Below are 144,179 nucleotides of genomic sequence, written 5' to 3'. Positions count from 1 at the left end.
GTTTGAGGACGGAATTGGCTGAAATTTTCAGGAAAATGGAACATTTTGTTTCTGAGCAGCCCCTGAAAATTTGGGGGTGTTTTGTCAAGGGGGGCCGAGAAAAAAGGGGGGTCCCAAAACGCGTTTTTCCCATGCAGTTTTCCATAGGGCGGTTGGACTCACTTTTAGCTCGAACGGCTGAATGGATTTACACGAAACTTGGCAAAATTGTAGATATTGTTTGGCCGATGTGCCTTTGCTAGGTCTCAATATATGTGCTCCAGTGGATTTTGATAAATTAACGTTCCAAAAAATATATATATCTGTAACAGCGCTCCGGTTAGCGCCCCGGTTCGCGTACCTGACGCGTAACGGAACTTCGCGAAGCAAAGCTGATTGGCTCTCCGGTGTCTGTCAACATTCTAAACAGTCCGGAGCGGCCCCCATCTTGTCTCTTGGTAGGATCGAGAGACAAGAGGTGAAGAAAAACGAAGGGGGAAATTAATGAAATGGGGCAAGGTAGACCACTCCTGACCCCCTAAGATTGATGAGGGGGCAATAAAAGTTCCCGCGGGACAAAAAAAAAAAAATCCGTTTTTTCGCGGTACAGGCGCGCCCCGGTTCGCGGACCGGGAAGCTAACCGATAGCGTAACGGGAGTCCGCCATCTTGTGTTTCGGATGAATTTAGACACAAAATGGAGGATAAAGAATGTTGGGAAAGGGTATAAGGGGGCACAGGAGACGTATCCTGACCCCCTAGGTTTTCTAAGGGTGGCTGAGGAGACTCATATATGTCGAACCGGGTAGCGCACCGGGAAGCGAACAAAAGTGAAAATTAGTGAAAAAAGGTACATTTGACATTTTTAAAGAGTAATCATAGTTAAGGTAGCTCCGAAAAGAGCTTTTGGGTTCTGTGTAAGTTCTAGGTACTTATAAGTAGGTACCAATACATAGTCTTAAATTCAGGATGAAAATTCTGTTCCCCTCATCTGAGAAGTGAACTCCATCTGCTCTGTAGATATCTTGCATGTAGTAACGCAAGTTATTGTTGTAGATGGAGCCCATTCCATGGTCTCTCATGTAAGCTGAAACAGACTTATTTACATGCTTCCTCGATTTCTCAATTTGTGGACAAAATTGGTTGGACCACCTCCATTTCTGTCTTTGGCATATATTTGAATATACCAAGGCAGTTTGAGGAAAAAGTGCCATCAATTGCTCAAAGGTGTCCTTTAAAAGCATTTCCAGACCTACCCCAGTCAAAGTGCCCAAGTCATTTCCTCCACAGTGCACAATTAACAGGTCAGGTTTTGGCAAATGCAAAAAGGTTTTCACCAATGGTATCAATTGGTGACATCTTAATCCTCTGTGGCCAATCCAGTTGATTTCCACATTTTGTAAATTGAGGTTGTGTAAATTTCTGTTATCAGCATACCTTTGAGCCCAGTGGATGTAACTATGTCCAACAATCCAGACAGAAAACATGGTGAGAGGAGGTTATGCTGCAGTCAGATGAAGTGTGGGTATGAAATGGCAGTTGAAACAGTAGGAGTTTATAATCAAAAAAACTGTGGAGTTTCTGTGCTAATGATTCAGTAGCAGTGATTGGTGGATTTTGATTGCTGAAAACAGAAAGTTAGGGTGCATGGATGAGTTCTTTGAATGATGTAATTTGAATTGTCAAGAAAAAATAATTTTATGAAAGATTGCACTGGATATGCAGGTGTACTGAGAGTTCAGAGTTCAATTGAAACATTGGTGTGTGAACTTGTAAACATGAGAGGTCTTTCAGGAGGTGGTTGCTATGGAAAAAAGGCAGAAAGGGCAGAGGGGGGAAGGGTGTTGATTTGAAAAAAGTGAGGGAATAGTTTTGATTGGGTGACATGAGAGATATGTGTGATGAATTACAGCATTTCTGTGCCATTGTTGGTTGCAGCCTCTGGAGTGCATACCCTTTGCTATGCTAAAGAAAAATTGGTGTGTGTCTGAGACTGTTTTGAAACTCAAAAAGTATTTGCTAAGGTGAGAAAAGATTCATTTAATTTAGATAGAGAATAGTATGCTTTAGGGAGAAAATTATGAAGAAAGTTGTGTATTTAAAATGTTGCTTTGTGTCAAGTGTTTTACAAATAGATTTTGTTTCTTTGAGTTACATAGCCATGTTAAAAGTGACGCAAAAATGGTGCAAGGGCCTTAAAAATACGCTTTCATGTGTGTTAGGGCATTTTAAGTCACTTCCCCATGAATGTGGGTGAATAATTGGTTTACTTGATGTGTTTAAAAACGTTTCTTGAAGTAAATTAGGTTTCTTGATATGTACTGCTAGAGTTTCATAGGCTGCTTGGGGCATATTTACAAGGCCTTTGAGTCACTTTGACGTTATTTTCCCCATTTTAATTTAAGTCATTTCCCCGTGGTGCAAGGTCCTTGTAAATACGCCCCCATTTGTGCTTGGCAAATTTAGATTTTGTTTCTTTTAGTTACATAGCCATGTTAAAAGTGATGCAAAAATGGTGCAAGGGCCTTAAAAATACGCTTTCATGTGTGTTAGGGCATTTTAAGTCACTTCCCCATGAATGTGGGTGAATAATTGGTTTACTTGATGTGTTTAAAAACGTTTCTTGAAGTCAATTAGGTTTCTTGATATGTACTGCTAGAGTTTCATAGGCTGCTTGGGGCATATTTACAAGGCCTTTGAGTCACTTTGACGTTATTTTCCCCATTTTAATTTAAGTCATTTCCCCATGGTGCAAGGTCCTTGTAAATACGCCCCCATGTGTGCTTGGCAAATTTAGATTTTGTTTCTTTGAGTTACATAGCCATGTTAAAAGTGACGCAAAAATGGTGCAAGGCCCTTAAAAATACGCTTTCATGTGTGTTAGGGCATTTTAAGTCACTTCCCCATCAATGTGGGTGAATAATTGGTTTACTTGATGTGTTTAAAAACGTTTCTTGAAGTAAATTAGGTTTCTTGATATGTATTGCTAGAGTTTCATAGGCTGCTTGAGGCATATTTACAAGGCCTTTGAGTAACTTTGACGTTATTTTCCCCATTTTAATTTAAGTCATTTCCCCGTGGTGCAAGGTCCTTGTAAATACGCCCCCATGTGTGCTTGGCAAATTTAGATTTTGTTTCTTTGAGTTACATAGCCATGTTAAAAGTGACGCAAAAATGGTGCAAGGGCCTTAAAAATACGCTTTCATGTGTGTTAGGGCATTTTAAGTCACTTCCCCATGAATGTGGGTGAATAATTGGTTTACTTGATGTGTTTAAAAACGTTTCTTGAAGTAAATTAGGTTTCTTGATATGTACTGCTAGAGTTTCATAGGCTGCTTGGGGCATATTTACAAGGCCTTTGAGTCACTTTGACGTTATTTTCCCCATTTTAATTTAAGTCATTTCCCCGTGGTGCAAGGTCCTTATAAATACGCACCCATGTGTGCTTGGCAAATTAAGATTTTGTTTCTTTGAGTTACATGGCCATGTTAAAAGTGACGCAAAAATGGTGCAAGGCCCTTAAAAATACGCTTTCATGTGTGTTAGGGCATTTTAAGTCACTTCCCCATGAATGTGGGTGAATAATTGGTTTACTTGATGTGTTTAAAAACGTTTCTTGAAGTAAATTAGGTTTCTTGATATGTACTGCTAGAGTTTCATAGGCTGCTTGGGGCATATTTACAAGGCCTTTGAGTCACTTTGACGTTATTTTCCCCATTTTAATTTAAGTCATTTCCCCGTGGTGCAAGGTCCTTGTAAATACGCCCCCATTTGTGCTTGGCAAATTTAGATTTTGTTTCTTTTAGTTACATAGCCATGTTAAAAGTGATGCAAAAATGGTGCAAGGGCCTTAAAAATACGCTTTCATGTGTGTTAGGGCATTTTAAGTCACTTCCCCATGAATGTGGGTGAATAATTGGTTTACTTGATGTGTTTAAAAACGTTTCTTGAAGTCAATTAGGTTTCTTGATATGTACTGCTAGAGTTTCATAGGCTGCTTGGGGCATATTTACAAGGCCTTTGAGTCACTTTGACGTTATTTTCCCCATTTTAATTTAAGTCATTTCCCCATGGTGCAAGGTCCTTGTAAATACGCCCCCATGTGTGCTTGGCAAATTTAGATTTTGTTTCTTTGAGTTACATAGCCATGTTAAAAGTGACGCAAAAATGGTGCAAGGCCCTTAAAAATACGCTTTCATGTGTGTTAGGGCATTTTAAGTCACTTCCCCATGAATGTGGGTGAATAATTGGTTTACTTGATGTGTTTAAAAACGTTTCTTGAAGTAAATTAGGTTTCTTGATATGTATTGCTAGAGTTTCATAGGCTGCTTGAGGCATATTTACAAGGCCTTTGAGTAACTTTGACGTTATTTTCCCCATTTTAATTTAAGTCATTTCCCCGTGGTGCAAGGTCCTTGTAAATACGCCCCCATGTGTGCTTGGCAAATTTAGATTTTGTTTCTTTGAGTTACATAGCCATGTTAAAAGTGACGCAAAAATGGTGCAAGGGCCTTAAAAATACGCTTTCATGTGTGTTAGGGCATTTTAAGTCACTTCCCCATGAATGTGGGTGAATAATTGGTTTACTTGATGTGTTTAAAAACGTTTCTTGAAGTCAATTAGGTTTCTTGATATGTACTGCTAGAGTTTCATAGACTGCTTGGGGCATATTTACAAGGCCTTTGAGTCACTTTGATGTTATTTTCCCCATTTTAATTTAAGTCATTTCCCCGTGGTGCAAGGTCCTTGTAAATACGCACCCATGTGTGCTTGGCAAATTAAGATTTTGTTTCTTTGAGTTACATGGCCATGTTAAAAGTGACGCAAAAATGGTGCAAGGCCCTTAAAAATACGCTTTCATGTGTGTTAGGGCATTTTAAGTCACTTCCCCATGAATGTGGGTGAATAATTGGTTTACTTGATGTGTTTAAAAACGTTTCTTGAAGTAAATTAGGTTTCTTGATATGTACTGCTAGAGTTTCATAGGCTGCTTGGGGCATATTTACAAGGCCTTTGAGTCACTTTGACGTTATTTTCCCCATTTTAATTTAAGTCATTTCCCCGTGGTGCAAGGTCCTTGTAAATACGCCCCCATTTGTGCTTGGCAAATTTAGATTTTGTTTCTTTTAGTTACATAGCCATGTTAAAAGTGATGCAAAAATGGTGCAAGGGCCTTAAAAATACGCTTTCATGTGTGTTAGGGCATTTTAAGTCACTTCCCCATGAATGTGGGTGAATAATTGGTTTACTTGATGTGTTTAAAAACGTTTCTTGAAGTCAATTAGGTTTCTTGATATGTACTGCTAGAGTTTCATAGGCTGCTTGGGGCATATTTACAAGGCCTTTGAGTCGCTTTGACGTTATTTTCCCCATTTTAATTTAAGTCATTTCCCCATGGTGCAAGGTCCTTGTAAATACGCCCCCATGTGTGCTTGGCAAATTTAGATTTTGTTTCTTTGAGTTACATAGCCATGTTAAAAGTGACGCAAAAATGGTGCAAGGCCCTTAAAAATACGCTTTCATGTGTGTTAGGGCATTTTAAGTCACTTCCCCATGAATGTGGGTGAATAATTGGTTTACTTGATGTGTTTAAAAACGTTTCTTGAAGTCAATTAGGTTTCTTGATATGTATTGCTAGAGTTTCATAGGCTGCTTGAGGCATATTTACAAGGCCTTTGAGTAACTTTGACGTTATTTTCCCCATTTTAATTTAAGTCATTTCCCCGTGGTGCAAGGTCCTTGTAAATACGCCCCCATGTGTGCTTGGCAAATTTAGATTTTGTTTCTTTGAGTTACATAGCCATGTTAAAAGTGACGCAAAAATGGTGCAAGGGCCTTAAAAATACGCTTTCATGTGTGTTAGGGCATTTTAAGTCACTTCCCCATGAATGTGGGTGAATAATTGGTTTACTTGATGTGTTTAAAAACGTTTCTTGAAGTAAATTAGGTTTCTTGATATGTACTGCTAGAGTTTCATAGGCTGCTTGGGGCATATTTACAAGGCCTTTGAGTCACTTTGACGTTATTTTCCCCATTTTAATTTAAGTCATTTCCCCGTGGTGCAAGGTCCTTATAAATACGCACCCATGTGTGCTTGGCAAATTAAGATTTTGTTTCTTTGAGTTACATGGCCATGTTAAAAGTGACGCAAAAATGGTGCAAGGCCCTTAAAAATACGCTTTCATGTGTGTTAGGGCATTTTAAGTCACTTCCCCATGAATGTGGGTGAATAATTGGTTTACTTGATGTGTTTAAAAACGTTTCTTGAAGTAAATTAGGTTTCTTGATATGTACTGCTAGAGTTTCATAGGCTGCTTGGGGCATATTTACAAGGCCTTTGAGTCACTTTGACGTTATTTTCCCCATTTTAATTTAAGTCATTTCCCCGTGGTGCAAGGTCCTTGTAAATACGCCCCCATTTGTGCTTGGCAAATTTAGATTTTGTTTCTTTTAGTTACATAGCCATGTTAAAAGTGATGCAAAAATGGTGCAAGGGCCTTAAAAATACGCTTTCATGTGTGTTAGGGCATTTTAAGTCACTTCCCCATGAATGTGGGTGAATAATTGGTTTACTTGATGTGTTTAAAAACGTTTCTTGAAGTCAATTAGGTTTCTTGATATGTACTGCTAGAGTTTCATAGGCTGCTTGGGGCATATTTACAAGGCCTTTGAGTCACTTTGACGTTATTTTCCCCATTTTAATTTAAGTCATTTCCCCGTGGTGCAAGGTCCTTGTAAATACGCCCCCATGTGTGCTTGGCAAATTTAGATTTTGTTTCTTTGTGTTACATAGCCATGTTAAAAGTGACGCAAAAATGGTGCAAGGCACTTAAAAATACGCTTTCATGTGTGTTAGGGCATTTTAAGTCACTTCCCCATGAATGTGGGTGAATAATTGGTTTACTTGATGTGTTTAAAAACGTTTCTTGAAGTAAATTAGGTTTCTTGATATGTATTGCTAGAGTTTCATAGGCTGCTTGAGGCATATTTACAAGGCCTTTGAGTAACTTTGACGTTATTTTCCCCATTTTAATTTAAGTCATTTCCCCGTGGTGCAAGGTCCTTGTAAATACGCCCCCATGTGTGCTTGGCAAATTTAGATTTTGTTTCTTTGAGTTACATAGCCATGTTAAAAGTGACGCAAAAATGGTGCAAGGGCCTTAAAAATACGCTTTCATGTGTGTTAGGGCATTTTAAGTCACTTCCCCATGAATGTGGGTGAATAATTGGTTTACTTGATGTGTTTAAAAACGTTTCTTGAAGTCAATTAGGTTTCTTGATATGTACTGCTAGAGTTTCATAGACTGCTTGGGGCATATTTACAAGGCCTTTGAGTCACTTTGATGTTATTTTCCCCATTTTAATTTAAGTCATTTCCCCGTGGTGCAAGGTCCTTGTAAATACGCACCCATGTGTGCTTGGCAAATTAAGATTTTGTTTCTTTGAGTTACATGGCCATGTTAAAAGTGACGCAAAAATGGTGCAAGGCCCTTAAAAATACGCTTTCATGTGTGTTAGGGCATTTTAAGTCACTTCCCCATGAATGTGGGTGAATAATTGGTTTACTTGATGTGTTTAAAAACGTTTCTTGAAGTAAATTAGGTTTCTTGATATGTACTGCTAGAGTTTCATAGGCTGCTTGGGGCATATTTACAAGGCCTTTGAGTCACTTTGACGTTATTTTCCCCATTTTAATTTAAGTCATTTCCCCGTGGTGCAAGGTCCTTGTAAATACGCCCCCATTTGTGCTTGGCAAATTTAGATTTTGTTTCTTTTAGTTACATAGCCATGTTAAAAGTGATGCAAAAATGGTGCAAGGGCCTTAAAAATACGCTTTCATGTGTGTTAGGGCATTTTAAGTCACTTCCCCATGAATGTGGGTGAATAATTGGTTTACTTGATGTGTTTAAAAACGTTTCTTGAAGTCAATTAGGTTTCTTGATATGTACTGCTAGAGTTTCATAGGCTGCTTGGGGCATATTTACAAGGCCTTTGAGTCACTTTGACGTTATTTTCCCCATTTTAATTTAAGTCATTTCCCCATGGTGCAAGGTCCTTGTAAATACGCCCCCATGTGTGCTTGGCAAATTTAGATTTTGTTTCTTTGAGTTACATAGCCATGTTAAAAGTGACGCAAAAATGGTGCAAGGCCCTTAAAAATACGCTTTCATGTGTGTTAGGGCATTTTAAGTCACTTCCCCATGAATGTGGGTGAATAATTGGTTTACTTGATGTGTTTAAAAACGTTTCTTGAAGTCAATTAGGTTTCTTGATATGTATTGCTAGAGTTTCATAGGCTGCTTGAGGCATATTTACAAGGCCTTTGAGTAACTTTGACGTTATTTTCCCCATTTTAATTTAAGTCATTTCCCCGTGGTGCAAGGTCCTTGTAAATACGCCCCCATGTGTGCTTGGCAAATTTAGATTTTGTTTCTTTGAGTTACATAGCCATGTTAAAAGTGACGCAAAAATGGTGCAAGGGCCTTAAAAATACGCTTTCATGTGTGTTAGGGCATTTTAAGTCACTTCCCCATGAATGTGGGTGAATAATTGGTTTACTTGATGTGTTTAAAAACGTTTCTTGAAGTAAATTAGGTTTCTTGATATGTACTGCTAGAGTTTCATAGGCTGCTTGGGGCATATTTACAAGGCCTTTGAGTCACTTTGACGTTATTTTCCCCATTTTAATTTAAGTCATTTCCCCGTGGTGCAAGGTCCTTATAAATACGCACCCATGTGTGCTTGGCAAATTAAGATTTTGTTTCTTTGAGTTACATGGCCATGTTAAAAGTGACGCAAAAATGGTGCAAGGCCCTTAAAAATACGCTTTCATGTGTGTTAGGGCATTTTAAGTCACTTCCCCATGAATGTGGGTGAATAATTGGTTTACTTGATGTGTTTAAAAACGTTTCTTGAAGTAAATTAGGTTTCTTGATATGTACTGCTAGAGTTTCATAGGCTGCTTGGGGCATATTTACAAGGCCTTTGAGTCACTTTGACGTTATTTTCCCCATTTTAATTTAAGTCATTTCCCCGTGGTGCAAGGTCCTTGTAAATACGCCCCCATTTGTGCTTGGCAAATTTAGATTTTGTTTCTTTTAGTTACATAGCCATGTTAAAAGTGATGCAAAAATGGTGCAAGGGCCTTAAAAATACGCTTTCATGTGTGTTAGGGCATTTTAAGTCACTTCCCCATGAATGTGGGTGAATAATTGGTTTACTTGATGTGTTTAAAAACGTTTCTTGAAGTCAATTAGGTTTCTTGATATGTACTGCTAGAGTTTCATAGGCTGCTTGGGGCATATTTACAAGGCCTTTGAGTCACTTTGACATTATTTTCCCCATTTTAATTTAAGTCATTTCCCCATGGTGCAAGGTCCTTGTAAATACGCCCCCATGTGTGCTTGGCAAATTTAGATTTTGTTTCTTTGAGTTACATAGCCATGTTAAAAGTGACGCAAAAATGGTGCAAGGCCCTTAAAAATACGCTTTCATGTGTGTTAGGGCATTTTAAGTCACTTCCCCATGAATGTGGGTGAATAATTGGTTTACTTGATGTGTTTAAAAACGTTTCTTGAAGTAAATTAGGTTTCTTGATATGTATTGCTAGAGTTTCATAGGCTGCTTGAGGCATATTTACAAGGCCTTTGAGTAACTTTGACGTTATTTTCCCCATTTTAATTTAAGTCATTTCCCCGTGGTGCAAGGTCCTTGTAAATACGCCCCCATGTGTGCTTGGCAAATTTAGATTTTGTTTCTTTGAGTTACATAGCCATGTTAAAAGTGACGCAAAAATGGTGCAAGGGCCTTAAAAATACGCTTTCATGTGTGTTAGGGCATTTTAAGTCACTTCCCCATGAATGTGGGTGAATAATTGGTTTACTTGATGTGTTTAAAAACGTTTCTTGAAGTCAATTAGGTTTCTTGATATGTACTGCTAGAGTTTCATAGACTGCTTGGGGCATATTTACAAGGCCTTTGAGTCACTTTGATGTTATTTTCCCCATTTTAATTTAAGTCATTTCCCCGTGGTGCAAGGTCCTTGTAAATACGCACCCATGTGTGCTTGGCAAATTAAGATTTTGTTTCTTTGAGTTACATGGCCATGTTAAAAGTGACGCAAAAATGGTGCAAGGCCCTTAAAAATACGCTTTCATGTGTGTTAGGGCATTTTAAGTCACTTCCCCATGAATGTGGGTGAATAATTGGTTTACTTGATGTGTTTAAAAACGTTTCTTGAAGTAAATTAGGTTTCTTGATATGTACTGCTAGAGTTTCATAGGCTGCTTGGGGCATATTTACAAGGCCTTTGAGTCACTTTGACGTTATTTTCCCCATTTTAATTTAAGTCATTTCCCCGTGGTGCAAGGTCCTTGTGAATACGCCCCCATTTGTGCTTGGCAAATTTAGATTTTGTTTCTTTTAGTTACATAGCCATGTTAAAAGTGATGCAAAAATGGTGCAAGGGCCTTAAAAATACGCTTTCATGTGTGTTAGGGCATTTTAAGTCACTTCCCCATGAATGTGGGTGAATAATTGGTTTACTTGATGTGTTTAAAAACGTTTCTTGAAGTCAATTAGGTTTCTTGATATGTACTGCTAGAGTTTCATAGGCTGCTTGGGGCATATTTACAAGGCCTTTGAGTCACTTTGACGTTATTTTCCCCATTTTAATTTAAGTCATTTCCCCATGGTGCAAGGTCCTTGTAAATACGCCCCCATGTGTGCTTGGCAAATTTAGATTTTGTTTCTTTGAGTTACATAGCCATGTTAAAAGTGACGCAAAAATGGTGCAAGGCCCTTAAAAATACGCTTTCATGTGTGTTAGGGCATTTTAAGTCACTTCCCCATGAATGTGGGTGAATAATTGGTTTACTTGATGTGTTTAAAAACGTTTCTTGAAGTAAATTAGGTTTCTTGATATGTATTGCTAGAGTTTCATAGGCTGCTTGAGGCATATTTACAAGGCCTTTGAGTAACTTTGACGTTATTTTCCCCATTTTAATTTAAGTCATTTCCCCGTGGTGCAAGGTCCTTGTAAATACGCCCCCATGTGTGCTTGGCAAATTTAGATTTTGTTTCTTTGAGTTACATAGCCATGTTAAAAGTGACGCAAAAATGGTGCAAGGGCCTTAAAAATACGCTTTCATGTGTGTTAGGGCATTTTAAGTCACTTCCCCATGAATGTGGGTGAATAATTGGTTTACTTGATGTGTTTAAAAACGTTTCTTGAAGTCAATTAGGTTTCTTGATATGTACTGCTAGAGTTTCATAGACTGCTTGGGGCATATTTACAAGGCCTTTGAGTCACTTTGATGTTATTTTCCCCATTTTAATATAAGTCATTTCCCCGTGGTGCAAGGTCCTTGTAAATACGCACCCATGTGTGCTTGGCAAATTTAAGTACTGACAGGGTGTGCTTCTACATAGGAGCTGTGTTGTGTTTTCAAATTATGACCAGAAAATAGTTTTTTTTTTTAAAGAAATGCTTTTCACATTTATGGGAAGGTCATAATGGTGTCTGCTTCTTTAAATAAATATTTTACTTTCCACCATGAATATGTGAGAATATTTTTCCTTGTTTGCCGGTTTAAAAACACGTTTCTTGAAGTCATTAAGGTTTCACAATATGTTCTGCAAGAGTTTCATAGTCACTATGATGATAATGATATACATTTAGAACTGTGTAGGAGGCATGGAGAAACTGAGGCTTCTGTAAGTGTCAAGGGAGGTGAGTAATGTACATTGCTCTGTTGCATACAGTCCTCATCTTCTGCGTACTCTTGGATATGCTAGACTACATCTGCACAATGAGATACCTAAGCTGAGGAAACACAGGTGATGTGATTGTGAATTGAGCATAAATATTTGCACGTTTTTCAATTACATCACCTGTGTTTTCTAACATTACGAATCACATTGTGCAGATGAGGTTTACGCCTGTCCAGGGAGACAGAGGAGGTCTGGCCTTTGTTCAAGAGTGCAGTGGACATGACTCACTTCATTGGTAGACCTGCACATGTATTATCTCCTCTGTACTCTTCAACAAGCCTAAATTTCATCTGCAACCCTGAGTAGGCCTCACCTCAAACAAACCTCTGGATAGGCCACACCTTATCGTCATCCGGAATCAATCATTTAAATTGTTAGGGGCAAATTTATGATGGCCGTGTGCCTCTTTTGCGCCGCTGTTGCGTCACTTTTGTGACGCAGCAGTGGTGCAAAAGATGCACCATGTTGCAAGATAGGCCTCACTTCATCTGCAACAAGATACCGTCAGTTTAAACTGTATACATTTAGGACTGTGTATGGGGCATGGAGAAGCTGAATCTTCTGTAAGTGTCAAAATTGTTGCATACAGTGCTCACCTTCTGCGTATTCTTTGATATGCTAGACTACATCTGCACAATGAGATACCTAAGCTGAGGAAACACAGGTGATGTGATTGTGAATTGAGCATAAATATTTGCACGTTTTTCAATTACATCACCTGTGTTTTCTAACATTACGAATCACATTGTGCAGATGAGGTTTACGCCTGTCCAGGGAGACAGAGGACGTCTGGCCTTTGTTAAAGAGTGCAGTGGACATGACTCACTTCATTGGTAGGCGTGCACATATATTATCTCCTCTGTACTCTTCAACAAGCCTAAATTTCATCTGTAACCCTGAGTAGGCCTCACCTCAAACAAACCCCTGGATAGGCCACACCTTATCGGCATCCTGAACCAATCATTTAAAATGTTAGGGGCAGATTTATGATGGCCGTGTGCCTCTTTTGCGCCGCTGTGCGTCACTTTTGTGACGCAGCGGCGGCGCAAAAGATGCGCTATGTTGCGACATATTTACAACTTGATGCATCTAGGCAGATGTGTCACGGTGTAAAGTCCTGTGCCACATGAAACCTGCGTCAGGTTTCATGTGGGCGTTTTGTTGCAGGGTGGGCATTCATTTGCATGAAATCCCTGTAAAACCAACACAGTGAAATTTAGAAGATTTCACTGAGTCAGCTTTATGGCATTGCTGAATCAAATCCTTACGCCTGTTTGAAACAGGCATAAGGAGTGATGCACCATGCAATGTGTGGCTTGCCCCTGTGCATTGTAGTAGACATGTCGCGCTTACGACGTGATTCCTGCAATGCGCCGCTTTTGCGGCACAGATGCGTGACGCATCTGTGCTGTTTTTGCTCAATGGTGCTCCACATTGTAAATGCGGCACATCATGGGTGGCAGAGCAGCGGCGCACGTTAACTGGTGCATCCCTGGGGATGCGCCAGTTAACATAAATCTGCCCCTTTACATTTAAGTTAGCATGAGCGCAAAATCCGCTCCGCTCGCGGATTTTGCGGATTTTCGGTAAATTCGCGATCCGCGAACTCTCGCGAATTTACCGAAAATCCGCAATCCGCGAGCGGCGGATTCCTCGGTCAAAAGTTCAAGCCTAATTTACGATGGCGCCGGCAAGCTGCCAGCGCCATCCTCAAATAGTTACTTAATTAGCTTCAACAGGAAGCTCTAATAGATAAGATAAAGCAGGGGCTCGAGCGCCTGCTTTATTTTACCAATTGGAGCTTCCTGTTGAAGCTAATTAAGTAACTTTTTTACGATGGCGCTGGCAGCTTGCCGGCGCCATCGTAAATTATTTACAGCAGGGGCACAAAACGGTGGTGTCTTCTTGAATAAATATGAAGGGCAGGGTTCATTCTGGCACGACGGTCCTGGCACAAAAATTAAACCTCAACAGCAACCTGTGAATGCGTTATGCCACAAAAAACAGTCTACAAAACAATGATTAGTAATGAGGACCTGGGCAAGAGGCGATGGAACTTTAAGACGAGAATGGCGCACTTCTATTAGTTTTGACTAACAGGTTATATGTTGATGCTTTCATTTAATGGGGGAGTTGGCCAGCAAACTAAATAGACAGTGTTGCGAGTCCCTAAGCACAGCAACTTTAATAATTCACTTCAAAATCAGCAAAGCAGAGAATCCTGCCTGTAGCTCTTTGTATTTCACATGACCACACAGAAGAATGCAATTCGGATGAGAACTTCCTTATAGAATTCCAAAAAAGACCAATGGTTGCTGTGCTGTCAAAGGTTTTTTTTTCTTTAAGGGATTTTACACATCTTTCTAGGTTTTGCTATTTGTGTAGTGCACCAAACACTGTTGCCTGGTGAAGAAGCTCGCTCGTAAATAACAAAAAGGTTTTAATCCCCAGGAATTCCTCTCATCACAAATGGGATTATGGAATGATAAAACCATTCATCGCTGAGTATTTACCGCGTGCACTTATGGTCTAGGAGGCTGTGCTCTTACTTCTTAAAGGCGCAGCACCGTAAATCTTTCTCCCATGTGGCACAGGTCAGATGCTCTATGCCTAGGGCACAGAAGAGGATGTGATAGGGTTGTAAGCACGGATTGCAAGTGACATCATAAACAACATTTTTTCTATAAGCTTCACATTTCAAAGTAGGAGCACGCAATGTTTTATTAGTGCAACTGAAAAGATTGGCAAACAATTGAAAATGAATTTGTATAAAAAATGAAGATATGTTCACTGCTGCTCTGATCGGTCTCTGACCTTTTATACACACAAGAGGCATGTGCACTCGCATGGAAGCCCGTCCGTTTGGCCCCGCCCACACACTCGACGAAGCCCCGCCCCAAATCCGCCGATCCGCAAAATCCGCGGATTTTGCGTATCCACGATCCGTGAATTCGCAAATTCGTGAATCGTGGATCCGCAAAATCCGCCCATGCTTACATTTAAGTATGAGCAGGGGACACAGAGTTGGTGAGGCTTATCCAAGGTTAAGAAGAGATGAGTCCTGTTCACTGAAAACTTGGACATAGGCCTCACCTCCTCAGCATCGCTGGACATGGTTAAATAATATCTGCAAAATGTTACTCTTGTTAAACAATTTTACTATTATAGTCTCTGAGATTTGTCTCTTACTCTGCAACATCTCATTGTTGTTCTCTTTCTTTAAAGATAACGACAACATCAAGCATGAGTGATAATGAGCAATCTGTTGATCTCGATCTTATCATTGAACTTGTCATTGAAACATCAGTGGAAGTAGATCCCTTGGATGATTTAAATCCTGTGGATGATGAAGAATGTGATGAGGATGCCGATTTGTCAGAATTGTATGACATAGGGTGGGAAGCTGACCTGCTCGAGCCTATGGAACTATAAAGACTTAGTTTTAAAAGTTACTGGAAATGAAAAGTAACCATGTTAACCGTTTCATTTAAAATTAAATACAACTTCAAAAACAGCTTGTGTGAAGTGTCTTTAATAAAATAGTGAAATATGCTAATAAAATTAGTTCAGATTCACATATAAAAGAGCAAAGGTCAAATGTAGAAGCATTCCATTTCTTTGCTACTATTTGTGAGTTTTAAATTTGCCAATGCACTAAAAATTATTGTATGTAGAATTGACAAGTAGTGTGTTAATTTTTTTTACTGTTTGGTAATAGTGGTTAATAACATTTTTTATTATATTTTACCACAGATTCAACTGCAGATCATTTCAAAATTACACAATGCCTTCGAAGCAAAGATGGAGAAAGGCTACAAAATGTCAAACACAGCAGCTTACTACATGCTTGCAGCAGTCCTCTACAATAAAAACTTGTCAAGTCACCAAAAAAGGTCCGGGTAAGAGAACGAAATCTTTCCTAAGAAACATTTCCAGAAAAAAAAGTATCACTACAGAACATGTTTTAGTCCAGAAAAAGAGAGCCAATTTAAACGGAAAGGAAAGGCCACTCAAAAATGTTACTGCTAGAGCAGGAGATAACTCTGTGCATGGTAGTAGAAGGAAAAATCAGTTTAGGGACATTCGTAGACGAATGTTCCGCAACAGGATAATTGGCAATTTGTTAAAAAATATTAAGAAACGTCAACAGAAAGTGGCTTTTTATAAGAGAAAGAGAAACATTGAGAAAATTATTGATCAGGCATTCGAAATTAAGCGAGTTATTTATTTTGATAATCAATAGAATTAGGAAACTAAACAAGGTAATTTATAATTTCAAAACAAATAGTAGATGGAAGAGAACAGTTAATCGTAGTATTTTTGTGAAGTTTTTTCAGGAGAATGGATGCATAGTTCAAGTTGTGAGGCATTTTTTAATGAGGAGAGTTATTTCCAGGATAATTATTTGGTGCATGCAGTTGACACCAGTGGTCGAGCATATGAGGTGAAAGATGGTTGTCCGGTTGAAAAAGAAAAACTTGTGTCAACAGAGGCAGAAGAGGTGTTAGGTAATGAGGTTTTAGGAAGACGTCCTAAGGGATCAGTGTACACCTGGAAGTGTAGTAGTATTTGCAGTGTGCGACAGGATTCCATCAATTTGCTTTGTGATTTTGTACGGACATTTAATAAGAAAACTTTAAAACAGAAAATGAAGTTGTTGCAAGAATTAGATCCTTGCAGAGTGAGAGAAGTGACAGGTTTGCATGGTCATTCACTGGCTTGTCTTTCCAGGAGAGTATGCCAGAGTGTTTTTCATCATTTCAGGATGCTAGCAGTGCATCATAATAAAGTGAGGAAATTAGTTAGAATGTTGTATTATGCTAAGAGTCCAGCAATTATGCTTAAACAATTATGCACTGCTCTTTTGCATGGTTCTGAAGTAGATGTGAAGAATATTTGTGAAGAAATTGAGTTTTGTTACTTTGCAAGTAAAGAGAAGAATGTTGAAATTGACCCAGAAGAAGAAGGTAATGTGGAAGAGAGTGTCCAAGTTTCCAGTACAGATAATTTTCAGAAGGAAATTGCCACGTTTCAGGTGAAATCAAGTGAGAGGCCTAATTTCACTTGTGTGTGTTGTCGACGCATTTATTATAAGAATCAGACTAAGTTAGTGGATTTATATGCAAAAAGAGAAAGGGAAAATAATAGTGAATGGAAGGATTTCGCAACATACTTGATGGTAGAAAATTGTTTTGATTTGGGATCGGATCAACGTGTGTGTTGTAACAAATTAAATCAAAACCAGATGCCTGCTAGAGCGGTTCATAATATTCTGGAATTAGTTGACATTCCTTCCGAATTGAAGGATTTAAATACTTATGAATCTATTTTGATTCAAAGTGTCCATCACTTTCAGGCTATTGTACGAATGGAGCCAAAGACAGGGAAATTGCCTCCATCAGATTTACAGAGAGGATTAAAGGGAAGAGTTGTTTATTTGCCTCTAGATTTGAAGAAAAACATTAATACAATTGGAGTAGAGAAAGTGGAAGAGGAACCTCTGGTTATCTTAGTTAATGGGGTTCCAACAAAGAGTAAGAAAATCTGGCAAGATTTAGTGGATGTTAGGAAAGTCAAAAAGGCAACATTGTATTTGATGAAAAACAATAAGTACTACAAGAATGTATATGTTGCAGAAGAGGAAGTAAGTGAATAAGAGGACAGCGATTTGTGTGCTGGACAAATTGAGAAAGTAGAAGCCTCTAAAAATGAAGAAATATATGAACATTATAGTGTTCATCCTTTGCATTCCAAGGAAGTCATGGGGAATGCTATTGAGTTGTTTCAAATGAAACAAGCCAAAGGGAGTCCTATTAGTGTTTGGGAGGAAAGTTTGGAAGCTCAGTGTTTTCCACAACTATTTCCAACAGGTCAAGGAGGAAGATATGATGAGCGACCTGATCAAATTCCTGCTTCTGAATACCGGACTTTACGATTGTATGCAGAAGATCCTAGGTTTCGTCAATGCATTCCCTATTTGTTTCATCTACTGTTTGAAAGCGATCTGTCTGGACTGTCATATGCAGTGAACCACATCTTGAAAAGTGGTATACAGATGCAAAATATCTCGGCAAGGGACTTTATGGATAAAGTCAATGTGCAAGACAGTATTTTGGATTCTCACCTGATTAATCTCATGGCATGTCAGCGTGGTACTAATGAGTACTGGTACCGTCGACATGGAGATTTAAAATGTATGCTGAGGAACTTAGGAACTCCCACATGGTTCCTCACTCTCAGCTGTGCCGAGTATGGCTGGGAAGACTTACTTGAATTTCTACGAGAGGCAAATGGAAACATTGAAAATATCGAATTCAAGACACCCGGAGAACTGTGCTCGATATTGATAAAGGAGTGTATGCTGTAATTGGAACTGAGGGAGGTTTGGTCAAGCAAAGAAAATGCCAATTGGTAAATCATCGAAAATTGAGTGGCGAATCTCCTGAAAGAAAAGAGTTTTTCTATTTAGCTCTTTTGCAACTTTTCAAGCCTTGGCGTGCAGAAGAGGAACTGCTTGGAGATTTCCTCTGTTACGAAGACTCTTTCAATGCAGCCAAGGACACCATAGAATGTCCTGTTTTTCCAAAATATCTAGAAATGTTGAATGCGGAAATCAAGCAGGAAGCAACAATTGCAGCCGAGATTGCTAGAGACAGTTCTCATGACAGTCAGAGTTCTGTTTCATTGAGTCAGGATCCACTAGGAGGACCAGTTATCGAAAATGAAGCTGCCACTGCCATGATTGAAGTGGAAAGAGACATGGCACATGCTCAGGAGGATGCGGTTAACTTAGAAGATTTGGAAAGACAACTCAACGTTGAGCAGAGGAAAATATATGACGAAGTTACCAACCAAATTGATCATGGATTGAGTCATGAGAAGAAAGAATGCTCATGTATGTCGTTGAAGCCTGTCCGACTGTACGTGAGTGGAGAAGCAGGAACAGGAAAAAGTTTCCTCATTATAGCAATTTCATGTTATTTTCAGAAAAGAACTGAGTCATCGCTGTCTTGTGTTGTCACCGCTCCAACTGGACTGGCAGCACATAACATTAAAGGTATTACTTTGCATCGTCTACTGATGCTGCCAGTGGAGCATGATAACAAATTACAATACCACAAGTTATCTGGAGATGCTTGTTGTGAAGTTTCAAGAGTCTTGAGGAAAATGAAACTTCTTATCATTGACGAAGTAAGCATGGTTTCCAATGTCATGCTTGCCTTTGTGCATTTGAGAATGCAAGAAGTTCTTAAAACAGAGTATGATGTGTTATTTGGTGGCAAACACATCATTGTTTTCGGTGATCTTCTGCAGCTGACACCAGTGAAAGGACAAACAGTGTTTAAACTACTTACACATGAAGATACCAGGAAGTGCCTAGGGAGCATTGGCAACGTTAATATATGGTTAAACTTCAATTATGCTGAACTGTGTGAAAATATGCGTCAAGCGAAAGATGAAGATTATAAGAATATTCTACAAGATGTTAGAATCGGAAAAGTGACCGAGCATGGGAAAGAAGCTTTACATGCACGATTACTGTCAAATTTGTATCCAGAAGAAGACGTTGTGCCAGAGAATATTTTTCGGAAAATTACTGAGAAGAAATCTGGAATATGTTTGATGCCAACTCTTGCAGAATGTGCCATCTTCAACAACAAAATGTTGAATTTAGAAAACCAAGAGATTGTGAAACTGGAAGCTATTGACAGAATAGAGCATATGGGAGCAACAATTATTTTGTCTGAGAATTTGAAGTCAAAATTGGATTCATTAGAGAAGACTATATCTAAAACTGCTGGTTTTGAAAAGACTCTGAATGTGTGCTTAAATTGCCGTATCATTTTGAGAAGGAATTTACATGTTGAAAGAGGTCTGGTAAATGGATCAATGGGTAATGCTGTTGATTTTGAGAAATACAGAAATAGAGATGGAATTGAATTTTAAAAAATTAAATGTGATGGCATTGAGGAAGTACAGTTAATTGGTCGTTGCTCTGCTAGATTTTTGCTTGTAAAAGACTTAAATGTTCGCCGTAAGCAGTTTCCTGTTTGCTTGGCATATGCGGTGACAATCCATAAATCGCAAGGTTTAAGTGTAGACAGTGCATTGGTGAATATTGGCAGTTCTGTGTTCAAGGAGGGAATGGCATATGTGGCATTGTCACGAGTCAGAACTTTATCGGGATTATACTTGATTGAGTGTGATGTCACAAACATTTGTGCGGATCTAGATTGTGTTAAGGAATACAATAGGTTAAGAAGAGAGTATGCACCACATTTGCCTCAATATCCTTTGTTTGAGAAACGTGTGGTAGGCCGGAAACGAAGAAATGTGACCAATAGTAGGGAGATTGTAGCAAAAAGACGAAAAGTCGATGAACCCGAAATTATAAGCAGAAAGAAAATGGATTCTGTTGAAGATGTTGTTGGTTTTCAATTTCAAAATAGTTCTGGAGTCAACTGCTATGCTAATGTAGTGGTTAATGTTGTATTTTCTCTAGAAACTTTAAAAGAACAGATTGTGATCAATTCGGATCAAAGTTTTTGCTGTTTACTGAACTCTGTGTTAGAGAAATGTAGCACTGATAGAACAAAAATAGAAAGTGTGTCTGAAATTCGAAATCTGTTAGACAAATGTTCAGGTCAAACGCAATTCTCTCAAAATATTCAGCAAGATTGTCAGGAGTTTTTAATGTATATTCTTGATGTATTGCAAGATTAAGGTGTAGATGTAGATCATCTGTTTGGCCTTTCTTATCAATGGCAGCATGACTGTGAGAACTGTAGGGTTTCAAGTACTACTAGTGTAGACTCAGAAAGATTTATATATTTAACTTTGCCAGACAGTAAATCAGTGTCCTTTAATAAGCTACTAAAAGCAGCCGATCACAACATGGAGTGTAGCCAATGTAAGTCTGCAATGCTGTTCACATTATTTATACGAACATATGGCCAGTATGTCATTTTAATGTTCCAACGATGTAGGCCTGATGGAACAAAATTGACAACTTTAATTAAAAATGTTGTGGCTTCGCAGTTGTCAATATCAGGAAGGACTTTTGTAACTACAGCAATTATATATCATGACGGTCCTTCAACAACATCAGGACATTACACAGCTTATTTGAAGTCTTGAAACGGCTGGTCATTCTGCAATGATTCTGTTTTAACTTAAAAAAAAAAATTGCCTTATGACCTTAAAAATTCTTACCTGGTGTTTTTACAACCAAAATTTAGGGAAAGAATCTCGGGATTTGCTCTGAGGAATTTCAAGAGGTTCTAATGGCTCCTACACTATTTGGCCTTGAGGATAAGTGTAGTACAGAGTAATAAGTTATTTTTGAGTTTTAAGTAGTTCCTGAAAAAAAAGAAGGTTTTCTTACAGAAAGTGGTGGGCACGGATTAGTTAAAGGACAACAGAGTATTTCCCAAAGCAAACGGTGTTCTTACCATAACACTTGACGTCATGGAAAAATAACTGCACTTTGAATGAGTTCAGAAAAACTGTTTCTTTTAATAAGCTAATTCAAGCAGCCAATCAAAACATGGAGTAGAGGTAATGTAAGTCTGCAATGCTGTACACATTATTTGTACAAACTTTTGGTTATAATGTCATTTTAAAATTCCAACTATATAAACCTGATGAAAGTAAGTTTTCAACTTTAATTACAAATGTTGTGGCTACACAGTCGTTGATTTTAGGAAGAACATTTGTAACTGCAGCTATTATATGACATAATGGTCCTTTGACAACATCCGCTTATTACACAGCTTATTTAAAATGTAAAAAAAGCTGATGTTTCGGAAATGATTCACATTTGACTATGAAACAATGTTGCCTTTTGACTTAAAAATATTCTTACTTTCTGTTTTCAGAAGAGAGAATTTTAGGTAGGTAACTGGCCTATAATGATTCTAGGAGTTGATATAATTTTATGTACTGTTTTAAATTGCTTTGTGATTAAAAGTGATGTAGAGAATTAAATAATTGTAGTAGTCATAGAGGTAGTGTAAGTGTGCCTCATAGTAAGCAGTATCAGTGTCATAGGAAATGTGGAACATGAGTGAGCAAGAAGGGTGAGATATTACTAGTACAGGATTGTGAAAGTGATCTTGAACGTTTTCTTTCTGAAAGTTGCAGAAAATGACGGGATTTGCTTAGAAGAATTCCAAGAGTTATAAATGGCTCTTACACGATTTGGCCTTGAGGAGAAGTGCGGTAGAGAGCGAGAAGTCATTTATTGTATGTAACATATTTGTCAAAACGATGGAGCTTTTCTTTCAGAAAGTGGCGGGCTGAAAATAATAACAGCACAACAGAGTATAAGCTGTTCATAGGACATCCTTCGACGTCATGGAAAGTAAGTTACTTTTAAGGAGTTCTGATTTCTGATTGGTTATGTTATATGTTTTTTTTAAAAACAATCATTTTGATTGTGGTTTTTTTTCCCCGCTGTTATATGATGAATACCTTCAACTCACTGTTTTTAGTGAAATTTGATATATTCTGAGAACAGCAAAAATAAACCATTTAACATGTATAATTAATTCTGTACTTTGTATAGTGAATTTCAATTTGTACTCGTCTTATCTCATGCTCACTCATCTTTTACTACCTTCTATCAATCCTCCTTACATACTCACATTGCCTTTTGTTTTATTCTCTTTCACCCTTGCTATCTAACTCCACTTATCTTTCAACCTTTGTTTCCCTAATCCAACTCTGCTTTTTTCTTTTCTCCCTTGCACCATTTTTCAGCTTTTAGACCTTCTGCTTCGCTTGTCTTTTCCATCTTTCCTCCCTTTGTTTTCTAAATTAAATATTTTTGGGTTCTCCTTTTTTGGTGCAATCAGTTACTATAACTCACCCTCACTCATTTATCTTTCTTTGTTGCCTCACTCAGTCTGTATCTGACACTCTTTCCTTCACTTCCTCTGTCTCCTCTCTCACTCACTCTCTTTTCCTTATTCACCCTTTCCTTATATAGTTTACATTACTCACTTTCTTTTAGTAGCTTACACAACTTCAATTTAGTTTTCTCTTTTATCCTTCTTTTCTGTCACTGAAAGTATCTTCCTTTTTTTTCTCTTACTAATTTACTCTATTACAATTTCTTTTTGTCTCTGACTGTCTATCACCGTTTCTTTCTCTTTTTTTCTGCATGTTTATCTCTAACTTTATTTCTTTGTAAAATTGGATGATTTTCAATCTTTTCCCTTGTCTTTTCTAATTTTTAAATACATGTTTTAATATTTTTCAAATTTTTGTTCTTTCTTTCACAGATTGAAAGTATAAAAATAACAAGTGACTAAGTTAACGACAATTATAAGGTAAGTGTTTTGTACTCTTTTCGTTACATTTCTATCACATTTAACTTCTATTAGTTCCACTGCTTCATTTCTTTAACCCTCAGTTTCCTGCCTTTGCTACTTCCCTCATTCCTTTCTCTATTACTTACTTACTCTACTCCTTCCACTCCTTTTCTCAGTCCCTCTGTTCTCATAGTTCCTCACTCCTGTTCACTCACTCCGTCTCTAATACTCTTACTGTCTCTGACTGATCACTCTTTCACTAGTTCATTATGCTTTCTCCCTGTAGTTCAAGCACACTATGTTATTTACATTTCTTTGCTGTTTCAATTATTCCTTTTCTCTCACTTCTTCTTTTCTGCTTTCTGTTTTTTCTCTCTGTTATTCCACATGTTTTAACCTTAGTCACTGTCATACATCTTGTTTTATTCCTATTTACTTTCACTCACTCTTTTCTTAACACTTTCCCTCAGGGTTGTTCTTTTAGTCCGGTTCTATCCCTACATCTCATTCCACATCCTTTACTGTTTTTCTTCTTAATTTGAACATTCACTCATATTCTCCAAGAAACTCTTGTTTATTATTCTTCTACTCTCCTTTTTTTCTTTCACTTCCTTATCTATTTTGTGTTTCTCAATTATACCCTCTTACATCTTTTCTTTGGTAAATAGATGTATTAAACAGTATCTCTGTGTTACTCCCTCTAGCTGTCTTTCTTTTAACATTACTCTCTGTTTCCTTCCCTTATGCTCACTCTTCCTTTTTAAAAAAAAAAAAATTTTGTTTCGCTTCCGGTTCGCGTACCGGCGCGCGAACCGGGAAGCGAATCAAAAGAAATAGAGGTTGCCAGAGTGCTAAACATTCTAGCAATTTTTTATAAAGGGGAGGTAGTTCTGAAAAGAACTTTTTTTATTGTTTTTGTTGTTTTATATATATATATTTTTTTTTCTGTACATTTTTTTACTTTTTTTGTATTTTTTGAACGGTTTTATATTTTTCCGGGTTTTTTTTTGAGGGGGGAAACGAAAATCATTGATTATAACGGGCTCAACAGGAGCAACAAAAAAAAGATAATTTACTTTCTTGGGCGTTTTGGACATTTATGATTTTCAATTGCTACGTTGATCAAATTTATGCTACTCTCCCTGTAGCAAATTAATTGACCGCAATAAATGCACACATGATTCACTTCCCCAAACTTCAACTGGATGTTGGGGACCATCTCTCTCGCCTCTGGTCCCGTCACTGCCTCTCCAGATGATGTACTGGCCACAGGAGGGGGGGTTTCCTGCAGGTGACGTACCTGCGCAGCACTATAATTTATAGGGTGCCACCTCTCCATATGCCGATGCATAGTGTAATTGCCATAGCTGTACTTCTTATCAGTCCCTCTGGACAGATTTTTTTTACAGATGAGACAAGTAACGTAGCGGGCATTAACTTTTTTTTGGCCCTGGGGAAATGAGTAAAATTGCCAGATGTAATCTTCTTTTACATAGGACCTCCTTGGTTCTTCAGGCAAAAACTGCCTCCCCCCTTGCTCCTCTTCCTCTTCTTCCTCTTCTTCGTCCTCTTGATTGAGGATTACCTGAGGAGGTGGTCCTCTCTTCCTAGGAGGTGGTGGTGGTGGTGGGGGTGCACCAGCTGCAGCTACTAATGAAGCCATTGCTTATTAGTCAAAATAGGTCTTCCTCTCACAAAGTTGAAAGTCAGAGTGAGAAAAAAGGTGGGGGCTTTCATCATTTGGGAAAAAAAATGTTCTAAACCAATGAAAAGTGTTATTTTTAGGTCACATGACCTAGCCATACATCATTAGGAAACCAAAAGTGAAATGAACCAATGAAAAGTTTTATTAACAAGTCACATGACCTGTTACGCTTACGTTACGCGCTGCGTGCCGCGCCCCGGATCGCTTCCGGGGAGCTGCGCTTCGCGCCTCGGTTCGCGCTCCGGAGCACTTCCGGGTGCGCTAACGCGGCGCGTCATAAGCCGCATTACGCGAGAACGCCATACGTCGCGCTTACGCGACGCATCACGATGTTGTTTTGTAACGCGGCAGTTGCGCAAACGGAACGTTTACCGGTTCGCGGACCGGGTCGCGGCACCAAATTGAGCTAACGGGAAGCTACCCGGTACGCGGACCGGGAGCGAAACAAAAAAAAATACATAAAAAAATTGTATTAAAAACATATAAAATATATTTTTCGATTTAAAGAAGAATACATTTTAAAGCTTTTGATATTTGCTATTTAAAAAACATTGAAATTCACTGAAAAACCATAGGTTATAGACCATATATAGTTAGGAATTAGCATTTACAAAACCTTGAAAATTCACTGAAAAAACCATAGGTTATAGACCATATATAGTTAGGAATTAGCATTTACAAAACCTGATTTTACTCACACAAAACCATTGAAATTCGCATATATAGTTAGTTGTACTAACTATATATCGTGCACCCGCAATCCACTGCTGATCATGTCACATATTACATCATTCATGACATGGTCAGTGACATCACTGATGACATCACTGATGACATCTCAAATGACATCACTGATGACATCACTGATGACATCTCAAATGACATCACTGATGACATCACTGATGACATTACTGAGCACATCACTGATGACATTATTCATGTGATAATACGATGAACCTCTTCAGACTCTAATATAACCTTAGATACACTCAGTGTAAACAGACACTCACAGACTGTCACTCATCCATGGAGTTACTCACACACCTACTCAGTCATGCAAAGCATCAATCACACCTCCATTTTCTCAACTATACAGTTATACACACCTTACTTATTCAAACAGATACTAACACATATTTACTCTCTTATACAATCCCTGATACAATTTCAGAATGATCCATACAGCCACTCACACATTCACTGGCTCGTATGCACAGTTATTTATATATGTCAACTCTCACATGTACTGTGTTTTACATTTGTACTTACTTTGACATGTAGCACTGAGATATCCATTCACTCACCAATACACTCATGCACACAGTCAACCGCCCATACAGCTGTTTCCACATGCACTTTTGAACCCATACATCTAGTGAATCAACTGCTCACACATCTATGCACAGAGTCATACACCTCCCAGCCACCCATACACACACTCAGTCTCCCATACAAATACTTGGGCAACCAATCAATAACCCATATAGTTACTCATATAGCTACTGGTCAACACATGCAGCAGTTTACAGAACAACAGACATAATGATGCACAAATTAAGACAGTTTAGTTACTAACCCATGCACTCAGTGAGACACATTTAATCACTCACTCATACAGTCAGTCATGCACCTACTAAATCCTTCATCCAGACACTTATACATCCACTCATTCTTCAATATGTAAGACATATTTTAACTTTACAGAAATACACAGTCACTGGATGTTGTCATCAGTGATGTCATCAGTGATGTCATCAGTGATGTCATCAGTGATGTCATTTGAGATGTCATCAGTGATGTCATTTGAGATGTCATCAGTGATGTCACTGACCATGTCATGAATGATGTAATATGTGACATGATCAGCAGTGGATTGCGGGTGCGCGATATATAGTTAGTACAACTAACTATATATGCGAATTTCAATGGTTTTGTGTGAGTAAAATAAGGTTTTGTAAATGCTAATTCCTAACTATATATATGGTCTATAACCTATGGTTTTTTCAGTGAATATATATATATATATATATATATATATATATATATATATATAACGCTCCAAATCCTTTCAAGCTTGCAGAAAAGAACAAACAGCACTCGAAGATGGAGGTTTCAACACGCTTAGATTTTATTCAGCGGGGGGGTGCACACAGACGCGTTTCGGCGGTCTGCCTTCGTCAGTGTGTGATGCACTGTGTTTACTGCCGACATTGTTTTAAACATTATTTTGTATCGTTCACTCCCACATTCAGTAAGGCATAAACATCGACAAGGGGACTCTCACCATGCATGGAATAGCGGCGGCCATCTTACAGTGTGTGTTTTTTATACCACTGAATAACAACAAACAAGATAGCATAATAGCATAGATGTTTAAGCCCACAGATGGGCAGCCACCTTATTCTGCACATGGTATATCATTTCTAAAGATCTTAAAATAGACAAAAACATATAGCCGTGGATCGGCTGGTGTCCCCTAGTACAATAAATAGTCAAAATGTTTATAACCAAAAAATAGAAGACTTTCAATTCAACAACATTGTGATGAGAAAGAATTGCAAATGAAATGCGGGATTTCTCTAATGAGATGCATCGCATGCAGCAACAAAGGACATGTGCGAATATTTCTAAACTGTACTTCACATTTCAATAAAGGTCAATCTGTAAGAAAGATATAGTGAAAATCAAAATTATGTACACACAGTGGAAAAATAAATTGACGAGAGTCTCTTATAATGAACCCATAGGTTAATCCAATCCTAAATAGACATTCCTTCAATCTAAAGCACGAAATGCATTCCAGATTCATATTCAGTTCATATGAAAGAATTCCAAAGAGAATCAATACTATGGGTCATATGACATAAAAACATCTCTCACATAATTATATGGGTATGACATAGATCAAAACAGATACATCAGAATTTTTCAAAATTTGCCCACATTTTTCAAAATGTTCTAGAGCTATTATGTACAATGGTCTACAGCTGTTCATAGAAAATGATACTCAGAAAGTTCTAATTACAGTTAATTCAATGAGCTATCATTCTGGATTTATGTAGACCTAGTGTTTTTTTCAGATCTTATACACTATTTTCCAAGATGAAAAGCCATCTCCTCCCCACTATTCAGACCCTTGGGATGTTTCGTAGAAAGGTCTATAATATATCGGGACTCAAGTCTCCTTAATCTGCGTAGGCGGTCACCACCACGTATATTTGGCGGTACAACGTCTAGGCCAAAATATTGGAGCTTGCTCCGATCTCGATTGTGGGCCTCCGCAAAGTGACGAGCCACCGGATACGCCTGGTCTACTTTATCGATGGCTCTCATATGCTCGAGTATTCTGAGCTTGATCTCCTTAATAGTGCCTCCTATATAGCGTAAGCCACAGGGGCACTGTAGACAGTAGACGGCATATTGCGTACTACAGGTAATGAATTTGTTAATATTCATTTTCCTGCCAGTATCCATGATGACATAGGAGAGGACCCGTTTACTTACTGCGCACGCTTTGCAGCGGCCGCAGGGGTAAAAGCCTCTTTGCTCCCTTAGGGTATTACTTTTCTGGGGCATTTTCTCAAGATGACTAGTCACCAACATGTCGCCTATTGATCTGGCTTTGCTGAAGGTTAGGAGTGGCTGGGTAGGTAAATCTTTTTTGAGTACATTGTCGGTTAGAAGAATATGCCAATTCTTCTTTAGCATAGCTCTGAAAGTTTCTGCTCCTGATGAATAGGGGGTTATAACTCTAAACTTGCCCTTATTATCACCTGGTATACCTCTGCGATTCCCTTGTTCTGGATTATTAGTCAGAAGAAACTGTCGATCTATTCTTCTGACTCTATTGAGGGTATTGTTTAGTAATTTCTCACCGTACCCCCTAACCCTGAACCGGGATATGCATTCCGAAGCGGCCGCTTCGAAATCAGATGGTTTAGAACAATTTCTGCGAAGTCTCAACAATTCCCCGTAGGGGAGACTGTTGATTAGTTGTGGAGGATGGCTGCTGCTGGCATGCAGTGTTGAGTTACCAGCAGTCTGTTTCCTGAATAGATTTGTGTGGAGGTGACCTTCTTCTACATATATTTTAAGGTCGAGATAGTCCGCTGCCACCGGACTTACTGTTCCCGAGAAGTGGAGATTGATGTTATTTCTATTCAGGACATTGATGTATTCGTGTGCTGTTTCCGAATTACCTTTCCACACAAGGAAAAGGTCATCAATGTATCGATGCCAACAGATGACCTTTCCTTCTTCCTCTCCTAATACGCAGCTCCTGGGTACCTGCTCCTCCCACCAGCCAACGAACAAGTTCGCGTAACTGGGGGCAAAGCAGGTACCCATCGCTGTCCCAGACTTCTGAATGTATAATTGCTCTTCGAACAGAAAAATGTTATGTGTCAGGCAGAATTCTACGAATTCGAGAATCATTATATTGTGTCTCGAAAATCGTAGCTGGCGTTGTTCTAATGCCCATTTCACAGCCTCTAATCCGTGGTGGTGTTCAATGATTGTGTAGAGACTAGTGATGTCTAATACCATCAAAAGGTATTCCTGTTCCCACACCAAATTCTGTAACTTCATCAGAAAGTCTTTTGTGTCTCGCACATAAGAATCCAAGGTGGATACCAAAGGAAATAAAGTGTGGTCCACCAAGCGAGACATATTTTCTGTAAGACTCCCAATAGAAGAAATAATTGGGCGACCAGGTGGACAGTCACGATTTTTGTGTAGTTTTGGGAGGTGGTAGAATGTGGGGGTCATAGGGCAGTTTGTACGTAGGAACAGTTGTTCGTCGCTGCTCAACATCCTTTGATCATACCACTTAGCAATGAGCTTATCATAATCTTTAATGCTTTGCTGGTAGACCTCATTCGTACATGGATTGTAAAAGTTCTCATCTGAGAGCTGCCTTAATGCTTCTTGTTTATAATATTCCCGTGTCATTAAAACCACATTCCCGCCCTTATCTGAGGGCTTCACAATTAGTTTCGGGTCTGTCATTAGTATTTTCAGGGCTTGTCTTTGTGATTCCGTAATGTTCTGATTTACGTTGTGGTGTTTGGCTCTACGATATTTCAATAGATCATCGTTCATAGCTTCTGAAAACACATCTACAGCATCCCAAGGGGACTGGGGAACAAAGATGGACACTGGTCTAAATCCACTCGTGTCTCTTTCTTGTTCGATACCTTGCATTTCTGCTCTTTGTGCTGTGTCTAATTGTGCAAGGTCCTGGGTTTGCTCCAGTTCTAGATCACTTAGTATTTCTACTGGACGTAGATCTCTTCCGCTTAGGGCGTCCGTAGCTGTTATCCTGCATCCTTGGTTCTCTTTATTCTGTAGGTGTGGTCGCAATTTGAAATGTTTGTGCAATTTCAGCTTGCGTGTGAAGCGGAACAAGTCTATCTTTGTCTGAGTGTATTCCAACTCATTGTTGGGGCAAAAGGTTAATCCGAGGCTCAGCACTTGCTCTTCCTCATTCGTGAGTTCCCTGTTGGTTAGGTTGACTACCGTTAAGTTTATTTCCTCATTACCGGTATTAAGGGTTTGAGAGGTATCTATGATTTGATTTATTCTTGCAGAGTTGGTGGTTGAAGATATTATTGTTTCTTGTTGGGGCGCTTCCGATTCACCCAGCGAGATGGTTGCGCACCGCCTCTGCCTCTGCCTCTTGTTCCCCCCACCTGCCCTTCTGGTTCTCCTTCTTTTTCTGCTCCTTGGGTACTTGCATCTGGTGGCTTGTTCTTCCCGCCCCGGAGCCATGAACTTTTTATTATCTCGTACTCCTCCTGAAAAGGGGTCTTCTTACTTTTCTCTGCTGCTTTCGACCCTCTGTTGGTTCTACGTTCTTCTGCATCAGACTGATTTCCTTCTGATTCATTCTCAGTTATATCAGACTCTGATGTCACTTCCCCAGCTTCGCTCGTTATCCCCACACCTTCTTTTCTACTTTTCTGGAGGGCCTTGCGTGGAGCGTCGAACTTCTTTGCATACGTGAGGACGCGTCCAGTATGGTAATCATTTGCGTCTCTCTCATATTTCTCCTGTTTCCGGAGTCTTATTTTGGCTTCATATTTTACTAGCCTAGCTTTCATCTGTTCTTTCATCTGTCCAATTGTTGTTATTAGGCTAGAGTCAGTTTCGCTTTCCAATTCGTTGTCAATTACAGCGATATCAGCCAATGCCCGTTCTCTGTCGCTCCACGCATATTTTACGAGTATTTTCAGTGTGCCCTCGCAATATTGGGCAGTGTGTTCGAACCAGTCTGTGAGCAGTTGTGGGTCCGGATTCTCATAGGAGGGAACGGTATGGACCCTCAATCCTCGTGGCACCCTTTCTTCTTCAATATAGTTGGTGAGACTCGTTGCCTCCCACCATTTACGGATCTCCATTTCATGGAGACGCTCTAAATTTGTCATAGTCATTAATAATGGATTGTTGGGTGTTTCCACTGTTGGCAGTTCAGTTATTCCTTGCGTTCTTTCAAGTCTTTTGAACATGCCCTTCGCCGCTGCATGCCGTTCCGCATCAGAGAACATGTCGGATTTGCACGAGTCCTGCACAGTGTTAAGCTACTGCTGTGTCTTATGGGCTCGTACATGCAGGTAGTGCTACCTCCCCCGCAATTCACAGCGTGTTTACTGTTCCAATCTTCTATCGCCTAACCAAACAGTTCCAAAGATCCCTGACATGCAGAGGTGGGAGTACACGGTTAAAGGCAATGATTTATGCTTACCGGAGACGTCTTCCTCGGGAGACGCTTGGCAGCAGCTTCGCGCACTCCTCCGTACTCCGTACTCAGGCTCGAACTCCCATTTTGGAAAAGGTGGTGCGCAGCCGTACACTTCAAAACGCTCCTTTCCCAAGAAAACGGCTGCTCACTCGTCGGCGGGTGCTGTCGGCGGCTCGTGGACACCGCCACATATAACGCTCCAAATCCTTTCAAGCTTGCAGAAAAGAACAAACAGCACTCGAAGATGGAGGTTTCAACACGCTTAGATTTTATTCAGCGGGGGGGTGCACACAGACGCGTTTCGGCGGTCTGCCTTCGTCAGTGTGTGATGCACTGTGTTTACTGCCGACATTGTTTTAAACATTATTTTGTATCGTTCACTCCCACATTCAGTAAGGCATAAACATCGACAAGGGGACTCTCACCATGCATGGAATAGCGGCGGCCATCTTACAGTGTGTGTTTTTTATACCACTGAATAACAACAAACAAGATAGCATAATAGCATAGATGTTTAAGCCCACAGATGGGCAGCCACCTTATTCTGCACATGGTATATCATTTCTAAAGATCTTAAAATAGACAAAAATATATATATATTCACGCTCACGGGGAGTGACCAAAGCGGGAGGAACTCGTACACCACAACAGCTTTCCCCAACAGCCTTTAATGGATACAGAACGCTGCTTGCACCGGTAAATGGGCTGCTTCGACCGGACGCGTTTCGGGCATCTCCCTTCCTCGGCGGCAAACAGTCCCTGAAACACCATAAAGCTCCGCCTCCATATGAAGTCATATCGCAAGCCAGGAATGGGCTGATCTGGATGATCAAATTGCGTTGCTTTGTGGGAGGCGTAGTCAGTTATTGCATGGTGTTCAATTGCACTGATTCAAAGCTCCAATGAGCCCCAGCGTAGGCAGCGTGATAACGTCCTTGTTGCAGTGTCCCACAAGTGAAGCCACTGGATGTAGCTTCGTGGCCTCCTTCTCTTGAGTGGTGCCTTCCCAGCGGCAGGACGGCCGCTAATTTATTCACGCTCACGGGGAGTGACCAAAGCGGGAGGAACTCGTACACCACAACAGCTTTCCCCAACAGCCTTTAATGGATACAGAACGCTGCTTTCACCGGTAAATGGGCTGCTTCGAACGGACGCAGTTCGGGCATCTCCCTTCCTCGGCGGCATACAGTCCCTGAAACACCATAAAGCTCCGCCTCCATATGAAGCCCTATCGCAAGCCAGGGATTGGCTGATCTGGATGATCAAATTGCGTTGCTTTGTGGGAGGCGTAGTCAGTTATTGCATGGTGTTCAATTGCACTGATTCAAAGCTCCAATGAGCCCCAGCGTAGGCAGCGTGATAACGTCCTTGTTGCAGTGTCCCACAAGTGAAGCCACTGGATGTAGCTTCGTGGCCTCCTTCTCTTGAGTGGTGCCTTCCCAGCGGCAAGACGGCCGCTAATTTATTCACGCTCACGGGGAGTGACCAAAGCGGGAGGAACTCGTACACCACAACAGCTTTCCCCAACAGCCTTTAATGGATACAGAATGCTGCTTTCACCGGTAAATGGGCTGCTTCGACCGGACGCGTTTCGGGCATCTCCCTTCCTCGGCGGCATGCAGTCCCTGAAACACCATAAAGCTCCGCCATTGCGTTGCTTTGTGGGAGGCGTAGTCAGTTATTGCATGGTGTTCAATTGCACTGATTCAAAGCTCCAATGAGCCCCAGCGTAGGCAGCATGATAACGTCCTTGTTGCAGTGTCCCACAAGTGAAGCCACTGGATGTAGCTTCGTGGCCTCCTTCTCTTGAGTGGTGCCTTCCCAGCGGCAGGACGGCCGCTAATTTATTCACGCTCACGGGGAGTGACCAAAGCGGGAGGAACTCGTACACCACAACAGCTTTCCCCAACAGCCTTTAATGGATACAGAACGCTGCTTTCACCGGTAAATGGGCTGCTTCGACCGGACGCGTTTCGGGCATCTCCCTTCCTCGGCGGCATACAGTCCCTGAAACACCATAAAGCTCCGCCTCCATATGAAGCCCTATCGCAAGCCAGGGATTGGCTGATCTGGATGATCAAATTGCGTTGCTTTGTGGGAGGCGTAGTCAGTTATTGCATGCTGTTCAATTGCACTGATTCAAAGCTCCAATGAGCCCCAGCGTAGGCAGCGTGATAACGTCCTTGTTGCAGTGTCCCACAAGTGAAGCCACTGGATGTAGCTTCGTGGCCTCCTTCTCTTGAGTGGTGCCTTCCCAGCGGCAGGACGGCCGCTAATTTATTCACGCTCACGGGGAGTGACCAAAGTGGGAGGAACTCGTACACCACAACAGCTTTCCCCAACAGCCTTTAATGGATACAGAACGCTGCTTTCACCGGTAAATGGGCTGCTTCGACCGGACGCGTTTCGGGCATCTCCCTTCCTCGGCGGCATACAGTCCCTGAAACACCATAAAGCTCCGCCTCCATATGAAGCCCAATCGCAAGCCAGGGATTGGCTGATCTGGATGATCAAATTGTGTTGCTTTGTGGGAGGCGTAGTCAGTTATTGCATGGTGTTCAATTGCACTGATTCAAAGCTCCAATGAGCCCCAGCGTAGGCAGCGTGATAACGTCCTTGTTGCAGTGTCCCACAAGTGAAGCCACTGGATGTAGCTTCGTGGCCTCCTTCTCTTGAGTGGTGCCTTCCCAGCGGCAGGACGGCCGCTAATTTATTCACGCTCACGGGGAGTGACCAAAGCGGGAGGAACTCGTACACCACAACAGCTTTCCCCAACAGCCTTTAATGGATACAGAACGCTGCTTTCACCGGTAAATGGGCTGCTTCGAACGGACGCAGTTCGGGCATCTCCCTTCCTCGGCGGCATACAGTCCCTGAAACACCATAAAGCTCCGCCTCCATATGAAGCCCTATCGCAAGCCAGGGATTGGCTGATCTGGATGATCAAATTGCGTTGCTTTGTGGGAGGCGTAGTCAGTTATTGCATGGTGTTCAATTGCACTGATTCAAAGCTCCAATGAGCCCCAGCGTAGGCAGCGTGATAACGTCCTTGTTGCAGTGTCCCACAAGTGAAGCCACTGGATGTAGCTTCGTGGCCTCCTTCTCTTGAGTGGTGCCTTCCCAGCGGCAAGACGGCCGCTAATTTATTCACGCTCACGGGGAGTGACCAAAGCGGGAGGAACTCGTACACCACAACAGCTTTCCCCAACAGCCTTTAATGGATACAGAATGCTGCTTTCACCGGTAAATGGGCTGCTTCGACCGGACGCGTTTCGGGCATCTCCCTTCCTCGGCGGCATGCAGTCCCTGAAACACCATAAAGCTCCGCCATTGCGTTGCTTTGTGGGAGGCGTAGTCAGTTATTGCATGGTGTTCAATTGCACTGATTCAAAGCTCCAATGAGCCCCAGCGTAGGCAGCATGATAACGTCCTTGTTGCAGTGTCCCACAAGTGAAGCCACTGGATGTAGCTTCGTGGCCTCCTTCTCTTGAGTGGTGCCTTCCCAGCGGCAGGACGGCCGCTAATTTATTCACGCTCACGGGGAGTGACCAAAGCGGGAGGAACTCGTACACCACAACAGCTTTCCCCAACAGCCTTTAATGGATACAGAACGCTGCTTTCACCGGTAAATGGGCTGCTTCGACCGGACGCGTTTCGGGCATCTCCCTTCCTCGGCGGCATACAGTCCCTGAAACACCATAAAGCTCCGCCTCCATATGAAGCCCTATCGCAAGCCAGGGATTGGCTGATCTGGATGATCAAATTGCGTTGCTTTGTGGGAGGCGTAGTCAGTTATTGCATGCTGTTCAATTGCACTGATTCAAAGCTCCAATGAGCCCCAGCGTAGGCAGCGTGATAACGTCCTTGTTGCAGTGTCCCACAAGTGAAGCCACTGGATGTAGCTTCGTGGCCTCCTTCTCTTGAGTGGTGCCTTCCCAGCGGCAGGACGGCCGCTAATTTATTCACGCTCACGGGGAGTGACCAAAGTGGGAGGAACTCGTACACCACAACAGCTTTCCCCAACAGCCTTTAATGGATACAGAACGCTGCTTTCACCGGTAAATGGGCTGCTTCGACCGGACGCGTTTCGGGCATCTCCCTTCCTCGGCGGCATACAGTCCCTGAAACACCATAAAGCTCCGCCTCCATATGAAGCCCAATCGCAAGCCAGGGATTGGCTGATCTGGATGATCAAATTGTGTTGCTTTGTGGGAGGCGTAGTCAGTTATTGCATGGTGTTCAATTGCACTGATTCAAAGCTCCAATGAGCCCCAGCGTAGGCAGCGTGATAACGTCCTTGTTGCAGTGTCCCACAAGTGAAGCCACTGGATGTAGCTTCGTGGCCTCCTTCTCTTGAGTGGTGCCTTCCCAGCGGCAGGACGGCCGCTAATTTATTCACGCTCACGGGGAGTGACCAAAGCGGGAGGAACTCGTACACCACAACAGCTTTCCCCAACAGCCTTTAATGGATACAGAACGCTGCTTTCACCGGTAAATGGGCTGCTTCGACCGGACGCGTTTCGGGCATCTCCCTTCATCGGCGGCATACAGTCCCTGAAACACCATAAAGCTCCGCCTCCATATGAAGCCCTATCGCAAGCCAGGGATTGGCTGATCTGGATGATCAAATTGCGTTGCTTTGTGGGAGGCGTAGTCAGTTATTGCATGGTGTTCAATTGCACTGATTCAAAGCTCCAATGAGCCCCAGCGTAGGCAGCGTGATAACGTCCTTGTTGCAGTGTCCCACAAGTGAAGCCACTGGATGTAGCTTCGTGGCCTCCTTCTCTTGAGTGGTGCCTTCCCAGCGGCAGGACGGCCGCTAATTTATTCACGCTCACGGGGAGTGACCAAAGCGGGAGGAACTCATACACCACAACAGCTTTCCCCAACAGCCTTTAATGGATACAGAACGCTGCTTTCACCGGTAAATGGGCTGCTTCGACCGGACGCGTTTCGGGCATCTCCCTTCCTCGGCGGCATACAGTCCCTGAAACACCATAAAGCTCCGCCTCCATATGAAGCCCTATCGCAAGCCAGGGATTGGCTGATCTGGATGATCAAATTGCGTTGCTTTGTGGGAGGCGTAGTCAGTTATTGCATGGTGGGAAGGCACCACTGAAGAGAAGGAGGCCACGAAGCTACATCCAGTGGCTTCACTTGTGGGACACTGCAACAAGGACGTTATCACGCTGCCTACGCTGGGGCTCATTTGAGCTTTGAATCAGTGCAATTGAACACCATGCAATAACTGACTACGCCTCCCACAAAGCAACGCAATTTGATCATCCAGATCAGCCAATCCCTGGCTTGCGATAGGGCTTCATATGGAGGCGGAGCTTTATGGTGTTTCAGGGACTGTATGCCGCCGAGGAAGGGAGATGCCCGAAACGCGTCCGGTCGAAGCAGCCCATTTACCGGTGAAAGCAGCGTTCTGTATCCATTAAAGGCTGTTGGGGAAAGCTGTTGTGGTGTACGAGTTCCTCCCGCTTTGGTCACTCCCCGTGAGCGTGAATAAATTAGCGGCCGTCCTGCCGCTGGGAAGGCACCACTCAAGAGAAGGAGGCCACGAAGCTACATCCAGTGGCTTCACTTGTGGGACACTGCAACAAGGACGTTATCACGCTGCCTACGCTGGGGCTCATTGGAGCTTCGAATCAGTGCAATTGAACACCATGCAATAACTGACTACGCCTCCCACAAAGCAACGCAATTTGATCATCCAGATCAGCCAATCCCTGGCTTGCGATAGGGCTTCATATGGAGGCGGAGCTTTATGGTGTTTCAGGGACTGTATGCCGCCGAGGAAGGGAGATGCCCGAAACGCGTCCGGTCGAAGCAGCCCATTTACCGGTGAAAGCAGCGTTCTGTATCCATTAAAGGCTGTTGGGGAAAGCTGTTGTGGTGTATGAGTTCCTCCCGCTTTGGTCACTCCCCGTGAGCGTGAATAAATTAGCGGCCGTCCTGCCGCTGGGAAGGCACCACTCAAGAGAAGGAGGCCACGAAGCTACATCCAGTGGCTTCACTTGTGGGACACTGCAACAAGGACGTTATCACGCTGCCTACGCTGGGGCTCATTGGAGCTTTGAATCAGTGCAATTGAACACCATGCAATAACTGACTACGCCTCCCACAAAGCAACGCAATTTGATCATCCAGATCAGCCAATCCCTGGCTTGCGATAGGGCTTCATATGGAGGCGGAGCTTTATGGTGTTTCAGGGACTGTATGCCGCCGATGAAGGGAGATGCCCGAAACGCGTCCGGTCGAAGCAGCCCATTTACCGGTGAAAGCAGCGTTCTGTATCCATTAAAGGCTGTTGGGGAAAGCTGTTGTGGTGTACGAGTTCCTCCCGCTTTGGTCACTCCCCGTGAGCGTGAATAAATTAGCGGCCGTCCTGCCGCTGGGAAGGCACCACTCAAGAGAAGGAGGCCACGAAGCTACATCCAGTGGCTTCACTTGTGGGACACTGCAACAAGGACGTTATCACGCTGCCTACGCTGGGGCTCATTGGAGCTTTGAATCAGTGCAATTGAACACCATGCAATAACTGACTACGCCTCCCACAAAGCAACGCAATTTGATCATCCAGATCAGCCAATCCCTGGCTTGCGATAGGGCTTCATATGGAGGCGGAGCTTTATGGTGTTTCAGGGACTGTATGCCGCCGAGGAAGGGAGATGCCCGAAACGCGTCCGGTCGAAGCAGCCCATTTACCGGTGAAAGCAGCGTTCTGTATCCATTAAAGGCTGTTGGGGAAAGCTGTTGTGGTGTACGAGTTCCTCCCGCTTTGGTCACTCCCCGTGAGCGTGAATATATATATATATATATATATATATATATCAGCACAAATCTTCAAACCTCCACTGCACAGCGGCGAAAGAAGAGACAGACCCCACGCGTTCCAGGCAAGATGTTTATTCAGTCCTTGTGCCTTCCAAAATGCAACGTTTCGACTACTAACGTAGTCTTGTTCACACACCACATTGCACAAAGTTGAAACTTTTTTTATATCAACTGCAGTGAGGACACACCCATCCGGGTCCCACCTCCAAACGTGAGTCACATGGTTTGACATTTAAAACAACCGAACCAAAACCTAAATTAAAGGCACAGTGCACTGTGACGCCATATAAGTATAACATGGTTGCAATCCAGAATACAAACATTCATGTAAGCCTATTAATGTGCTCACATTGATTACTCTGTGGGTCTGTACATATAATTGAATATACGGTGGCATTATCACTGAATGTTAGAAATAAAAGCATGAATGCGTAAAGAATTTCTTATGGAGGTTACTGAAAACAATAATATGCATGAATGCTGGTTATTGGATACAGAAGTACCCCATAAATTACACGCAGGTAATTATATATACCATGTTGCTTTGCCTAGAAGTTCAAAAATAACCGCATGAATGCGAAGAAAGTCTCATAGGGTTGACCTGAGAATGATAATGTGCATAAATGCAATGTAAATTTCACAGAACTCCATAAGAAAATATCTGATTGTTTAACTTTCATGGATTTGCAACACAAATCTATTCAATCAAATCGTGGCGGTGCCGTGCAGTTCGTTGTTATAGCATAAAACAACCAAAATATTGACTTTAAAACACCAGAACAGCACCTAAGTGTACTACACAATTGTAAACACATTATAGTTCTAATTTCCTATATATGAAAAAATATATATATATATATGTATATCTGTACATTGTTCATTTGTACAATATCATAATTATATAAGAACTATTTACATCAAAATTGTGTGTAAGAAAAAAAGAGTGCTTGTCTAAATAACCAGTGTAGTGAAAATTACCAAAAAAAGAAATTCCCAAGTGTTTGTTTTAAAAAACTGTGCTGTCTAGAGAACTAAACAGCCAGACCTTAACAAGACAGGACTACAGAATACCTAAAATTAGGTGCTATAATACAGGATTTCATATATATACACACTATGTACAAATTGATTCATTGTACTCACGTTGTATCCACTATGTAAATTATCAAGCAGAATGTTTGCGCAAAGTGTATGTTCCTACAGAAAGTTGTGCAAGTCCTCCGTCGCATTCAATCCATTGGGTTGTTTGCTGTCGAGTTTAAAGATATATTGCGTTTCCAACCGGCGCAACATTTTGTCACGATCGCCTCCTCGTCTGAGGGGGGCCACGGCGTCAATGACATAATAGGTAAGGCATGACAAATCCCTATTGTGCCTGCTGTTGAAATGACGCGCCACTGGGTATGCCCCATCATGGTTGACTATGGCTCTAAGGTGCTGCAGTATTCTGACATGCACCTGTGCACCAGTACTGCCCACATAACGTAGGCCGCATGTACAAGTTAAGACATATACCGCAAACTCCGTGCGGCAGTTGTAATTGCCTTGAATACAAAATTCAGTATCAGTGAACGGAGTGCGATAATGGGTGGTATTTTGTCCAAACTTGCATGCCCGACAGGAGGAACATTTGTGGAATCCCTTTCTTCCAAACCATTGATCCATCCTAGGCAGTTCAGGGCTGGATTGTGATAATTTGCTGCGCATGCTAAACGCACGCCTGAATGTAATTGTAGGCTTATCAGGAGTTAGATCACGTAAAACTCCATCTGTTTTTAGGACTGCCCAATGTTTATTTACTATGGATTTGATTTTGCGGTGCTGCTGACTATAGGTTGTTATTAGTCTGCTGGAATTCGAGGTCAAATCACTCTCAGGGGGTTTAGATAATAACAAAGAGTCTCTAGTTCTTTCACCGCTCTTCCTCAATGCAGTGGCAAGACAGGATTTACTGTATCCTCTTGCCTCCAGTCTTGCAAGCATTGCGGATGCCCCTTCCTCAAATTTAGCCTGGGTGTTGCATATTCGCTTAAGGCGTAGCAATTCACCCAGCGGGATGCTCATAATGACATGTTGTGGGTGGCCACTGCTGGCGTGAAGAATACTATTGCCAGCAGTGGACTTTCTGTGGAGGGCAGTGATGATCTGTTTGTTGATGATATTAATAGATACATCAAGAAATTCAGCAGTGCTTTCACTGATGTTAGAAGTAAAAAATAAGTTGGAATGATTTTTGTTAAGTGCATCAACAAAAGTCCGAGCACTGCTAATGTCACCCTCCCACACACAAAAAATATCATCAATAAAGCGCATCCAATATTTAACACGTTCAAATCCAGCAATGCCAGGTAGTTCCTGCTCCTCCCACAGCCCGACGTGCAAGCACGCGTAGCTGGGCGAGAAGCAGGAACCCATGGCTACACCACGTATTTGCTTCCATATGTCCTTTCCAAACAAGAAAAAGTTATTGTTTAAGCACCACAAAAACAAGTTACAAATCATTTTGTTGTGGCTGTAGTATGCACATGACTTACGTCCCAGGAAATGCTTTATACCCTCGATTCCTTTGTGATGCTCGATACACGTATATAAAGATTCAATGTCCAGGGTTATTATACACCAGTCCTTTTGCCGTGGTATGGCTTCCAATTTGGATAAGAAATCACCAGTGTCTTTGATGTAACTAGGTAATCCCTGGACATGTTCTTGTAAATAAAAATCTATGTATCGAGAAACATTTTCGCCCATGCTGTTGATTGCGGAGATGATGGGTCTCCCGGGAGTTGGATTTTGTCTCTTGTGCACCTTTGGGATTAGGTACATATGCGGAATGACTGGATGTTCCTTCAGTAAGAATGCACATTCAGTGGAGGTAATTAGGCTATCTCTTTTGTAGCCTAACAGCAATTTTTTGATGCTCTCCTTTGCTTGTTTGTATTGAACGCCGTTGCTAAGTACATAACAATTTTCGTTGTCCAACTGACGTTTAGCTTCCGCAATGTATTGCTCCTTTTGCCACAACACTATGTTCCCCCCCTTGTCTGAGGGAGAATATATATATATATATTACCTACTGGCGGTCGCCAGTAGGTATATATAGTTAGGATTTTTTCTCTATGGGATTTTTGAAAATTCTATGTCTAATAACTTTGGCGTTTGTGGACGGAATTGGCTGAAATTTTCAGGAAAATGGAACATTTTGTTTTTGAGCAGCCCCTGAAAATTTGGGGGGGGGGGTCGTCAAGGGGGGGCCGAGAAAAAAGGGGGGTCCCAAAACGCGTTTTTCCCATGTTAATTTCCATAGGGCGGTTGGCCTCACTCTTAGCCCGAACGGCTGAATGGATTTGCATGAAACTTGGCAAAATTGTAGGGACTGTTAGCCCGATGTGCCTTTGCTAGGTCTCAATATATGTGATCCAGTGGATTTTGATAAATTAACGTTCAAAAAAATATATATATCTGTAACAGCGCTCCGGGTAGCGCTCCGGTTCGCGTACTTGACGCGTAACGGAACTTCGCGAAGCGAAGCTGATTGGCTCTCCGGTGTCTGTCAACATTCTAAACAGTCCGGAGCGGCCGCCATCTTGTCTCTCGGTAGGATCGAGAGACAAGAGGAGGCCAAAACATAGGGGGAAATGACCATAAGGGGGCATAATAGATCCTCCCTTACCCTCTAGGTTTGATGTGGAGGCTTTAAAAGGGCCCCGCGGGGCAAAAAAATAATTTAAAAAATCGTTTTTTTTGGCGTGGGGAGCGCCCGGTACGCTTTTGTGCAATGGGCGGTGGTAATCTAAATGATGAGGGGGGGGGGGGCAGCGTTCAAAGCACATCAGCGTGCATAAACACGAAAATGTTTTTATCTACCACGTACTTGACTTATCTCTCTGAGATGCATTCCCTTGTGTTTCGGCAATGGTAGTCTGTTCATTACATAGATCGCCCGAGGGCGGTAGTACAGACCGCGCGTAGGAAAGGGTCAAAAGCCAGGGGTATAGGAGTATGTAACAAGCGAGCCATTTAATTGAAAAAACTAAACGTGACAAACGGTTGCAGGATCAGTGAAGGTTGATTTTATAATTGAAAGTATAACAGGATCAGTTACAATAAAATCGTCCATTCGCTCACCATGGGCGAGTATCATGGGTAACATTATTTCGAAGCTTTATTAATACAATAATCAATAATGAAAAATCGACATCAATAGGGTTGTCCGTATTCCTAGTCAGTACCCTTCCCCGCCCGCCATGTGCACAAAGACCGCATACATTCCCCATAACGTCAAGGCTAAGTAACTAGAACGTCATAAGGAGTTGCAAGTCGCTCCCATACGGGCGCCATTTTGGTCGAGGCCAGGCAGGTTCAGAGTATAGTTCAATGTCTCCAATAAGTAGCGGCAGGAGCAGAATCCCTTTCGGCAGTTCTGGCTTCGTCAGTACGAGCCCTAGAAAACAAGACATTCTGGGCAATACCACCCTTGACGCAGCCCTTTATTCTACAAGATGGTGTCTTTCAAAAGCAAAGGGGTATAGGAGTATGTAACAAGCGAGCCATTTAATTGAAAAAACTAAACGTGACAAACGGTTGCAGAATCAGTGAAGGTTGATTTTTTAATTGAACGTATAACAGGATCAGTTACAATAAAATTGTCCATACGCACACCATGGGCGAGTATCATGGGTAACATTACTTCGAAGCTTTATTAATACAATAATCAATAATGAAAAATCGACATCAATAGGGTTGTCCGTATTCCCAGTCAGTACCCTTCCCCGCCCGCCATGTGCACAAAGACCGCATACATCCCCCATAACGTCAAGGCTAAGTAACTAGAACGTCATAAGGAGTTGCAAGTCGCTCCCATACTGGCGCCATTTTGGTCGCGGCCAGGCAGGTCCAGAGTATAGTTCAATGTCTCCAATAAGTAGCGGCAGGACCAGAATCCCTTTCGGCAGTTCTGGCTTCGTCATTACGAGCACTAGAAAACAAGACATTCTGGGCAATACCACCCTTGACGCAGCCCTTTATTTTATTTTATTTATTTCCATTTATATAGCGCATTATCACCCCGAGGTCTCTAAGCGCTTGTACATAAAAGGAAATCAATGCAACCGAAACCAGATGTCTACTTTATAGCACTCCCCATGCTTCCCGAAAAAGTATTGTTTTTAATGTTCGGCGAAAGAGCAATAGGTTTGACTCCTTGCGGAGACTGATTGGCAGTTTATTCCACGCTGCCGGGAGCAGAGTGGAAAGAGCACGCCCGCCCATGGTGGACAGGCGAAAACGTGGATTAGCCAAAAGAGTAGCTTCAGAGGAACGAAGCGCCCTACCAGGGGTGTAACCAGTAAGTCTGGTCTTGATGTAACTGGGCGCATTACCATAGAGTGCTTTGTGTGAAATACACAATCCTTTGAACAGCGCCCTCTGTCTCACTGGGAGCCAATGCAACTGATGCAGGAGAGGGGTAGCACGCGTTTTCCTTGGCATCTTAAAAATTAATCTCGCGGCATCATTCATTACGATCTGCAACCTCGCAAGTTGCCGCTGGGGAAGTCCTAGGTATAACACATTGCCGTAGTCCAGACGCCCCAAAATCATAGCTGACACAACACTTCTTAAGGTGGAAAAAGACAGCAGTGCAGAAATCTTACGAAGCTGTCTCAGAAGACCTACACAAGTGCCAACCACTACGGACACCTGTTTGTTCATGGACAGGTTACTGTCAATGTGAATACCCAAGCTTTTCACCACGGTTGCTGGTTCTGGTGCCCTGCCCAACTCCTTGGGCCAAAAACCATCATTCCAGGGGCTGCCCGAGGTGACTATGGGCAGCACCTCAGTTTTATCCGGGTTGATCTTCAAGGAGTTGGCGGACATCCAATTTACTGTGTACCTTAAGATGTTGTGCAACCTGGTTTGTGCCCCTGGAGAATCCCCTAGTTGGATAATAATCTGCGTGTCATCAGCGTAGTTAAAGATTTGACACTCCATCTGATTCAGAGCAGAAATCAGTGGCTGCAAGTAGATGTTAAAGAGGAGTGGTGAGAGGGCCGAGCCTTGCGGTACTCCACAGGTGATAGCAGAAGATGTTGAAACTAGGTCAGACAGCTGCACCTTCTGCGATCTATCTTGCAGAAAAGATGCAAGCCAGCCTAGTACGGGGCCCCCTATGCCCAAGTCTCTCACGCGTGCCAACAATTGACTATGACAAACAGTGTCAAAAGCCGCGGAGAGGTCGAGTAGCACCAGGGCCCCCGGGAGCCTCTTATCAGCTCTGCACCTCAATTCGTCTAAAATAGACGCCATAACCAACTCTGTGCTATGATATGGCCGGAAGCCAGCCTGATTTTGCTCTAGCAGATCATTAACCTCCAGATGCTTAGAGAGATGGGATAGCACGTGTTGTTCCAAGACCTTTGCTAAAAAAGGTAATTGGGAGATAGGCCTAAAAAATTTTACGTTTTTCATATCCACCCCTGGCTTCTTTAGCAGCGGAATTAGCCGAGCCTCCTTAAACATAGCCGGGACTTGTCCAGTTTCCAGAGATTTGTTGAGGAGGTTGATGACATCCTCCTCCAGCCCTGGCATAGCTAGCTTGAAGACTTTCGGGGGGCAGGGATCTCCTTGAGAACCTGACTTTACCCTCCCTACCAAGCTTACTAGCGACTCTTTTGTAATCAAGGAGAAGCTATTCAGGGGAATATCCACTTTAGGGGTAAGGGGCTTCACTTGAAGCGAGCATTCCAGCACAGGAGTGCAAGAAATTTCTGACAAGAGATCCTCAATTTTCTTAACAAAGAAGTCCTGGAAGCTTTGACAGTCCTTCTGTGAAAAGTCAGGCCTCTGCTCCTTAGTTTTTCTCAGCTCCGAAAGCAGCTTAAAGATTTCTTTCTGGGGATTTTGGGCAGTTGCAATCCTTGTCTCAAAAAACTCGGATTTGCGGGCTACAATAGCCTTTTTGTACGAGGCCAGCTCCTGCTGATATAGACTCCGTGCCTTCGTATTATAATCCTGCCTCCAGGCTCTCTCAGCCTTCCGCAGGGCCTGTTTCTTTGACCTCAAAAAATCATTGTACCAGGGTGCTCCTGCGCCTTTATCCACTATTTTCATTCTTTTGGCCGGTACCACTAAGTCAATGGACAATTTTAATTTGTCCACTACCCTCTGGCATGTGACCTCTATGTTATCGTCACATGTAGTAGGTGCGGCGGAATTCAGTAGGTTTCCCACCAGATCTTTTTCGTTGATGGAATTCCATCGCCTCACTGTTCTCCATGATGGCCTAGCTTTCCCTCCATGTTTTGGTACTGCCTTCTGTCCCCTAATCAGATAGTGGTCTGACCATGCACATGGACTGCCAGCCATCGGCCCAACTCCGGGATCGGTCGACCACACCAGGTCTAACGTGTGGCCCTTATCATGCGTAGGACCAACTACATGTTGAGTTAGTCCAAGCGTTGTTAAGGCTTCTTCTATATGACTAGCATGCCCTTCTTTGGGGAATAGCTCCCAATGGAAGTTAAAATCTCCCATGACCACTAGATCCTTATAACGAGAGCTTAGATCGTGGACCAACTCTATAAAGCCTTCTACAAAATCGTGGGTAGCCCTAGGGGGGCGGTACACCAGTAGAATGACAAAACAGGCCTTATCCGCCCCGAATTTGACCCCCAAAATATCTGCTCCACCCAAGCATTCAACACATACTGTTTCCACCTTCCAGCAGCTTTTATATAAGAGAGCAACTCCCCCTCCTCTCTTGTCACTAGCTCGATTCAGACAGATGGACAAATAGTTAGGAGGTAGGGCGGCCACTACATCTGGTATGGAGGAATCTTCCAACCATGTCTCTGTAACCCCTAAGAAGTCAAACTCCCCACATTGTAATAGTGTAAATATTTCAAGGTTGTGTTTCTGAAGTGATCTGGTGTTTAAAAGCCCATAGCTCAAAAGCTTTCCAGCTGCCTTAACCTTCTGGTTCTTCAGCTCCCCCGCCGCTTTGAGTAGACCTTTATTCTACAAGATGGTGTCTTTCAAAAGCCAGGGGTATAGGAGTATGTAACAAGCAAGCCATTTAATTGAAAAAACTAAACGTGACAAACGGTTGCAGGATCAGTGAAGGTTGATTTTATAATTGAAAGTATAACAGGATCAGTTACAATAAAATCGTCCATACGCACACCATGGGCGAGTATCATGGGTAACATTATTTCGAAGCTTTATTAATACAATAATGAATAATGAAAAATCGACATCAATAGGGTTGTCCGTATTCCTAGTCAGTACCCTTCCCCGCCCGCCATGTGCACAAAGACCGAATACATCCCCCATAACGTCAAGGCTAAGTAACTAGAACGTCATAAGGAGTTGCAATTCGCTCCCATACTGGCGCCATTTTGGTCGAGGCCAGGCAGGTCCAGAGTATAGTTCAATGTCTCCAATAAGTAGCGGCAGGACCAGAATCCCTTTCGGCAGTTCTGGCTTCGTCATTACGAGCACTAGAAAACAAGACATTCTGGGCAATACCACCCTTGACGCAGCCCTTTATTCTACAAGATGGTGTCTTTCAAAAGCCAGGGGTATAGGAGTATGTAACAAGCGAGCCATTTAATTGAAAAAACTAAGCGTGACAAACGGTTGCAGGATCAGTGAAGGTTGATTTTTTAATTGAAAGTATAACAGGATCAGTTACAATAAAATCGTCCATACGCACACCATGGGCGAGTATCATGGGTAACATTACTTCGAAGCTTTATTAATACAATAATCAATAATGAAAAATCGACATCAATAGGGTTGTCCGTATTCCCAGTCAGTACCCTTCCCCGCCCGCCATGTGCACAAAGACCGCATACATCCCCCATAACGTCAAGGCTAAGTAACTAGAATGTCATAAGGAGTTGCAAGTCGCTCCCATACTGGTGCCATTTTGGTCGAGGCCAGGCAGGTCCAGAGTATAGTTCAATGTCTCCAATAAGTAGCGGCAGGAGCAGAATCCCTTTCGGCAGTTCTGGCTTCGTCATTAGGAGCACTAGAAAACAAGACATTCTGGGCAATACCACCCTTGACGCAGCCCTTTATTCTACAAGATGGTGTCTTGCAAAAGCCAGGGGTATAGGAGTATGTAACAAGCGAGCCATTTAATTGAAAAAACTAAATGTGACAAACGGTTGCAGAATCAGTGAAGGTTGATTTTTTAATTGAAAGTATAACAGGATCAGTTACAATAAAATCGTCCATACGCACACCATGGGCGAGTATCATGGGTAACATTACTTCGAAGCTTTATTAATACAATAATCAATAATGAAAAATCGACATCAATAGGGTTGTCCGTATTCCCAGTCAGTACCCTTCCCCGCCCACCATGTGCACAAAGACCGCATACATCCCCCATAACGTCAAGGCTAAGTAACTAGAACGTCATAAGGAGTTGCAATTCGCTCCCATACTGGCGCCATTTTGGTCGAGGCCAGGCAGGTCCAGAGTATAGTTCAATGTCTCCAATAAGTAGCGGCAGGACCAGAATCCCTTTCGGCAGTTCTGGCTTCGTCATTACGAGCACTAGAAAACAAGACATTCTGGGCAATACCACCCTTGACGCAGCCCTTTATTCTACAAGATGGTGTCTTTCAAAAGCCAGGGGTATAGGAGTATGTAACAAGCGAGCCATTTAATTGAAAAAACTAAGCGTGACAAACGGTTGCAGGATCAGTGAAGGTTGATTTTTTAATTGAAAGTATAACAGGATCAGTTACAATAAAATCGTCCATACGCACACCATGGGCGAGTATCATGGGTAACATTACTTCGAAGCTTTATTAATACAATAATCAATAATGAAAAATCGACATCAATAGGGTTGTCCGTATTCCCAGTCAGTACCCTTCCCCGCCCGCCATGTGCACAAAGACCGCATACATCCCCCATAACTTCAAGGCTAAGTAACTAGAACGTCATAAGGAGTTGCAAGTCGCTCCCATATTGGCGCCATTTTGGTCGAGGCCAGGCAGGTCCAGAGTATAGTTCAATGTCTCCAATAAGTAGCGGCAGGACCAGAATCCCTTTCGGCAGTTCTGGCTTCGTCATTACGAGCACTAGAAAACAAGACATTCTGGGCAATACCACCCTGGACGAAGCCCTTTATGCTACAAGATGGTGTCTTCCATTCAGAAAATATTGTTGGCAGCATTTTGAAAGGAAAGATAAACGGCCGTTCTCCTAGTGAGTCTCACATTGTTACATTTATGAAGAATGTTGAAGAGTAGTATGTTGAAAATCTGAAGCCATCGTTCTACAAACTCTCAACCAGTCTTGGATGGAAAAATCCTGAAGAATGTACAAACTGAAAACCAGTTTTTGTCTGCATAGCATCAGCAGCAACACTTGAGTCAGCTTTGTGTGAAGCCGCCATCTTGATCCAATCAATACCGTCCCCCTGCACACATTCAGGGACCAGGCCGCATTGCAAGGGCACCGCAAGACGTGTCTTCAGGTCAAACGGATTGTGGGACAAGGTCCAGAATGAAGAGTCACCAAAAGGCAAAAAGTTCCGCCGGACCCCGGGAGCCGGCCGCCTATGTCGGGGGCGATCTCAGGCCACACCAGGGCAACAAGACTTGGGGAGGGGGCAGGAGCCAAGCGCCCCCTCTGAGTCTGCGCCGCCACACCGCCCCTCGGGGGCCTCCGTCAAGCGGTTCAGGGAGGCACCGCAGGCAGCGGTTCTTCAGATCAGTGGCTCTCACCGGCAAGGCTCCCCTCCGTCAGCAGCGATAGTTGGCGCTGTGGTTGCGGCCGGAGGCCCCGCCTAGTCAACGCCCCGGCCTCTCCATGTCGTAGGCCGCAAGAGTGGGCGCAACTCAGCGGGATGGCGGGTGAGACGCTGTAGCCGCAAGAGTAGGCGAAACTCAACCGGCCGAGTGAGGCACTGTGCCGCAAGAGCGGGCGGAACTCAGCTGGTCGAGCGAGGCACTGTGCCGCAAGAGTGGGCGGAACTCAGCTGGCCGAGCGAGGCACTGTGCCGCAAGAGCGGGCGTAACTCAGGTGGCCGAGCGAGGAACTGTAGGTCTTCCTCTCACAAAGATGAAAGTCAGAGTGAGGAAACAAGGAGGGGGTTTCATCATTTGGGACAAAAAAATAGTTCTAAACCAATGAAAAGTGTCATTTTTAGGTCACATGACCTAGCCTTACATCATTAGGAAACCAAAAGTGAAATGAACCAATGAAAATTTTTATTAACAAGTCACATGACCTGTTATGCTTACGTTACGCGCTCCGCGCCGCGCCCCGGATCGCTTCCGGGAAGCTGCGCTTCGCGCCTCGCTTCGCGCATCGGGTGCGCTAACGCGGCGCGTCATATGACGCATTACGCGACAACGCGATACTACAGTGTTTCTGGATGTTTCGGACTGAAGCTGGCGTCAGCATGAGAGCACCCCGTGGCTACGTCGTGACCGTTCCGCGAGCAATCATGGCAGTCGCTCCCCACCGGAAGTCTGCGGGAGTCGGGGGCCCCGGTGACTCTTGTAGAATCTTCAAGGCTGAGGGGACGCTTTTGGGAATGGGGCCCATGCCCTAGCAGTCAAGCATCCGAGTTCCAGGGTTGCCCAGAGCCATCCTTGCAGGCCAGGCCCAAGTCTGTGGAGCCGACCGCCATTTCGTGAGCTCCGTGGCAGCCGTCTGTCGCTGTACCGCAAGAGTGGGTGCAATTCAGCCGGATGGCGGGTGAGACGCTGTAATAGCAAGAGCAGGCGCAACTCAGATGGACGAGAGAGGCACTGTGCCGCAAGAGTGGGCGTAACTCAGCTGCCGAGTGAAGCGCTGGGGTGCAGCTGAGAAACCTCCACCTGGGGAGGTGGGGGAGGCTCGTTCGCGCCGCCTCTCCCTTCCAGTGCACCCCACGCAGTCTCCTGGCGCAGGTATATGTGATGGTCGGACCAGGGCACCGCAGGACGTGTCTTCAGGTCAAACGGATTGTGGGACAAGGTCCAGAATGGAAGAGTCACCAAAAGGCTAAAAGTTCCGCCGGACCCCGGGAGCCGGCCGCCTACGTCGAGTGAAGCGCCGGGGTGCAGCTGTGAAACCTCCACCTGGGGAGGTGGGGGAGGCTCGTTCGCGCCGCCTCTCCCTTCCAGTGCACCCCACGCCGTCTCCTGGCGCAGGTATATGTTATGGTCGGACCAGGGCACCGCAGGACGTGTCTTCAGGTCAAACGGATTGTGGGACAAGGTCCAGAATGGAAGAGTCACCAAAAGGCAAAAAGTTCCGCCGGACCCCGGGAGCCGGCCGCCTATGTCGGGGGCGATCTCAAGCCACACCAGGGCAACAAGACTTGGGGAGGGGGCAGGAGCCAAGCGCCCCCTCCGAGTCCGCGCCACCACACCGCCCCTCGGGGGCCTCCGTCAAGCGGCTCAGGGAGGCACCGCAGGCAGCGGTTCTTCAGATCAGTGGTCTCACCGGCAAGGCTCCCCTCCGTCAGCAGCGATCGTTGGCGCTGTGGTTGCGGCCGGAGGCCCCGCCTAGTCAACGCCCCGGCCTCTCCATCTCGTAGGCCGCAGAGTAGTCGGGGAGAAATCCCGGGAACGGCGGCATGTATTTGGATCGATGTTGCAGCAGGCTGCCATGTAAATAGTTATTTAATAAAACGTTTTACCCTGTTACTTTGCTGGTGTGTTGTATATATTTATAATATTTGCATAGGGTTTGTCGTTATTTTGGGCGGGGTGGGCGGCGGTGCCGAGCTGTCTTGCAGCCATCATAGCGTCAAGCTCGGTTCCTCTCACTAGTTTCATATTTCTCATGAGGGGTTGTTCCTAATGTTTCTATTTTAGCGAGGTCCAAAAGAGATCCCATTAGTGGCCTACTGATTTTGCTTGATACCTTTTGTTTTTTCTAACGATTTTTCACTATCTGCAAAGACTAAACAGAGTATTGCGACTCTGTGCTTGTTTGTAAATAGAGAATGAACCAAAGAGAAGCAATTCCAAAACAGTAAATGCTTGGATAACAATCAATCAAATGGAGAGGGAAGCAGGCATGACGGATTACAATGGGGGCAAAGGCCTGCGTTACCTACCCTTCACTATCTGCAAAGAGAGAATACTCCTAAAAGAAAAGAGGGGGGGGCAGCGTTCAAAGCACATCAGCGTGCATAAACACGAAAATGTTTTTACCTACCACGTACTTGACATTTTAAAGCTTTTGATATTTGCTAATAAAAAAACATTGAAATTCACTGAAAAAACCATAGGTTATAGACCATATATAGTTAGGAATTAGCATTTACAAAACCTTGAAAATTCACTGAAAAAACCATGGGTTATAGACCATATATAGTTAGGAATTAGGATTTACAAAACCTTATTTTACTCACACAAAACCATTGAAATTCCATATATAGTTAGTTGCACTAACTATATATCGCGCACCCGCAATCCACTGCTGATGATGTCACATATTACATCATTCATGACATGGTCAGTGACATCACTGATGACATCACTGATGACATCACTGATGACATGTCAAATGACATCACTGATGACCCAGTGTTAAATACAGAATATAATTTTTTAAACCATTGACACACCAATACTAGTTACTACATACGCACTCACTGATTCCTACGTCTACACACACATTCACTCATTCACCCATACAATCATTCATACATACAATCACTCATCTTTACAACACTATCATATGCACTCATACACCTATACAGACACTCACACTCTGCCACTCATCCATGGAGTTACTCACACACCTAGTCAGTACTGTAAAGAATCAATCACACTTCCATTTTCTAATCTATACAGTTAAACATAGAGTACCTTACATTTTCAAACATATACTAACACATACTTACTCTCTTATACAATCATTGATACAATGGGAGAAGTGTGGCTCAGGGGTTAGAGGCAGCAGACCCGGAAGCTGAGATCGGTCCTGGACCAGGGTTCAATTCCCCGCCTCAGCGGGTCTTGGGCTAAAAATTCCACGGACTCGATAATTCTCGCCCCGGTGCCTCCTCGACTCACGGGTTCACACTCTGCGACTCTGGGCAATAGCTTGCTTAATCTCCACAACGGCCCCTCGCGGCGGGATGCCTGACTTTCACCTAGTGGATACCCTGCTATCTCACAGGGGAATACCAGGAAGGGTTCCCTAAGCAAGCGCCGGGAAACCCACTGCGGGTAACTGTGCGCTATATAAGCTCAACTACATTTACATTACAAGAACACATTGATCTGCACAGAGTCACACATCTCCCAGCCAGCCACACACACACTCAGTCTCCCATCCAAATACTTGGACAATCAATCAATAACCCATATAGTTACTCATATAGCTACTGATCAACACATGCAGCAGTTTACAGAACAACAGACATAATGATGCACAAATTAAGACAGTTTAGTCACTAACCCATGCATTCAGTGAGACACATTTAATCACGCACTCATACAGTCAGTCACGCACCTACTAAATCCTTCATCCAGACACTTCTACATCTACTCATTCTTCAATATGTAAAACATATTTAAACTTTACAGAAACACACAGTCACTGGATGATGTCATCAGTGATGTCATCAGTGATGTCATTTGAGATGTCATCAGTGATGTCATTTGAGATGTCATCAGTGATGTCATCAGTGATGTCACTGACCATGTCATGAATGATGTAATATGTGACATCATCAGCAGTGGATTGCGGGTGCGCGATATATAGTTAGTGCAACTAACTATATATGGAATTTCGATGGTTTTGTGTGAGTAAAATAAGGTTTTGTAAATGCTAATTCCTAACTATATATGGTCTATAACCCATGGTTTTTTCAGTGAATTTTCAAGGTTTTGTAAATGCTAATTCCTAACTATATATGGTCTATAACCAATGTTTTTTTCAGTGAATATATATATATATATATATATATATATATATATATATATATATATATATTCACTGAAAAAACCATAGGTTATAGACCATATATAGTCAGGAATTAGCATTTACAAAACCTTGAAAATTCACTGAAAAAACCATAGGTTATACACCATATATAGTTAGGAATTAGCATTTAAAAAACCTTATTTTACTCACACAAAACCAATAAAATTCCATATATAGTTAGTTGTACTAACTATATATCGCGCACCCGCAATCCACTGCTGATCATGTCACATATTACATCATTCATGACATGGTCAGTGACATCACTGATGACATCACTGATGACATCTCAAATGACATCACTGATGACATCACTGATGACATCTCAAATGACATCACTGATGACATCACTGATGACATCTCATTTGACATTACTGATCACATCACTGATGACATCATTCATGTGATAATACGATGAACCTCTTCAGACTCTAATATAACCTTAGATACACTCAGTGTAAACAGACACTCACAGACTGTCACTCATCCATGGAGTTACTTACACACCTAGTCAGTCATGCAAAGAATCAATCACACCTCCATTTTCACAACTATACAGTTATACACACCTTACTTATTCAAACATATACTAAAACATATTTACTCACTTATACAATCCTGGATACAAGTGCACAATGATCCATACAGCCACTCACACATTCACTGGCTCTTATGCACAGTTATTTATATATGTCAACTCTCACATGTACTGTATTTTACATATGTACTTACTTTGACATGTAGCACTAAGATATCTATTCACTCACCAATACAGTCATGCACACAGTCAACCGCCCATACAGCTGTTTCCACATGCACTTTTGAACCCATACATCTATGCACAGAGTCATACACCTCCCAGCCACCCACACACACACTCAGTCTCCCATACAAATGCTTGGGCAACCAATCAATAACCCATATAGTTACTCATATAGCTACTGATCAACACATGCAGCAGTTTACAGAACAACAGACATAATGATGCACAAATTAAGACAGTTTAGTCACTAACCCATGCACTCAGTGAGACACATTTAACCACTCACTCATACAGTCAGTCATGCACCTACTAAATCCTTCATCCAGACACTTATACATCCACTCATTCTTAAATATGTAAGACATATTTTAACTTTACAGAAAAATACAGTCACTGGATGTTGTCATCAGTGATGTCATCAGTGATGTCATTTGAGATGTCATCAGTGATGTCATCAGTGATGTCATTTGAGATGTCATCAGTGATGTCATCAGTGATGTCACTGACCATGTCATGAATGATGTAATATGTGACATGATCAGCAGTGGATTGCGGGTGCGCGATATATAGTTAGTACAACTAACTATATATGGAATTTCATTGGTTTTGTGTGAGTAAAATAAGGTTTTTTAAATGCTAATTCCTAACTATATATGGTGTATAACCTATGTTTTTTTCAGTGAATTTTCAAGGTTTTGTAAATGCTAATTCCTAACTATATATGGTCTATAACCTATGGTTTTTTCAGTGAATTTCATTGGTTTTTTAAAAGCTAATATCTATAGCTGTAAAATGTATTCTTCTTTAAATCCAAAAAGATATTTTATATGTTTATTAATAATTTTTTTTAAATATTTTTTTTGTTTCGCTCCCGGTCCGCGAACCGGGAAGCTTTCCGTTAGCTCAAATTGATGCCGCGACCCGGTCCGCGAACCGGTAAGAAATCAACATAGTGACGGTATCGCGTTGCCGCGTAATGCGTCTTATGACGTACTGCGTTAGCGCACCCGTAAGTGCCCCGGGGCGCGGACCGAGGCGCGAAACGCAGCTCTCCGGAAGCGATCCGCGGCGCGTCGCGAAAGCGCGATGTATCGCGTTGCCGCGTAATGCGTCTTGTGACGTACCGCGTTAGCGCACCCGGAAGTGTCCCGGGGCGCGGACCGAGGCGCGAAGCTCAGCGACCCGGAAGCTAACCGGGGCGCGTTCCGCAGCGCGTAACATGAGCGTGAGAGGTCATGTGACTTGTTAATAAAACTTTTCATTGGTTCATTTCACTTTTGGTTTCATAATGATGTAAGGCTAGGTCAGGTGACCTAAAAATAACACTTTTCATTGGTTGAGAAGTATTGTTTTTCCCAAATGATGAAAACCCCTCCTTCTTTCCTCACTCTGACTTTCATCATTGTGAGAGGAAGACCTTTATTACTATATCAGAAATGGCTTCAGTAGTTGCTTCAGCTGGTGGACCCCCACCACCACCTCCACCTCCTCATGGGAAGAGAGGACCACCTCCCCAGGTGATGACCAACACTGAGGAGGAAGAGGAAGAAATGGATGAAGAGGAGGGAGAAGAACCACAGTTCTTAGAAGAAGTGCCCCGGGTTTCCCATAAGAAAGCCAGTTTCATCTGGCAGTTTTATTCGATCCCTCCTGGCCAAAAAAAAGTGAATGCGAGGTATGTCACCTGCCTCATCTGTAAAGAAAAATTATCCAGAGGGACGGATAAGAAATATAGTTATGGCAACCATACTATGCACAGGCACATGACAAGGAAGCATCCACTCAATTATAGCCGGGCGGAAATACGGGATTTGCAGGAAAATCCAAGATCAACTCCTGTGGCCAGATCAAGAATATCCATTTCATTGACACCAGCAGAGGCACGGGAAACTGTGCCAAACATACAAGAAAATTTTGGCCACATGATCCACACTTGTATGCACTGTCGTGCGTTGTTAGCATGTGGCAATATGAGCATAAATGCTATCAACCTGGCGTATGAACACCATAATTGCCCTAACCGCCCCCAGTAATTTTTTTTTTGCTCCTGTTGAGCCCTTTTCAATGCCTGTTTTTTGTTGTTTCCCCCCCCCCCCCAAAAAAACCAAAAAAATATAAAATCGTTCAAAAAATACAAAAAATAAATAAATAAATAAATAAAAAAAATATATAAAACAACAAAAATATAAAAAGAAAAGTTCTTTTCAGAACTACCTTCCCTTTCAAAAAAAATTGCTAGAATGTTTAGCACTCTGGCAAGCTCTATTTCTTTTGGTTCGCTTCCCGGTTAGCTTCCCGGTACGCGGACCGGGAGCTAACCCAAAATTTTTTTTTTTTTTAAAAAGAGTAAGTATAAGGAAAGTAAACAGAGAGTGATGTTAAAAGAAAGACAGCTATAGGGAGTAAAGAAGAGATACTGTTTAATAGATCTATTTACCGAAGAAAAGACGGAAGAGGGTATAATTGTGAAAAACAAAATAGATAACGAAGTGAAAGAAAAAAAAAGAGAGTATAACATTAACAAAGAAGAGTTTCTTGGAGAATGTGAGTGAATGTTCAAAATAAGATTAAAACATGAGGAATAACAGAGAGAAAAAATAGAAAACAGAAAACAAAAAATAACAGAAAAAGATTAATTGAAATAGCAAAGAAATGTAAGTAACATAGAGCCATATCATCAACATAGGCAATAAAAGTTTTGCAGCTTTTATTGGCAGAAATGTGTCGCTAAAGCTGCTTTTGCGGCAGTAAACTGCCGCTAAAACCACTTTTGCACCAGTTTTCTGCCAATAAAAAGAGCAATAATTGTATTGGCTGTGTTCATAATATGCCCCTTAGTGTGCTTCAACTACACAGAGAAAGCATTATGAACAAATAGTGATAGAGTGATCAGTCAAAGACACTAAGAGTAATAGAGACGGAGTGAGTGAACAAGAGTGAGGAACTATGAGAAGAGAGGGACTGAGAAAAAGAGTGGAAGGAGTTGAGTAAGTAGGTAATAGAGAAAGGAATGAGGGAAGTAGCAAAGGCAGGAAACTGAGGGTTAAAGAAATGAAGCAGTGGAACTAATAGAAGTTAAATGTGATAGAAATGTAACGAAAAGAGTACAAAACATTTACCTTATAATTGTCGTTAAATTACTCACTTTTTGTTTTTATACTTTCAATCTGTGAAAGAGAGAACAAACATTTGAAAAATATTAAAACATGTATTTAAAAATTACAAAAGACAAGGGAAAAGATTGAAGGACAAACAGTTTTTCAACAACTTTGACACTTACAGAAGCTTCTGCTTCTCCAGGCCCCCTACACAGTCCTAAAGATATACATTTTAAACTAACAGTATCTTGATGCAGATGAAGTGAGGCCTATCTTAAAACATGGTGCATCTTTTGCCTTGCTGTTGTCTCAGAAAAGTGTCGCAAGACACTAAAATTTTAAATAATTGCTTCAGGATGCCAATAAGATGTCTCCTATCCAGAGGTTTGTTTGAGGTGAGGCCTACTCAGGGTTGCAGATGAAATTTCGAGTTGCTGAAGAGAATAGAGGACATAATATATGTGAAGGTCTACCAATGAAGTGAGTCATGTCCACTGCACTCTTGAACAAAGTCCAAACCTCCTATGTTTCCCTGGACAGACCTAAACTTGATCTACACAATGTGCTTCGTAATGATAGGAAACACAGGTGATGTAAATGAAATACGTGCAATTTATTTTGCTCATTTCACAATCACATCACTTGTGTTTCCTTTGCTTAGGTATCTCATTGTGCAGATGTAGTCTAGCATATGAAAGAATACGCAGAAGCGCAGCACTGCATGCAACAACTTCGACACTTACAGAAGCCTCACCTTCTCCATGCCTCCTACACAGTTCTACATATACATCATAAATGCAAACAGTACAGAATTAATTATACATGTTAAATGGTTTATTTTTGCTGTTCTCAGAATGTATCAAAATTCACTAAAAACAGTGACTTGAAGGTATTCATCATATAACAGCAGGGAAAAAAAAACACAATCAAAATGATTGTGTTTAAAAAACCCATACAACATAACAAATCAGAATTCAGAACTCCTTAAAGTCAACTTACTTTCCATGACGTCAAAGGATGTCCTATGAACAGCTTACACTCTGTTGTGCTGTTATTACTTTCAGCCCGCCACTTTCTGAAAGAAAATCTCCATCGTTTTTAAAAACATGTTACATGCAATAAATGACTTCTTGCTCTCTACCACAAGTTTCCACAAGGCCAAATCTTGTCAGAGCCATTTATAACTCTTGGATTTCTTGTAAGCCAATCCCGTCATTTGGCATTTCTGCAACTTTCAGAATTAAAATGTTGAAGATCATTTTCACAATCCAGGAATAGTAATATCTTCCTCTTCTTGCTCAGTCATGTTCTACATTTCCTATGACACTGATACTGCTTACTATGAAGCAGACTTACACTAACTCTATGACTAGTACAATTATGTAATTCTCTACATCACTTTCAATCACAAAGCAATGTAAAACAGTAGACAGCATTGCAGACTTACATTCCCTCTACTCTATGTTTTGATTGGCTGCTTCAATTAGCTTATAAAAAGAAATAGTTTTTCTGAACTCATTCAAAGTGCACTTATTTCTCCATGACGTCCAGTCTTATGGTTAGAAGTTATGTCTCTGAACTACACTTATCCTCAAGGCCAAATTGTGTAGGAGCCATTAGAACTTCTTGAAATTCCACAGAGCACATCCCGAGATTATTTCCCTAAAATTTTGGTTTTAAAAACACCAGGTAAGAGTTTTTAAGGTCATACGGCAATTTTTTTTTTTAAATTAAAACAGAATCGTTGCAGAATGACCAGCCATTTCTAGACTTTAAATAAGCTGTGTAATGTCCTGATGTTATTGAAGGGCCGTCATGATATATAATTGCTGCAGTTACAAAAGTCCTTCCTGATATTGACAACTGCGAAGCTACAAAATTTTTAATTAAAGTTGTCAATTTTGTTCCATCAGGCCTACATCGTTGGAACATTAAAATGACATACTGGCCATATGTTCGTATAAATAATGTGGACATCATTTCAGATTTACATTGGCTACATTCCATGTTGTGATCAGCTGCTTTTACTAGCTTATTAAAGGAGACTGATTTACTGTCTGGCAAAGTTAAATATATAAATCTTTCTGAGTCTACACTAGTAGTACTTGATACCATACAGTTCTCGCAGTCATGCTGCCATTGATAAGAAAGCCCAAACAGCTGATCTACATCTACACCTTCAGCATGCAATACATCAAGCATATACATTAAAAACTCCTGACAATCTTGCTGAATATTTTGAGAGAATTGTGTTTGGCCTGAACATCTGTCTAACAGATTTCGAATTTCAGACACACTTTCTATGTTTGTTCTATCAGTGCTACATTTCTCTAACACAGAATTTAACAAACTGCAAAATCTTTGATCAGAATTGACCACAATCTCTTCTTTTACATTTTCTAGAGAAAACAAAACATTAACCACTACATTAGCATAGCAGTTGACACCAGAACTGTTTTCAAATTGAAAACCAACAACATCTTCAACAGAATCCTTTTTGTTTCTGCTTGTAATTTTAGGTTCATCGACTTTTCGTCTTTTTGCTACAACCTCCCCAGTATTGGTCACATTTCTTCGTTTCCGGCCTACCACACGTTTCTCAAACAAAGGATACTGAGGCAAATGTGGCGCATACTCTCTTCTTAACCTATTGTATTCCTTAACACAATCTAGATTCGCACAAATGTTTGTGACATCACACTCAATCAAGTACAATCCCGATAAAGTTCTAACTCGTGACAATGCCACATATGCCATACCCTCCTTGAACACAGAACTGCCAATATTCACCAATGCACAGTCTACACTTAAACCTTGCGATTTATGGATTGTCACCGCATATGCCAAGCAAACAGGAAACTGCTTACGGCGAACATATAAGTCTTTTACAAGCAAAAATCTAGCAGAGCAACGACCAATTAGCTGTACTTCCTCAATGCCCTCAAATTTAATTTTTAAAAATTCAATTCCATCTCTATTTCTGTATTTTACACAATCAACAACATTACCCATTGATCCATTTACCAGACCTCTTTCAACATGTAAATTCCTTCTTAAAATTATACGGCAGTTCAAGCACACATTCAGAGTCTTTTCAAAACCTGCAGTTTTAGATATACTCTTCTCTAATGAATCCAATTTTGTTTTCAGATTCTCAGACAAAATAATTGTTGATCCCATATGCTCTACTCTGTCAATAGCTTCCAGTTTCACAATCTCTTGCTTTTCTAAATGCAACATTTTGTTGTTGAATTTGGCACATTCTGCAAGAGTTGGCATCAAACATATTCCAGATTTCTTATCAGTAATTTTCTGAAAAATATTCTCAGGCACAACATCTTGTTCTGGATATAAATTTGACAGTAATCGTGCATGTAAAGCTTCTTTCCCATGCTCGGTCACTTTTCCAATTCTAACATCTTGTAGAATAGTCTTGTAAACTTCATCCTTCGCCTGACGCATATTTTCATGCAGTTCAGCATAATTGAAGTTTAACCATATATTGACGTTGCCAATGCTGCCTAGGCACTTCCTGGTATCTTCATGCGTGAGCATTTTGAACACAGGTTGCCCTTTCACTGGTGTCAGCTGCAAAAGATCTCCGAAAACAATGATGTGTTTGCCACCAAATAACACATTATACTCTGTTTTGAGAACTTCTTGCATTCTCAAATGCACAAAGGCAAGCATGACATTGGAAACCATGCTTACTTCGTCAATGATAAGAAGTTTCATTTTCCTCAAGATTCTTGAAACTTCAAAACAAGCATCTCCAGATAGCTTGTGATATTGTAATTTGTTGTCATGCTCCACTGGCAGCATCAGTAAACGATGTAAAGTAATCCCTTTAATGTTATGTGCTGCCAGTCCAGTTGGAGCGGTGACAACACAAGACAGCGATGACTCTGTCCTTTCCTGCAAATAGCATGAAATTGCTTTAATGAGGAAACTTTTTCCAGTTCCCGCTTCTCCACTCACGTACAGTCGGACAGGCTTCAACGACGTACATGAGCACTCTTTCTTGTCATGACTTAATCCATGATCAATTTGCATGGTAACTTCGTCATATATTTTCCTCTGCTCAACGTTGAGTTGTCTTTCCAACTCTTCTAAGTTAACCGCATCCTCCTGAGCATGTGCCATGGCTCTTTCCACTTCATTCATGGCAGTGGCAGCTTCATTTTCGATAACAGGTCCTCCTAGTGGATCCTGACTCAATGAAGCAGAACTCTGACTGTCCTGAGAACTGTCTCTGGCAATCTCGGCTGCAATCGTTGCTTCCTGCTCAATTTCCGCATTCAACATTTCTACATATTTGGGAAAAGCAGGACATTCTATGGTCTCCTTGGCGGCATTGAAAGAGTCTTCGTAACAGAGGAAATCTCCAAGCAGTTCCTCTTCTGCACGCCAAGGCTTGAAAAGTTGCAAAAGTGCCAAATAGAAAAACTCCTTTTTTTCAGGAGATTCGCCACTCAATTTTCGATGGTTTACCAAGTGGCATTTTCTTTGCTTGACCAGACATCCCTCACTTCCTATTACAGCATACACTCCTTTCTCAGTATCTTCTTTGATGTTCCTCTTGAATATGTAATTTTGAAGAACCTCATACAGACAAACATTGTCGAGGTGACTGCTTCTATTTGGATAATATGTATCCAACATGTTGGTCTTCAAAATGTCGGTACTGTTTGGCTCCTTTTCCGCCAAATACTCAATTTCCCGCACAGGTTTCAGAACTCGATTACGCGTTGCAGCAAGACCAAGACTCGCCCAAATGATACTCCTGGACTTGGCATAGAGACTTGCTGAAGACAACCGATCAGAGCATTCGTAAGCTCCAATTTCTCGATGCGACAACATCTTCAGACTGAAACTGTACAACTTCTTGCTGAGGCTCTTTTCATGGGAAATGTCCTCCCACATATCCTTCAATTCTGTCTTCTCTTTTTTGGTGATGTAAGACGTCACATACCGAGCCACAGCCATACAGTTATCAGCCACAAACTGTATATCCATGTTAGCATTCCACATGGACAAAATCACCGGGTTGTAGTCGTTGATGTACTTGGACTCTTCGTTCCTCTTCAAATTGTATGTGTTTTTAGGTGATTTCTTCATGACATTATGTCGCAGCGAAGACATCAAACTGTTTACTCTTCCTTTAGAAATCACCGGTCGTGGAAAGCCGAAACGACATTTGGTGTAGAACTTGTCCTTGTTTCGGAATTTACGACGGCAGTACTTTCCACATCGATGGCTTTGGAAACGCAGAACTTTTTCTCTTAGGCTTTTCTTCTCCTTTGCGTTTGGAACAGCACACGTAGAATACTGTTGGATGAAACTCATCACTGAGTCTTCTGGATCCATTCCAAATTTAGGTGCATCCTTGATCCACAGCAACATATGTATATGAGGAGCACCTCTTGCTTGGTACTCTTTCTCCAGAAGAAATCCAACACCTCTCCAAGAGGTGGATTCTTCTTATTCATGATGGAAGACATCATAGCTTCAAATCTATGATTGAAGTACCTACATACATTGACTGGATCCAAAGAGCACAGTTCTCCGGGTGTCTTGAATTCGATGTTATCTACGTTAGCATTTGCCTCTCGTAGAAATTCAAGTAAGTCTTCCCAGCCATACTCGGCACAGCTCAGAGTGAGGAACCATGTGGGAGTACCTAAGTTCCTCAGCATACATTTTAAATCACCATGACGACGGTACCAGTACTCATTACTACCACGCTGACACGCCATGAGATTAATCAGGTGAGAATCCAAAATACTGTCTTGGACATTGACTTTATCCATAAAGTCACTTGCCGAGATGTTTTGCATGTGTATACCACTTTTCAAGATGTGGTTCACTGCATATGACAGTCCAGACAGATCGCTTTCAAACAGGAGATGAAACAAATAAGGAATGCATTGTCGAAACCTAGCATCTCCTGCATACAATCGCAAAGTCCGGTATTCAGAAGCAGGAATTTGATGAGGTCGCTCATCATATCTTCCTCCCTGACCTGTTGGAAAAAGCTGTGGGAAACACCGAGCTTCCAAACTTTCCTCCCAAACACTAATGGGACTCCCTTTGGCTTGTTTCATTTGAAACAACTCAATAGCATTCCCCATGACTTCCTTGGAATGCAAAGGATGAACACTATAATGTTCATATATTTCTTCACTAGTAGAGGGTTCTACTTTCTCAATTTGACCAGCACACAAATCGCTATCCTCTTCCTCACTTACTTCCTCTTCTGCAACATATACATTCTTATAGTATTTATTATTTTTTTTCAAATACAATGTTGCCTTTTTAACTTTCCTAACATCTACTAAATCTTGCCATATTTTCTTATTCTTTGTCGGAACCCCATTAACTAAGATAACCAGAGGTTCCTCTTCCACTTTTTCTACTCCAATTGTGTTAATGTTTTTCTTCAAATCTAGAGGCAAATAAACAACTCTTCCCTTTAATCCTCTCTGTAAATCTGATGGAGGCAATTTCCCTGTCTTTGGCTCCATTCTTACAATAGCCTGAAAGGGATGGATACTTTGAATCAAAATAGATTCATAAGTATTTAAATCCTTCAATTCAGAAGGAATCTCAACCAATTCCAGATTATTATGAACTGCTCTAGCAGGCATCTGGTTCTGATTTAATTTGCAACAACAATAAGTACACACACGTTGATCCAATCCCAAATCAAAACAATTTTCTACCATCAAGTATGTTGCAAAATCCTTCCATTCACTATTATTTTCCCTTTCACTTTTTGCATATAAATCCACTAACTTAGTCTGATTCTTATAATAAGTGCGTCGACAACACACACAAGTGAAATTTGGCCTCTCACTTGATTTGACCTGAAATGTGACAATTTCCCTCTGGAAATTATCTGTACTGGAAACCTGTACACTATCTTCCACATTACCCGCTTCTTCTTGGTCAATTTCAACATTCTCCTCTTTACTTCCAAAGTAACAAAACTCAATTTCTTCACATATATTCTTCACATCTATTTCAGAACCATGCAAAAGAGCAGCGCATAATTGTTTAAGCATAATTGCTGGACTCTTAGCATAATACAACATTCTAACTAATTTCCTCACTTTATTATGATGCACTGCTAGCATTCTGAAATGATGAAAAACACTCTGGCATACTCTCCTGGAAAGACAAGCCAGTGAATGACCATGCAAACCTGTCACTTCTCTCACTCTGCAAGGATCTAATTCTTGCAACAACCTTATTTTCTGCTTCAAACTTTTCTTATTAAATGACCGTACAAAATCACAAAGCAAATTGATGGAATCCTGTCGCACACTACAAATACTACTACACTTCCAGGTGTACACAGGACCCTTAGCACGTCTTCCTAAAACCTCATTACCTAACACCTCTTCTGCCTCTGTTGTCACAAGTTTTTCTTTTTCAACTGGACAACCATCTTTCACTTCATAAGCACGACCACTGGTGTCAACTGCATGCACCAAATCATTATCCTGGAAATAACTCTCCTCATTAAAAAATGCCTCACAGCTTGAACTATGAATCCATTCTCCAGAAAAAACTTCACAAAAATTACTACGATTAACTATTCTCTTCCATCTACTATTTCTTTTGAAATCATAAATTGCCTTGTTTAGCTTCCTAATTCTATTGATTATCAAAATAAATAACTTACGTTTAATTTCAAATGCCTGATCAATAACTTTCTCAACTTTTTTTTTTCTCTTATAAAAAACCACTTTCTGTTGACCTTTCTTAATATTTTTTAACAAATTGCCAATTATCCTGTTGCGGAACATTTGTTTACGAATGTCCCTAAACTGTTGTTTCCTTCTACTATCATGCACAGAGTTATCTCTTGCTCTAGCAGTAACATTTTTGATTGGCCTTTCCTTTCCATTTGAATTGGTTCTCTTTTTATGGACTGAAATATTTTCTGTAGTAATATTTTTTTTACTACACATATTTCTTATGAATGTTTTTGTACTCTTACCCGGTGCTTTCTTCGTGACTTGACAAATCTTTTTGTTAGAGGACTGCTGCTTCTTTTAATTCACCTGCTGTCTTTGACGTTTTGCAGCCTTTCTCTCTCTTTCTTTCGTTGGCATGGTGAAATGTTGAAATAATCTGCAGTTGAATCTGTGGTAAAATATATTAAAAAATGTTATTAACCACTATTACCAAACAGTAAATCAATAACAGTGATCAAAAACTTAACACACCACTTGACATTTTAAATAGAAGATTTTTTAGTCCTTGGTAAATTTACAATACAGAAATAGCAGAAAAGAAATGGAATTTATGTTCATGTTACCTGTGCTATTTTATATGTGAATCTGATCTAATTTTATGAGCATATTTTAATATTTTATTGAAGACACTACACATAACCTGTTTTTGAAGGTGTCTTTATTTTTAAATTAAACGGTTTACACTTTTACTTTTTATTTATTATAAATTTTAAAAATAAATGTTTATAGTTCCATAGGCTCAAGCAGGTCAGCTTCCCACCCTATGTCATATAATTCGGACAAATCTGCATCCTCATCACGCTCTTCTTCATCCTCAGGATTTAAATCATCCAAGGGATCAACATCCACTGATGTTTCAATTACAAGTTCAATGATGAGGTCAAAATCAACTGATTGCAGATTGTCGCTCATGTTGATGTTGTCTTTATCTTTAAAGAAAGATAACAACAATGAGATGTTGCAGAGTAAGAGACAAATCTCAGAGATTATAATAGTAAAATTGTTTAACAAGAGTAACATTTTGCAGCTATTATTTAGCCATGTCCAGCGATGCTGAGCAGGTGAAGCCTATGTCTAATTTTTCAGTGAACATGACTCATCTCTTCTTAACCTTGGATAAGCCTCACCAACTCTGTGTCCCCTGCACATACTTAAATGTAAAGGGGCAGATTTATGTTAAATGGCACATCCCCAGGCATGCACCAGTTAACGTGCACCGCTGCTCTGCCACCAATGGTGTGCCGTATTTACAATCAGATAGGAGAAAGCTGCGTCAAAACCCTGCGCCTGCTTTAAGCAGGCATAGGTCTTGACGCAACATTGTGGAGATGGGGCACCCCTGAGCCTTGCTTGAGCTGCATCGCACTTGCGATACAACTCCAGCAATCACTACCTTTACAGCACAGATACGTCACGCATCTGTGCCATTTTTGCCCCATGATGCCCCGCATTGTAAATGCAGCACACCATGGGTGGCGGAACAGCGGCGCAGGATGACTGGCACATCCCTGGTGATGCGCCAGTCATCATAAATCTATCCCTAAGCTTCTTATCTTGTTACAGATGAACCGCCATATGTACCATCAAACTATTTTGCATTTCCTAAATAGCGAATTTTAAGGAATAAATAGCAATTCTTTACCATTCCTAATTTCCAATGAGCAAATTGCTAATTGCAAATTACCCATTCATTTCCATGGGCTAGGAGGCTCATAGGAATGAAGGTACAATTTGCGATTAGCAATTAGCTCATTGCAAATTAGGAATTTTTCCAAGGGTGCAGGGGTGTCTCAAGAACACCCTGCTGCACCCCTGAAAAAGAAATTTGGGGGCATATGGCGCACATACATGCCCTAAGGGCATGTATTGGCGTCATATGGCACCTTTTGTTTTTTGGAAAAAAAGCTTTTTGAAAAGAATTCGCAAATTACCACAAACTAGAAGTTGGTGGTAGTTTCCAAATCCTTAATGTCATTTTTTACATATTTTTTGTTTGATACATTGCATTTAAGTAATCGCAAAATTTTCAAATCCTTCAGTGCAATCGCAAAATAAGGAATAGCAAATTTTGCTATTCCTTATTTTGCATCAAACTTGTTTGATACATACCATTTGTCTAATTAGCATTCGCAAAGGCCGAAATTCGCAGAATTTTGATCTTTGCGAATGCTAATTAGCTTCATACATATGGCCCCAAGTGAGGCCTGTCTTGCAACATGGTGCATCTTTTGCATCACTGCTGCATCGGTTTCATGTGGCACGTTTTTTTTACACCATGACACATCTGCCTAAATGCATCAATTTGTAATTTTGTCGCCTCATAGCAAATCTTTTGCACCGCCGCTGCATCATAAAAGTGACGCACAGTGGCGCAAAAGAGACATACACCTATCATAAATCTGTCCCTAGCATTTTAAATGATTAATCCAGGATGACGATAAGGTGTGGCCTATCCAGAGGTTTGTTTATGGTGAGGCCTACTCACAATTGCAGATTAAAGTTACGCTTGATAAAGAATACAGAGGAGATAATACATGTAAAGGCCTACCAATGAAGTCAGTAATGTCCACTTTATTGCGCCAGTCATCATAAATGTATCCCTAAGCTTCTTATCTTGTTACAGATGAACCGCCATATGTACCATCAAACTATTTTACATTTCCTAAATAGCGAATTTTAAGGAATAAATAGCAATTCTTTACCATTCCTAATTTGCAATGAGCAAATTGCTAATTGCAAATTACCCATTCATTTCCATGGGCTAGGAGGCTCATAGGAATGAAGGTTTAATTTGCGATTAGCAATTAGCTCATCACAAATTAGGAATTTTTCCAAGGGTGCAGGGGTGTCTCAAGAACACCCTGCTGCACCCCTGAAAAAGAAATTTGGGGGCATATGGCACACATACATGCCCTAAGGGCATGTATTGGCGTCATATGGCACCTTTTGTTTTTTGGAAAAAAAGCTTTTTGAAAAGAATTCACAAATTACCACCAACTAGAAGTTGGTGGTAGTTTCCAAATCCTTAATGTCATTTTTTACATATTTTTTGTTTGATACATTGCATTTAAGTAATCGCAAAATTTTCAAATCCTTCAGTGCAATCGCAAAATAAGGAATAGCAAATTTTGCTATTCCTTATTTTGCATCAAACTTGTTTGATACATACCATTTGTCTAATTAGCATTCGCAAAGGCCGAAATTCGCAGAATTTTGATCTTTGCGAATGCTAATTAGCTTCATACATATGGCCCCAAGTGAGGCCTGTCTTGCAACATGGTGCATCTTTTGCATCACTGCTGCATCGGTTTCATGTGGCACGTTTTTTTTACACCATGACACATCTGCCTAAATGCATCAATTTGTAATTTTGTCGCCTCATAGCAAATCTTTTGCACCGCCGCTGCATCATAAAAGTGACGCACAGTGGCGCAAAAGAGACATACACCTATCATAAATCTGTCCCTAGCATTTTAAATGATTAATCCAGGATGACGATAAGGTGTGGCCTATCCAGAGGTTTGTTTATGGTGAGGCCTACTCACAATTGCAGATTAAAGTTACGCTTGATAAAGAATACAGAGGAGATAATACATGTAAAGGCCTACCAATGAAGTCAGTAATGTCCACTTTATTGCGCCAGTCATCATAAATGTATCCCTAAGCTTCTTATCTTGTTACAGATGAACCGCCATATGTACCATCAAACTATTTTACATTTCCTAAATAGCGAATTTTAAGGAATAAATAGCAATTCTTTACCATTCCTAATTTGCAATGAGCAAATTGCTAATTGCAAATTACCCATTCATTTCCATGGGCTAGGAGGCTCATAGGAATGAAGGTTTAATTTGCGATTAGCAATTAGCTCATCACAAATTAGGAATTTTTCCAAGGGTGCAGGGGTGTCTCTAGAACACCCTGCTGCACCCCTGAAAAAGAAATTTGGGGGCATATGGCACACATACATGCCCTAAGGGCATGTATTGGCGTCATATGGCACCTTTTGTTTTTTGGAAAAAAAGCTTTTTGAAAAGAATTCACAAATTACCACCAACTAGAAGTTGGTGGTAGTTTCCAAATCCTTAATGTCATTTTTTACATATTTTTTGTTTGATACATTGCATTTAAGTAATCGCAAAATTTGCAAATCCTTCAGTGCAATCGCAAAATAAGGAATAGCAAATTTTGCTATTCCTTATTTTGCATCAAACTTGTTTGATACATACCATTTGTCTAATTAGCATTCGCAAAGGCCGAAATTCGCAGAATTTTGATCTTTGCGAATGCTAATTAGCTTGATACATATGGCCCCAAGTGAGGCCTGTCTTGCAACATGGTGCATCTTTTGCATCACTGCTGCATCGGTTTCATGTGGCACGTTTTTTTTACACCATGACACATCTGCCTAAATGCATCAATTTGTAATTTTGTCGCCTCATAGCAAATCTTTTGCACCGCCGCTGCATCATAAAAGTGACGCACAGTGGCGCAAAAGAGGCATACACCTATCATAAATCTGTCCCTAGCATTTTAAATGATTAATCCAGGATGACGATAAGGTGTGGCCTATCCAGAGGTTTGTTTAAGGTGAGGCCTACTCAGGATTGCAGATTAAAGTTACGCTTGATGAAGAATACAGAGGAGATAATACATGTAAAGGCCTACCAATGAAGTAAGTAATGTCCACTTTATTGCGCCAGTCATCATAAATGTATCCCTAAGCTTCTTATCTTGTTACAGATGAACCACCATATGTACCATCAAACTATTTTGCATTTCCTAAATAGCGAATTTTAAGGAATAAATAGCAATTCTTTACCATTCCTAATTTGCAATGAGCAAATTGCTAATTGCAAATTACCCATTCATTTCCATGGGCTAGGAGGCTCATAGGAATGAAGGTGCAATTTGCGATTAGCAATTAGCTCATCGCAAATTAGGAATTTTTTCAAGGGTGCAGGGGTATCTCAAGAACACCCTGCTGCACCCCTGAAAAAGAAATTTGGGGGCATATGGCGCACATACATGCCCTAAGGACATGTATTGGCGTCATATGGCACCTTTTGTTTTTTGGAAAAAAATGCTTTTTGAAAAGAATTCGCAAATTACCACAAACTAGAAGTTGGTGGTAGTTTCCAAATCCTTAATGTTATTTTTTACATATTTTTTGTTTGATACATTGCATTTAAGGAATCGCAAAATTTGCAAATCCTTCAGTGCAAACGCAAAATAAAAAATAGCAAATTTTGAATTAAGGACATTTTAAGTCATTTCCACATGTGCAGTGTTTTCAAATTATGATTTGAAAATCGTTTTTGGGGAAAAGGAATGGTTTGCAAATTTATGACAAGGACATAATGGTGTATGCTTCTCTATAAGGCATTTCACTGTCTCTGATGTCATTTTTCCCATATTACATTATAAGACTGTGAGCCGGCATCCCACCACCCCCGACCTGAACCCCGCCCTATCGCACCCTTACCTCTCCCGCTACCCCAGGGACTGTGTCCCCGACCTCAGCACGCCAGCATGGGGACCCGACTCGGCACGCCAACGGAAGCCCAGAGAGTCACGCCCTTCTTTTCCCCACAGGGACCAACCAGAACATCGGGCCGGACAACCTTAAATCACCCGGACCCCGGAAGCCCCGCCCCTATGGCAGCGACAGCACAGGATAAAAGAGGGAACCAGGAAGTGGAAGTCGTCGGAGATTTGTGGCAGGAACCTCGGACTGGCGGACGTGAAGGAGAAGGAGCAGGAGACGGAGAGCAGCTGGCTGAAGCAGACGAGTGGAGCGAAGAGTGGTGGAGTCCACAGGAGGTGGCTGTAGAGCGGCCGTAACTCAACGGGAGAGTTACGGCGGACCGCGTGAGTGCCTTTAACCTCACTATTTCCCCACTTGTTAGGAGCCCCCTGTATAGTCCTTGTAAAGAATTCCCTTCTCTTTAGTATCACGTCCCCTGCACTGTGTAATAATTGTATAGCACTGCACTGTGTGCCCCGCCGTTTCCCTCACGCCCCGACCAACAACTCTTTCTTCTCCTCGCCCCTTACTCCCTCCTCCCGGTACCTTCCTTTCCTCACTGTCTCTTTTCCGCTCCTTCCCCCACACGCCCCGGGTGTCGGTGACGGTTGCTGAGATCCTGAACTAGGATAGGACTAACGGTCCCTTGTTTTCTCTTTTGCACCCTGCCCTCCGTGGATACACCACGTCACCGGAACCGCCGTTGGAGCCGCGGAAGACCACAAGCTGCACCCCAGACCCGGCGTGGATCCAGTACCCTGACGCCCTCCTTGTTTTTCCTGTGTTCTACCTCTGTGACTTTGAAATAAACCCCTACTATAGCACACTATATACGGCCTCCTCGCTTGCTTTTCCGGCCCGCTGAACACCCCCTCCCACAAAGACCTTTCCCCATGGAGCACATTCCTTGTAAATATGCTCCCACCTGTGCATGGTCAATTTAGATTTTGACTGTTTGAGTCACATAGCCATGTTAAAAGTGACCCAAAAAAATTGCAAACGCTTTAAAAAAACACATTCATGTGTCTTAAGGACATTTTAAGTCATTTCCCCGTGGACAGTGTTTTGTAAGTGGCGCAAAAGAGGCATACACCTATCATAAATCTGTCCCTAGCATTTTAAATGATTAATTCATGATGACGATAAGGTGTGGCCTATCCAGAGGTTTGTTTAAGGTGAGGCCTACTCAGGATTGCAGATTAAAGTTACGCTTGATGAAGAATACAGAGGAGATAATACATGTAAAGGCCTACCAATGAAGTAAGTGATGTGCACTTTATTGCGCCAGTCATCATAAATGTATCCCTAAGCTTCTTATCTTGTTACAGATGAACCACCATATGTACCATCAAACTATTTTACATTTCCTAAATAGCGAATTTTAAGGAATAAATAGCAATTCTTTACCATTCCTAATTTGCAATGAGCAAATTGCTAATTGCAAATTACCCATTCGTTTCCATGGGCTAGGAGGCCCATAGGAATGAAGGTGCAATTTGCGATTAGCAATTAGCTCATCGCAAATTAGGAATTTTTCCAAGGGTGCAGGGGTATCTCAAGAACACCCAGCTGCACCCCTGAAAAAGAAATTTGGGGGCATATGGCATACATACATGCCCTAAGGACATGTATTGGCGTCATATGGCACCTTTTGTTTTTTGGAAAAAAATGCTTTTTGAAAAGAATTCGCAAATTACCACAAACTAGAAGTTGGTGGTAGTTTCCAAATCCTTAATGTCATTTTTTACATATTTTTTGTTTGATACATTGCTTTTAAGGAATCGCAAAATTTGCAAATCCTTCAGTGCAATCGCAAAATAAGGAATAGCAAATTTTGATTTAAGGACATTTTAAGTCATTTCCACATGTGCAGTGTTTTCAAATTATGATTTGAAAATCGTTTTTGGGGAAAAGGAATGGTTTGCAAATTTATGACAAGGACATAATGGTGTATGCTTCTCTATAAGGCATTTCACTGTCTCTGATGTCATTTTTCCCATATTACATTATAAGACCTTTCCCCATGGAGCACATTCCTTGTAAATATGCTCCCACCTGTGCATGGTGAATTTAGATTTTGACTGTTTGAGTCACATAGCCATGTTAAAAGTGACCCAAAAAAATTGCAAACGCTTTAAAAAAACACATTCATGTGTCTTAAGGACATTTTAAGTCATTTCCCCGTGGACAGTGTTTTGTAAGTGGCGCAAAAGAGGCATACACCTATCATAAATGTGTCCCTAGCATTTTAAATGATTAATTCAGGATGACGATAAGGTGTGGCCTATCCAGAGGTTTGTTTAAGGTGAGGCCTACTCAGGATTGCAGATTAAAGTTACGCTTGATGAAGAATACAGAGGACATAATACATGTAAAGCTCTACCAATGAAGTAAGTAATGTCCACTTCATTGCGCCAGTCATCATAAATGTATCCCTAAGCTTCTTATCTTGTTAGACATCAACCGCCATATGTACCATCAAACTATTTTGCATTTCCTAAATAGCGAATTTTAAGGAATAAATAGTGATTCTTTACCATTCCAAATTTGCAATGAGCAAATTGCTAATTGCAAATTACCCATTCATTTCCATGGGCCAGGATGCCCATATGAATGAAGGTGCAATTTGCGATTAGCAATTAGCTCATCGCAAATTAGGAATTTTTCCAAAGGTGCAGGGTTGTCTCAAGAACACCCTGCTGCACCCCTGAAAAAGAAATTTGGGGGCATATGGCGCACATACATTTTAACAACATTCCTTTACCTCAAAAACGATTTTCAATTCATAATTTGAAAACACTGCCCACAGGGAAATTACTTAAAATGTCCTTAAGACACATGAAAGTGTTTTTTGATTGCCTTTACAGCATGGTTGGGTCACTTTTAACATGGCTATGTAACACAAACATTTAAAATCTAAATTTGCCATGCACAGGTGGGAGCATATTTACAAGCAATTTGCGCCACAGAGAAAGGTCTTACATTAAAATTGCAAAAATAACATCAGGGACAGTCAATTGCCTTATAAAGAAGCATACACCATTATGTCCTTGTCATAAATTTAAAAACAATTCCTTTTCCCCAAAAACGATTTTCAAATCATAATTTCAAAACACTGCACATGGGAAAATTACTTAAAATGTCCTTAAGACACATAAAAGCGTTTTTTGATTGCCTTTGCAGCATGTTTGTATCACTTTTAACATGGCTATGTAACACAAACATTCAAAATCTAAATTTTCCATGCACAGGTGGGAGCATATTTACAAGCAATTTGCGCCACATAATTCATAATTTTCTCCTTAAAGCACACTATTCTCTATCTAAATTAAAGAAATATTTTCTCACCTTAGCAAATACTTTGAGTTTGAAAACAGTCTCAGAAACACACCAATTTGTCTTCAGCAGAGCAAAAGGTATGCACTCCAGAGTCTGCAGCTATCAAAAGCACAGAAATGCTGTAATTCTTCACACATATCTCTCATGTCACCCAATCAAAACTCTTCCCTCACTTTTTTTCAAATGAAAACCCTTCCCCCCTCTGCCATTTCATGCCTTTTCTGCATGGCAACCACCTCTTGGAAGACTTCTGGTGTTTGCAAGTTCACACAACAATGTTGCAATTGAACTCTGAACTCTCAGTGCACCTGCATATCCAGTGCATTCTTTCATTTAATGATTTTTTATTGACCATTCAAAATACATCTTTCAAATAACTCATCCATGCACCCTAACGTTCTGTTTTCAGCAATCAAAATCCACCAATCACTGTTACTGCTTCATGAACACAGAAACTCCACAGTTTTTTTCATTTTAAACTCTCCTTTTTTCAACTGCCATTTCATTGCCACACTTCATCTGACTGCAGGAGAACCTTCTCTCACCATGTTTTCTGTCTGGATTGTTGGACATAGTTATATCCACTGGGCTCACAGGTATGCTGAGAACAGAAAATTACCTAACCTCAATTTACAAGATGTGGAAATTAAGTGGTTTGGCCACAGAGGATTAAAATGTCACCACTTGATACCATTGGTGAAAACCTTTATGCATTTGCCCAAACCTGACCTGTTAATTGTGCACTGTGGAGGTAATGATTTGGGCACTTTGACTGGGGTAGGTCTGGAAATGCTTTTAAAGGACACCTTTGAGCAATTAATGGCACTTTTTCCTCAGACTGCCTTGGTATATTCAAATATATGCCAAAGACAGAAATGGAGGTGGTCAAACCAATTTTGTCCACAAATTGAGAAGTCGAGGAAGCATGTAAACAAATCTGTTTCAGCTTACATGAGAGACCATGGAATGGGCTCCATGTACAACAATAACTTGCGTTACTACATGCAAGATATCTACAGAGGAGATGGAGTTCACTTCTCAGATGAGGGCAACAGAATTTTCACTCTGAATTTAAGACTGTGCATTGGTACCTACTTATAAGTACCTAAATGTACCATAAACCCAAAAGCTCTTCTCAGAGCTACCCTACATCTGATCACTCACAATTATTATTTTACTGTAACATTTTTCACTAATTTTCAACAAAGTACGCTCCCTGGGGCGCTACCCGGTACGCGAACCGGGAGCTAACCTCGCGATTTTTTTTTTAAAAATGGCTTTTTTTCGCACATATAAGCCTCCTCAGCCACCCTCACAAAACCTAGGGGGTCAAGATAAGTCTACCGTGCCCCCTTCTACCCATTCTGAACATTATTTGCCCTCCATTTTGTATCTTAATTCGTCCGAAACACAAAATGGTGGACTCCCGTAACGCTTAAGGTTCGCGAACCGGGGCGCTCAACGGTTCGCGTACCGGGTCGCTCCCTGGGAAGCGCACCATCAAAAAAGGTGGGAAAGTAGTTTACAGAAAAGCCACTGGAGACAATTTCACCAAATATAGATTAGCTCATACTACATACCAATCCCTACCATTTTCACAAATTTGATTGGAATTCCATTTAGCCATTTAGCCTGTAGACCTCTCTAAATACCCTGAGGTAAATTACTTCTCAAAACACATCTGAAGTGTTGGAATTGACAACCAATTAAAATGTTACTTTCATTTTCTACTTTTTTTACCTGACATTTGATTGGTTATGTACCTGAATATATATAAAAGAAGAGAATGAAACACAGCCATTTTGACTACTACTTCCTGGTGTACATTTCAATTGGATTTTCACTAATCACTTCAACTTCTTTCTAAAGGTAAGTTGTTATTTTAAAAACTGAACTATATTGTGCACTATAAGTTAATATGGTAAACTTTTTCTGATAGTTATATACTATCCCTCTGTAGTAGTTATAGATTTAGATAGACTTCTCTGTTATAGTTATGGATGGAGTTAGGCTTCTCTTTTATAATTATGAATTTACTTACGTTAAATCACATACACTTTTTTATATTCCTACTTCCACTCTGATACTATACACTGCCCAAAGATAAATTCTCTGTTAAAAAATGCCTATCTAAAATTAATCCCAACAGTGCCCTATCTCTACTAATATATATTTTTTTTGTCCAAATTTCAGGCAACATGGAAGGCGAACAGAAAGTTTCATTTCAAATTGTCCTGCAAGAGAGCAGCCAAGAATTAATTGATCCAAATTATATAGAATTTATGGATGAAACTTGGGACCAAGAACTACTGCAATGTGTGCAAGCAGTGGATGACCTCCTTCAAAATGAGGACATTTTACACCCTCATAGATTACAAGCTATGTTCAATGAAAATGACGACATTTCAGACAGTGAAATGTTAGAAATGTTATTAAATTTTGAAACACAATCACAATAATAAATAATTGCTTAAAAAATAAAAATAAAATAAAAATAATCAACAAAACCAACAATCAATTAACATACAGTATTTGAAAAGTCTATCATTCATTTTTCATTGCAGTACGCTGCCCAGAACGCTTCCCGGTTCGCGGACCGGGCGCTACCCACGCAAAAAAAACAAATTTTTTTTTGTTTTTTTTGCCCCGCGGGGCCCTTTTAAAACCTCCACATTAAATCTAGGGGGTCAGGGAGGATCTAGTATGCCCCCTTATGGTTATTTCCCCCTTTGTTTTGGCCTCCTCTTGTCTCTCAATCCTACCGAGAGACAAGATGGCGGCCGCTCCGGACTGTTTAGAATGTTGACAGACACCGGAGAGCCAATCAGCTTCGCTACGCGAAGTTCCGGTACGCTTAAGGTCCGCGGACCGGAGCGCTGCCCAGAGCGCGCTTACAGATATATATCTTTTTTTAAACGTTAATTTCTCAAAATCCACTGGAGCACATATATTGAGACCTACAAAAGGCACATCGGGCTACCAGTCCCTACAATTTTGCCAAGTTTCATGCAAATCCATTCAGCCGTTCGGGCTAAAAGTGAGGCCAACCGCCCTATGGAAAACTCAATGTTAAAAACACGTTTTGGGACCCCCCTTTTTTCTCGACCCCCCCTGGACGAACCCCCCCAAATTTCCAGGGGCTGCTCAGAAACAAAATGTTCCATTTTCCAGAAAATTTCAGCCAATTCCGTCCACAAACGCCAAAGTTATTAGACATAGAATTTTCAAAAATCCCATAGAGAAAAAATCCTAACTATATATACCTACTGGCGACCGCCAGTAGGTAATATATATATATATATATATTACCTACTGGCGGTCGCCAGTAGGTATATATAGTTAGGATTTTTTCTCTATTTGTTTTTTGAAAATTCTATGTCTAATAACTTTGGCGTTTGTGGACGGAATTGGCTGAAATTTTCAGGAAAATGGCACATTTTGTTTCTGAGCAGCCCTTGAAAATTTGGGGGGGGTTCGTCCAGTGGGGGCCGAGAAAAAAGGGGGGTCCCAAAACGTGTTTTTAACATTGAGTTTTCCATAGGGCGGTTGGCCTCACTTTTAGCCCGAACGGCTGAATGGATTTGCACGAAACTTGGCAAAATTGTAGGGACTGGTAGCCCGATGTGCCTTTTGTAGGTCTCAATATATGTGCTCCAGTGGATTTTGAGAAATTAACGTTTAAAAAAAGATATATATCTGTAACAGCGGACCGGTTAGCGCTCTGGTTCGCGGACTTTTCGCGCAACGGAGCTTTGTGAAGCGAAGCTGATTGGTTCTCCGGCGTCTGTCAACATTCCAAACAGTCCGTAGCGGCCGCCATCTTGTCTCTCGGTAGGATCGAGAGACAAGAGGAGGTCAAAACAAAGGGGGAAATAACTATAAGGGGGCATAGTAGATCCTCGCTGACCCCCTAGGTTTGATGTGGAGGTTTTAAAAGGGCCCCGCGGGGCAAAAAAAATTAATAAAAATAATAATTGAACGGCTGAATGGATTTGCACGAAACTTGGCAAAATATTAGGGACTGGTAGCCCGATGTGCCTTTGCTAGGTCTCAATATATGTGCTCCAGTGGATTTTGAGAAATTAACGTTCAAAAAAAGATATATATCTGTAACAGCGCTCCGCTTCGCGTAACGGAGGTTTGCGAAGCTGATTGGTCATTCTGTCACTGGGCTATAGTTGGGCTACATCTGGCTGATATTTGGGCTACATTTGTTTTTTTGTGTGTCTGGCGGCCATCTTTGGGCTACATTGGGCTACATTGGGCTTCATTGGGCTACATTCGGCTAATTAGCAAATAGCTCATCGCAAACTAGGAATGTTAAAGAATCGCTATTTATTCCTTAAAGTTCGCTATTTAGGAAATGCAAATAACTTTGATGATACATATGGCGGTTCATCTCTAACAAGATAAGAAGCATAGGGATAGATTTATGATGACTGGCGCATCACCAGGGATGTGTTAGTCATTCTGTGCCGCTGTTCCGTCACCTATGGTGTGCTGCATTTACAATGCGGCGCATCATGGGGCAAAAACAGCACAGATGCGTGATGTATCTGTGCCGTAAAGGTGGCGCATTGCTGGAGTTGTATCGCAAGTGTGATGAAGCTCCAGCAAGGGTCGGGGGTGCCCCTGTCACAGGGTTTCTGTTCTCACACAGAACTGTGGACAGAGGATTGGAACCTCGGCGAATTAGGGTGTCCCAAAACTCACGTTAGTAATCAAAAACTATTTAGCAAGCTAGGTACAGTGTCACATTGGATATAACAAACTCTCAATGTTTAGACAATCCAGAATATGAACTTATAGTACCTCAGGATATGTGGAACTCATGAACAGTCGGTCGTTATATATTTCTTAGAAACCAGAACATGGAGTTAAGAAGAACACATGTGTATTTGAAATGTTTATTTACTAATGCCGTCTTCTCAGGCGTAGTACCTTAGATAATAAAAGTACACATATTATCAGTAGCAAAATTACCAGCATAGTTACTAGTACATAAAAAGTGAATGGTGATAGTATGTTAACATGCTGTAAATGAATAAGAGTTAGCAACACTTATAAGCAGCCGCGGGCCGTGGAGGGAGTTACGGTGAGGCAGGGAGGCGGGGAGGGGGAGAAGCAGGGTGGAGAATACAAGTACACATATTATCAGTAGCAAAATTACCAGCATAGTTACTAGTACATAAAAAGCGAATAGTGACAGTATGTTAACATGCTGTAAATGAATAAGAGTTAGCAACACTTATAAGCAGCCGCGGGCCGTGGAGGGAGTTACGGTGGGGCAGGGAGGCGTGGAGGGGGAGGGGCAAGGTAGAGAGGGCTCCACCCTGCTTCTCCCCCTCCCCGCCTCCCTGCCCCATCGTAACTCCCTCCACGGCCCGCGGCTGCTTATATCTCACCCTCCCTAATACACATATTATATTATTTGCTAAGAAGGTCTCTTTGTGTTGGTTTAGGGCGTGTCCATACTTTAGTGTCTTAGATTTGAAGGAATCACATCAGCATACACCAGCTCTCTCTTCATGTGAACCGCATCAACTGTTGTGTATGTGTGTTCGGCAAAGCAATATAAAACCCGCCTCATGCCCAGAATTGGCAGAAGTTGCACTTATGTTATGAGTATGAAGTCGTGGAGATCAGACCTCATAACAATTCTGTATCGTGTTGTTCTTGAAACTTTAGCACTCGCTGTACAGATATAGTTTAACAAGTAAAGCAGATAGTAGACCAATAACATATTATTCTCATGTAAACCACGATGAACTACTAGGTGGAAAGCTAAAGCAACAACTAAGTGTCGTGTGCAGAAGTTGCAAAAAAGGAAAAATGGCGTTTAAACCGGTAATGAGCCCATGCTAACTTAACACGGTGTAAAGATATCCAGGACCTAGATGACACCTCCTCATGATCCGGAAACGAACTGAATAAGATAATAGAAGTGCCATCTCATGAGAGCAGATTGCAAGTTTATATGTGGACGGTCCGCAAGGTAAAGCATTAAAAACTAGGAAAATTCAATGCTAAAGAAAAATAAAACAGCCAAGTACTTTATCGAGTCTTAAGCCAATAGGCAAGGTAAATAATAAAAACTTGACAAATAAGTCAATGAATTGTCAATGAAATGCTAGTACTCAGCATATCAAACATGAAAAAGGTCTATGACATAACTGTGTATGCAAAATAAGCTGCAACAGCCTCCAATAGGAAGTCACCGTCTTCATCCGAAAACAGTTCAGCCATCCAATTTAAAAGCGGAAAAGAACATACGTGCTCTCCCAGCACCGGATCCTCTATCACCATCAGAGGACAGCTCGGTGGGTTTTCAAGAAAGCTGTGTTCCAAGAAAGACTGTGCTGCCGCCAGTAAATTCCAGGGACCAAGTAGTCCATGCATCAATGCCACAGCCATAATCCTTTCGCCAGGACAAATCAACTCGTGAGTAATGATAGGAGTCATCAGCTGATTAAAGTCGACGTCAGGAGAAACCGGTCCGCAGAGACACAAATCAATGGCCCAATCGAAATCACAGGTCAGGCAGTGAAATACAGGCTGGACACAGGTGAAGTAGGAGAACCGAAAAGATAATCCATATGCCGTGCTTAATATCGCCAACGGCATTGTGCCATAATATTCTAGCATGCGATTGCGGAACAGTGTCAGCAGCTGCAGGGTCGGAGGTTGCATAGGAGGGACATCCATATTTAAAAATGTAAAAAAGCACAAGAGCGTCCGCTGGTAATGCAAGTAAAAATGCAATCCACGAACCAGAGTGGAGAAAATGGAATGAAAGGGAGCAGGGATGACTCCAAAGATTTTCTCAAATGAAGTCACGAGACCACTGGTAACAACTTTAAAAAAGTGTGCCAGGGATTTTGTGGAGGATGCGTTAAAGATAGTCGGAAACATGTTGCTGAAATTGAAAGGCAAACCTGTGTACGGGTGTTCGCTATGTGAAGTACGAAAGTTTCACGGGCCGAACTCAAGGCCACCTCTCTCTGAGACAAAAGAGCTCTTATTCTTGTCATGCCGTTGAAACGTGTCCCAAGGTTGGTATTTGTGGCCAGATTGAAAACTCCCTATGTTCATGTGTGGGAGGAAATAGAACATTTCTGCAGCAAATAACCCGTTCACTTACTGTTACGATAAAAGGAATACTTTTAATTAACTCAGAACAATCTTCATTATTGAGCATCAAATAACTACCATTTTCCAACAACTTGAACGTGGGGATGATAGCAGGAACTGGCGTGCCTTGCAACACGCAAGCCATATTTGGTCGGTGTTTGTTGCATGAATCGTGTAACTGTATGTGCCTACACATTAGTGAATGATCTGGCGTCTCAGTGCATTCCTCTCCATTCAGATAAACTTCTTGATCATCTTTGAAACATCTGTATGTGTATGGAAGCGACCAGACCTCATGAACAAAAGCACTACCTAAAGGTTCATAAAGACCTATTGGTATATATTTCATACAATTTGAAAACTTATATAAAGCAAAAGGCAGCGTTATTAAACCGTGGATAAGGCATGTTGCCAAAAAACCCGCAATCCTCTGCTGATGATGTCACTGAGCATGTCATGAATGATGTAATATGTGACATCATCAGTAGTGGATTATGGGTAATAGTATCTCTAGTTTACTCCCCTATAGCTGTCTTTCTTTTAACATAAGTGTGTGTTTCCTTCCCTTATACTTACTGTTTTTGGTTCGCTTCCAGTTCGCGTACCAGCGAGCGAACTAGGAAGCGAACTAAGAGAAATAGAGGTTGGCACAGTTCCAAATATTGTACCAATTTTTTAATAACGGGGAGGTAGTTCTGAAAAGAACTTTTTTTTTTATTTTTCTGAACATTTTTTTACTGTTTTTGAATTTTTCGGAACAGTTTTATATTTTTTTGGGTTTTTCTTGGAGGGGGCAATGAAAACGATTCATTGTAAAGGGCTCAACAGGAGCAACAAAACAAAAAAAAGAAGTATTTATTATTTTGGGCGTTTCGGACAAACTTGCATATGATAGTCAATAGCTCTGTTGATCAGAGTGATGCTTCTTTCTCCGTAGGAAATGAATCCATCGCAAAATACGCAGGTGTGTTTTACTTCACCAAATCTCATTTGTATATTTGGCACCATCTCCCTGCCCTCTGGTCCCGTTACTTCCGGTACAACAGATCTTCTGGCCATAATAGGGAGATTATCTAGGTCGTTCCGAAACTGTGCAGCACTGTAGTTGTTAGGATGCCACCTAGTCATATGGCGATGCATTGTGTAGTTTCCGAAACTGTATTTTTTGTCGGTCCCTCTGGACAGTCTATCTTGACATATAAGGCAAGTTACGTATCTTGCATTTACTTTTTTCTGACCTTTGGGAATTTTAAAAAATTGCCAAATGAAGTTTTCTTTCCGGTGAGACGTCTTGGGCTGCTCAGGCAAAAACTGCCTCTCTTCGTGCTCGTCCTCCTGTTCCTCTTCTTCTTCTTCTTGTTGAATTACAACTTGAGCAGGTGGTCCACTCTTCCTTGGATGTGGTGGAGGTGGTGGGGAAGCACCAGCTGAAGCTACTAAAGAAGCCATTGCTCAGTGATCACAAAGGGTCTTTCTCTCACAATGATGAAAGTCAGAGTGAGGAAAGAAGGAGGGATTTTCATCATTTGGGAAAAACAAGAGTTCTCAACCAATCAAAAGTGTTCATTTTAGATTATATGACCTAGTCTTACATCATTAGGAAACCAAAAGTGAAATGAACCAATGAAAAGTGTTATTACCAAGTCACATGACTTGCTGTGTTTACGTTAAGCGCTTTGCAGGGCCTCCCGGTTTGCTTCCAGAAACCTGCGCTTTGGCACTCGCTTCGCGTACCAGTTCGCTAACGTAGCACGTCATATGACGTATCAAGCGACAACGTGGAACGTCATGCGGACGGGAGGCGTCACGATGTTGTTTTCTAACGCGGCACTTGCGGTAAAGAAACGTTTACCGGCTCGCGGTCTATTTCGCGGCATCAAGGTCAGCTAACGGGAAGCTTCCCGATTCGCGAAGCGGGAACGAAGAAAAAAAAATATTTAAAAAAAAAATTATTCATAAACATATAAAATATATTTTTGGATTTAAAGAAGAATACATTTTACAGCTACAGATATTAGCTGTTAAAAAACCAATGAAATTCACAGAAAAAACCATAGGTTATAGACCATATATAGTTAGGAATTAGCATTTACAAAACCTTGAAAATTCACTGAAAAAACCATAGGTTATAGACCATATATAGTTAGGAATTAGCATTTAGAAAACCTTATTTTACTCACACAAAACCATTGAAATTCCATATATAGTTAGTTGCACTAACTATATATCGCGCACCTGCAATCCACTGCTGATGATGTCACATATTACATCATTCATGACATGGTCAGTGACATCACTGATGACATCACTGATGACATCTCAAATGACATCACTGATGACATCACTGATGACAACATCCAGTGACTGTATGCTTCTGTAAAGTTAAAATATGTCTTACATATTGAAGAATGAGTGGATGTATAAGTGTCTGGATGAAGGATTTAGTAGGTGCATGACTGACTGTATAAGTGAGTGATTAAATGTGTCTCACTGAGTGCATGGGTTAGTGACTAAACTGTTTTAAATTGTGCATCATTGTGTCTGTTGTTTTGTAATCTGATGCATGTGTTGATCATTAGCTATATGACTAACTATATGGGTTATTGATTAGTTGCCCAAGTATTTGTATGGGAGACTGAGTGTGTGTGTGGGTGTCTGGGAGGTGTATGACTCTGTGCATAGATGTGTGAGCAGTTGATTCACTAGATGTATGGGTTCAAAAGTGCATGTGGAAACATCTGTATGGGCGGTTGACTGTGTGCATGAGTGCATTGGTGAGTGAATGGATATCTCAGTGCTACATGTCAAAGTAAGTACATATGTAAAACACAGTACATGTGATAGTTGACATATATAAATAACTGTGCATAAGAGCCAGTGAATGTGTGAGTGGCTGTATGGATTATTGTGAACTTGTATCAGGGATTGTATAACAGAGTAAATATGTGTTATTATATGTTCCAATAAGTAAGGTGTGTATAACTATATAGTTGAGGAAATCGAGGTGTGATTGATTCTTTGCAAGACTGACTAGGTGTGTGAGTAACTCCATGGATGAGTGACAGTCTGTGAGTGTCTGTTTACACTGAGTGTATCTAAGGTTATATTAGAGTCTGAAGAGGTTCATTGTATCATCACATGAATGATGTCATCAGTGATGTGATCAGTAATGTCAAATGAGATGTCATCAGTGATGTCATCAGTGATGTCATTTGAGATGTCATCAGTGATGTCATCAGTGATGTCACTGACCATGTCATGAATGATGTAATATGTGACATCATCAGCAGTGGATTGCAGGTGCGCGATATATAGTTAGTGCAACTAACTATATATGGAATTTCAATGGTTTTGTGTGAGTAAAATAAGGTTTTCTAAATGCTAATTCCTAACTATATATGGTCTATAACCTATGGTTTTTTCAGTGAATTTTCAAGGTTTTGTAAATGCTAATTCCTAACTATATATAGTCTATAACCTATGGTTTTTTCTGTGAATACATATATATATATATATATATATATATATATATATGTATATATATATATATATATATATATATATATATATATATATATATATATATATATATATATATATATATATTCACTGAAAAAACCATAGGTTATAGACCATATATAGTTAGGAATTAGCATTTAAAAAACCTTATTTTACTCACACAAAACCATTGAAATTCCATATATAGTTAGTTGCACTAACTATATATTGCGCACCCGCAATCCACTGCTGATGATGTCACATATTACATCATTCATGACATGGTCAGTGACATCACTGATGACATCACTGATGACATCTCAAATGACATCACTGATGACATCACTGATGACATCTCATTTGACATCAATGACCACATCACTGATGATATCATTCATGTGACAATACAATGCATCTCCTCACATTTTAATATAACCTCTGTTTCACCCAGTGTTAAAAACAGAGTATAATTTTTGAAACCATTGACACACCAATACTAGTTACTACATACGTACTCACTGATTCCTACGTCTACACACACATTCACTCATTCACCCATACAATCATTCATACATACAATCACTCATGTTTACAACACAATCATATGCACTCATACACCTATACAGACACTCACACTCTGCCACTCATCCATGGAGTTACTCACACACCTAGTCAGTCCTGTAAAGAATCAATCACACTTCCATTTTCTACTCTATACAGTTAAACATAGAGCACCTTACGTTTTCAACCATATACTAACACATACTTACTCTCTTATACAATCATTGATACAAGTACACATTGATCTGTACAGAGTCACACACCTCCCATCCACCCACACACACACTCAGTCTCCCATGCAAATACTTGGGCAATCAATCAATAACCCATATAGTTACTCATATAGCTACTGATCAACACATGCAGCAGTTTACAGAACAACAGACATAATGATGCACAAATTAAGACAGTTTAGTCACTAACCCATGCACTCAGTGAGACACATTTAATCACTCACTCATACATTCAGTCATGCACCTACTAAATCCTTCGTCCAGACACTTATACATCCACTCATTCTTCAATATGTAAGACATATTTTAACTTTACAGAAACATAGTCACTGGATGTTGTCATCAGTGATGTCATCAGTGATGTCATTTGAGATGTCATCAGTGATGTCATCAGTGATGTCACTGACCATGTCATGAATGATGTAATATGTGACATCATCAGCAGTGGATTGCGGGTGCGCAATATATAGTTAGTGCAACTAACTATATATGGAATTTCAATGGTTTTGTGTGAGTAAAATAAGGTTTTTTAAATGCTAATTCCTAACTATATATGGTCTATAACCTATGGTTTTTTCAGTGAATTTTCAAGGTTTTGTAAATGCTAATTCCTAACTATATATGGTCTATAACCTATGGTTTTTTCAGTGAATTTCAATGGTTTTTTAATAGCAAATATCATAAGCTGTTGAATGTCAAGTACGTGGTAAGAATTATTTTTTTTCGTGTTTATGCACACTGATCTGCTTTGATTGCTGCCCCCCACCCCTCATTTCTATTAGGAGTACTCTCTCTTTGCAGATAGTGAAGGGTAGTTAACGCAGCCCTTTCCCCCTTTGTAATCCGTCGTGCCTGCTTCTCTCTCCATTTGATTGATTGTTCTCTTTGGTTCATTCTCTATTTACAAACAAGCACAGAGTCGCAATACTCTGTTTAGTCTTTGCAGATAGCGAAAAATCGTGTAAAAAAACAAAAGGAATCGAGCAAAATCAGTAGGCCACTAATGGGATCTCTTTTGACCTCGCTAAAATAGAAACATTAGGAACAACCTGTTGAAAATAGCAATGCGTATGTATATAAGCGGCGTTCATTTGTGTTCACAGTACCCCTTGTTGATTGTTTCAATCGAGCATTGAATTGTTCGAAGTTAATTCTCTTAACGATCTTCTCTACCTGCAAACGAGGAAGAATAGGAATATTCTATCTCCCTTTGCAGATAGTGAAGGGTAGGTAACGCAAGCCTTTAACACGTCGTACCTATTTCATTCCTCATTGATTGATTGATTGTCCGAACATTGACTGTTTGGGAATTAGTTCTTTTTGGAGGTATTCCCTGTTTGCAAATAAACGTAGGAAAATCTTTGCAAGTAGTGAAAGGGTACGTAATGCGGACCGTTCTCCCCCGTTGTAATCTGTCATGCCTATCTACTCCCCACTGATTGATGCACCTTTTTCACCCGGACCATTTACTAGAGATACGTCATCTGGCCCGACCAGAGAGCACCCCTAGTGAAAAGGACATATGCAATAATAACGAAGTGATCACTGTATCCTGTTAACAGAAACTTTACCATGAAACAACCTGGAAAGAAAAAAATAGGAAAACGAAAATCAGTAGGCCACTGATGAACATGAACTTTTATTAAACAACGAACAAAGAAACGATAACATAACGTAATGATAAAACCTATTAATGTCCTAGAAACAAGAAAACGTTAAAATATGCCAGTGGTGAGAGACCAGAAAAACAGTAAGAGAAACCAAATCACCCCTCGCTGTCCCACCGCCTGCCACGCCAAAAAAATCGATAGACTAGGGAAAATGCAAGTCAGTAGAACATCCACCCCCACTCTGGAAACTTCCAAGGTGGGGCAGGGTTCCGGCTACGCCCAGCCGGGAGCAGCCCATATAAGGCAGGTCCTGCTGCCACGCCTCGGCCAGGAGATCCTAACGTAGGGTGTAGCCGGAGGAGAGGCCGAGACCAGCGGGACCCGGCCAGGGGATTGCCTTTACAACGCTGAACAGTTGCAGGGGGGGGGAATGTCTCCTCGACCCTCCCCTCTCTCTCCCAGTCCGGCCGCGGTGGCCCTTGAGAGTTGCAGGTAGTCCCGCCACATGCTCTTCCGGTCCGACCACCAACGGTCGGGGGGCCGAGGCCGACGGGATCCGGCTGCAGCCGATAAACCAAGAAACCCGTTCATGGGGCCAGAGCCAGGGGCGTCCGGCCGACATCCACCGGAAGCCCGGCCCGAAGACGGACGGGACACTTCTTTCTTTTATAATGGCTGCGACAACACTGGAGGGGGATGTCTTGCACATGCCTCCGACCCCCCCCTCGTCCTCATCGCCTGGTCCGGCCATAACAAATCTCAAGCGAGACGCCGTGGGGTGCACTGGGAGGGAGAGACGGTGCGAACAGGCCTCTCCCGCCTCCCCAGGTGGAGGCTTCCCAGCTGCACCCTCAGCGCTCCAGGCGGTGGCATCCTAACAACTACAGTGCTGCACAGTTTCGGAACGACCTAGATAACGGTTCTTCCACTGTGGCCATGCTGCAACGTCTCGCCCGGCAGGGTGGAGCCCGTCCGCTCATGTGACCCCGCGATCGCCGGTAGCTGCCGAACTCTCAAAATGGCGGTCGACCTGGCAAGAGCGGGCCCAACATAAAGAAATGGCCCGGTCACTGGTTGACTCCACCACCGTAGTCCTCCACGACCTTGAAGATTCTAGAGGAGCCGCGGGAGTCTCCGACCCCCGATGGGGAATGACTGCCATGATCGCCCGTGGAGTGACGAAACTGTATCCGCGGGACGTCGGCGCTCCCATGCTGGCGCCAGCCTCACTTTGAATTACTACAATCCTGCAGACCTCACTTCCGGTGAAAGCACAGTGTGACCCGGTAGGAAAAATTATTGCACCCCCTCCCCTTTTTGACTGATAGTTCAAACCACCGATCCTTTCCTTTGCCCTTTTAACGGAACTTTGGACTGCCTCCCCCTCTTTTACATTTTCTAGAGAAAACAAAACATTAACCACTACATTAGCATAGCAGTTGACACCAGAACTGTTTTCAAATTGAAAACCAACAACATCTTCAACAGAATCCTTTTTGTTTCTGCTGTGACCCTGCTACAGCACAGGCATTGTCCCCAGCAGTAATTCTGCAATGCCGGTAAGAATAGCTGTGGTGCCTACTGGACTCACTCACCCCCGCGGCGCCCCACGCCGTTTTTTGCTGGGCGGCAACTTACTAGACATCACTTTCGTGCCATCTAGATTTCAGCGCGTTCTGCTGCCTTGGAACTATTCGCACAACAGACCGCTACTGACAAGAATATTTCATTATTGGTGCTGTCAATTTCAATAAATCTATTGGATAATTAAAAAGAAATTGCCACGGTCTCTTCGTTGTTTAAATGTTTTTACTGTTTTTGTTTTGTTGTATATATTTATATGTTATTAAAGTTTTATATTCCTACTACTTTGTTGGAGTGCTATATATTTTTAATGTGACACATAATTGTAAAAACTTTGATGTACAAAGAGTCATTCCTGGAATCTTCCGCTTCAGGCTCGGTCCCCTCCCCAATCACAATACAGGATGGTTTTCAGATAGTAGGAACGCGTGTGCTGTGACGGATCACATCGGGTGTGGGCCTTGATCTACTATAACTCCTTTGAAGAGGGGTGATTCTTTACAGCTGGGGCCATAAACTACATCTGCAGGGCTAGCTGATAGCCTAGGACCGGCCTGGACATTCGGACACAGAGGAAGAGGAGTGTCAGAGGGTGCGGTAGTGAATAGGGCGAAAGGGAGGTGTCGGGCGGGCACAGAGTGTGATTCTCAGGGAAGAGCAGCGCAGATGGGGGAAGGTTTATTGCCCATGCATAAGACAGAGAGCGGTGGTGACCAGTGCCTGGGGGAGATGCTTACGAGGGTGAGGAGCCATGCTACGAATCGACAGCGTGCAGAGAGTGGGTCTGGTCAAGACATCTAAAATGGCTGCCGTGCACGACAAAAGTGTGGCATTTCAAAAAAGGCAAGATGGCGCAGACAATGTTTTTCAACACTTCCTCATTTCCTTCGAATCGAACGTTAACAGACGTTGGGGCATATTACCAAAGTTAAGCGATATTTATCGCTAACGATGCTTACCAACCAATTTTTTACCACTAAGCATCGTCAGAAATTATCGAAGATAAACCTTACTATTATCAAGGTTTATCGCAAATGCGATAATAAACGGCCGCAATGCATGAATATCGCTAAAAACTCAGCGATATTCATGCATTACCGAGCTAATACTCTTAGCCATGTTATCCACCTCCCATTGGATAACATGGCTAAGAACTGCTCAGGGCAGGTGTTACTTTTTGGAGATATTCGCGCTTAGCGCGAATATCTCCAAAAGTTGGTAATAGGAGATAGATATCTTGCATGTTGTAATGCAAGTTATTGTGGTATATGGAACTCATACCATAATCTCTCAGGAAAGCAGAAACTGATCCTTTTGGGACCGCCTAAAAAGGCCTAGGGGGTGAGGAGTACTCTACTTTGCCCCCTTTTCACGTTCCGAACTATTTTATTTTACTCTTTTCTGTAATTACACAAAATACCAGCGATAAGATGCATCGGAGACACACACTGAGAGAAAGGAGGCCGGAGATGAAGAAGACATGTCAAATACACATTGGAGATAATATAGTGGCAGAAGGGAAGTAAATATGAGTAAACTTACCATGTAACATAAAAATGTTGCACTCTATACTATAAGTCTCATTTTATACTACAATCACTTCGCTACAACCTCATAAATTAAAAATAAAAATAAATAATGTCTCAAACAATTTTTGATTTCTAAATATAAATGTATTCTTCAGAATTTTCTAAATTTGAAACAACTAGTAACATGTCCTCATCAGTAATTTCCTCTTCAATCATCTCATCTGGAATCTCCTCATTAAAAGTCTGCAATGATGATTCTTGTAACTCTATGGTCTCCAAACACTCGATAAATTCGCCATCAAGAGATTGATCAAAAAAATCATTCAAGTCATCTCCTCCTTCTGACAATATTTCATTATTGGTGCTGTCCATTTCAATCAATGTAGTGGAATCATTCAAGTCATCTCCTCGTGACAATATTTCATTATTGGTGCTCTCAATTTCAATCAATGTAGTGGAATCATTCAAGTCATCTCCTCCTTGTGACAATATTTCATTATTGGTGCTGTCCATTTCAATCAATCTAATGGAATCATACAAGCCATCTCCTCCTTGTGACAATATTTCATTATTGGTGCTCTCAATTTCAATCAATGTAGTGGAATCATTCAAGTCATCTCCTTGTGACAATATTTCATTCTTGGTGCTGTCCATTTCAATCAATCTAATGGAATCATACAAGTCATGTCCTCCTTGTGACAATATTTCATTATTGGTGCTCTCAATTTCAATCAATGTAGTGGACAATTCAAAAGAAATTGCCACGGTCTCTTCATTGTGAGCCATTTTATTTTGAAATTGCTTGCTGTAAATTGCAGAAAAAAATAATCACTTTCATTTATCGTTTTTAGTAATACATAATATAAAACTAACTTCATCAAGTATTTAGTATAACAGAAGGACTGCAAATAAATAACAGAAAACATTTTTCAAATTATCTTCAAGTGTACAACATAGTTCCCCTTACAAATTAACAACTCACCTTTTTAAAAGTAGCAGAAGTGTTAGTACTGTGTAAATCAAACACCAGAAATTCACCACCAAAAATTCCTCACAAATGTACCTCAGACAGTAGTATCACAAAATGGCTGTGGTTTCCTCTCATTTGACATATATACATAACCAATTAACTTTCATCACACACAAATACAAAACCAAAGTAACATTTTAATTGGTTCTAAATTTCAACACTTTCAAATGTGTTTTCCCCATGCAATTTTCCATAGGACATTTACATACGTCTACAGCCTGAATGGCTGAACGGAATTACACCAAACTTGGCAAAATGGTACATCAAACCTAAGAGGTCAGGAAGGATCTACTATGCCCCCTTATGGTCATTTCCCCCTTCGCTTTGGCCTCCTCTTGTCTCTCAATCCTACCGAGGGACAAGATGGCGGCCGCTACGGACTGTTTGGAATGTTGACAGACGCCGGAGAACCAATCAGCTTCGCAAAGCTCCGTAACGCGAAAAGTACGCGAAGCGGAGCGCTGTTACAGATATATATCTTTTTTTCAACGTTAATTTCTCAAAATCCACTGGAGCACATATATTGAGACCTAGCAAAGGCACATCGGGCTACCAGTCCCTAATATTTTGCCAAGTTTCGTGCAAATCCATTCAGCCGTTCGATTATTATTATTTTGTTTCTTTTTTGCCCCGCGGGGCCCTTTTAAAACCTCCACATCAAACCTAGGGGGTCAGCGAGGATCTACTATGCCCCCTTATAGTTATTTCCCCCTTTGTTTTGACCTCCTCTTGTCTCTCGATCCTACCGAGAGACAAGATGGCGGCCGCTACGGACTGTTTGGAATGTTGACAGACGCCGGAGAACCAATCAGCTTCGCTTCACAAAGCTCCGTTGCGCGAAAAGTCCGCGAACCAGAGCGCTAACCGGTCCGCTGTTACAGATATATATCTTTTTTTAAACGTTAATTTCTCAAAATCCACTGGAGCACATATATTGAGACCTACAAAAGGCACATCGGGCTACCAGTCCCTACAATTTTGCCAAGTTTCGTGCAAATCCATTCAGCCGTTCGGGCTAAAAGTGAGGCCAACCGCCCTATGGAAAACTCAATGTTAAAAACACGTTTTGGGACCCCCCTTTTTTCTCGGCCCCCACTGGACGAACCCCCCCCAAATTTTCAAGGGCTGCTCAGAAACAAAATGTGCCATTTTCCTGAAAATTTCAGCCGATTCCGTCCACAAACGCCAAAGTTATTAGACATAGAATTTTCAAAAAACCCATAGAGAAAAAATCCTAACTATATATACCTACTGGCGACCGCCAGTAGGTAATATATATATATATATATATATATATATATATATATATATATATATATATATATATATATATAAGGTTCCTGTTGGAACCACCTTTTACAATTAAAAAGAATAAAGCATGTATATATGTTGAAATGAGTGTATGACTTGTGTATAAATTATTGAATGAGTGCACAGCTGGCACATAGATGTTACTTTGAGTGCCGCAGTGGTGCCTGAGTATATGTATGAGTGCATATGTAGTGCCTAAGTGATTGGGTGAGTGCAATGGTAGTGATTGGGCGCTTGCATGTGTGCATCAGTAGTGCCTGGGTGAATGGATGAGTGCCTGTGAAGTGTCTGAGTGAATTGAAGAGGGCAACTGTAGTGCCTAATTGGATGATTGAGTTCATGGATAATGGCTGGGTGAATTAAGGTGTGCATGGGTAGTGCCTGGATTATTGGATGAGTGGAAGGGTAGTGCCTGGGTGATTGGATGTATGCATGGGCAGTGCCTTCGTGACTAGATGAGTGAATAGGTAGTGCCTGAGTGAATGGATGAGTGCATGAGTGAATGGATAAGTTCATCGGTAGTGCCTGGGTGATTGAATGAGTGCATGGGTAACGCCTGAGTGGAATGGATGAGCGCATGCATAGTGCCTGAGTGAATAAATACGTGCAAGGGTAGTGCCTGGGTGATTGGATGTGTCCATGAGTAGTGCCAGGGTGAATGGATGATGACACAGGTAGTACCTGAGTGAATAGATGAGTAGATGTGTACTGGCTGAGTGATTCGCTATGTGCATGGTTAGTGCCTGAGTGAATGCAAGAGTGCATGGTAGTGCATGATTGAAAGGATTAGTGCAAGTGTAGTGAATGGGTCATTGGGCAAGTGTATAGATAATGGCTGAGTGAATAGAAGAACAAATGAATAGTGCATCAGTGAATGGATGAGTGCATGGATAATGCCTGCGTGAATAAATGAGTGCATGGGTAGTGACTGGATAGTGACTGGGTCATTAGATGAGTGTATGGATACTACCTGAGTGAATGGATGATTACATATGTACTTCCTGAGTGAATGGACTGAGTGCACCGGTAGTGCCTGGGTGATTGGATGTGTGCATGGGTAGTGTATGGGTGAATGGATGAGCGCATGGATAATGCCTGAGTAAAGGGATGAGTGCGTAGGTAGTGCCTTAGTGAATGGATGAGTACAAATATAGTGCCTGTGGGGATTGTGTGAGTTCATGAATAGTGCCTGGGTGATTACAAGATTGTATGAATAGTGCCTGAGTGATTGGGTGAGTGCATGGTTACTACCTGGGTGATTGGATGAACACATGAGTAGTGCCTACATGAGTAGATTAGTGCATAGGTAGTGCCTAGGTGAATGGGTTATTTGATGGGTTATGCCTGGGTGAATAGATGTGTGTGTGGGTAGTGCCAGGGTGAATGGATGAGTACATGGATAGTGTCTGAGTAAATGGATGAGTGCAGAGGTACTGTATGAGTGAATGGATGAGTGCAAGGGTACATCCTGTATGATTGTGTGAGTGCATGGATAGTGCCTGGGTGATTTCAAGAATGTATGAGTAGTGCCTGGGTGATTGGATGAGTGCATCAGGACTGCCTGGGTGATTGGATGAGAGCATGGGTAATGCCTCAGTGAATGGGTGGGTGCAAGGGTAGTGTATGGGTAAATGGATGAGTGCACAGGTACTGCTTGGGTGATTGGATGAGTTCATGGGTAGTACCTCAGTGAATGGATGAGTGCATATGTAGTGCCTCGTGAATGGATGAGTGCAAGGGTAGTGCCTCTGTGAATGGATATGTGTATGGGTAGTACCTGGGTCATGGGGTGAGTATTTAGGCAGTGCCTGAGTGAATGCATGAGTGCATGGTAGTGCATGAGTGAAAGGATGAGTGCAAGTGTAGTGAGTGGATGATTGGGCATGTGTATAGATAGTGCCTGAGTAAATGGAAGAACAAATGCATAGTGCCTCAGTGAATGGATGTGTGCATGGGTAGTGCCTGAGGGAATGGCTGAGTGCATGGATATGCCTGAGTGAATGAATGAGTGCATGGGTAGTGACTGGGTCATTATATGAGTGTATGGATACTACCTGAGTGAATGGATGATTACATGTGTACTGCCTGACTGAGTGGACTGAGTGAACCGGTAGTGTCTGGGTGATTGGATGTGTGCATGGGAAGTGTATGGGTGAATGGATGAGAGTATGGATAATGTCTGAGTAAATGGTGTACTTCCTGTGTGATTGTGTGAATGCATGGATAGTGGAAAAACAACTGTCAGAAGGAGGGCCTAGGGGACTATGTTTACCGACCATTCAAATTAATACCCCTTACAAACTATACTTTAACAATGGAAACTTGAAGGTCTCCAAGGGTGAGTAAGAAAAACACCAAAGGAGAGATACACCATAAACAGTTACCACCTGTGGTGGAGGAACATCAGGTACGTAAATAAGTCATATCAGCCCATCCATCTGGCGGAGCATCGTCATTTAGGACCTTTTGAACGGGGTCTATGTGTCCAAGCCCAAAAGTAGTGGCTTAGTATCTTTAGACCATTGTTCAAAGGATAGATGTATCCTCACCGCAAGTGGTGCTGATAGAGTGCAGTGCTCAAAAAAGGAATATGTAGTGGTGATTAAAATGGCGGTCAAGGTAAAAAAAATATGTTTATTGATATCCACCTTGACGTCAGATTTAAAAACAGTGCAATGACAGTGTGAAAGTATCACTGTACAGTATGCTTGGGAGTTTTTTAGCGTTTGAAGTGAGGCACAAGCCTGTGCCGTACTAGAAAAATAGAGGAAGGTTGTGAGAGAGGGTGCAAAAGAGAAGACAGTTTACGTCAGGCAAAGAGAGAGTTTGAGCAAAACTGGATACTGCTTAGAATTCAAATAGGCAATATTCCACAGTGGTACATACATATAACAATATTTATAAATCAACTGTATGTCTACTGAGCAAAGTCGACGGCGTTTCGATCCCGTGCTCAAAATAATGGGATCATCATCAGGACTTAATAGTTGCCTGGTATAACAAAGAAAAATTTGCCTGTAAAGGAAACAGGAGAAACAGAAAAGCAAATAATTTTAGTCGCTATTCTGTAGTAGAAAATTCGAAGTCAACTGAGTCACACTCTAAACTTAACATATTCGGAATCGCAGTGCAGTGAAAAGTGCCAGTAATGGTAGAGATGGTCTAAGTGCTGCCAGTGAGTGACTGTCCTGGCGAAACTATTTGAATTGTCACTGTGATAGGAAAGTGCATATTGTTGTCAACCGATGCCATTTTTGTGAGCGTGAGGAAAATGGCAACGTGTGCATTTAGACACTATGCGAGGGTTGGGCTGGTGAAAGATTCGATCGTCAAGTGCCGAAATTTATATTGCTAGAAAATGCCGGTGAGGCAGAGGTCGTCTAGTGGTTAAGGTTTGCGGCGAAAGCGTACCCTCGGTGCTAGAATGATCCGAGTGGCGCGTAAAATGATTTCCAAGAAGTCAGATAGGTGGTGGCTGGATCCTGGTAGCTATGGGGGAAACAACAATAATTATAATTGGTCTTTACGGATGCTGGGGACCAGACCTCCTGTGTCAACGTGACTTACCAATTCCTAAAAATGGTTAATGGCGCAATTGTTCGAGGAACCAGGTAGCTCGAGTGGCGCGTGAAATGGTTTCCAAGAAGTCAGATGAGTGGTGGCTGGATCCTGGTGGCTATGGGGGGAAGGCAATAATTATTAAAAATGATCTGGACGGATCATGGGGACCAGACCGCCTATGTCAACGTAACTTACCAATTTCCGAAATTAGGTAATGGCGCGATTGTTCAAGGAACCAGGCAGCCCCGTGTGGGTGCCACGTTGGTTGTTTTTGTTTTAGACCAGCGTTCGATTTGATATTCGATCCGCTGAAAAGAATTAATGGCGGAAATAACATTAGTGAAGGTGGTTATTAGTTAGCCTCGGTGAGGGTTACGAGTGGGGATAATCTCACCGTTTTGATAGGAGCCTGTCCGTTGGTGCGGTCGGTGAAATACGCGATCCGCTGTAGAGAGGAATAAGTGAGGGTTAAGAAAAACATCTTGGCGCTTTGAGACGAGTCGCAGAGTAGCCAAGACGGTTTGGGGCTTAGGGGGTTCTTACCTAAGGAAAAATGGTCAGGCAGTTGGCCGATGCACAGGCTCCTCGTAGGTAACGCTGCTTCCTGGTCAGATAGCGCGTCCACGAGATTAAGGGAAATGCGGTCACATGACGGAGGTCATGTGATCGCGGATCAAACCGCGGCGGCCATCTTGGAGTGGGTTGGGCAGGCTAGTGGGGTGGTGAATAGACCGGCGCAAGTGCAGTGATATTAATCCTGGAAGGTCCCAGGGTGAAAAATAGTGACATAATTTTCGTGAAAACATTTACAATTCAGAAGAATAAATGTACAGATTATTTAAAAAATAACTGTGAACAAATTATTTTAAAACAACATTATGTTTTGAAGCCATGAGAATTTGTTAGGTTTATATTGATGGTATATACAATACCCAGGTACATTTTCAAACATAGAACAAAGGGCTGGTGCAAGAATGCAAGTTGGTGCCCAGTATATATTGGAAGTAATGGCATGAAGGAAAAAAGTTTTTGGTGTATTTTAAGTTCAGAGCAGGTTTGTCCAGTCCTCGCTTCTGTTTAAACCAGTCCGGATAGTGTTCAATTGAATTATGGATTTAAGTTCTTCTCTGTTTATTAACTGGGAAAGATTTCCACCTCTTTGTGGAAGTTTGATAGCTTTGAGAATTGTCCATTGAATATCATCAGCTGTGTGGTTCATCTCTGTGAAGTGTTCCACCATGGGAGCATTGGGCGTTCTGCATCTGATTCTGCTCCGGTGCTGGCTGATGCGTGTCTTGGCCTTTTGACTGGTTTGTCCTATATACATTTTCTGGCATGGACATAATACCGCATAAATGACATTACAGGTATTACAATTTGTAAATGATTTCATCTCGAAATTAATGCCATTATGGCAAATATTCTGTGCTTCAAATGTGAATTCACAAACAATGCAGTGCCCGCATTTCACATGACCTGATAATGGTGGTAATCCCCAGTTAGAATCAAGTGTGGTTCTGGGAGCGGGAGTCGGTAAAGCTGCCCTGACCAGATGGTCTTTCAAGTTCTTGTTTTTACGAAATGCGAAGAGAGGTCTCTCGAGATTGAGGGCACCAGCATTTACAACAGACCAGTGTCTTAAGATTGATTTGCGGATTTTGTTGGATACTGGGCAGAATGTAGTCACGCATGCTATTCTTTCTTTATTGTCCCTTTGCTTGGGTGTCAGTAGGACATCACGTGGACAATACCACGCCCTTTTTAACGCTGCCTTGACTATTCTTTTGGGGTAGCCACGCATTTTAAGTTTGTCAGACAAAATAGTGGCTTCCTTGAAGTAGTCTGTTTTATTCGAGCAATTACGCCTTATTCTAAGGAACTGAGAATAGGGTAATGAATCTTTCAAAGCTCTAGGATGACAACTATTGTAGCTAAGCAGGGTATTGCGCTCCGTGGGCTTTCTATATAGCCGCGTTAGTAATTTGCCTTCTTGACTGTATATTGTCAAGTCAAGGAAAGCGATCTGGGTTTTACTGTGGGTCAAGGTAAAGGTTAGATCCGCACAATTATTGTTCAGCCAGTGAAGAAACAGGTTCAATGTTGCAATGTCATGGTTCCATACTAAGAAAATGTCGTCTATGTAACGACGCCACAGGGAAATTCCTGCGAAAAATGGGTTGCTGTCAGTTAAGATGACGCCAGTTTCCAGTGCATCCATGAATAAAATGGCTAAGTTGGGGGCAAAAATAGCCCCCATGGATGTCCCCTTGATTTGTTGGTAATATTTGCCTTCAAAAGAAAAAAAGTTCTTGGAAAGACACAGTTCAAGTAATTGAAGGATAAAAATACTTGGAACCCTGTGTGGACGTGGCCGTGTGTCTAAGATTCTTTGGATCACCAATAGGGCCGCTGTTTGCGGGATATTCGTGTAGAGGGACTCCACATCCATGGTACATAGTGTGTTGATGGCGGGATCAAAGGGGTAGTGTTCTATCAAATTTATCATCGCCATGCTGTCCCTAACATAGCAAGCAGGGGTGGGTACAAAATCTTTTATAAAGAAGTCCACATAGGACCCTAAGGGTTCTAGGATCGAGCCGCAGGCTGACACAATGGGTCTGCCAGGCGGTTGGGTGATGTTCTTGTGGACTTTGGGTAAGGTGTAAATCACGGGTATGCGTGTGCTCTTCACATTAAGAAAGCAATGTTCTTTCTTGCTTAAGAAACCTTCAATCTTAGCGTTAGTAGTGAGTTCCATTATGGTGGCTTGAATCTCTCTGGTGGGGTTCCCTGGGAGACACAGGTAGTGATCAGTGTTCCCAAGTTGCCGGAGGACCTCCATTCTGTAGGTTTCAATGTCCTGGAGTACAATGCCCCCACCCTTTTCCGCGCTTTTGATTATAAGCGAAGAATTCGCTTTCAGTGTGCTGATGGCATCTTTCTCAGATTTTGAGATATTGTATGGTATATACAGTTTTTTCTCCTGTAGTTCAACCAGATCTTTTATGACTAATTTCTCAAAAGTTACGATTTCTGATGGGATCATGCTGGCGGTGGACAAAAAAGTGGATGGTGGGCGGAACGGAGTGCTTGAACTAATGGAAGGGGAAGGATGTGGCTGAAAAAAAGCTTTAAGGCGAATTAATCTGAAAAATTTCAATAATTCAGCTTGTAAATCCATAAAGTTTGCTCGGACAGTGGGTACAAATGAGAGTCCTTTCTTGAGGAGTTCAAGCTCGGGGCCACGTAGAGTGTGTTGGAATAGATTGAAAATAGGAATTACCTCAGAGGGAGGTTCAATGATGGTCATATAATCTACCATTGGTAAAAGTTGTTGCGGGTCTTGCGTTCGCCCGGAGCATTGAACCAGCGCTGTGATTTCTTCACCCGCCCTCGTTGTGGGGTGTTTGGTTGGCCTCTCGATAAAAAATGGGGCTGGACCCCGCCTCCTCTTCTAGAATTGCTTCCACCCTCCCCAGGATCTGAGCTATCAGAGGATTCTCCCGATGTATCGGAGAAGCCTACCAAGTTTTGTCGTTTATTGTATCTCCCCCAGGGTCTAGTGTTAGGGTTGAAGTGTGGTTTATTTGTATAAAAGTCTTTCTGTAGATACGGATAGGTGTTTTCAATATTGTAAGATTTTATATCTTTCTTGACTTTATTAGACTTTTTATTCTGTTCAATCCTGTGAAAGTCAGACACAGTTTTCTCTACTTGCTCCAGTAGTTTTTTACACTCTTCGGTGGGGTCAGACTCATTTATTTGTTTGAGAACCTCTGCAATTTATTTTTCGAGAGATTCCAATGTTTCTGACGCTATATCTATCCCTAGTGCGAGCCAGTGCCTAGAGCACGTGGTTCCGATATAGCTGAAATTTGTTGTGTATTTTGGATTATCCGTAAAAATGCCCGGAATGTTATGGACCTGAAGACCTAGAGGTATAACATCTGCTTTTAAGTAGTCTGTCAGCATAAGAACCATTAGTTGCAAGCGAACCTGTTTCTTTTTTAGCTTTTCAAGTTGGTCAGGCAAGGAACTATTAGTAGTTGTCGGGACATCAGGGGTCTCAGATAGTAGAGACGGTTTGGAGCATAAGTGTTTTAAGTAATCCGCAGTATAGAGTGGAACATGGGTTGACATTACTTAGGAGATTGGAAGATAAAGGATTGGGTAGCAAGAAAAAAGGAGATAGGAGTACTAAGGACACTAGGGTGGCCGTCCTCGTAAGACGAGGTATGAGGTTTGAGGAAACCCCTGCAATCCAGCAATTGCGCTCACGTTTTATCAAAAAACAAGGGGACCCACTAAATGGCTTGGGACCATGGGTATCAATTATTTTCAGAAAACAACGGTCCTAAGCCTAGAACATTATTTCAACGCAATGTCATATAGACCACAATTGGACACTATATGTACTTTTCTTATACCCAGCCGGGCAAAGAATTTATTTCAAACAATTATTCAATATATAAGTTACAATCAAACAACAAACATTTGGCGTTTGGAGTGAGGCACAAGCTTGTGCCGTACTAGAAAAATAGAGGAAGGTTGTGAGAGAGGGTGCAGAAGAGAAGACAGTTTACGTCAGGCAAAGAGAGAGTTTGAGCAAAACTGGATACTGCTTAGAATTCAAATAGGCAATATTCCACAGTGGTACATACATATAACAATATTTATAAATCAACTGTATGTCTACTGAGCAAAGTCGACGGCGTTTCGATCCCGTGCTCAAAATAATGGGATCATCATCAGGACTTAATAGTTGCCTGGTATAACAAAGAAAAATTTGCCTGTAAAGGAAACAGGGGAAACAGAAAAGCAAATAATTTTAGTCGCTATTCTGTAGTAGAAAATTCGAAGTCAACTGAGTCACACTCTAAACTTAACATATTCAGAATCGCAGTGCAGTGAAAAGTGCCAGTAATGGTAGAGATGGTCTAAGTGCTGCCAGTGAGTGACTGTCCTGGCGAAACTATTTGAATTGTCACTGTGATAGGAAAGTGCATATTGTTGTCAACCGATGCCATTTTTGTGAGCGTGAGGAAAATGGCAACATGTGCATTTAGACACTATGCGAGGGTTTGGCTGGTGAAAGATTTGATCGTCAAGTGCCGAAATTTATATTGCTAGAAAATGCAGGTGAGGCAGAGGTCGTCTAGTGGTTAAGGTTTGCGGCGAAAGCGTACCCTCGGTGCTAGAATGATCCGAGAGGCACGTAAAATGATTTCCAAGAAGTCAGATAGGTGGTGGCTGGATCCTGGTAGCTATGGGGAAACAACAATAATTATAATTGGTCTTTACGGATGCTGGGGACCAGACCTCCTGTGTCAACGTGACTTACCAATTCCTAAAAATGGTTAATGGCGCAATTGTTCGAGGAACCAGGTAGCTCGAGTGGCGTGTGAAATGGTTTCCAAGAAGTCAGATGAGTGGTGGCTGGATCCTGCTGGCTATGGGGGGAAGGCAATAATTATTAAAAATGATCTAGACGGATTATGGGGACCAGACCGCCTATGTCAACGTAACTTACCAATTTCTGAAATTAGGTAATGGCGCGATTGTTCAAGGAACCAGGCAGCCCCGTGTGGGTGCCACGTTGGTTGTTTTTGTTTTAGACCAGCGTTCGATTTGATATTCGATCCGCTGAAAAGAATTAATGGCGGAAATAACATTAGTGAAGGTGGTTATTAGTTAGCCTCGGTGAGGGTTACGAGTGGGGGTAATCTCACCGTTTTGATAGGAGCCTGTCCGTTGGTGTGGTCGGTGAAATACGCGATCCGCTGTAGAGAGGAATAAGTGAGGGTTAAGAAAAACATCTTGGCGCTTTGAGACGAGTCGCAGAGTAGCCAAGACGGTTTGGGGCTTAGGGGGTTCTTACCTAAGGAAAAATGGTCAGGCAGTTGGCCGATGCACAGGCTCCTCGTAGGTAATGCTGCTTCCTGGTCAGATAGCGCGTCCACGAGATTAAGGGAAATGGCTGGTTCCTTGAACAATCGCGCCATTACCTAATTTCGGAAATTGGTAAGTTACGTTGACATAGGCGGTCTGGTCCCCATGATCCGTCCAGATCATTTTTAATAATTATTGCCTTCCCCCCATAGCCATCAGGATCCAGCCACCACTCATCTGACTTCTTGGAAACCATTTCACGCGCCACTCGAGCTACCTGGTTCCTCGAACAATTGCGCCATTAACCATTTTTAGGAATTGGTAAGTCACGTTGACACAGGAGGTCTGGTCCCCAGCATCCGTAAAGACCAATTATAATTATTGTTGTTTCCCCCATAGCTACCAGGATCCAGCCACAACCTATCTGACTTCTTGGAAATCATTTTACGTGCCACTCGGATCATTCTAGCACCGAGGGTACGCTTTCGCCGCAAACCTTAACCACTAGACGACCTCTGCCTCACCTGCATTTTCTAGCAATACAAATTTCGGCACTTGACGATCGAATCTTTCACCAGCCCAACCCTCGCATAGTGTCTAAATGCACACGTTGCCATTTTCCTCACGCTCACAAAAATGGCATCGGTTGACAACAATATGCACTTTCCTATCACAGTGACAATTCAAATAGTTTCGCCAGGACAGTCACTCACTGGCAGCACTTAGACCATCTCTACCATTACTGGCACTTTTCACTGCACTGCGATTCCGAATATGTTAAGTTTAGAGTGTGACTCAGTTGACTTCGAATTTTCTACTACAGAATAGCGACTAAAATTATTTGCTTTTCTGTTTCTCCTGTTTCCTTTACAGGCAAATTTTTCTTTGTTATACCAGGCAACTATTAAGTCCTGATGATGATCCCATTATTTTGAGCACGGGATCGAAACGCCGTCGACTTTGCTCAGTAGACATACAGTTGATTTATAAATATTGTTATATGTATGTACCACTGTGGAATATTGCCTATTTGGATTCTAAGCAGTATCCAGTTTTGCTCAAACTCTCTCTTTGCCTGACGTAAACTGTCTTCTCTTCTGCACCCTCTCTCACAACCTTCCTCTATTTTTCTAGTACGGCACAGGCTTGTGCCTCACTCCAAACGCTAAATGTTTGTTGTTTGATTGTAACTTATATATTGAATAATTGTTTGAAATAAATTCTTTGCCCGGCTGGGTATAAGAAAAGTACATATAGTGTCCAATTGTGGTCTATATGACATTGCGTTGAAATAATGTTCTAGGCTTAGGACCGTTGTTTTCTGAAAATAATTAATACCCATGGTCCCAAGCCATTTAGTGGGTCCCCTTGTTTTTTTATAAAATGTGAGTTTTTTAGGCCAACATGTTTCTGCCGTGTTGGTGGAGATTCACCGGCATTCTTCAGGGCCAGGCTGGAAAATATTGCTACTGCAAAATACACCTTAGTAAGTGTCAAAAAGAACTTAAGAAAAATATTAATCAGAACAGATAAACATTTCTGAAATGGACGGATGTGGCCAATTTGACCACCCTACCGTGTCCTCGTGAATTACTGTATAACGAGGAGTTCTTTCCTGTAAACATCAAAGAAAACTTTTATCAATATCTAGTTGATTATGGTGTAGTTATGTGATAACAATCATGTAACCTCAATTTTTGGCAAATACCATCACTCAGCTGGCCAGTCAAGATTTATGACGGCATTAATATAACTGTGCGCTCTAATGGTCGCATACAGCTAATCTGTTTAAATAATAGAAAATGCACTTACCCAGCTCTATGTGGGAAGAAGGCCTCACCTCACCCGGCAACGGCTCGGACAATGGGGCCCGGCTCTATTAGACATATGAAGAGGGACAATTTCAGGGAATGATAACTATCACTCTAAAGATGTGTTCTATATGGTTTACTACAGAACAAATTAACTTGGTTGTTAAAATAAGCCCCTAAGGTCTGTAACGCGATGTACAACACAAGACTGGCTGCATCCAATTTAAAAAGATCTATAGCTCAGTTCCAAGATAGAGCCAACAAGGTCTATGTCTAGTTAGAAATCTCTAAATGAGACATCTAGGCAGGTCATGAGAAAAAGCTAACAGAAAGAGTTATCTTTTTGTAATTCAAGGCAAAAAACCAGAGCGCGGCTTGGAACAGAGCCGCTGGGCGCCAACGCATAGAAGTCAGAGCGGGCGCTTGAGTCCTTACCTGTCCGTCGGTACCTCCAGGAGTGTTCCTGAGCCGAAGGGGAGGTGCCGATGTACGGAAGGAAGAGCGTTTTTATACCGTCACTAATTGGTAGATTGCCAGTTAGTTGTTTTCACCTGGCCCGGACGTCCGTAGTCTGTCCAGAGCTTCCAGGTGATGAAAGTGAAAGTGTCTCGCTAATGAGCATGCGCACCTCTATTCGCCAACTGTCTAGCTGGGACGTCGGCTGTCTCTGTGACACGCATGCGTATCTAACGCGCCTGTGCTATGAAACACTACTCCGGTGTGTCTCTGTGGCTAAGAGTTCTAGCACGATTATTTCAGATCTTATAATCGTTTTTCGTATATATTACAGGTAGAGTCTATAATACAGAGAATAGACCATTTGTTTCAAACTGCAACATATTAAAGGGAGGTCAAATCATACTGCTAGTTAGTGATCTAATGGGCATAAGGTCACGATGGTATTTTTGTGTCCTCTTAATGTATCAGGAGTGTGAGAGAACCTGTGTCAAGGGGGTGCATAACTGGATATCATATAACCACAGGCAACTCCAAAGGAGAATGCCAAGTAAATTAGGAATGCACTCATCTGTGCCTGTTGGTCATAAAAAGAGAACACTACATTGATAGGTGGGATGAATGGCTGTTCTAATACTACCCACTTTAATTTGTCTGCCTTATGTTTAAATTCCAAAAAGTGATTTGTTAGGCAGGTCGATTGTTTGTTGCACCGAATGGTGCTTTTATGTTCACTGATGCAGAGTTTGATCTTTCTAGTAGTGTGGCCAATATATGTAAGCATACATGGGCACGTAATCATGTAGATCAGCCTCTCTGAGTTGCAGTTTGTGTGGTTATTCAAGGGCCATGGTCTGTTAGTCCCGATATCAATCGTCAGGGTTTTGCATGTCTGAGGACAAGCAGTGCAACCTCCACACGGATAATGACCCCGTACCGGGTCGGTATTCCATAGAGTATTAGTGATTTCTCTTCGATGGTGTTTTGGTCTGGTATGTACTAGGTTGTCTCTAATACTGGGGCCCCTCTTGAAAGCAAAGAGGGGACGTGGGATGTCTCCCGACACTGTATTCAGTATTTTCCAGTGTTTCAGGACAATTTTCTTGACCCCATTAGAGAGGGTGCTGAAAGTGTGCACCATAGTCATACGATCTTGTGATGTTCTTGTTCGTTTGTGTTCAATTAGCGCTTCCTGGTTGGTATTCGACGCTCTTTTGCACGCTCGTCGCACAAGGTGGTGCGGATAGTGTTGTTCTCTTAACTGCACTGACAGTTCTTTTGCGTGTTGTTGAAACAGAGTGTTAGAGGAACAATTTCTTCTGACCCTCAGAAACTGTCCAACTGGTAAATTATCCCGGAGTGACTGAGGATGGAAACTACGGTAGGACAGCAAAGAATTGCGTGACATCGGTTTCCGATATAATTCGCTTTGTAAACCACCCCCTCCTGGGAATATCAAGATGTCCAGGAATGGAAGCCTCTCCTTGCTGCATTCCATCGTGAATTTCAGATGTCGATTTTGTGAGTTAAGCCAGTTGTGAAAAGTTTCCACATCGTTACTGGAGCCTCTCCAGATCACTATCACGTCGTCAATATATCTCCTCCACAGCAACACCTGGTGGAGAAACGGGTTGCTGTGGTGGAGGACGTGGTCTTGCTCAAATTGGTGCATATACAGATTGGCAAGACTTGGGGCAAATACACTCCCCATCGAGGTCCCCGAGACTTGTAGGAATAATTCATCCTCATATTGGAAAAAGTTTTCCATCATGGCCAGCCTGGCACATTCCCTGATGAACCCCACCGGGGCGATGGTATCCAATTGTCTCGATTCTAGGAGACCTCTGATGCAATCCAGTGTTGCTTGTTGTGGGATGCATGTGTATAGAGACTCGACGTCAAAACTGACCAGAAGGTCAGTAGTGACGTCGAACTCTACCTCTGCCAGCAATCTCAGCACATCACCAGTGTCTTGTAAGTACGTTGGTATTTCACTTACAATTGGTTTTAGGAAAAAGTCCACAAACGTAGACAGTGGCTCCAATAGTGAGCCTATTCCCGAGATAATTGGGCACCCAGGTGGTGGTCTTATCTCTTTATGAATCTTCGGGAGGCAGTAGAAGTAGGGTGTTATCGGATGTGCTGTAATTAAATATCTAGCCTCTTGGGGGGTAATCCAGCCTTCTACAGATGCCTCCTCAATCAGAGTCTTGATTTCATTTTTGATCCTGGTAGTTGGATTCTCTGTGAGGCGGCGATAAGCTCTTGTATCATTCAGCTGCCTCCTACACTCGACTTGGTAGATGTCTGTGTCCTGGAGCACTATCGCTCCTCCCTTATCAGCGGGTTTTATAGTAAGGGTAGTGTCTTTGGCCAGATCTGCAAGGGCATTTTTTTCAGCTCTCGTGATATTGTAGTAAGATCGTTGTTTAGTTTGACTTAAATTCATGATGTCGTGGGTCACTGCTTGTTCAAAAGCGATGACCCGTGCTGGGACTTGATTGCTCAAAGGCATGTAGGTGGATTTAGGTTAAAAGCCAGTATTGCGATCATTTGGTTCTTCAATATTGGTCGTCTCTTTGATTGAATTAAAGAAAAAGTGGAGACGTATCTTCCTATAGAAGTTCTCAAGTTCACATCTCAGGTTGAAAGGATCACACTCGTTAGTTGGAACGAAGCCCAATCCTTTGTTAAGGACAGATTTCTCATCGACCGTCAGTATCCGAGTACTGAGATTTACAACTAGGTCGCTGTCCCTGTCCTCGGCGTGCTCATCTGTTGTTGGCCTCCTCGGCTGTTTGTGTTTGGGAGAGTAGTTTCTGGTGCCCAGGTCACCGTCTGTTGTCCCCTCCTTCTCCCCCGACTCCTGCCCTGACCCTGCCCTAAAAAAGACTGGTCATAGTAGAATTGTGGATGTGGTGGGAAATTGGGGGGAAAGTGGCCCATTGGGGGTGGTCCCCTTGGTGGTGGTTGGTAACCCCAAGGTGGTGGAGGCCACCATTGACCTGAGTTTGGATAGTAATTCACCATTCCTCGCCCTCTATTGGACCTTCTTTGGGATCCTCTACCCCTCCCTCTATTTGGAACCCCTGTGTGGGAATTACCTGGATCACTAGAACCAGAGTCTGAGCCAGAAGAAGAATAATTAGACCCATACTTTCTCCCTTTGGAGTTAAAGTCTGGAGCTACATAGGAGTCACTGAGATAGGGATAAGCGTGTTCCATAGAAAACCGAGCTAGGTCCTTTTTAAACTTGTCGATTTTACTCAACAAGATGTTGTCTCGGTAATCTTTATTTGTTTTGTTAGTCTCATCCATGTTCTTTTTGAAGATCACAGGTCTAATAGCAGTATTGATTTGACCCTCCAAAATTTGGATCTCAATGAGCACGGCGTCTGCGGCTTTCTTCGCTGTTTTAATTATTAAAATCAGCCAATCGCGCGTGCAGCGCCACGCTATAAAAGCCCAGTCACGTAAGAAATCTTTATCTGTGAGAAAAAGCCTGGGTATGTTGGTCACAATCAGGCCTGACGGTGCACATTTACCATGCAAGTACTCATTCATTATCACGCCATGTAAAGAGATGCGAGAATGGTTCTTTTTTAAATTCAACAGAGTTACCCAATCATCCTGAGTGGTATTGGATGTCGTGGGCAAGTCCTCTGGAATGCTTGGATTGTTACTGAGGATGTTGTTTAGATCTTCGTCATCGAATGCTAACCCACCAAAGTCAGCCATCGCGAGGAGACCTCCAGGGCAAAGGAATCAACCAAGTGAGCGGCTAAGGAAGCTACCTTTAAGTGTTAAAAATGCTTCAAGATTAAGACCCGCAGCCGAAGCTGCTCAAAACTGGAAAAACAACTGTCAGAAGGAGGGCCTAGGGGACTATGTTTACCGACCATTCAAGTTAATAGCCCTTACAAACTATACTTTAACAATGGAAACTTGAAGGTCTCGAAGGCTGAGTAAGAAAAACACCAAAGGAGAGATACACCATAAACAGTTACCACCTGTGGTGGAGGTACATCAGGTACTTAAATAAGTCCTATCAGCCCACCCATCTGGCGTAGCATCGTCATTTAGGACCTTTTGAACGGGGTCTATGTGTCCAAGCCCAAAAGTAGTGGCTTAGTATCTTTAGACCATTGTTCAAAGGATAGATGTATCCTCACCGCAAGTGGTGCTGATAGAGTGCAGTGCTCAAAAAAGGAATATGTAATGGTGATTAAAATGGCGGTCAAGGTAAAAAAATATGTTTATTGATATCCACCTTGACGTCAGATTTAAAAACAGTGTGAAAGTATCACTGTACAGTATGCTTGTGAGTTTTTTAGGCCAACATGTTTCTGCCGTGTTGGTGGAGATTCACCGGCATTCTTCAGGGCCAGGCTGGAAAATATAGCTACTGCAAAATACACCTTAGTAAGTGTCAAAAAGAACTTAAGAAAAATATTAATCAGAACAGATAAACATTTCTGAAATGGACGGATGTGGCCAATTTGACCACCCTACCGTGTCCTCGTGAATTACTGTATAACGAGGAGTTCTTTCCTGTAAACATCAAAGAAAACTTTTATCAATATCAAGTTGATTATGGTGTAGTTATGTGATAAAAATCATGTAACCTCAATTTTTGGCAAATACCATCACTCAGCTGGCCTGTCAAGATTTATGACGGCATTAATATAACTGTGCGCTCTAATGGTCGCATACAGCTAATCTGTTTAAATAATAGAAAATGCACTTACCCAGCTCTATGTGGGAAGAAGGCCTCAACTCACCCGGCAACGGCTCGGACAATGGGGCCCGCTCTATTAGACATATGAAGAGGGACAATTTCAGGGAATGATAACTATCACTCTAAAGATGTGTTCTATATGGTTTACTACAGAACAAATTAACTTGGTTGTTAAAATAAGCCCCTAACGCCTGTAATGCGATGTACAACACAAGACTGGCTGCATCCAATTTAAAAAGATCTATATCTCAGTTCCAAGATAGAGCCAACAAGGTCTATGTCTAGTTAGAAATCTCTAATCGAGACATCTAGGCAGGTCATGAGAAAAAGCTAACAGAAAGAGTTATCTTTTTGTAATTCAAGGCAAAAAACCAGAGAGTGGCTTGGAACAGAGCCGCTGGGCGCCAACGCATAGAAGTCAGAGCGGGCGCTTGAGTCCTTACCTGTCCGTCGGTACCTCCAGGAGTGTTCCTGAGCCGAAGGGGAGGTGCCAATGGATGGAAGGAAGAGCGTTTTTATACCGTCACTAATTGGTAGATTGACAGTTAGTTGTTTTCACCTGGCCCGGACGTCCGTAGTCTGTCCAGAGCTTCCAGGTGATGAAAGTGAAAGTGTCTCGCTAATGAGCATGCGCACCTCTATTCGCCAACTGTCTAGCTGGGACGTCGGCTGTCTCTGTGACACGCATGCGTATCTAACGTGCCTGTGCTATGAAACACTACTCCGGTGTGTCTCTGTGGCTAAGAGTTCTAGCACGATTATTTCAGATCTTATAATCGTTTTTCATATATATTACAGGTAGAGTCTATAATACAGAGAATAGACCATTTGTTTCAAACTGCAACATATTAAAGGGAGGTCAAATCATACTGCTAGTTAGTGATCTAATAGGCATAAGGTCACAATGGTATTTTTGTGTCCTCTTAATGTATCAGGAGTGTGAGAGAAACCTGTGTCAAGGGGGTGCATAACTGGATATCATATAACCACAGGCAACTCCAAAGGAGAACGCCAAGTAAATTAGGAATGCACTCATCTGTGCCTGTTGGTCATAAAAAGAGAACACTACATTGATAGGTGGGATGAATGGCTGTTCTAATACTACCCACTTTAATTCGTCTGCCTTATGTTTAAATTCCAAAAAGTGATTTGTTAGGCAGGTCGATTGTTCACTGATGCGGAGCTTGATCTTTCTAGTAGTGTGGCCAATATATGTAAGCATACATGGGCACGTAATCATGTAGATCAGCCTCTCTGAGTTGCAGTTTGTGTGGTTATTCAAGCGCCACGGTCTGTTAGTCCCGATATCAATCGTCAGGGTTTTGCATGTCTGAGGACAAGCAGCGCAACCTCCACACGGATAATGACCCCGTACCGGGTCGGTATTCCATAGAGTATTAGTGATTTCTCTTCGATGGTGTTTTGGTCTGGTATGTACTAGGTTGTCTCTAATACTGGGGCCCCTCTTGAAAGCAAAGAGGCAACGTGGGATGTCTCCTGACACTGTATTCAGTATTTTCCAGTGTTTCAGGACAATTTTCTTGACCCCATTAGAGAGGGTGCTGAAAGTGTGCACCATAGTCATACGATCTTGTGATGTTCTTGTTCGTTTGTGTTCAATGAGCGCTTCCCGGTTGTTATTCGACGCTCTTTTGCACGCTCGTCGCACAAGGTGGGGCGGATAGTGTCGTTCTCTTAACTGCACTGACAGTTCTTTTGTGTGTTGTTGAAACAGAGTGTTAGAGGAACAATTTCTTCTGACCCTCAGAAACTGTCCAACTGGTAAATTATCCCGGAGTGACTGAGGATGGAAACTACGGTAGGACAGCAAAGAATTGCGTGACATCGGTTTCCGATATAATTCGCTTTGTAAACCACCCCCTCCTGGGAATATCAAGATGTCCAGGAATGGAAGCCTCTCCTTGCTGCATTCCATGGTGAATTTCAGATGTCGATTTTGTGAGTTAAGCCAGTTGTGAAAAGTTTCCACATCGTTACTGGAGCCTCTCCAGATCACTATCACGTCGTCAATATATCTCCTCCACAGCAACACCTGGTGGAGAAACGGGTTGCTGTGGTGGAGGACGTGGTCTTGCTCAAATTGGTGCATATACAGATTGGCAAGACTTGGGGCAAATACACTCCCCATCGAGGTCCCCGAGACTTGTAGGAATAATTCATCCTCATATTGGAAAAAGTTTTCCATCATGGCCAGCCTGGCACATTCCCTGATGAACCCCACCGGGGCGATGGTATCCAATTGTCTCGATTCTAGGAGACCTCTGATGCAATCCAGTGTTGCTTGTTGTGGGATGCATGTGTATAGAGACTCGACGTCAAAACTGACCAGAAGGTCAGTAGTGACGTCGAACTCTACCTCTGCCAGCAATCTCAGCACATCACCAGTGTCTTGTAAGTACGTTGGTATTTCACTTACAATTGGTTTTAGGAAAAAGTCCACAAACGTAGACAGTGGCTCCAATAGTGAGCCTATTCCCGAGATAATTGGGCGCCCAGGTGGTGGTCTTATCTCTTTATGAATCTTCGGGAGGCAGTAGAAGTAGGGTGTTATCGGATGTTCTGTAATTAAATATCTAGCCTCTTGGGGGGTAATCCAGCCTTCTACAGATGCCTCCTCAATCAGAGTCTTGATTTCATTTTTGATCCTGGTAGTTGGATCCTCTGTGAGGCGGCGATAAGCTCTCGTATCATTCAGCTGCCTCCTACACTCGACTTGGTAGATGTCTGTGTCCTGGAGCACTATCGCTCCTCCCTTATCAGCGGGTTTTATAGTAAGGGTAGTGTCTTTGGCCAGATCTGCAAGGGCATTTTTTTCAGCTCTCGTGATATTGTAGTAAGATCGTTGTTTAGTTTGACTTAAATTCATGATGTCGTGGGTCACTGCTTGTTCAAAAGCGATGACCCGTGCTGGGACTTGATTGCTCAAAGGCATGTAGGTGGATTTAGGTTTTAAGCCAGTATTGCGATCATTTGGTTCTTCAATATTGGTCGTCTCTTTGATTGAATTAAAGAAAAAGTGGAGACGTATCTTCCTATAGAAGTTCTCAAGTTCACATCTCAGGTTGAAAGGATCACACTCGTTAGTTGGAACGAAGCCCAATCCTTTGTTAAGGACAGATTTCTCATCGACCGTCAGTATCCGAGTACTGAGATTTACAACTAGGTCGCTGTCCCTGTCCTCGGCGTGCTCATCTGTTGTTGGCCTCCTCGGCTGTTTGTGTTTGGGAGAGTAGTTTCTGGTGCCCAGGTCACCGTCTGTTGTCCCCTCCTTCTCCCCCGACTCCTGCCCTGACCCTGCCCTAAAAAAGACTGGTCATAGTAGAATTGTGGATGTGGTGGGAAATTGGGGGGAAAGTGGCCCATTGGGGGTGGTCCCCTTGGTGGTGGTTGGTAACCCCAAGGTGGTGGAGGCCACCATTGACCTGAGTTTGGATAGTAATTCACCATTCCTCGCCCTCTATTGGACCTTCTTTGGGATCCTCTACCCCTCCCTCTATTTGGAACCCCTGTGTGGGAATTACCTGGATCACTAGAACCAGAGTCTGAGCCAGAAGAAGAATAATTAGACCCATACTTTCTCCCTTTGGAGTTAAAGTCTGGAGCTACATAGGAGTCACTGAGATAGGGATAAGCGTGTTCCATAGAAAACCGAGCTAGGTCCTTTTTAAACTTGTCGATTTTACTCAACAAGATGTTGTCTCGGTAATCTTTATTTGTTTTGTTAGTCTCATCCATGTTCTTTTTGAAGATCACAGGTCTAATAGCAGTATTGATTTGACCCTCCAAAATTTGGATCTCAATGAGCACGGCGTCTGCGGCTTTCTTCGCTGTTTTAATTATTAAAATCAGCCAATCGCGCGTGCAGCGCCACGCTATAAAAGCCCAGTCACGTAAGAAATCTTTATCTGTGAGAAAAAGCCTGGGTATGTTGGTCACAATCAGGCCTGACGGTGCACATTTACCATGCAAGTACTCATTCATTATCACGCCATGTAAAGAGATGCGAGAATGGTTCTTTTTTAAATTCAACAGAGTTACCCAATCATCCTGAGTGGTATTGGATGTCGTGGGCAAGTCCTCTGGAATGCTTGGATTGTTACTGAGGATGTTGTTTAGATCTTCGTCATCGAATGCTAACCCACCAAAGTCAGCCATTGCGAGGAGACCTCCAGGGCAAAGGAATCAACCAAGTGAGCGGCTAAGGAAGCTACCTTTAAGTGTTAAAAATGCTTCAAGATTAAGACCCGCAGCCGAAGCTGCTCAAAACTGGAAAAACAACTGTCAGAAGGAGGGCCTAGGGGACTATGTTTACCGACCATTCAAGTTAATAGCCCTTACAAACTATACTTTAACAATGGAAACTTGAAGGTCTCGAAGGCTGAGTAAGAAAAACACCAAAGGAGAGATACACCATAAACAGTTACCACCTGTGGTGGAGGTACATCAGGTACTTAAATAAGTCCTATCAGCCCACCCATCTGGCGTAGCATCGTCATTTAGGACCTTTTGAACGGGGTCTATGTGTCCAAGCCCAAAAGTAGTGGCTTAGTATCTTTAGACCATTGTTCAAAGGATAGATGTATCCTCACCGCAAGTGGTGCTGATAGAGTGCAGTGCTCAAAAAAGGAATATGTAATGGTGATTAAAATGGCGGTCAAGGTAAAAAAATATGTTTATTGATATCCACCTTGACGTCAGATTTAAAAACAGTGTGAAAGTATCACTGTACAGTATGCTTGTGAGTTTTTTAGGCCAACATGTTTCTGCCGTGTTGGTGGAGATTCACCGGCATTCTTCAGGGCCAGGCTGGAAAATATAGCTACTGCAAAATACACCTTAGTAAGTGTCAAAAAGAACTTAAGAAAAATATTAATCAGAACAGATAAACATTTCTGAAATGGACGGATGTGGCCAATTTGACCACCCTACCGTGTCCTCGTGAATTACTGTATAACGAGGAGTTCTTTCCTGTAAACATCAAAGAAAACTTTTATCAATATCAAGTTGATTATGGTGTAGTTATGTGATAACAATCATGTAACCTCAATTTTTGGCAAATACCATCACTCAGCTGGCCTGTCAAGATTTATGACGGCATTAATATAACTGTGCGCTCTAATGGTCGCATACAGCTAATCTGTTTAAATAATAGAAAATGCACTTACCCAGCTCTATGCGGGAAGAAGGCCTCAACTCACCCGGCAACGGCTCGGACAATGGGGCCCGCTCTATTAGACAAATGAAGAGGGACAATTTCAGGGAATGATAACTATCACTCTAAAGATGTGTTCTATATGGTTTACTACAGAACAAATTAACTTGGTTGTTAAAATAAGCCCCTAAGGCCTGTAATGCGATGTACAACACAAGACTGGCTGCATCCAATTTAAAAAGATCTATATCTCAGTTCCAAGATAGAGCCAACAAGGTCTATGTCTAGTTAGAAATCTCTAATCGAGACATCTAGGCAGGTCATGAGAAAAAGCTAACAGAAAGAGTTATCTTTTTGTAATTCAAGGCAAAAAACCAGAGCGCGGCTTGGAACAGAGCCGCTGGGCGCCAACGCATAGAAGTCAGAGCGGGCGCTTGAGTCCTTACCTGTCCGTCGGTACCTCCAGGAGTGTTCCTGAGCCGAAGGGGAGGTGCCAATGGATGGAAGGAAGAGCGTTTTTATACCGTCACTAATTGGTAGATTGCCAGTTAGTTGTTTTCACCTGGCCCGGACGTCCGTAGTCTGTCCAGAGCTTCCAGGTGATGAAAGTGAAAGTGTCTCGCTAATGAGCATGCGCACCTCTATTCGCCAACTGTCTAGCTGGGACGTCGGCTGTCTCTCTGACACGCATGCGTATCTAACGTGCCTGTGCTATGAAACACTACTCCGGTGTGTCTCTGTGGCTAAGAGTTCTAGCACGATTATTTCAGATCTTATAATCGTTTTTCGTATATATTACAGGTAGAGTCTATAATACAGAGAATAGACCATTTGTTTCAAACTGCAACATATTAAAGGGAGGTCAAATCATACTGCTAGTTAGTGATCTAATAGGCATAAGGTCACAATGGTATTTTTGTGTCCTCTTAATGTATCAGGAGTGTGAGAGAAACCTGTGTCAAGGGGGTGCATAACTGGATATCATATAACCACAGGCAACTCCAAAGGAGAACGCCAAGTAAATTAGGAATGCACTCATCTGTGCCTGTTGGTCATAAAAAGAGAACACTACATTGATAGGTGGGATGAATGGCTGTTCTAATACTACCCACTTTAATTCGTCTGCCTTATGTTTAAATTCCAAAAAGTGATTTGTTAGGCAGGTCGATTGTTTGTTGCACCGAATGGTGCTTTTATGTTCACTGATGCGGAGCTTGATCTTTCTAGTAGTGTGGCCAATATATGTAAGCATACATGGGCACGTAATCATGTAGATCAGCCTCTCTGAGTTGCAGTTTGTGTGGTTATTCAAGCGCCACGGTCTGTTAGTCCCGATATCAATCGTCAGGGTTTTGCATGTCTGAGGACAAGCAGCGCAACCTCCACACGGATAATGACCCCGTACCGGGTCGGTATTCCATAGAGTATTAGTGATTTCTCTTCGATGGTGTTTTGGTCTGGTATGTACTAGGTTGTCTCTAATACTGGGGCCCCTCTTGAAAGCAAAGAGGCAACGTGGGATGTCTCCTGACACTGTATTCAGTATTTTCCAGTGTTTCAGGACAATTTTCTTGACCCCATTAGAGAGGGTGCTGAAAGTGTGCACCATAGTCATACGATCTTGTGATGTTCTTGTTCGTTTGTGTTCAATGAGCGCTTCCCGGTTGTTATTCGACGCTCTTTTGCACGCTCATCGCACAAGGTGGGGCGGATAGTGTCGTTCTCTTAACTGCACTGACAGTTCTTTTGTGTGTTGTTGAAACAGAGTGTTAGAGGAACAATTTCTTCTGACCCTCAGAAACTGTCCAACTGGTAAATTATCCCGGAGTGACTGAGGATGGAAACTACGGTAGGACAGCAAAGAATTGCGTGACATCGGTTTCCGATATAATTCGCTTTGTAAACCACCCCCTCCTGGGAATATCAAGATGTCCAGGAATGGAAGCCTCTCCTTGCTGCATTCCATGGTGAATTTCAGATGTCGATTTTGTGAGTTAAGCCAGTTGTGAAAAGTTTCCACATCGTTACTGGAGCCTCTCCAGATCACTATCACGTCGTCAATATATCTCCTCCACAGCAACACCTGGTGGAGAAACGGGTTGCTGTGGTGGAGGACGTGGTCTTGCTCAAATTGGTGCATATACAGATTGGCAAGACTTGGGGCAAATACACTCCCCATCGAGGTCCCCGAGACTTGTAGGAATAATTCATCCTCATATTGGAAAAAGTTTTCCATCATGGCCAGCCTGGCACATTCCCTGATGAACCCCACCGGGGCGATGGTATCCAATTGTCTCGATTCTAGGAGACCTCTGATGCAATCCAGTGTTGCTTGTTGTGGGATGCATGTGTATAGAGACTCGACGTCAAAACTGACCAGAAGGTCAGTAGTGACGTCGAACTCTACCTCTGCCAGCAATCTCAGCACATCACCAGTGTCTTGTAAGTACGTTGGTATTTCACTTACAATTGGTTTTAGGAAAAAGTCCAAAAACGTAGACAGTGGCTCCAATAGTGAGCCTATTCCCGAGATAATTGGGCGCCCAGGTGGTGGTCTTATCTCTTTATGAATCTTCGGGAGGCAGTAGAAGTAGGGTGTTATCGGATGTTCTGTAATTAAATATCTAGCCTCTTGGGGGGTAATCCAGCCTTCTACAGATGCCTCCTCAATCAGAGTCTTGATTTCATTTTTGATCCTGGTAGTTGGATCCTCTGTGAGGCGGCGATAAGCTCTCGTATCATTCAGCTGCCTCCTACACTCGACTTGGTAGATGTCTGTGTCCTGGAGCACTATCGCTCCTCCCTTATCAGCGGGTTTTATAGTAAGGGTAGTGTCTTTGGCCAGATCTGCAAGGGCATTTTTTTCAGCTCTCGTGATATTGTAGTAAGATCGTTGTTTAGTTTGACTTAAATTCATGATGTCGTGGGTCACTGCTTGTTCAAAAGCGATGACCCGTGCTGGGACTTGATTGCTCAAAGGCATGTAGGTGGATTTAGGTTTTAAGCCAGTATTGCGATCATTTGGTTCTTCAATATTGGTCGTCTCTTTGATTGAATTAAAGAAAAAGTGGAGACGTATCTTCCTATAGAAGTTCTCAAGTTCACATCTCAGGTTGAAAGGATCACACTCGTTAGTTGGAACGAAGCCCAATCCTTTGTTAAGGACAGATTTCTCATCGACCGTCAGTATCCGAGTACTGAGATTTACAACTAGGTCGCTGTCCCTGTCCTCGGCGTGCTCATCTGTTGTTGGCCTCCTCGGCTGTTTGTGTTTGGGAGAGTAGTTTCTGGTGCCCAGGTCACCGTCTGTTGTCCCCTCCTTCTCCCCCGACTCCTGCCCTGACCCTGCCCTAAAAAAGACTGGTCATAGTAGAATTGTGGATGTGGTGGGAAATTGGGGGGAAAGTGGCCCATTGGGGGTGGTCCCCTTGGTGGTGGTTGGTAACCCCAAGGTGGTGGAGGCCACCATTGACCTGAGTTTGGATAGTAATTCACCATTCCTCGCCCTCTATTGGACCTTCTTTGGGATCCTCTACCCCTCCCTCTATTTGGAACCCCTGTGTGGGAATTACCTGGATCACTAGAACCAGAGTCTGAGCCAGAAGAAGAATAATTAGACCCATACTTTCTCCCTTTGGAGTTAAAGTCTGGAGCTACATAGGAGTCACTGAGATAGGGATAAGCGTGTTCCATAGAAAACCGAGCTAGGTCCTTTTTAAACTTGTCGATTTTACTCAACAAGATGTTGTCTCGGTAATCTTTATTTGTTTTGTTAGTCTCATCCATGTTCTTTTTGAAGATCACAGGTCTAATAGCAGTATTGATTTGACCCTCCAAAATTTGGATCTCAATGAGCACGGCGTCTGCGGCTTTCTTCGCTGTTTTAATTATTAAAATCAGCCAATCGCGCGTGCAGCGCCACGCTATAAAAGCCCAGTCACGTAAGAAATCTTTATCTGTGAGAAAAAGCCTGGGTATGTTGGTCACAATCAGGCCTGACGGTGCACATTTACCATGCAAGTACTCATTCATTATCACGCCATGTAAAGAGATGCGAGAATGGTTCTTTTTTAAATTCAACAGAGTTACCCAATCATCCTGAGTGGTATTGGATGTCGTGGGCAAGTCCTCTGGAATGCTTGGATTGTTACTGAGGATGTTGTTTAGATCTTCGTCATCGAATGCTAACCCACCAAAGTCAGCCATTGCGAGGAGACCTCCAGGGAAAAGGAATCAACCAAGTGAGCGGCTAAGGAAGCTACCTTTAAGTGTTAAAAATGCTTCAAGATTAAGACCCGCAGCCGAAGCTGCTCAAAACTGGAAAAACAACTGTCAGAAGGAGGGCCTAGGGGACTATGTTTACCGACCATTCAAGTTAATAGCCCTTACAAACTATACTTTAACAATGGAAACTTGAAGGTCTCGAAGGCTGAGTAAGAAAAACACCAAAGGAGAGATACACCATAAACAGTTACCACCTGTGGTGGAGGTACATCAGGTACTTAAATAAGTCCTATCAGCCCACCCATCTGGCGTAGCATCGTCATTTAGGACCTTTTGAACGGGGTCTATGTGTCCAAGCCCAAAAGTAGTGGCTTAGTATCTTTAGACCATTGTTCAAAGGATAGATGTATCCTCACCGCAAGTGGTGCTGATAGAGTGCAGTGCTCAAAAAAGGAATATGTAATGGTGATTAAAATGGCGGTCAAGGTAAAAAAATATGTTTATTGATATCCACCTTGACGTCAGATTTAAAAACAGTGTGAAAGTATCACTGTACAGTATGCTTGTGAGTTTTTTAGGCCAACATGTTTCTGCCGTGTTGGTGGAGATTCACCGGCATTCTTCAGGGCCAGGCTGGAAAATATAGCTACTGCAAAATACACCTTAGTAAGTGTCAAAAAGAACTTAAGAAAAATATTAATCAGAACAGATAAACATTTCTGAAATGGACGGATGTGGCCAATTTGACCACCCTACCGTGTCCTCGTGAATTACTGTATAACGAGGAGTTCTTTCCTGTAAACATCAAAGAAAACTTTTATCAATATCAAGTTGATTATGGTGTAGTTATGTGATAACAATCATGTAACCTCAATTTTTGGCAAATACCATCACTCAGCTGGCCTGTCAAGATTTATGACGGCATTAATATAACTGTGCGCTCTAATGGTCGCATACAGCTAATCTGTTTAAATAATAGAAAATGCACTTACCCAGCTCTATGCGGGAAGAAGGCCTCAACTCACCCGGCAACGGCTCGGACAATGGGGCCCGCTCTATTAGACATATGAAGAGGGACAATTTCAGGGAATGATAACTATCACTCTAAAGATGTGTTCTATATGGTTTACTACAGAACAAATTAACTTGGTTGTTAAAATAAGCCCCTAAGGCCTGTAATGCGATGTACAACACAAGACTGGCTGCATCCAATTTAAAAAGATCTATATCTCAGTTCCAAGATAGAGCCAACAAGGTCTATGTCTAGTTAGAAATCTCTAATCGAGACATCTAGGCAGGTCATGAGAAAAAGCTAACAGAAAGAGTTATCTTTTTGTAATTCAAGGCAAAAAACCAGAGCGCGGCTTGGAACAGAGCCGCTGGGCGCCAACGCATAGAAGTCAGAGCGGGCGCTTGAGTCCTTACCTGTCCGTCGGTACCTCCAGGAGTGTTCCTGAGCCGAAGGGGAGGTGCCAATGGATGGAAGGAAGAGCGTTTTTATACCGTCACTAATTGGTAGATTGCCAGTTAGTTGTTTTCACCTGGCCCGGACGTCCGTAGTCTGTCCAGAGCTTCCAGGTGATGAAAGTGAAAGTGTCTCGCTAATGAGCATGCGCACCTCTATTCGCCAACTGTCTAGCTGGGACGTCGGCTGTCTCTCTGACACGCATGCGTATCTAACGTGCCTGTGCTATGAAACACTACTCCGGTGTGTCTCTGTGGCTAAGAGTTCTAGCACGATTATTTCAGATCTTATAATCGTTTTTCGTATATATTACAGGTAGAGTCTATAATACAGAGAATAGACCATTTGTTTCAAACTGCAACATATTAAAGGGAGGTCAAATCATACTGCTAGTTAGTGATCTAATAGGCATAAGGTCACGATGGTATTTTTGTGTCCTCTTAATGTATCAGGAGTGTGAGAGAAACCTGTGTCAAGGGGGTGCATAACTGGATATCATATAACCACAGGCAACTCCAAAGGAGAACGCCAAGTAAATTAGGAATGCACTCATCTGTGCCTGTTGGTCATAAAAAGAGAACACTACATTGATAGGTGGGATGAATGGCTGTTCTAATACTACCCACTTTAATTCGTCTGCCTTATGTTTAAATTCCAAAAAGTGATTTGTTAGGCAGGTCGATTGTTTGTTGCACCGAATGGTGCTTTTATGTTCACTGATGCGGAGCTTGATCTTTCTAGTAGTGTGGCCAATATATGTAAGCATACATGGGCACGTAATCATGTAGATCAGCCTCTCTGAGTTGCAGTTTGTGTGGTTATTCAAGCGCCACGGTCTGTTAGTCCCGATATCAATCGTCAGGGTTTTGCATGTCTGAGGACAAGCAGCGCAACCTCCACACGGATAATGACCCCGTACCGGGTCGGTATTCCATAGAGTATTAGTGATTTCTCTTCGATGGTGTTTTGGTCTGGTATGTACTAGGTTGTCTCTAATACTGGGGCCCCTCTTGAAAGCAAAGAGGCAACGTGGGATGTCTCCTGACACTGTATTCAGTATTTTCCAGTGTTTCAGGACAATTTTCTTGACCCCATTAGAGAGGGTGCTGAAAGTGTGCACCATAGTCATACGATCTTGTGATGTTCTTGTTCGTTTGTGTTCAATGAGCGCTTCCCGGTTGTTATTCGACGCTCTTTTGCACGCTCATCACACAAGGTGGGGCGGATAGTGTCGTTCTCTTAACTGCACTGACAGTTCTTTTGTGTGTTGTTGAAACAGAGTGTTAGAGGAACAATTTCTTCTGACCCTCAGAAACTGTCCAACTGGTAAATTATCCCGGAGTGACTGAGGATGGAAACTACGGTAGGACAGCAAAGAATTGCGTGACATCGGTTTCCGATATAATTCGCTTTGTAAACCACCCCCTCCTGGGAATATCAAGATGTCCAGGAATGGAAGCCTCTCCTTGCTGCATTCCATGGTGAATTTCAGATGTCGATTTTGTGAGTTAAGCCAGTTGTGAAAAGTTTCCACATCGTTACTGGAGCCTCTCCAGATCACTATCACGTCGTCAATATATCTCCTCCACAGCAACACCTGGTGGAGAAACGGGTTGCTGTGGTGGAGGACGTGGTCTTGCTCAAATTGGTGCATATACAGATTGGCAAGACTTGGGGCAAATACACTCCCCATCGAGGTCCCCGAGACTTGTAGGAATAATTCATCCTCATATTTGAAAAAGTTTTCCATCATGGCCTGCCTGGCACATTCCCTGATGAACCCCACCGGGGCGATGCTATCCAATTGTCTCGATTCTAGGAGACCTCTGATGCAATCCAGTGTTGCTTGTTGTGGGATGCATGTGTATAGAGACTCGACGTCAAAACTGACCAGAAGGTCAGTAGTGACGTCGAACTCTACCTCTGCCAGCAATCTCAGCACATCACCAGTGTCTTGTAAGTACGTTGGTATTTCACTTACAATTGGTTTTAGGAAAAAGTCCACAAACGTAGACAGTGGCTCCAATAGTGAGCCTATTCCCGAGATAATTGGGCGCCCAGGTGGTGGTCTTATCTCTTTATGAATCTTCGGGAGGCAGTAGAAGTAGGGTGTTATCGGATGTTCTGTAATTAAATATCTAGCCTCTTGGGGGGTAATCCAGCCTTCTACAGATGCCTCCTCAATCAGAGTCTTGATTTCATTTTTGATCCTGGTAGTTGGATCCTCTGTGAGGCGGCGATAAGCTCTCGTATCATTCAGCTGCCTCCTACACTCGACTTGGTAGATGTCTGTGTCCTGGAGCACTATCGCTCCTCCCTTATCAGCGGGTTTTATAGTAAGGGTAGTGTCTTTGGCCAGATCTGCAAGGGCATTTTTTTCAGCTCTCGTGATATTGTAGTAAGATCGTTGTTTAGTTTGACTTAAATTCATGATGTCGTGGGTCACTGCTTGTTCAAAAGCGATGACCCGTGCTGGGACTTGATTGCTCAAAGGCATGTAGGTGGATTTAGGTTTTAAGCCAGTATTGCGATCATTTGGTTCTTCAATATTGGTCGTCTCTTTGATTGAATTAAAGAAAAAGTGGAGACGTATCTTCCTATAGAAGTTCTCAAGTTCACATCTCAGGTTGAAAGGATCACACTCGTTAGTTGGAACGAAGCCCAATCCTTTGTTAAGGACAGATTTCTCATCGACCGTCAGTATCCGAGTACTGAGATTTACAACTAGGTCGCTGTCCCTGTCCTCGGCGTGCTCATCTGTTGTTGGCCTCCTCGGCTGTTTGTGTTTGGGAGAGTAGTTTCTGGTGCCCAGGTCGCCGTCTGTTGTCCCCTCCTTCTCCCCCGACTCCTGCCCTGACCCTGCCCTAAAAAAGACTGGTCATAGTAGAATTGTGGATGTGGTGGGAAATTGGGGGGAAAGTGGCCCATTGGGGGTGGTCCCCTTGGTGGTAGTTGGTAACCCCAAGGTGGTGGAGGCCACCATTGACCTGAGTTTGGATAGTAATTCACCATTCCTCGCCCTCTATTGGACCTTCTTTGGGATCCTCTACCCCTCCCTCTATTTGGAACCCCTGTGTGGGAATTACCTGGATCACTAGAACCAGAGTCTGAGCCAGAAGAAGAATAATTAGACCCATACTTTCTCCCTTTGGAGTTAAAGTCTGGAGCTACATAGGAGTCACTGAGATAGGGATAAGCGTGTTCCATAGAAAACCGAGCTAGGTCCTTTTTAAACTTGTCGATTTTACTCAACAAGATGTTGTCTCGGTAATCTTTATTTGTTTTGTTAGTCTCATCCATGTTCTTTTTGAAGATCACAGGTCTAATAGCAGTATTGATTTGACCCTCCAAAATTTGGATCTCAATGAGCACGGCGTCTGCGGCTTTCTTCGCTGTTTTAATTATTAAAATCAGCCAATCGCGCGTGCAGCGCCACGCTATAAAAGCCCAGCCACGTAAGAAATCTTTATCTGTGAGAAAAAGCCTGGGTATGTTGGTCACAATCAGGCCTGACGGTGCACATTTACCATGCAAGTACTCATTCATTATCACGCCATGTAAAGAGATGCGAGAATGGTTCTTTTTTAAATTCAACAGAGTTACCCAATCATCCTGAGTGGTATTGGATGTCGTGGGCAAGTCCTCTGGAATGCTTGGATTGTTACTGAGGATGTTGTTTAGATCTTCGTCATCGAATGCTAACCCACCAAAGTCAGCCATCGCGAGGAGACCTCCAGGGCAAAGGAATCAACCAAGTGAGCGGCTAAGGAAGCTACCTTTAAGTGTTAAAAATGCTTCAAGATTAAGACCCGCAGCCGAAGCTGCTCAAAACTGGAAAAACAACTGTCAGAAGGAGGGCCTAGGGGACTATGTTTACCGACCATTCAAGTTAATAGCCCTTACAAACTATACTTTAACAATGGAAACTTGAAGGTCTCGAAGGCTGAGTAAGAAAAACACCAAAGGAGAGATACACCATAAACAGTTACCACCTGTGGTGGAGGTACATCAGGTACTTAAATAAGTCCTATCAGCCCACCCATCTGGCGTAGCATCGTCATTTAGGACCTTTTGAACGGGGTCTATGTGTCCAAGCCCAAAAGTAGTGGCTTAGTATCTTTAGACCATTGTTCAAAGGATAGATGTATCCTCACCGCAAGTGGTGCTGATAGAGTGCAGTGCTCAAAAAAGGAATATGTAATGGTGATTAAAATGGCGGTCAAGGTAAAAAAATATGTTTATTGATATCCACCTTGACGTCAGATTTAAAAACAGTGTGAAAGTATCACTGTACAGTATGCTTGTGAGTTTTTTAGGCCAACATGTTTCTGCCGTGTTGGTGGAGATTCACCGGCATTCTTCAGGGCCAGGCTGGAAAATATAGCTACTGCAAAATACACCTTAGTAAGTGTCAAAAAGAACTTAAGAAAAATATTAATCAGAACAGATAAACATTTCTGAAATGGACGGATGTGGCCAATTTGACCACCCTACCGTGTCCTCGTGAATTACTGTATAACGAGGAGTTCTTTCCTGTAAACATCAAAGAAAACTTTTATCAATATCAAGTTGATTATGGTGTAGTTATGTGATAACAATCATGTAACCTCAATTTTTGGCAAATACCATCACTCAGCTGGCCTGTCAAGATTTATGACGGCATTAATATAACTGTGCGCTCTAATGGTCGCATACAGCTAATCTGTTTAAATAATAGAAAATGCACTTACCCAGCTCTATGTGGGAAGAAGGCCTCAACTCACCCGGCAACGGCTCGGACAATGGGGCCCGCTCTATTAGACATATGAAGAGGGACAATTTCAGGGAATGATAACTATCACTCTAAAGATGTGTTCTATATGGTTTACTACAGAACAAATTAACTTGGTTGTTAAAATAAGCCCCTAAGGCCTGTAATGCGATGTACAACACAAGACTGGCTGCATCCAATTTAAAAAGATCTATATCTCAGTTCCAAGATAGAGCCAACAAGGTCTATGTCTAGTTAGAAATCTCTAATCGAGACATCTAGGCAGGTCATGAGAAAAAGCTAACAGAAAGAGTTATCTTTTTGTAATTCAAGGCAAAAAACCAGAGCGCGGCTTGGAACAGAGCCGCTGGGCGCCAACGCATAGAAGTCAGAGCGGGCGCTTGAGTCCTTACCTGTCCGTCGGTACCTCCAGGAGTGTTCCTGAGCCGAAGGGGAGGTGCCAATGGATGGAAGGAAGAGCGTTTTTATACCGTCACTAATTGGTAGATTGCCAGTTAGTTGTTTTCACCTGGCCCGGACGTCCGTAGTCTGTCCAGAGCTTCCAGGTGATGAAAGTGAAAGTGTCTCGCTAATGAGCATGCGCACCTCTATTCGCCAACTGTCTAGCTGGGACATCGGCTGTCTCTGTGACACGCATGCGTATCTAACGTGCCTGTGCTATGAAACACTACTCCGGTGTGTCTCTGTGGCTAAGAGTTCTAGCACGATTATTTCAGATCTTATAATCGTTTTTCGTATATATTACAGGTAGAGTCTATAATACAGAGAATAGACCATTTGTTTCAAACTGCAACATATTAAAGGGAGGTCAAATCATACTGCTAGTTAGTGATCTAATAGGCATAAGGTCACGATGGTATTTTTGTGTCCTCTTAATGTATCAGGAGTGTGAGAGAAACCTGTGTCAAGGGGGTGCATAACTGGATATCATATAACCACAGGCAACTCCAAAGGAGAACGCCAAGTAAATTAGGAATGCACTCATCTGTGCCTGTTGGTCATAAAAAGAGAACACTACATTGATAGGTGGGATGAATGGCTGTTCTAATACTACCCACTTTAATTCGTCTGCCTTATGTTTAAATTCCAAAAAGTGATTTGTTAGGCAGGTCGATTGTTTGTTGCACCGAATGGTGCTTTTATGTTCACTGATGCGGAGCTTGATCTTTCTAGTAGTGTGGCCAATATATGTAAGCATACATGGGCACGTAATCATGTAGATCAGCCTCTCTGAGTTGCAGTTTGTGTGGTTATTCAAGCGCCACGGTCTGTTAGTCCCGATATCAATCGTCAGGGTTTTGCATGTCTGAGGACAAGCAGCGCAACCTCCACACGGATAATGACCCCGTACCGGGTCGGTATTCCATAGAGTATTAGTGATTTCTCTTCGATGGTGTTTTGGTCTGGTATGTACTAGGTTGTCTCTAATACTGGGGCCCCTCTTGAAAGCAAAGAGGCAACGTGGGATGTCTCCTGACACTGTATTCAGTATTTTCCAGTGTTTCAGGACAATTTTCTTGACCCCATTAGAGAGGGTGCTGAAAGTGTGCACCATAGTCATACGATCTTGTGATGTTCTTGTTCGTTTGTGTTCAATGAGCGCTTCCCGGTTGTTATTCGACGCTCTTTTGCACGCTCGTCGCACAAGGTGGGGCGGATAGTGTCGTTCTCTTAACTGCACTGACAGTTCTTTTGTGTGTTGTTGAAACAGAGTGTTAGAGGAACAATTTCTTCTGACCCTCAGAAACTGTCCAACCGGTAAATTATCCTGGAGTGACTGAGGATGGAAACTACGGTAGGACAGCAAAGAATTGCGTGACATCGGTTTCCGATACAATTCGCTTTGTAAACCACCCCCTCCTGGGAATATCAAGATGTCCAGGAATGGAAGCCTCTCCTTGCTGCATTCCATGGTGAATTTCAGATGTCGATTTTGTGAGTTAAGCCAGTGGTGAAAAGTTTCCACATCGTTACTGGAGCCTCTCCAGATCACTATCACGTCGTCAATATATCTCCTCCACAGCAACACCTGGTGGAGAAACGGGTTGCTGTGGTGGAGGACGTGGTCTTGCTCAAATTGGTGCATATACAGATTGGCAAGACTTGGGGCAAATACACTCCCCATCGAGGTCCCCGAGACTTGTAGGAATAATTCACCCTCATATTGGGAAAAGTTTTCCATCATGGCCAGCCTGGCACATTCCATGATGAACCCCACCGGGGTGATGGTATCCAATTGTCTGGATTCTAGGAGACCTCTGATGCAATCCAGTGTTTCTTGTTGTGGGATGCATGTGTATAGAGACTCGACGTCAAAACTGACCAGAAGGTCAGTAGTGACGTCGAACTCTACCTCTGCCAGCAATCTCAGCACATCACCAGTGTCTTGTAAGTACGTTGGTGTTTCACTTACAATTGGTTTTAGGAAAAAGTCCACAAACGTAGACAGTGGCTCCAATAGTGAGCCTATTCCCGAGATAATTGGGCGCCCAGGTGGTGGTCTTATCTCTTTATGAATCTTCGGGAGGCAGTAGAAGTAGGGTGTTATCGGATGTGCTGTAATTCAATATCTGCAAACACAACAGTGATGGACAGAATGTGGATCAATGTCACACATTCACCCCAGTCCAAAGATCTGGGCCCAAATCCATCGTTTTTCCACTCCACACCACCCTGGGTTAGACAATGGCGATATGCAAATCAGCGCTGACCATGTGCCCCATGGGAACAGTCCAGTCCGAACTACAAAAGCCATGTCCTTCCCAGAACGGAAAAAGCATCCGAGGACCGGCCCGGTTTCGAGGTAACACCTCTCGTCAGCCCGGCTAGCTTGACTCCAGTGGTGTGGAGTGCCTGGGACTCACGTCTGAGCATCCCCAGTACACTTAGAGCGGTAATTGCAAACACAACAGTGATGGACAGAATGTGGATCAATGTCACACATTCACCCCAGTCCAAAGATCTGGGCCCAAATCCATTGTTTTTCCACTCCACACCACCTTGGGTTAGACAATGGCGATATGCAAATCAGCGCTGACCCTGTGCCCCATGGGAACAGTCCAGTCCGAGCTACAAAAGCCATGTCCTTCCCAAAACGGAAACAAGCATCCAAGGACCGGCCCGGTTTCGAGGTAACACCTCTCGTCAGCCCGGCTAGCTTGACTCCAGTGGTGTGGAGTGCCTGGGACTCACGTCTGAGCATCCCCAGTACACTTAGAGCGGTAATTGCAAACACAACAGTGATGGACAGAATGTGGATCAATGTCACACATTCACCCCAGTCCAAAGATCTGGGCCCAAATCCATCGTTTTTCCACTCCACACCACCCTGGGCTAGACAATGGCGATATGCAAATCAGCGCTGACCCTGTGCCCCATGGGAACAGTCCAGTCCGAACTACAAAAGCCATGTCCTTCCCAGAACGGAAACAAGCATCCGAGGACCGGCCCGGTTTCGAGGTAACACCTCTCGTCAGCCCGGCTAGCTTGAGTCCAGTGGCGTGGAGTGCCTGGGACTCACGTCTGAGCATCCCCAGTACACTTAGAGCGGTAATTGCAAACACAACAGTGATGGACAGAATGTGGATCAATGTCACACATTCACCCCAGTCCAAAGATCTGGGCCCAAATCTATCGTTTTTCCACTCCACACCACCCTGGGTTAGACAATGGCGATATGCAAATCAGCGCTGACCCTGTGCCCCATGGGAACAGTCCAGTCCGAACTACAAAAGCCATGTCCTTCCCAGAACGGAAACAAGCATCCGAGGACCGGCCCGGTTTCGAGGTAACACCTCTCTTCAGCCCGGCTAGCTTGACTCCAGTGGCGTGGAGTGCCTGGGACTCACGTCTGAGCATCCCCAGTACACTTAGAGCGGTAATTGCAAACACAACAGTGATGGACAGAATGTGGATCAATGTCACACATTCACCCCAGTCCAAAGATCTGGGCCCAAATCTATCGTTTTTCCACTCCACACCACCCTGGGTTAGACAATGGCGATATGCAAATCAGCGCTGACCCTGTGCCCCATGGGAACAGTCCAGTCCGAACTACAAAAGCCATGTCCTTCCCAGAACAGAAACAAGCATCCGAGGACCGGCCCGGTTTCGAGGTAACACCTCTCGTCAGCCCGGCTAGCTTGACTCCAGTGGTGTGGAGTGCCTGGGACTCACGTCTGAGCATCCCCAGTACACTTAGAGCGGTAATTGCAAACACAACAGTGATGGACAGAATCAAGCTAGCCGGGCTGAAGAGAGGTGTTACCTCGAAACCGGGCCGGTCCTCGGATGCTTGTTTCTGTTCTGGGAAGGACATGGCTTTTGTAGTTCGGACTGGACTGTTCCCATGGGGCACAGGGTCAGCGGTGATTTGCATATCGCCGTTGTCTAACCCAGGGTGGTGTGGAGTGGAAAAACGATGGATTTGGGCCCAGATCTTTGGACTGGGGTGAATGTGTGACATTGATCCACATTCTGTCCATCATTGTTGTGTTTGCAGTTACTGCTCTAAGTGTACTGGGGATGCTCAGACGTGAGTCCCAGGCACTCCACACCACTGGAATCAAGCTAGCCGGGCTGAAGAGAGGTGTTACCTCGAAACCGGGCCGGTCCTCGGATGCTTGTTTCTGTTCTGGGAAGGACATGGCTTTTGTAGTTCGGACTGGACTGTTCCCATGGGGCACAGGGTCAGCGCTGATTTGCATATCGCCATTGTCTAACCCAGGGTGTTGTGTTTGCAGTTACCGCTCTAAGTGTACTGGGGATGCTCAGACGTGAGTCCCAGGCACTCCACACCACTGGAATCAAGCTAGCCGGGCTGAAGAGAGGTGTTACCTCGAAACCGGGCCGGTCCTCGGATGCTTGTTTCTGTTCTGGGAAGGACATGGCTTTTGTAGTTCGGACTGGACTGTTCCCATGGGGCACAGGGTCAGCGCTGATTTGCATATCGCCATTGTCTAACCCAGGGTGGTGTGGAGTGGAAAAACGATGGATTTGGGCCCAGATCTTTGGACTGGGGTGAATGTGTGACATTGATCCACATTCTGTCCATCATTGTTGTGTTTGCAGTTACCGCTCTAAGTGTACTGGGGATGCTCAGACGTGAGTCCCAGGCACTCCACACCACTGGAATCAAGCTAGCCGGGCTGAAGAGAGGTGTTACCTCGAAACCGGGCCGGTCCTCGGATGCTTGTTTCCGTTCTGGGAAGGACATGGCTTTTGTAGTTCGGACTGGACTGTTCCCATGGGGCACAGGGTCAGCGCTGATTTGCATATCGCCATTGTCTAACCCAGGGTGGTGTGGAGTGGAAAAATGATGGATTTGGGCCCAGATCTTTGGACTGGGGTGAATGTGTGACATTGATCCACATTCTGTCCGTCATTGTTGTGTTTGCAGTTACCGCTCTAAGTGTACTGGGGATGCTCAGACGTGAGTCCCAGGCACTCCACACCACTGGAATCAAGCTAGCCGGGCTGAAGAGAGGTGTTACCTCGAAACCGGGCCGGTCCTCGGATGCTTGTTTCTGTTCTGGGAAGGACATGGCTTTTGTAGTTCGGACTGGACTGTTCCCATGGGGCACAGGGTCAGCGCTGATTTGCATATCGCCATTGTCTAACCCAGGGTGGTGTGGAGTGGAAAAACGATGGATTTGGGCCCAGATCTTTGGACTGGGGTGAATGTGTGACATTGATCCACATTCTGTCCATCATTGTTGTGTTTGCAGTTACCGCTCTAAGTGTACTGGGGATGCTCAGACGTGAGTCCCAGGCACTCCACACCACTGGAATCAAGCTAGCCGGGCTGAAGAGAGGTGTTACCTCGAAACCGGGCCGGTCCTCGGATGCTTGTTTCTGTTCTGGGAAGGACATGGCTTTTGTAGTTCGGACTGGACTGTTCCCATGGGGCACAGGGTCAGCGCTGATTTGCATATCGCCATTGTCTAACCCAGGGTGGTGTGGAGTGGAAAAACGATGGATTTGGGCCCAGATCTTTGGACTGGGCTGAATGTGTGACATTGATCCACATTCTGTCCATCATTGTTGTGTTTGCAGTTACCGCTCTAAGTGTACTGGGGATGCTCAGACGTGAGTCCCAGGCACTCCACACCACTGGAATCAAGCTAGCCGGGCTGAAGAGAGGTGTTACCTCGAAACCGGGCCGGTCCTCGGATGCTTGTTTCCGTTCTGGGAAGGACATGGCTTTTGTAGTTCGGACTGGACTGTTCCCATGGGGCACAGGGTCAGCGCTGATTTGCATATCGCCATTGTCTAACCCAGGGTGGTGTGGAGTGGAAAAACGATGGATTTGGGCCCAGATCTTTGGACTGGGGTGAATGTGTGACATTGATCCACATTCTGTCCATCATTGTTGTGTTTGTAATTAAATATCTAGCCTCTTGGGGCGTAATACAGCCTTCTACAGATGCCTCCTCAATCAGAGTCTTGATTTCATTTTTGATCCTGGTAGTTGGATCCTCTGTGAGGCGGCGATAAGCTCTCGTATCATTCAGCTGCCTCCTACACTCGACTTGGTAAATGTCTGTGTCCTGGAGCACTATCGCTCCTCCCTTATCAGCGGGTTTTATGGTAAGGGTAGTGTCTTTGGCCAGATCTGCAAGGGTATTTTTTTCAGCTCTCGTGATATTGTAGTAAGATCGTTGTTTAGTTTGACTTAAATTCATGATGTCGTGGGTCACTGCTTGTTCAAAAGCGATGACCCGTGCTGGGACTTGATTGCTCAAAGGCATGTAGGTGGATTTAGGTTTTAAGCCAGTATTGCGATCACTTGATTCTTCAATATTGGTCGTCTCTTTGATTGAATTAAAGAAAAAGTGGAGACGTATCTTCCTATAGAAGTTCTCAAGTTCACATCTCAGGTTGAAAGGATCACACTCGTTAGTTGGAACGAAGCCCAATCCTTTGTTAAGGACAGATTTCTCATCGACCGTCAGTATCCGAGTACTGAGATTTACAACTAGTTCGCTGTCCCTGTCCTCGGCGTGCTCATCTGTTGTTGGCCTCCTCGACTGTTTGAGTTTGGGAGAGTAGTTTCTGGTGCCCAGGTCACCGTCTGTTGTCCCCTCCTTCTCCCCCGACTCCTGCCCTGACCCTGCCCTAAAAAAGACTGGTCATAGTAGAATTGTGGATGTGGTGGGAAATTGGGGGGAAAGTGGCCCATTGGGGGTGGTACCCTTGGTGGTGGTTGGTAACCCCAAGGTGCTGGAGGCCACCATTGACCTGAGTTTGGATAGTAATTCGCCATTCCTCGCCCTCTATTGGACCTTCTTTGGGATCCTCTACCCCTCCCTCTATTTGGAACCCCTGTGTGGGAATTCCTGGATCACTAGAACCAGAGTCTGAGCCAGAAAAAGAATAATTAGACCCATACTTTCTCCCTTTGGAGTTAAAGTCTGGAGCTACATAGGAGTCACTGATATAGGGATAAGCGTGTTCCAAAGAAAACCGAGCTAGGTCCTTTTTAAACTTGTCGATTTTACTCAACAAGATGTTGTCTCTGTAATCTTTATTTGTTTTGTTAGTCTCATCCATGTACTTTTTGAAGATCACAGGTCCAATAGCAGTATTGATTTGACCCTCCAAAATTTGGATCTCAATGAGCACGGCGTCTGCTGCTTTCTTCGCTGTTTTAATTATTAAAATCAGCCAATCACGCGTGCAGCGCCACGCTATTAAAGCCCAGTCACGTAAGAAATCTTTATCTGTGAGAAAAAGCCTGGGTATGTTGGTCACAATCAGGCCTGACGGTGCACATTTACCATGCAAGTACTCATTCAGTATCACGCCATGTAAAGAGATGCGAGAATGGTTCTTTTTTAAATTCAACAGAGTTACCCAATCATCCTGAGTGGAATGCTTGGATTGTTACTGAGGATGTTGTTTAGATCTTCGTCATCGAATGCTAACCCACCAAAGTCAGCCATCGCGAGGAGACCTCCAGGGCAAAGGAATCAACCAAGTGACCGGCTAAGGAAGCTACCTTTAAGTGTTAAAAATGCTTCAAGATTAAGACCCGCAGCCGAAGCTGCTCAAAACTGGAAAAACAACTGTCAGAAGGAGGGCCTAGGGGACTATGTTTACCGACCATTCAAGTTAATACCCCTTACAAACTATACTTTAACAATGGAAACTTGAAGGTCTCGAAGGCTGAGTAAGAAAAACACCAAAGGAGAGATACACCATAAACAGTTACCACCTGTGGTGGAGGAACATCAGGTACTTAAATAAGTCCTATCAGCCCACCCATCTGGCGGAGCATCATCATTTAGGACCTTTTGAACGGGGTCTATGTGTCCAAGCCCAAAAGTAGTGGCTTAGTATCTTTAGACCATTGTTCAAAGGATAGATGTATCCTCACCGCAAGTGGTGCTGATAGAGTGCAGTGCTCAAAAAAGGAATATGTAGTGGTGATTAAAATGGCGGTCAAGGTAAAAAAATATCTTTATTGATATCCACCTTGACGTCAGATTTAAAAACAGTGTAATGACAGTGTGAAAGTATCACTGTACAGTATGCTTGTGAGTTTTTTAGGCCAACATGTTTCTGCCGTGTTGGTGGAGATTCACCGGCATTCTTCAGGGCCAGGCTGGAAAATATAGCTACTGCAAAATACACCTTAGTAAGTGTCAAAAAGAACTTAAGAAAAACATTAATCAGAACAGATAAACATTTCTGAAATGGACGGATGTGGCCAATTTGACCACCCTACCGTGTCCTCGTGAATTACTGTATAACGAGGAGTTCTTTCCTGTAAACATCAAAGAAAACTTTTATCAATATCAAGTTGATTATGGTGTAGTTATGTGATAACAATCATGTAACCTCAATTTTTGGCAAATACCATCACTCAGCTGGCCAGTCAAGATTTATGACGGCATTAATATAACTGTGCGCTCTAATGGTCGCATACAGCTAATCTGTTTAAATAATAGAAAATGCACTTACCCAGCTCTATGTGGGAAGAAGGCCTCACCTCACCCGGCAACGGCTCGGACAATGGGGCCCGCTCTATTAGACATATGAAGAGGGACAATTTCAGGGAATGATAACTATCACTCTAAAGATGTGTTCTATATGGTTTACTACAGAACAAATTAACTTGGTTGTTAAAATAAGCCCCTAAAGTCTGTAACGCGATGTACAACACAAGACTGGCTGCATCCAATTTAAAAAGATCTATATCTCAGTTCCAAGATAGAGCCAACAAGGTCTATGTCTAGTTAGAAATCTCTAATCGAGACATCTAGGCAGGTCATGAGAAAAAGCTAACAGAAAGAGTTATCTTTTTGTAATTCAAGGCAAAAAACCAGAGTGCGGCTTGGAACAGAGCCTCTGGGCGCCAACGCATAGAAGTCAGAGCGGGCGCTTGAGTCCTTACCTGTCCGTCGGTACCTCCAGGAGTGTTCCTGAGCCGAAGGGGAGGTGCCGATGGACGGAAGGAAGAGCGTTTTTATACCGTCACTAATTGGTAGATTGCCAGTTGGTTGTTTTCACCTGGCCCGGACGTCCGTAGTCTGTCCAGAGCTTCCGGGTGATGAAAGTGAAAGTGTCTCGCTAATGAGCATGCGCACCTCTATTCGCCAACTGTCTAGCTGGGACGCCGGCTGTCCTGTGACACGCATGCATATCTAACGCTCCTGTGCTATGAAACACCACTCCGGTGTGTCTCTGTGGCTAAGAGTTCTAGCACGATTATTTCAGATCTTATAATCGTTTTTCGTATATATTACAGGTAGAGTCTATAATACAGAGAATAGACCATTTGTTTCAAACTGCAACATATTAAAGGGAGGTCAAATCATACTGCTAGTTAGTGATCTAATGGGCATAAGGTCACAATGGTATTTTTGTGTCCTCTTAATGTATCAGGAGTGTGAGAGAAACCTGTGTCAAGGGGGTGCATAACTGGATATCATATAACCACAGGCAACTCCAAAGGAGAACGCCAAGTAAATTAGGAATGCACTCATCTGTGCCTGTTGGTCATAAAAAGAGAACACTACATTGATAGGTGCTTGTTTTAGATCCAGCTATGACAGGTCTTCTGAGTAATATGTATATTTCTCAAATCGAAACCCATGGTATGTTATCATTTAGACCCCTAACATCGGTCTTAAGTTTAAAAATCCAACGTTGTTCTCTCAAAAACAAAAAACTTGACACATCAGTTACATGAGGGGGGATGAATGGCTGTTCTAATACTACCCACTTTAATTCGTCTGCCTTATGTTTAAATTCCAAAAAGTGATTTGTTAGGCAGGTCGATTGTTTGTTCCACCGAATGGTACTTTTATGTTCACTGATGCGGAGCTTGATCTTTCTAGTAGTGTGGCCAATATATGTAAGCATACATGGGCACGTAATCATGTAGATCAGCCTCTCTGAGTTGCAGTTTGTGTGGTTATTCAAGCGCCACGGTTGATATCGGGACTAACAGGCCGTGGCGCTTGAATAACCACACAAACTGCAACTCAGAGAGGCTAGAAAGATCAAGATAAACATAAGGCAGACGAATTAAAGTGGGTAGTATTAGAACAGCCATTCATCCCCCCTCATGTAACTGATGTGTCACGTTTTTTGTTTTTGAGAGAACAACGTTGGATTTTTAAACTTAAGACCGATGTTAGGGGTCTAAATGATAACATACCATGGGTTTCGATTTGTGAAATATACATATTACCCAGAAGACCTGTCATAGCTGGATCTGAAACAAGCACCTATCAATGTAGTGTTCTCTTTATATGACCAACAGGCACAGATGAGTGCATTCCTAATTTACTTCTATGCGTTGGCGCCCAGAGGCTCTGTTCCAAGCCGCGCTCTGGTTTTTTGCCTTGAATTACAAAAAGATAACTCTTTCTGTTAGCTTTTTCTCATGACCTGCCTAGATGTCTCGATTAGAGATTTTTAACTAGACATAGACCTTGTTGGCTCTATCTTGGAACTGAGATATAGATCTTTTTAAATTGGATGCAGCCAGTCTTGTGTTGTACATCGCGTTACAGACCTTAGGGGCTTATTTTAACAACCAAGTTAATTTGTTCTGTAGTAAACCATATAGAACACATCTTTAGAGTGATAGTTATCATTCCCTGAAATTGTCCCTCTTCATATGTCTAATAGAGTGGGGCCCCATTGTCCGAGCCGTTGCCGGGTGAGGTGAGGCCTTCTTCCCACATAGAGCTGGGTAAGTGCATTTTCTATTATTTAAACAGATTAGCTGTATGCGACCATTAGAGCGCACAGTTATATTAATGCCGTCATAAATCTTGACTGGCCAGCTGAGTGATGGTATTTGCCAAAAATTGAGGTTACATGATTGTTATCACATAACTACACCATAATCAACTTGATATTGATAAAAGTTTTCTTTGATGTTTACAGGAAAGAACTCCTCGTTATACAGTAATTCACGAGGACACGGTAGGGTGGTCAAATTGGCCACATCCATCCATTTCAGATATGTTTATCTGTTCTGATTAATATTCTTCTTAAGTTCTTTTTGACACTTACTAAGGTGTATTTTGCAGTAGCTATATTTTCCAGCCTGGCCCTGAAGAATGCCGGTGAATCTCCACCAACACGGCAGAAACATGTTGGCCTGAAAAACTCACAAGCATACTGTACAGTGATACTTTCACACTGTCATTACACTGTTTTTAAATCTGACGTCAAGGTGGATATCAATAAACATATCTTTTTACCTTGACCGCCATTTTAATCACCACTACATATTCCTTTTTTGAGCACTGCACTCTATCAGCACCACTTGCGGTGAGGATACATCTATCCTTTGAACAATGGTCTAAAGATACTAAGCCACTACTTTTGGGCTTGGACACATAGACCCCATTCAAAAGGTCCTAAATGACGATGCTCCGCCAGATGGGTGGGCTGATAGGACTTATTTAAGTACCTGATGTTCCTCCACCACAGGTGGTAACTGTTTATGGTGTATCTCTCCTTTGGTGTTTTTCTTACTCAGCCTTCGAGACCTTCAAGTTTCCATTGTTAAAATGCATGGATAGTGCCTGGGTGTTTGTAAGATTTTATGAGTAGTGCCTGGGTGATTGGATGAGTGCATCAGTACTGTCTGGGTGATTGGATGAGAGTATGGGTAATGCCTCAGTGAATGGGTGAGTGCAAGGGTAGTGTATGGGTGAATGGATGAGTGCACGGATACTGCTTGGGTGGTTGGATGAGTTTATGGGTAGGGCCATAGTGAATGCATACATAGTGCCTCAGTGCATGGATGAGTGCAACGGTAGTGCCTCTGTGATTGGATATGTGTATGGGCAGTACCTGGGTCATGGGGTGAGTATTTGGGCAGTGCCTGAGTGAATGCATGAATGCATGGTAGTGCATGAGTGAATGGATGAGTGCAAGTGTAGGGCCTGGGTCATTGGATGAGTGTATGGATAGTACCTGGGTAAATGGAACAATGCATGCATAGTGTCTCAGTGAATGGATGTGTGCATGGATAGTTCCTGGGTGAATGGATGTGTGCATGGATAATGCCTGAGTGAATGAATGAGTGCATGGGTAGTGCCTGGGTCACTGGGTGAGTGAACGGATGAGTTTGTGGGTAGTTCCTGAGTAAATAGAAGAATGGATGGGTACTGGCTGAGTGATTCAATATGTGCCTGATTAATGCACAGATCTTTTGACTGGGTGTGAGTGTTTGATTGATTCAGATGCTCCGTCCATCACCACCCCCTTTTGTACCGCTTTTGGCCGCCATAAGTGTGTCAGGGTATGCTCAGACGTGAGTCCCTTGCTCACTTTGCCACTGGATTCAAGCAACCCGGGCTGAAGACGGCTGGAATGCCAGAAACCGGTCCTCGGAAGCTTGTTTCCGGTCCAGGGAAGACATGGCTTGGCAGTTTGGGCTGGACTGTTCCCATGAGCCACAGAGTCAGACTGATTTGCATATAGCCATGTCTGAACTGGGGTGGCAGAGTGGGCTAAAGAACGGTGATGGATTAAACCCAGATCTTTTGACTGGGTGTGAGTGTTTGATTGATTCAGATGCTCCGTCCATCACCACCCCCTTTTGTACCGCTTTTGGCTGCCATAAGTGTGGCAGGGTATGCTCAGACGTGGGTCCTTTGCTCACTTTGCCACTGGATTCAAGCAAGCCGGGCTGAAGACGGCTGGAATGCCAGAAACCGGTCCTCGGAAGCTTGTTTCCGGTCCAGGGAAGACATGGCTTGGCAGTTCGGGCTGGACTGTTCCCATGAGTCACAGGGTCAGACTGATTTGCATATAGCCATGTCTGAACTGGGGTGGCAGAGTGGGCTAAAGAACGGTGATGGATTAAACCCAGATCTTTTGACTGGGTGTGAGTGTTTGATTGATTCAGATGCTCCGTCCATCAACACCCCCTTTTGTACCGCTTTTGGCCACCATAAGTGTGGCAGGGTATGCTCAGATGTGAGTCCCTTGCTCACTTTGCCACTGGATTCAAGCAAGCCGGGCTGAAGACGGCTGGAATTCCAGAAACCGGTCCTCTGAAGCTTGTTTCCGGTCCAGGGAAGACATGGCTTGGCAGTTCGGGCTGGACTGTTCCCATGAGGCACAGGGTCAGACTGATTTGCATATAGCCATGTCTGAACTGGGGTGGCAGAGTGGGCTAAAGAACGGTGATGGATTATACCCAGATCTTTTGACTGGGTGTGAGTGTTTGATTGATTCAGATGCTCCGTCCATCACCACACCCTTTTGTACCGCTTTTGGCCGCCATAAGTGTGGCAGGATATGCTCAGACGTGAGCCCCTTGCTCACTTTGCCACTGGATTCAAGCAAGCCGGGCTGAAGACGGCTGGAATGCCAGAAACCGGTCCTCGGAAGCTTGTTTCCGGTCCAGAGAAGACATGGCTTGGCAGTTCGGGCTGGACTGTTCCCATGAGGCACAGGGTCAGACTGATTTGCATATAGCCATGTCTGAACTGGGGTGGCAGAGTGGGCTAAAGAACGGTGATGGATTATACCCAGATCTTTTGACTGGGTGTGAGTGTTTGATTGATTCAGATGCTCCGTCCATCACCACCCCCTTTTGTACTGATTAATGCATGAGTGCACTAGTGAATGGATGAGTCAAGTGTAGTGCCTAGGTCATTGGATGAACATATGGATAGTGCCTGAGTGAATGGAAGAACACTTGCAGAATGCCTCGGTGAATGATGTGCACATGGGTAGTGCCTGGATGAATAGATGAGTGCATGGATAATACCTGAGTGAATGGATGAGTGCAAGAGTAGTGCCTGGGTGATTGAATGAGTACATGGGTTGTGCCTGAGTAAAAGGATGTACGCTTACGTAGTGTGTGAGTGAATGGATGAGTGCAAGGGTAGTTCCTTGGTGATTGTGTGAGTGCATGGATTGTGCCCGGGTGATTGCAAGAATGTATGAGTAGTGCCTGGGTGATAGGATGAATGCATTAGTACAGTCTGGGTGTTTGAAGGAGTGTATGGGTAATGCCTCTGTGAATGGGTGAGTGCAAGGGTAGTGTATGGGTGAATGAATGAGTGCGTGAGTACTGCTTGGGTGATTCGATATGTGCATGGGTAGTGTCTGGGTGAAAGGATGAGTGCAAAGGTAGTACCTGGGTGATTAGATTTGTGCATGGTTAGTACCTGGGTGAATAGATGAGTGCATAGGTAGTGTGCAAGAGAATGGGTCAGTGCAAAGGTAGTGCCTTAATAAATGAATGAGTGAGTGGGTAATGCCTGAGTGATTTGGATGGGTGCAAGAGTAGTGGGTGATTGGGTGAAAGAATGCTTAGTGTCAGCATGATTGGGTACGTTCATGAATAGTGCCTGGGTGATTGGATGACTGCATGGGTAGCACCTAGGTGAATGGATGAGTGCATGGGTAGTGAGTGAGTGAATAGATGAGCACATGCATGCTGCCTGAGTAAATGGATGTGTGCAAGGTAAGTGTATGGATGAGTGCATGGATAATGGCTGGGTGAATGAATGAGTGTACAGGTAGTGCCTAATTAAATGGCTGTTAAGTGGTAATGTCTCAGTGAAATGAGTGCAAAGGTAGTGCCTGAGTGAATAGATGAGTGCATGGATAATGGCTGGGTCAATAGATGAGTGCACGGGTAGTTCCAGAGTGAATGGAAGATTGCATGGGTAGTGCCTGGGAGGTTGGAAAATGTGCATGGTTAGTGTCTGGATCATTGCATAGTGCAGGGGTAGTGGCTGAGTGAATGGATGACTTTGAGCAAAGTGTCTGGGGGATCGTAAGAGTACATGGGTAGTACCCGAGTGATTTGATATGTGCGTGGTCAATGCCTGGGTGAATGAATTAGTGCATGGGAAGTGTCTGGGTGATTGGATGTGTGTATGGATAGTGCCTAATTGAAAGGATGACTGCATGAATAATGTCTGATTGAACAGATAAGTGCATGGGTAGTGCTTGAGTAAACGGATGAGTGCAAAGGTAGTGCCTGGGTGATTGTGTGAGAGCATAGATAGTGCCTGGGTGATTGGAAGAATATATGAGTTGTGCCTGGGTGAGGGGATGAGTGCATGGGTATTACCTGGGTGATTGAATGAGTGCATGAGAAGTGCCTGGGTGAGTGTCTGAGTGTATGAGTAGTGGCTCAGTGAATGGATGAGTGTAAGGGTACTGCTTGGGTAATTTGATTAGTGCATGGGTAGTACCAGGTTGATTGTACGAATGTTGAGTAGCATGTAGGTGACTGGATGAGAGCAAGAGTAGTGCCTGGGTGATTGGATGAGTGCAAGGGTAGAGCCTGGGTTATTGCATGAGTGCAAGGGTGATTGGATGAGTGCACGGACAGTGCCTGGGTGGTTGGGTAAATGCATGGATACTACCTGCATGATTGGGTGAGTGCATGGATAATACCTGGGTTATTCGATGAGTGCATGGGTACTGACTGGGTCATTGAATGAGTCCATGAGAAGTGCCTGGGTTAGTGTATAGGTGCATGGGCAGTGCCTTAGTGAATGGATGAGTGCATACATTGTATACGGGTGTTTGCACAGTGCATGGGTAGCGCTTGGGAGATTGGATAAGTGTCTGAGTAGTGGCGGGTAGATTAGATGAATTCAAGTGCAGTACCTGAGTGATTGGATGACTGCTTCTGTAGTGGCTGGACGAGTGGTTAAGTGTACCTGTCGTGCCTCGGAAATGGGAAGAGTACATGAGTAGTAATTCAATAAATTCACCTCTAGATTAGCGATTTGACACACGTAATATAACTCGACCTCCCCCCACTACAAAAAAATGTATTAGAATATAATTTTGAATATTAGGCAACCAAACAACATACAATATTTTTTGTGAGGAAAACTTTAATTCAACATAGACAAATGTTTTACTGTTTTTCCAGTTTGCAGCTTTCATACTTGTATACTTTCAACAGTGCTTCGTATGAAGACCCATCAGGAAACAGTGGGAAAAAAATCTATTGATTGTAAATAAAAACCAAATGGGCTCAGTAGATAGGTTACTATCTTAATGAAAGCAACTATATGGTAAAACTATTTCTATAATGTTCATATATTTCTTCTGTCCTGGACTGATCCACCTTCTCAATCTGACCTGTTGATGGAAATGTCTGATCCCCCATATGTCTGATATCTTGGAGGCTTTCCACAATTCTATAGTAAACATTGTTTTGTACCAGATATAACGTTGTTTCTTAACTTTGGTAACATCACTAACTCCCCCCATATTGTCTTTTTCATGGTAGGCACACCAAGTATAAGAATTACTAGTCCTTTCTCTAAATCTCCATCTAACCCTACCATTTACATGTATTTCTTGCCATCTAATGGCAAATACACTATTCTACCTATTAAATATTTTTGCAGCTCTGTTGGGTGTAACTTGCCTGTCTTTGGCTCCATTCGTACTATAGCCTGAAATGGATGTATAGTTTGAGTAGGAATGGACTCATAAATATCTCAAACCTTGAAGTTCTTCTGGAATGGGAACCAGTTCCACCTTGTTAAGCACAACTGTAGCAGGCAGTTTATAATCCTCTAATTTATTGTAGAAGTACTTACATATAACTTGTTGTGTGGACAAGTCAAAGCTTTCGTCCACAAATATGTACAGCACAAACCTTTGCCAATTCTCATTATTCTCTATTTAACTTTTTAAATATAAGTCAACAATCTGCATGTGATTCTTGTAGTGAGTGTGTCGACAGCATATACAAACAAACTCTGGTTTTTCTACACATACTGTCTTAAATGTTGTAATCTCTTCTGGAAAACTATCAACTGTAGTACCTGTGTGCTGTTCTATAACTCCTCCTGTTATCAATTCTTCAGTTTCTCTACAATCCTGTTCTGGCCCAAAGAAACAAAACTGCACATCATCACAAACCTTTTCTACCTCTGCCACAGTACCATGTAAAAGTGCACGTATCATTTCTCCTAAACATAAAGCAGGAGCTGTCAAGCAATACAGCCTGAAAACTAAAGTATGCATTGCTGAGTGGTTTCCAGCTAACATCCTAAAATGATTAAATTTGTTTTGGCACACTTTCTTTGATAAACCAACTCGTGAGTGTCCCTGCAAATGTGTATGCTTTACAGCTTGCAAGGATCCGAAATTTGTAAAGTACTTATTTTGTGTTTTATACTTCGCTTTGGAAATATACGTGGGAATGTCCTTAATATATCAATGGGCTGCTATCTAATACTACAAACACTACTACATATCCATATGTATACAGGGGCCTGGATACGCCTCCCTTATACCTCTACTGCAAATACTTCTTCTAAATTTCTAGGTACCATCCCCTATTTTGCTATAAGACTGCCATTCTTCTTTTCATAACATCGCCTGCTTTCATTAATAGTATGAACTAATCTGTTATCCTGGAGATAGTTTCTTCATTAAAGAAAGGCTCTGTACTAGAAGTATGGATCCATTCTGTGGTGTACACCGCATAAAAAATGAACACAAGGATGAGTAGGAATAGTACATGCTCTTTATTCACCTCTTCCATCTCCAATCCATCGGTAACTGCCACATTCGGAATCTCTGCACGTAGAATTACAGGAAGAGTCTAATTGTGACATATCACACATTCTCTAATACAAACTGTACAAAAGGGATTTCTCTTCACTAATCTTTTCTTCTGGTTTTGTCTCCTCATGTTCAACACTATTTTGTCAAGAGTCTTCATTCTATTTAGAATAAAAATGAAGCGCTTCCTCTTCAAAGCACAGGCCTTCCCAACTACTTTCTCAACTCGTTCTTTCTGTTGCAGTGCCTAACTCCTTCTTCTATACTTCTTCATGGATCTCTATAGATTTATAACCACTCTATGACAAAACATTCTGGCTCTGATTTCCTTAAACTGCTTCCGTCTATCTGTTTAAGGTGCGCCCATGTGTTTTTACAATCTTTTCTGTTCTTGCAATCTACAGTTTGTCCTCTCTTATTGTTTCTCATAGTCATAATTTCATTTTCTTAACTGTGCAATCTTTGCAAATGTGTGCATATATTTTTTCCTCCTACTAGTAGTTCTATATACTTAACCACATTTTCTGCATTTAGCCCCTTTTGTAACTCATTTCTGCAAACATGCTCTAGTTTCTTCTGTTGCTTCTTTTGCTTTTTCGTCCAAGCTTTTGTAGGCATTTTAACTAGATACTGTTCTTGAAAAAAAAAGTATATTTTCATTTTTACCCTAGCCAATCTGCCAACTACTTTACCACTGACGTACACATAATACAAAAACATTTTTCATGTTATGTTGCATTTTTAAATCCACAGATGAACCTAGAAATATTACTACATGCACTTCAATATAACAAACCCAGATCAAAACCCAAATCTTTATTTATTAGTTACCTTTTCACATTTTAACACCCTCTTGTACAACACAGCTATAGCATATCTCACTTATAGATGGTGAGAGAACAGTTTATCCCTTCTGTTGTAAATTTTAAAATGAACATCAGGACAAGGAGGCACATTTATAAGCCCATGTACCTTTTGACACCCTGGCGCTGTAATGTGGTGCCCCATATTTGCAAAGCCATGCAAAGCCACTCAACGTGGCTTTTCATGGCCTTATATATACAGGCACTTTTCAAGTAGCACTTCGCGTAAAAGAAGAATGCCATGGGTGTTGCTGTGAGTGTTCCCATGCAATGCCCATGGATTCTGCCACATTCCCAAATTTAAAACAATTTGCCAACCTGGAAATGCATCAGAATCCTACACCTCCCCAGGGTAGCCGTAGGGAGATGCAACAAGAACAAATATTTCTCTTTCTCCTCTTTTTTCCTGTTTCTCTGTGTGCCTAGAGGATATACCCCTCATGATTGTTTTTTTACGGGAAGATGTCCCTTCCTTCACGAAAAAAATCATCCCCACTACACAGGCACCTTTGCACAATAATGAAAGGGGGCCTCCATTGGTGCATGGCAGCCAGTTGTGTGCCAGTACAAGGGAGAGCATAGGGATCCATCATATTGTTGTAAATATGAAGCATCCCGGTGCTTTGAAAGTAATGGTGCAGCCAAAAGGCTTGAATCACTGCATTACTTTCTTCTAAATCCAGCCCCAAGTGTACAAGTATATACAGTGTCTCAAAACTATAAATAAAAAAACACAACATTGAAGCTACTGGATGCCTTGCTACCACTGTGTTAGTGGTCTATTTACTATATGAGCACTGTTCTCCTTAAATGTATCAGATTTACATTTGGGGATCGGTGCATATAACAATCTGCATGTTAATGTCTATCAAAGCATATACCTCACTACTTCTTCCAACTACATGCAA

Source organism: Lissotriton helveticus, chromosome 4_1, assembly GCF_964261635.1.
Source record: "Lissotriton helveticus chromosome 4_1, aLisHel1.1, whole genome shotgun sequence".
Taxonomy (NCBI): domain Eukaryota; kingdom Metazoa; phylum Chordata; class Amphibia; order Caudata; family Salamandridae; genus Lissotriton; species Lissotriton helveticus.
The sequence above is the reverse complement of the archived record's forward strand: the minus strand, read 5'-3'. Positions refer to the sequence as shown.